Source organism: Pipistrellus kuhlii, unplaced genomic scaffold (assembly GCF_014108245.1).
Source record: "Pipistrellus kuhlii isolate mPipKuh1 unplaced genomic scaffold, mPipKuh1.p scaffold_m20_p_17, whole genome shotgun sequence".
Lineage (NCBI taxonomy): Eukaryota > Metazoa > Chordata > Mammalia > Chiroptera > Vespertilionidae > Pipistrellus > Pipistrellus kuhlii.
This window is the reverse complement of record NW_023425482.1, coordinates 22319991-22464169: the sequence shown is the minus strand read 5'-3', so window position 1 is coordinate 22464169 and position 144179 is coordinate 22319991.

Genomic DNA, 144179 nt, shown 5'->3' with positions numbered 1-144179 from the left:
CCAGAACCACGTTGCCCAGTACCCTCCGGTATTGACTGATACTCCCATCAGCAAAGCATGAGAGTGCTCATCTCATTCCACCCTGGTCACATGACATGAGTGGTAGTTAAGGTTCTGTCACTTTTCATGAAAAAGTCAAGATGTCATCCTCGAGTTCAAAGATGGAAAATCGCATTTTGGAATTTCTGTTCTGGCTTTCGATGCACTCTGACGGCCTTGGTCCTTTCCTTCTTAGTAAAGGTGGTGTCGGATTCCTATGGACCTCCCTGATAGAGCTCCTTGGTAATCGTTAAGGATGCAAGTGACACTTCAAGCCTTCCCTAAACCGAGAGAGAGATCTGGACTCCAAGTCCGTGTTCCCAGTCACAAGTTATATTACCCTAAGTAAGGATTTAACCTCTCCAGTCATCATTTTTCTCATCACTACAAAAAAAAAAAAAAAAAGTTGAAATAGAAGATGACCAGCCATAGCCGGTGTGGCTCAGTAGGTTAGGCATCATCCCTTGCACTGAAAGGTTGCAGGTTCTATTTTCGGTTGGGGCACATGCCCAGGTTTCAGGCTTAATCCCCAGTGGGGGGCATGGAAGAGGCAGCCGAACCATATTTTCACTCTTAGATTGATGTTTCTCTCTCACTCCCTCGCCCTTCCTGTCTCTCTAAACTCAATTTAAAAAATCTTAAAAAAAAAAAAAAAAGATGATCAAACAAAGGATAAAGAAATGTTATCAGACAACTAATACATCTCTTGGTCACTGAGACTGGAGGTTTCATTTTTAAGAAGGTATGTTACGTTTAATAATGGCCAACTAGAATCAAATTCTTTACACTCATAATTTGCTTTCAAAGAAGTACCTGTCTGGGCATACCACACAATTTAATAACACTTTGAATAATAATAATATATTTTTAAAAATCTCTAAATGCCCTTCTACCCTCTAGTTCTGAAAGCCCTTCTGAAATCTTTTTCTTAAATCAAACAAAGAATGATAAAATAATTATGCATAAGTTACTCTCATGACTTATTCCATTCTCCCGAGGCATGCTGTGATTTAAAAAAAAAAAATGATTTGTAACTGTTAGTTAGCAGCACTTCATGTAACTTTTGATTCAAGTAACAAATAGCATTTGGGCTTTATGTATTCATTATGCCACTAAATTGCGAAGGAAAGAAGCCAATTCTAATGAATTGTAACCATAGTTTCTTTTGCGTGTTACATATTAGAAGTGGATAGCACTTTAAATTATGGTACACAAAACAGCATATAATTAATTCAGAATCAAAGATAATGTATTCGTCCTAAACGCAAGTTATTTTAAACTCTCTTAATGAAGAACTGGGCATACGCCGCACGGCACTGTGAAAATGCTTAGCATATGCTGTGAGAGCCGGCGTTTTGCATTTATTAGTGTATTTACTTTCAATAATGATAATATCTCCTTTTAAACGAACACACACACACACACAAAAAAAAAAAACTTAATTACTAACATTCTGAATATGGAAAATCCATGAAAATTACAGGAAACTTTTTGGCCCCCCGTACGCTGTCACTAAATAACTTTTTGATGACATGGTGAGACTGCAATTTGCAGGAGAACGAGAAAAAAGGGGAAAGACTGTTACTTTGAAATCACAGAACATATGCACAATGAATTTTAAAATGGAGATATGGAAATAAGCGTTTCTGAGCTGAAACCCGACATGCTCTCCGTTTCTATGGAATAGCAAAGCGTCATGGCAGGCCTGAAGTCCCACCTGATGTGGCATGGGGTTTACAAATGCCTTTCTGACATGGTGCTTCTGCTTTTTAAAAGAACGTACCCTCGCCTGGCTGGCATGGCTCAGTGGTTGAGCGTCGAACCTATGAACTAGGAGGTCACAGTTCAATTCCTGGTCAGGGCACATGCCCGCATTGCAGGCTCAATCCCCAGTTGGGGGGCATGCAGGAGGCAGCTGATCAATGGTTCTCTCTCATCATTGATGTTTCTATCTCTCTCTCCCTCTCCTTCTTCTCTGAAATCAATAAAAATATTTTTTAAAAATAAAAATAAATAATAAATAAAATACTGTATCCTGAAGGTTCTACATTCTTACAATGGCAAGATCTAACTGCACATGAGCTCTATGCCTCATTCTGTCTCTAAACATTATGACTACCACTTAGAGGCCCGGTGCATGAAATTCGTGCATGGGTAGGGTATCTAGGCCTGGTTGGCAATCAGGGCCAATCTGTGGGGTGACCGGCGGGGTGATCGAGAGGCTGGTGGGGGTAGGGAGTAGGGCCCACTAGCACCCACCTTGGCTGGCCTGGGGCCTGCAGGCTGGGGGCAGCTCCTGCATTGAGCGTCTAGCCCCTGGTGGTCAGTGCGCATCATAGCAACTGGTCATTCCATCTGTCATTCTGCCATTTGGTCGATTTGCAAATTAGGCTTTTATTTTATAGGATTATCCCCAATACCACTATGACCACCATCAAACTAACAATGGCTCTTGGACCAAACACTTCTTAGCCTTATTCTTCCCATCTCCACCATAACGATGATGCCCACTGTCCCTTTAAACCAGCCACGTGATCAGGACAAACCATCCCTCGTCTTTGATCCTTAGAGCTCTCAGCTACAAAATGGCTATTTTTATTTCCAATAAATCTGCCATCCCCGTCCCCCACCCCCTCTAGCTCTTCCCAAGGGCCAACAGAAACACACAATAAAACCACGTTTTCTAAATTCACAGATGCTTTCTATTCTGGCTGTATTTGGATTTGGAGAGAGAAAAATGTGAACAGTAAAAAAAAAAAAAAAAAAAAAATTACAATTAGCAAAAGCTTCCAATTAAAAATAAAATGTAAAGTTTATTTTTAAATTCAAGGATTAGCTTGAGTTTCCCACGAATTATTCATCAGAAACAAACAGAACTAGAAGGAAGCATTATTCTCCAAATATCCAGGTTTGAACTTATTTTCCATGGGTTTCTTTCTCAGGGACTAATGCACAGTAATAAGTAATTGCAAATAAATAAATGGCAAAAGAAAGGAAAATAGTAAATCATACCACATCTTCATAAATGCCTCTGGTATTTGGGAATGATTCCTCTCCCCACCCTCCCACCCCCACCCCCAGTGTCTGTCTGTATTAAGCTGAAATAAGGCTGCATAGATAACTCAATGGCCTACTTTGTACCTCTTAACATTTCATTGTAAGCACAGGTCCGTGTTGCTACAGCTTCTTAGGTGATGCCTCCAGTGACAATTAGTCCATCACAAAAATAGGCCATTTTTTTATTTAACCAGCCTCTACCATTTGACATTTAAGTATTCTTTTTCTTGTTTTATTTCCTATGGTGGATATGTTGTGCATCTAATTTTTTTTAGCATTTCAAGTTATCTCTTTAACTTTATTCCAAACAATGTTTTGGAATTAAAATTGCAAAATTTCTTTTTTTAAAAAAAATATATCTTATTGATTTTTTTACAGAGAGAAAGGGAGAGGGATAAAGAGCTAGAAACATCAATGAGAGAGAAACATCGATCAGCTGCCTCCTGCACACCCCCTACTGGGGATGTGACCGCCACCAAGGTACATGACCGGAATCAAATTCTTTAGTCCGCAGGCTGATGCTCTATCCACTGAGCCAAACCGCTTTCAGCTAAAATTGCAAAATTCAATAGAAACAATAAGAAACAAAACATAGACAACAGCAAAATTAAGGAAAGTGGACATACACTGTGAGAGAAAAGGCAGAAATAAAATCCATAGTAATTAGCAATGGACTAGAAAGGCGGTCTTAAAGGTGGGGCGCCAGGGGTACGTTTGTTCATTTACCTCTGCTCAGGTAACCTAGTGGACAGCGCGGATACTTCTGAAATAAGGGGTACAGGAAAAGGGTCTCATTGAAAGTTTTGCTGAGTTAAGTTTGGGACAGAGCCTGAGATGCAGCCAGACTTAACTAAGAGGGCAGATGATGCTACGAAGTCTCTGAATCAGCCCAGGGAACACGTGCAAAAGGAGAAGAGATGATGCCTGGGAGGAAAGGCTAAGGAAGAAGGCACAAAGGATCCCCAATGTTTAAGAGAAAAAGCTGAGATGAATGGCCAATCATGGAAACTAAGAAAAGGCTTCTCTTTCCTGAGAAAGAAAAGTATCTAAAGAAAAACTAGGAGACTGGGACTTTAAGGAAGCTGGAATGAGAAGGCTGCCGCCCACCAGAATGGGGTTTATTGATGATGTGTGCAAGGTGGACAGACAATTGCTATGTTCAATGCCCTCTGAGGAAACCATTCCACATCCTTCCACTGATGGGAGCATTTCTTATCAAGGGGGAAGGTCCAGTTTTAACGGGAACTACTTTATCGAAACGAATGTCACCTGGTTCCTCTTTGGTTTTGTAATGGGACTGCTAGAACATGATACATTGCACATGTGGCTCACGTATGTGGCTCACGTGGCACAGCCATGGGAAGGCACTGGCTCGGGAGCTATTGTGCTGAAATTTCAATTAGAAGCACAGAAACGCTCACAAACAAAGGATTTGGTGGAGAAAATTGAGTTCTTAACATCCTCGGAGCTATGCAAATATAACTCATGCTGGGAGAGCGAGCATGCTTCCTGTCAAATTTTTTTTTTTTTTTTTTTTTTTTGAAGTACAGCAGGAAAGCCTCAGAAGCAAGGAAAAGCTATTCGCTGTGGAGTCCAGGTGAGGGTTTTGTGTGGGAGAAGGAAGCCGTAGGGGGAAGGGAAAGGAACACAGGGGTGTGGAGTCATTGAACTGGGATACAGACCCCACCTGGTCCCTGGGGAGCTGTATGGCCCAGAGGAGGATGTGGAAGCTCCCTGCACCCCCACTTCCTCTCGGCCTGGCTCCCAGGATGACAGCTAACCCTTACTCAGTACTCATTTGGATCTTTGCAGGTGCCGTCAGCATCCTATTGGAACAAATGAAACTAAAGCAGAAAGGGCCACACAGCTAAAAACTGGCACCAGTTGCTAGGGTCCCCAAGAGGCCAAACGTGGCAAAGAATTTAAATTTATTAGGTCACCTGGATACCAGATGAGCAGAGCCCCGAGATGGTGCCAGCAGCCAGGAATGGGGAGTTGGAGGTTTGAACGGATGCGAGGCAGGCTTTTTCCATGATGGGGAGACTCTCTGGGCAGGCCAGATCCTGGGAAAGTTCGGAGGGGAGAGAGAACAGTCCTAGCAAGTGGAATGTGGCCTAAGCGAAGGGATTGTCGGCCGTGACGTGGTCTGAAGGTCAGTTCCCAGGGGAAGGGGTGTCGATTGAATTCTCTGATCAGACCTCATAGCCGTGGAGGCCAAACCCATCTGGTCTGAACCCCGTTAGCACTCGAGCTTTCAATCTCTTCCATACCCAGGCCAACCATGTCCTGTTGTCAGGAGAACTGAAGGAGACAGGGAGCTCAGGGCACACACCAAGATCAGCAAGGAAGGGCGTGCAGTGTTAGAATTGTTGCTGCGAAGGCACACTAGGGTTTGTGGACCCAATTACACCCCCTGGGAGGACACAGGGTTTCAATCACTCCGTGCCCCAGAAGGTTAAAAAGCAGGCCCCAGAAGCCAAAACCAGTGTGGCTCAGTGGATAGAGCGTTGGCCTGTGGACTGAAGGGTCCCAGGTTCGATTCCGGTCAAGGGCATGCACCTGGTTGCGGGCACATCCCCAGGGAGGGGTGTGCAGGAGGCAGCTGATCGATGATTTTCTCTCATCGATGTTTCTAACTCTCTATCCCTCTCTCTTCCTCTCTGTAAAAAATCAATAAAATATATTAAGAAAAAAAAAAAAAAAAAAAAAAAAAAGCAGGCCTCAGAAGACGAGGAGAAACCCGAGATGACTTCGGGAACTCAGATGTTTGTGTAGTGCCCTGGATCCTAGCAGAACATACATTCAAAAGGCAACCTATGAAATACGAAGCCAGCAGGAATTCTGGCCTCACAGACAACCAATAGGCTTAAAATCATTGTCCTTGTGTTCCATATACTGAGTGACTCAAGTTTTCTCAGTTCTCCCCCAAACCACATTGGACTTCCAGGCCCACTTTTGTGAATCCAGCATCAAGACACAACATATCCTATCGACCCGCATCAATCAGGCTGGCAGGGGAGTGGTTAGGGGGTGATCAGGCTGGCAGGCAGAAGTGGTTAGGGGCAATCAGGAAGGCAGGCAGGCAAGCAGCTGGGAGCCAGCAGTCCTGGATTGTGAGAGGGATGTCCGACTGCCCATTTAGGCCCGATCCCACTGCAGGCAGTCATACATCCCTTGAGGGGTCCCAGACTGGAGAGGGAGCAGGCTGGGCTGAGGGACACACACACCCCTGCACAAATTTCATGCACTGGGTCTCTAATAAATATATAGTATCCTCCCCCAAGCATATGTTTTTATTGATTAGCACATGTGTCAAACACAAGGCCCGCGGGCCAAATCCGTCCCGCCAGGCCTTGCAATGTGGCCCGCACCGCGCTGTCATCACTGCACTCCGCTGCGTTTCCATCACAATGACAGTTTATGACTGTTCAGTAAACCATTCGGCCCGCGATTTAGGCTGGATTTTAGATTTTGGCCCCTTCTCTGATTGAGTTCGACACCCCTAGATTAGAGAGAGGTGGGGAGGGACAGACAGACAGAGAAACATCAATCTGTCACCTCCTGTAAGTGCCCAACTGAGGATCGAACCTGAAACCTAGGTATGTGCCCAGGCTGAGAATCCAACCCACAACGTTTTCGGTGTCTGTGATGATGCTCCAATCAACTAAGCCAACCAGTCAAGGCAAGACACGTTATTTTTTTCTTAAGGAAGAGCATACATTTCACAGAGAATGAACTCTGCAGAGAGATTTTCTTTTCCTTTCTAAAAATTGGCTTGGCTTCTGTAAGGGCCCAGCAGGCCACAGGGAGCGAGGCAGAGGCTGAGCCAGCGGTAGCAGGACACTGGGGAATACTCCCAGCAGGTGAGCTGCTGCCAGGAACGGTCCCCAAGAGTCCCCAGGAGGTGTAATGGGGTCCAGCATCCCGGGTGCCCTCCATCCACATGTCCCCACCCCAAAAGGTCACCTCACCATCACAGTCACATCTCAGTAACTCCCCAGCCCAGCACCTCTGGACTCCACATGATTATTTCCGACAAACTCATTTCTTGTTCAATCCGATATGAAAATTAAAGTAGTATTAGCACAATTCCTCACATTTGAGAGCACGTGAATGGCATCCACAGTGCTCTCCTCTCTGCACACCAGCTGAGCCTGGAAAGGAGGAACAGTGCAGGCAGAGGTACCTTTTCCCAAAGAGCTCTGCTCTGCCTCCCAACCAGCCCAGCCCTCTGGTCTGCCCATAAGGAGGGTCCCACAGGGCAGGCAACCGCAGGGGGCCAGGCAGACACAGTCCCCTTAACTTTCTCAGAAGAAAACCATCTTGCAGAAGAAAATGCTAATCAAACCGTTTCCCATGCAAATGTGAAAATGAGGTAACAATACTAGAGATAGCATCAATATTTTCGACTTTAAGCAAAGACCAGCAATCTCTAAGGGTAATGCTATTTCTATAAATGGAACCAATTCACATTCCTACCCACAAAGCTTTTCTTACTTGCTTTGTTTTGACAGCCCTTAATTTAAACAGGCCAGAAGACAGGGCAGGGATGCTCTTGACCAGAATGGAGAACATGGCTTTTGAGTTCTCAGGAGCCTCCCATCAATTTTGTTTTCAATCTGAACCCCAGGGAATGCGCTAAGAGGGGAATCACACGTGCATTCTCTGGGTCAAGCAGGGCGGTCAGAACTTCTTTCTGGACTTTTTAAACGGAGCTCAGCTGAATCCAGACAAGGACAACAAGTTCCCACTTGCCCCCCAGATGGTTGACAACAAAGGGGTGGGTAAAGAGACGGACCAGGAGGTCTACAGATGAAAATGAGAATATCAGAGCAGATAAAGAAATGCAAAGCACGGAGACCCTGTGGCCTTGATCTCTTTGAACAAGGCTTTGCCAAGCTGGTGTTTGCAACGACATATGTTTGGAAGTCCTTGCTTCAAGCCACACATTGGGAGTGTCTGCATGCTCCATTAAAACCCAGAGGAGAAGATCCTCGCATGTCTCGGAAGCCTGGGTCCTTGTTCACGTGCACGGGAGCAGCTGCAGACAGGCTGTCTTCCCCCACCTGTTCTATGCCCTGTCCAAGGTCACAGTGCTGCCCCAGGTGGAGAGAGCCCACTGATCGACAAAGACTGTGCCTGCGTGTCTTCTCTCAACACCCCCTGGAAATATACTGTAAACCCAGGGTGCGACATACATGTTCCAGCGTGACACTCTTGGTGACATCTTCGATTCATCTAAACCTGTGGTTGGCACACTGCGGCTCGAGAGCCACATGTGGCTCTTTGGCCCCTTGAGTGTGGCTCTTCCACAAAATACCAGGGCCTGGGTGAGTCTATTTTGAAGAAATGGCGTTAGAAGAAGTTTAAAAAATTTGGCTCTCAAAAGAAACTTCAATCGTTGTGCTGTTGCTGTTTGGTTCCGTTGACTAGTGAATTTGCTGACCATTGATCTAAACCAAGGCTGGACAGGGACCTTGTCAAGAAAGAACATGGGTTTTAGAAACACAGCTTCTCTTCTGCCTAACACGTCATGTAAAATATTCCCCAGTCGAATGTGCTCATTAGAGAAAACATACTACTGGATGTCAATCTGTCCATCATGTTAGGAGGGAAGAAAGCCAAAATCTTGAATGCATTAGGAGGATCACAGGAAAAGCTTTCTGGATCTTCCAGGTACTGAGCTAGAGTCCTTTGCCACTGTCTATCCATCTGACCTCGGGGCTCCTACTTGTGGGCAAGGAGATTATCCATGGGAAGCTGAGTCCCGGGCACTAAGCAACCACTTTTGGACATATCCACTCCCATTTCCTCTTCCACAGACAGGAGCACGTTTCATGGACCTACCCCTCGAAGCCTCATAGTTCTGTCTCCCCATCCACAGCCTGGAGCATAGGGAATGAATGAATCCCTTTGTTCACATCCCTGCTGGTCCCCTTATTAACTGCATAACTCCGGAGGGATGTTTACTACACTGAATCTTGGTTTCCACGTTTTATAAAGGGGGATAATTATACAGCTTCTTCCTCACAGAGACTATAGCTAGGATGAACAGATAATTTATGGAAAGTGCTGAGCTCCGTGTGTGCATATAGTAAATGCTCAGTATACAAAAGCTATTATAATAAGGACATTATCCTCATCCCCCGCTACCCCTACCCCAGTTTCCCTGTCTCAAGCCCTTTCTCTCAGTCTTTCTCCACGCTGATTCGGAAATCATTTAATGAAATATTGAACACACCACCCCCACTACCTAGACTCTGCAAAGGCTGCCTGGGACCTAGGGAATGACTTTCTTAGCTCTGGATTTCACACTCAGCAGACTCCATGGAGAGTCCCAACTCCTCACCTTGCAAGCTTACTTTGCCCACTATCACACGCGGGCATGTTCTGCGTGGGAAAACCAGACCTATGCATTCCTCATTCCTGTGCCAGTGATACTGTCTGCCCTCCTCTTTGCAATGCTGGGCCGCAACAGTCAGAGAGCCCTGAGCCAGGTGATTTGTGGGAGCAGCTTTGAGAGCCAGGCCATTTGAGAGCTGGAGAGGATCCAAGAGGCCACTTTTCAGATGAAGAAACTGAGGTTAATAGGTTTGACCGAGGCCACGTGGCTATTTATCAACAACGCCAGAGCCGTCCAGGCCTGTCTGCCCAGAGGGAGGGACCTGCAGAGCAGCCTGTTAAGGGAAATGTGTCAGCAGCTGGCCACAGACTTGCTGACAGGTGACCTTTCTCCAACCTTCCATCCGTGGGAAGCTCTGCGCCTACTGAAGGGCACACAGGGGCGTGCAATGCAGGGCACAGTGGGGATGGGGACGGAGAGGACTGAGGAGCTGACGGGATTCCCCAGGACCCATCCCTCGCTGCAAAGACAGGTCCTCTCAGGGTCCTCTCAGGTTGCATTAGCCTCCTAACTAACACTCCCACACGCACCGCCGAGATTTGCTGAGTTGAAGATTCTCTGCCATGTTTGCGGGAGGAAAGGTGATAAATAAAACACAAGAACCACCAATGCATTGCTTGGGAGGCGCGTGTGCCCAGCTCCCACTGCCAAATGACAATTCTTTACTCTAAGATCATAGTGCTAATAGCGACAGTTCATTTACACAGCACCTCTGAGGTTCCAAGAATAATAATAAAGACACCGGCGCCGTGAGGCAGCTCGGGAGTGAGCTCCCTGCCTAGTAAGAGATAGGAGGGCAAAGTGTCGTGAACTGGAATGGTGTGCATCCATGAACCCTGGTTTTTTTTCAATTTGGGTTTGGAATTTAAATACCGTTTTTGCTGCCACTGTTGACGGGATTGTTTATGAATCCTTTAAATATGCGGTTCCATATTTAAAGCCCTGGAATATGCATGCGTTAAGAAGCAGACAATGGGAAGCAGGAAACCACTGAGGTTACCTGCCCCACTAGCCAGCCCCACCTGTGTTTGGTTAGTTATTAGTCGTTCTTGGCTTGGGGTCTGGTCTTGTGTCCTCAGTGTCCCACCAGAGAGTATCCCTGTAGATGATCTCTGAATTATCTAAAAATGAAGACTCGTGGGTGCATGAGATCTGTGGATGATGACTGGGTCAGGTCTGGGCAAGAGGCTCCATCAGCCTCAAAATCAAAGCCACTCTATGATTCCACTATGCGACCTCAGAGACAGAAGTTCTGAAACCCTGAGCTCCACTGAAGGTTTCACTCACAGGCAGGGAGATGTTGATTCCTCCCCACGGTGGTCAGTAAAGCTGTCCTGGCAGGGAATGGGCCCACTGAAGAGGGAGCATTTGCCACCTGTCCTTGCTGCCCACCGTAAGCACCACCCAATTTCACCTGATCATCCCACCCTTGGGCCAACAGAGGCCACGCTGCCAGGGAATGGGAACTGTCTCCTCAGGAAGCTGGGATGTGACCGGGGACCATCTGCCCATTTTTAAAAATATATTTTTATTGATTTCAGAGAGGAAGGGATAGGGAGAGAGAGAGAAACATCAATGATGAGAGAGAATCATTCATCGGCTACCTCCTGCTTGCCCCCCACTACTGGGGACTGAGCCCACAACCTGGGCATATGCCCTTGACCGGGAATTGAACCATGACCTCTTAGTTCGTAGGTCAGTGCTCAACCATTGAGTCCCATTGGCCAGGCCATGTGCCCATTCTTATGGGGACATCTTTCCTCAGTGCCTGGAGAGCTCCTATGTAAGCCAGCCTGGCTTCCTGGAGATGTCTGGCTCAGATCCTTCTTTCTCTCTAGCTCCCCTCAGGTCAGAATCCAATTTGGACCCATGTCCCTGAGTCTGGCCTTCGCTTCCTCTGGGTAATACTCTTTGGAATTTTGCTTTGGCTGCAGAGCCAGGATCCATGGGCCCAGTTCCCTGCACAACCTGCCCTGCCCCTTCCAAGAAACCCTTTGCCCATCCCGCACGTAGCTGCTATGCCGTCTGCCACGGCTGCCCCGGGAAATCTCACCCCATCTACTGAGCCGCATCCCTAGGCTTTGCCTAAGTCCTACATCCTACCCAATTCTCGCTCAGCTCAAATCAGACTACTCAATGTCCCATAAAGGCAGCGATCTCCTGCTCCACCTCACACCCCAGCACCTAACGATCATGATTCTATTCAGCATAGGAAAGGGACTGGAAAGCTAGACACCCCTCAGTGCCGCGGTGGGTGCTGTTTCTCACAAGTCTTTCAAGGATTTAAGTCATGGGTTTCCTAGTTCAAAGCTACATGTCAGAGCCACCCTCTATGGCAGACCCCATGTTACAGGGAAATTGAGAAGAGCTGACATGGGCGACATGGCAGGGGAGTGGCAGGGCCAAGCCAGGGAGCAGGGCGGCCTGGCCAGAGAGCCTGTATGGACACCAGGGAAGGTGGCTCGTTGTGTCTTACCTGCCCAGGGACACAGAGACAAGGTGGGGAAAGGGAATGACTGGCAGCACAGAAGGAAAAACAACAACAACAAACTGTGATGCGAAAGTCCTTGGGTGAGGTGGAGTTAATGGGAGCTAAGGTAATGTAGCCTCAGGCTGCAACAGAGACCTGTGCAAAAGGGAGTGGACAAGCTACACTCTGACACCTCTGTCTTCAGTCCTCTGCGGAGGGCTGAAGCAGAACAGAAGGGGCGCTCATTCTGGACGTGTGAAAGCAGGGAGACGGCACCTGGAAGACAGCTTAACTTGTGGTAATGTGACTGAAGAATGACCTCTATTCTCTATGACACAGGAAGGCTTGTATCAAAGAATCTTGGGAAGATGGAGTTTGGCTCCATCTAAGAAAGTATTTCTAACAGTGGAAGTCCCCAAGGCCTGGATGGTTAGTGAGGCTCCAGCCATCAGCAGCCACAACTGGAGCACATGGTGGCAGAATGAATCGGTCCAGCTGGCCTGCAGGGTCCCTGCATACTATGCAAGAGTGCAAGTCTGTTATTCCTTCCCCAGAGCATCTTTGGTCATCCAACTGGATAGGCCATGTCCTTCCTGTGGCCCCTTTTGTTCACACCACCTTTGCCACACCTACTGTATGCAGGTTTGGGGATTATAGACAGAACTTCTATGTTCTCCTTCAGTTTTTATAGACAGACTACTATGTTCTCCTTGAGTTTTTATAGACAGACCTACTATGCTCTCCTTGAGTTTTTATAGACAGACATACTATGCTCTCCTTGAGTTTTTATAGACAGACCTGCTATGTTCTCCTTGAGTTTTTATAGACAGACCTACTATGCTCTCCTTGAGTTTTTATAGACAGACCTGCTATGTTCTCCTTGAGTTTTTATACACAGACTATGTTCTCCTTGAGTTTTTATAGACAGACCTACTATGCTCTCCTTGAGTTTTTATAGACAGACCTATTATGTTCTCCGTGGGTTTTCATAGACAAATCTACTTATGTCCTCCTTGAGGTTTTATAGCCAGACCTACTATGTTCTCCTTGAGTTTTAATAGACAGACTACTATGTTCTCCTTCAGTTTTTATAGACAGACTACTATGTTCTCCTTGAGTTTTTATAGACAGACCTACTATGCTCTCCTTGAGTTTTTATAGACAGACCTGCTATGTTCTCCTTGAGTTTTTATAGACAGACCTACTATGCTCTCCTTGAGTTTTTATAGACAGACCTGCTATGTTCTCGAGTTTTTATAGACAGACTACTATGTTCTCCTTGAGTTTTTATAGACAGACCTACTATGCTCTCCTTGAGTTTTTATAGACAGACCTATTATGTTCTCCGTGGGTTTTCATAGACAAATCTACTTATGTCCTCCTTGAGGTTTTATAGCCAGACCTACTATGTTCTCCTTGAGTTTTAATAGACAGACTTACTGTGTTCTGCACCATGGATATTGTCAGCCTTCTCAGATTTGACCATCTCCTGTGCTCAGCACAAGGCCTTTCATTAAAAGTAAGCAACAAAGAAATGAGCCTGAAACTGAGTTCAGCCCTAACCCTGCCAGCGGGCCCTGTGCGGGCCTGGGGGTGGCAAGGTGAGCACACAGTTCTCACACTGTTACCTAAGGACACTTGGAATGGGGACATCAACGGCAGGTGACTGTTAAGAAGGACAGAGCTGAAGACCTGGGTTAAGTGATACACTCTGCAAAATAACATCAAACAGCCATGATTTTCAAATGATAGAGATCCATGCAGAACCCCACATATCGGTCTCACAATGTAACTGCTCAATAACATACAGGATATAACTGTACACACACACACACACACACACACACACACACCTGTCTACTTGAAACACCTTTAGCTTGCATATAGTGGTAGAAGATGGAGTTAAGAGACTGCCCAGTTCTTTTTCTAGCTGCCCCTAAACTGCCATATGTTGGTAGGCAAGCCTAATTCCTCCTGTGGGGTCCCTCTGGGTCCCTCAGCTTCATCTCTAAATGAAGGAGGCCTGGAATAGCTAGTCATTCAGTTAACGACTTCAGACCTCAGAATCCTACTTGGCAAAGTGGGACGGCCAGGCCTCCTTGGAGGGAGTGGTGCATGTAGTGCCCTGCAGTGGTTACTGCCTGCCACGAGGAACCGATTTAAGGAGTCAGTAGTTCAAGGGGACAACTAAATGGAATGGAAGCAGGTGGGAGAGAGGCAGAAGGAGAGAGGTCTGGAAACCATATCTCATCAGATTCACCGAAGCAGTGAGTGGCAGGGCATCCCGACACGGTGGTGAAGTTTGGTGTCAGATCCCTGACTTTGAGTGAAGAGCTGATCCGAGCCTCAGGGATGATGGATATAGGTCTGGACCTGCGGGATTCGATCATGGGAATCATGTTCCCAGAGGCCCATAGTGGGGGTGTAGTGCAGTGATCCGATCGCATATGTCTAGGCCGCCTTCATCCACGCTCCATCTGATCAAGAGCAAGGGATGGATGCCCCTGCCGAAGGCAGGGATGCCCCTCCCAACTCCGCCTGCTCACTCTCACGGGTGGAGCCTGAGGAAGACTGAAGAGAGATCTCCATAGGCCTGGAGCTGAAATCAAGGAAGAGCTCCCTCCACTCCTATTGCTACCTTAGGTTAGGTCCATGGTCGGCAAATTGCGGCTTGCGAGCCACCTGCGGCTCTTGGGCCCCTTAAGTGTGGGTGGCTCTTCCACAAAAAACCACGGCCAGGGCGAGTCTATGTTGAAGAAGTCTATGGCATTAGAAGAAGTTGAAGTTTAAAAAATGTGGCTCTCCAAAGAAATTTCAGTCGTTGTACTGTTCCTATTTGGCTCTGTGGACTAATGAGTTTGCTGACCACTGGGTTAGGTGACCATCCTATGTGGGGGGAGAGAGTGGTAGTGGAGAAGCTGAGCCCCAAGCCGTGTATTCCAGGGAAGTGGAGATGTACCCTTAACTTGTGAGCGACTTCTGGCAGATAAGAGAGTTCATGGAGGAAGCGAATGAAGGTGCTGCTTGGCCTGACAGCACCAGGGAAGTTGGAGAAAGAGGCTGTGCGTATCCAGGCAGTAGAGTAAGTCCCTGGCCAGTGCGGACTGTGGCCACCAAAGCTGTTTATGCCAGCTTTCTGCGTTCAGCACCTCACATGGTCTAAACGGGGGTTATGAGGAGAAACAGACCGACAGACAGACATACCAGCATCTGAACTGCTATGGGAAAAAGCATCATTCATCTCTCTCTTTCCCCACCCCTTTTTCCTCCTTCACTCTCTTCCTCCCTCTTTTACTTCTGTCTCATTTAACCTCCCCATGGACCAGGTGCTGTCCCTGGGCAGACACCGGACCAGACAGAGGATGGGAGCACTGCTTTGTCTCAGTAAGAATTCTGACCTCTTCGACCGTTGGGGACTCATTAAGCCAAACAACAATGAAAAATTTTGAAGTTAACTAAACTGCCCAATGGTCAGGGAGCATCAGTTTACAAAACACTCCGTCTTACTGTCCGAGGAGGTACTGCATACTCCCGCCCTTAATCCATCTGCATTGATTCCTGCCGGCCTGAGCCTTCCAGCTCCCGCTCAGGGCTGCAGATTTCACTGCTGATTCATGGGGGAGGCCTCTGCACTCCGTTAAAAAAAGAAAAAATAGATACAAATAAGAATCCACTTACGGCAGTACTTCTTTTCTAAGTAGAGCTTTCTCCTTTGTTATAACATAGCGTGCTTTCTTTCCTGCTTTCTCTGAACTTTCCTAACGACGTGATCAAACTGTAACAAATATAAATGCGTGCAGCTTGAACTATGCAATTTAACCATCCGCAGTAATTTCCGTTATCACTTAGGCGGGGGTGGGCGGTGGGCGAGGGTAAGTCAAATGATGAAACTCCACTATGTGAGGACCAATCTTGAATGAATTTTTATTCTCTGCTCAAGTTTGGTGTTTGTACGCCAATGTCAAGAACGGGTTAAAGGGAATAGAAAAACATTTACCGTTATATGTAAAACCTCAACATGCGTACCAAAGATCAAACTCTTAATTTTTTTTTTTTTTTGCAAATCAGAAATGGCTTGCAGATGTCTTCAAAACTTCTTGAAGGCATAGGCTATGATATCACAATAATCTCACTAATATTTCTCTTCTCTATCCATCCCCTTCCCCTCAGAGTCTGAGATGATGCTCTAGGCAGGAAAAAAATAAAAATTAAAAAAAATAAAAAGAGCCAGAGCAAATCCTGCCTGGGTGAGAACTGACTTTGTTTATTACACCGCCCATCCCCCCACCCATCTTCTGGTCCATCTCCAAGGATAAGCTTTTACAACTGTCTGGTCAACTCCTGGGTAAGAGGAAGAGGCTGAAGGTAAGGAGATCCACCGGCTAGAAAGATGTAAATCCTGACAAACTGCTGGAGCAGTAGCCCGAACCACAGCAAGATTGAATTCAGTCTCTCCGGAGAGGCCCCCAGACAAGGCTGGCGGTAACAAAGCGGCTTTTCACCGGTGCCCTCCAAAGCAGATGGGCCCCATGCAGAAGGCTGGAGAAGGGCGCCATTGCCCCCTAGTGGCCACACGTGCAATCTTCCGAGGAGGAGCGCATTTCCAGAGAGGCACCAGGCTTTCCAAGTCAGGGTAAAATTACACCAAGAAAGATGTCTAATTATCTTCCCTCCTCGAGTGTTTTTCTTTCCTCCTTCCTGCCCATCGAGGAGGCTGTGCGTGGCTATCACGGGAATCCTGGCGGGAAGGCGGATTCTTTCTCCTACAGGGGGCACCAGAAGTTGCCCAACTTTTTTCTTTCTTTGGAAAGCAGACCTGTTGATGTGGTTCCTCCAGCGACATAAAACACACGTGGATAGAGACCAAAGATCTGTACGGATTTCAGAGGCAGTGCCTTCGCACTGGAAAGGTGGGCAACTCACAATCCTGGGCAAATCTAGAAAGAGGGTTCCTGACACATTAGGTAGCTACGGATGAAACAATAACCAATCTCATAACAAACGCATTTCAATCTCTTCGATCATTGGTTTGCACAGATTTTCTAGGAAAAAAACAACAACTGGGAATTCTGCCATTCTTCAAACTTGACAGTTAAAAAAAAAATTGCCACCTACTTTCTAACTCTATGAGCCACTGTTCTATCATTAAGATTTCATTATTAGGTATGCCTATATCAAAGTAAAAAATATCGATGTTGAAAGTAATCTTAAATGAAATGATTGGTTCTTCGACATCTGCCTCCATAGTTGAACTGAAAATGAAGGAACCCTAAAGCCAGGTCTACAGATCCGTTTCGATGGTCCTGAAAATAGACCTGAATATCACAGATTAAAGTTTACATGAACCATCCTAAGTCTCTGCCAGGCACTGGCAAGGTACAGACACACACTCTGCTCGAGGGATTGCAGCCCTGGCATTGTAAATCCAGCCTCCAGGTCAAAGTCACGGCGTTTCCCACACGAGGGTCCCCACACCAGAATCTTTTACAAAGCAGCCATGTAATCCCATTCAGAGTGGGAGAAAAACCATGCATGATGAAGACAAGTGCATGAAAGGAGCATGAAATCGATCTGTATCCCCCCCAGATCTCCAACCCCAGCCCTCCTCTCCCCCCCCCCCCCAATCAACAATTCAATGCCCACAGCCACCACCGCCCACTGCAAAGAGGAAAATCTGAGTTCTGGGTTATAAAAAAAAAGAGAGAGAGAGGCCATAACTTTTTAAAATAATTCTCGGATTAACACAAGATTGCATCTTAATTGAAAACAGAATTTAGGTTCCTCGTAATTTTACCGTCTGGTGTTCCGATAAGTACGCTGCACATAATGGAAGTTCTGAAGTGCTAGCAAGACGGCCCCGCTCCTTGAGTCAGAACTGTTTTTAAAAAGCCCATCTTTCTAGCAAGCACGAAGCCCCCGTTTGAGCAAATCTACGTGCCTGGGCCTCCATAGATTATTCTAGCTCGGTCTTTTCCATGCATCCTCTCCTTATTTCCCTTTCCCCAAGGGTGAAGTGGGGAGGGGGTAATTTTTTCCCCCTTTAAACAAGGTCCTAACACTGCCAGCTTATGCAGATTCTAAAGTAACAAGGCAAAGAAGGAGAGCAATAATTGCTATTAAGAAAGCAAGGCTGCCGCATGGCTGAAGCATGCATGTGCAATGTGTTTCCAAAGCAAGATGTCATGATACTTCTCACGCCAGCCAAGCGCCCCGGCTTCTCCTGTGCCTCTCCCTGGTCTAGACTGGAAAACTGCTCACATTCCTTTGTACTAGGCAGGATTTCAGAGGTCTGGATTCCAGGGCCCACCGGCCAGCAGGCCAACTCTGAAACTTTGCCTCTGGTTTTCACAGTAAATGCCCCTCAGGGGCCAGGAGGTTCAGGGTCCCTCTGGGACTGGCTACAACTCCCTCCTGTCCCTTTGTTTCCCAACTTTTAGCCCTTTGTTCTGCAGAAGGGTGATCAGTCTCCCTATAGCTGGGGCTGGGTAGGGACTAGGTCTGGTGTCCCTGTCTCCTTATTTGTAGGAAAAATTGACTCCAGGATTAATAAAATAAAGGCCAGCCCCTTCTCTTCTCCTCTCCCCACCGTGTGTTAGGCTCTGGCGCTCAAACCCCAGCCTGGCCTACAGGGCTGATGATGCTGGTGGGTCCCCGCTCCTAAGAAAACTTCTCCATCCCCTCCCCCGGCAAAACCATCCATGTCGGCTGCTAGCCTGAGCTATAAAGCAATTGATCCATCCTCTTGGATCAGATTAATTATCGTGGCTTCCCTGTGATTACACTGAAAACTTATCCCATGCCTCATTTGAAACCGATAGGAACGATCAGAAAAGGAAAACAAGAAAGGGGATTTTTTTAAGGGGGAATTGGGAGGGCAGACTTTCGGCAGATCTATGCCCTCCCGAAGCAGGCTTTTCGGAACTGGGAACTGTCCCCTCCAGCCCCATCACCCCATCCCACCCCTGAGGGACCTCCCATCCCCTAGCAGGGATGCGTTATTAAATAATTAAAAGATGCAATTTCTTAATAACGGTGGTGCGATGGCCCGTGAAATCCCTGCTGCATTATCAGCAAAAGCAACAGGGCTTTTGCTAGCATCTTAGCAAAACCTTTCTCCCTGGGAGGGGCGGGGAGCAGCACCCCGGACCCCCTCCCCCGCCCCCCCTCCACGCCCCAGCGAAAGCAGGGATAAGGAAGAGCTCCCCAGGGGCCTCGCTGACCCCACTTTCTCTGGGGTTCCTTTCCCCACAGCACTCGGCGGGCTCTCCCCCTGCTCCTCCGGGTGGCGGGGCATAACGGTGCTCTCCTCGCCTCCTGCCCCTTCCCTCCCCATCCAGCCGGCTTCCCACTCGCGTTCCGGGGCAAAGCTAAAGGAGGAGGCCGCGCTGGCCAGTGAGGCAGGGCGCGCTCCGGGGGGAGGAGGAGGAGGAGGAGGAGGAGGAGGAAGAGGAGGAGGAGGAGGAGGAGGAGGAGGAGGAGGCGGCGGCGGCGGCTGGGCTCGCAAAGTTAACACTGACCGTGGCGGCGGGGGTTCGCCCACTCCAAGGCTGAGCCCGGGTCCGAGCCTCTCTCGGATCTCCCCTCCCCGGGCCGGCGGGAGCGGATCCAGGGCCCCCCGTGCTCCCCAAGAGACTCCCGGCCGGAGGGCTGGGGCACGCGCCGCAGTCGGCGGCCCGGGAGCCGCAGTGAGCGGCCCCGAACCCAGCGATGAAAGTGCGGGGGGAATCCGCCTCCCGGGGCCTCCCGGCGGTCCGGCCCGGAGGAGCGCGAAGCCCCGGGCGGGGGTCCGGGCCGGGGAGGGGGCGGCTTTCCCCGGGGACCCGACCGGAGGCGGCGGGCACGTCCGGGCGCAGCTCTCTCTCTGCAGCCCCCCGGCCCGGCCCGGGCACCGGGCACCGACCCCACTCTCCCCGGGGCCTCGGCGCGGACCTCGGGGGAGGAGGCCGGAGCCGGGGAGGGGGGGGTGAAGCCGGAGAGAGGGGGAGGCTGGAGCGCACATCTGGCGCCCGTGCCCCCTGCGCCGCCCGCGCCCGCAGCTGGCTCCCTGCTCCCTCTTTTCTTATTTTTAAACAAACCCTCTCTGATCTCCGCGCTCTCCCTCCTTCCCTTTGCATCCGAGACACCTCCTCTGGCCAGCCCTCACCCCCTCCCGACCCCGATCCCCGAAATTCTCCTCCAGAAGCCCTGGCCGGCGGGAGGAGGCTCGGCGGCGGGCGCGCCTACCTGGGGCCCCGGAGGGCGGGCGCGGGCGGCGGCCGTCGGTCCCGGGCGCGGGGCGGCGGGCGCCGCGGGCGGAGTGGCCGGGGCCCAGGCCGGGTCCCATTCACAAGTCGCCGCCGGCGGCTGGAGCGGCCCGCGGCCCGGAGCGCCTCTGCCTCCGCTGCCCTCGCTGGCGGCGCCGCGCACTGAGCCGCCGAGCGCTGGTGGCAGGAATGAGGAGCCGCGGGGAGGGGGGATGGAGAGGAGGGGGGGGAGGAGGAGGAGGGAGGCCGCCGCTGGGAGGGGAGGGGAGGGGAGGGACGGGAAGGGCGGGGGGCGGAGAGGAGCGGAGGCCACGAGACGCGGCGCGCGGAGCCTCGCCGAGGCTGGGAAGCCGGCCCGTCCGTGCCCCCCTCCCCCGGCGGCGGCCCCCCCCCCCCCCCCTCCCCTCCCCCCGAGATGCCAACCCCCGACTCCGCGGCCCCCTCCCTCCCTCCCGCTCCGGCGCAGACTGAGTCCGGAGCGGCTGAAGTTGGGCTCCGGGGACGCCCCGCCGATGGGGAGGGAGGGCGGCAGGGGCAGGGGAGCCCCTTCTCCCGCTTCTTCCCCCAAATCCGCTCCAGCTGGCCGCGCTGGGCCCTCGCCCGGGAGAGGCCTGGAGGGCGGTTTGGGGGGGAGCCTTTGCCAAGTGGGTTGGGCGGGGGGAGGCCATGGGGAATCGTGCTTCCTCCCTCCGCCGCCCCACCTTCGGCAGCCCCTCCTCATCGGCGACTCCTGCCCCGCCTCGGTCCCCCCACTCTTACCCTCCTCCCCAAATCCCTGGCAATGGTGCTGGGGGCTCAGGCGGCGAAAACCTGGGCGGGAGGACTCCGGACCAGGGAGAGCCGCTCCCCGCTCGCCCCACACCTCCTCCGCCTCTGGGGGCCTCGCGAGCGCAGCGGGTGCTGGGGTGGCTTCCCCGGGGTCCGCTGGGAGCCCGCCCCCCTGCGCCCCCCACCCCGGACGTCACTTGTTGCCTCGTTCCCCACTCCCCCACCCCTGGCCGGGGCTGGAGAGCGTGGTTTTGCAGGAGAGAGGGCTTGGGGCGTCCTGCCCGGATCCCCCCTCTATCCCCCCCTCTTAGCCACACCAGCGGGACCCGCCAGAGGGCGGGAGCCCCGCCGCTTCCCGCCCCAGCGGGGTCGCCGCCGGGAGAACGGGCTGCGGCTGGGCCTGGGGACCCCCGCCGGGGACTTCGGGGGGCGCCTGCGGTTCGGGAGCGGAGTGGGGGCATCCCGCGGCCGCGAAGGGGCACCGCCGTGGCTTAGCGGGGACCCCCGGCTGGAACAAGTTTCCAGGTTGGGGGGGAGGGGGGGAAGGCTAGAAGCCAATGCACAGAAAAATGGAATTTGGCCCAAATTATTTGGGGGGTGCAGGGGCGGGGGTGGGGGGGGAAGGAACGGCAGGCCGGCGGGAGCTGTGGTGGGACTCGGAGGGATGGGCGGCAGGAGGGCCGGGAGTTAATGGAAAGCGGCCTGAGGACGCGGAGAGGCAGGGAGCGGGCCGGGCTGCCCGGGTGGGCAGCGCCTTGCGGGGCGGGGCGGGGCCATCCGGGTACCAGCCCGCCCCCCCCCCCCCCCCCCCCCTCCCGCGCGCCCACGCAGCGCCGCGACGTCGGGATCCCCGAGGCGCCGCGTGCGTCCTGCCTGCGCCCCGAGCCCCGCGCCTCCGGGGGCCGCCGCCTCCGCCCCGCGCGCTCCCCGGCCCGGAGGGGGCGCTGCGGTTCCGGCCACCCCGGGGGCTCGCTCCCGGGCCGCCCTCTCCTCCAGCCAGGCCGCTGCAGGGAAGGCCCAGGTACCTCGCACCCCGCACCCCGCAGCGCACACACGGGGCGGGATGGGGGACCCTCCTGTGCGCTCAGGCTGCGCGACCCCCGACCCCCAGGCCTGGACCCCGAGCCTTCTCCCTCCGCAGGTGGGTCCCTGACCTGGCCCCTCCCGCACTGCACCTGCCGCCTCTCCCCCTCTTTGGCCCCAGCTGTTCCTGGACCATGTCCTTCTAGAAGCTCTAAGTCCCCAAACTCCAGCTGTGCTAGGCCACCCCCCAAAGTCTCCACATTCACTCTGATGCGGCCCAGCGGTGGTGCCCAGAGTTAGGACCTCCATGTCCCCTTAGAATTAGCTTCCACCTGAGCGAGGGCCCGTTCAGAGACACTTGGATTTGGGCCCTTGTTTGGTTGGCTACCAGTTGTCTGAATTCTCTCATCCTGGCCAGGTGGGCAGCGCCGTCGTCAGTCTCATTACACATGCACAGAGGTGTCCAGGATCTGTGAAGGTTAGGGACATCTCTGAACCCATGGGAAAGTTTCATGGGTTCCACTCTGGAGGCCGGTCCAAGGGTGAGCCTAGTCCAATGTGTGATCTGACATTAGCTGCCTTTGGTCCTTTGCGTTTTGGCTGTCTTATCAGAATTCGTCGAATGACAGCAGTTGTATTTTGTTGGCTGGTTAGTGTGTGTTTTTATTGTTTTTTGACCACCCCTTTCATAAGTGAGAGTTTTGGTGGGTTTTTAAAAGTCAGTGAATAATTGCTTAGGTGATTTCCACTGACATGGCATAGCCAAATCAGATGGAACCCGGGGCCTTGCAGCAGTCAGTATTCCTTGCACAGCCCAGTGATTTCACCCAGAAAACGGAAAACGAGTATCCACACAAAGACATGAAGACGTGTTCTTGAACGTTCAGAGGATCATCCCATGTAATAAAGAGTAATATGCAAATTGACAACCACTCCATGGCACAAGGTGGCTGTCCCAATGTGATCAAAGATGGCCATCACAAGATGGATGGCAGCGGATGGCAGTTGTGGGCGATCAGGCCAGCAGGAAAGGGCAGTTGGGAGTGATTGGGCCAGCAGGGGAGCAGTTAGGTGTCAATCAGGCTGGCAGGGGAGTGGTTAGGGGGTGATCAGGCTGGCATGCAGAAGCAGTTAGGGGAGTCAGGTAGGCAAGCAGTTGTTAGCTAGCAGTCCTGGATTGTGAGAGGGATGTCCGACTGCCTGTTTAGGCCTTATCCCTGTGGGGTCCCAGATTGGAGAGGGTGCAGGCTATGCTGAGCTGAGCTTCCCCCCCCCCCCCCCGCCAGTGTATGAATTTTGTGCACAGGGCCTCTAGTTATTTATAATAGCCAAAATCTAGAAACAAGCTAGATGTCTACCCATTGGTTAATGGATAAACACAATGTGGCATGTCCATGTAGTGGAATAATATTCAGTATTAAAAAGAAAAGAAATAACGGATGCATGTTACATCACAAATGACCCTTAAAAGCAGATGCTAAAAGCCAGATGCAAAACCGCTTATTGTATGATTCCACTAATTTTCATTAACGCCCAGAAGAAGCAAGTTTATAAAGGCAGAAAGCGGGTCAGTGATTTGCCAACTAGGGATCTAAACAGGAATTGATAACACATGGGCATGAAAGAATTTGATTGGGTGATAAAAATGTTCTGAAATGGTGACAATTGTACAGATCTATACATGTACTAAAAAATTATCAGTAACAAAAAAAAGGCAAAAAGAATATCCTTTTATACCATTTTTCCCAGATTAACGGTAACCTGTAGCTGAGCCCCAGGGGGAAAACTTTTTGCAAGGCAGTTTTAGAAAGAGGAAAAATGTTAAAAAAAAAAAAAAAAAAAAAAAAAAAGCTAGTTCTTTTGGAAAGATAACCATACTTCTATTCAGCAAGTTCTATTTTGGCGACCGTTTCGGAGAGCCTTATAAGTGTTAGAGCAAGTTAATTCCCCCCTTTCACTCCTCTAAGTGATTAATTCCTGGGAGCCAGACTTAGGCATTCCAAGTTCGTGACATTTTCAAACACACCTACACATAGGCAGAGTACAAAGTGCACATGGCAGAGGGGATTTTTTTTTATGACTATGTTAGGATGTGTTTTAGCAATCCGTATCGAGCTCTTGGGTGGAGTACCATGTGATTCTAGGTTAGATTAAAAAAGGAAAAGGGGGAGAAAAGAGCCCGCTGACAGCTTCCATGAAAAAGATTCCGTTCATCCATCCAGACAGGCAAAAGTTTGGATGTTTCTCTCAACTTGTCTTACCTTCCCTTCACCTTGTTCTTTAAGGGAGGAAGGCAGGGTTCACGGTTAACTCTGGAGCCAGGATTAAACAGTCTTTAAACCGTCTCTTCTGCTTCCTGCCGGCAGCTTCCAATCCAGACGAAGATAAGGCCCAAAGGGGGCATGTTTCTGTTTTTGTCCTTGTCTGCACGAGGCTGATCATTTCCTGTTGGTTCCTTCATCAAAGGTACCAGGCTCTCGGCCCTTTGAAGTACCTGTCCTCAGACTCTGAAGAGAGCCAGACCCTGCTGAGTCAGTTTCTTGTTTCCCCTTAAAAGCTCCAGGCTTCCCTGGGCCCTCTCAGAGCATCCGCTCTGGAGGCATCCTTTGGTCCATGGTGTAAAAGGGAGGCTGGACCCAAGCAGGGAGGTGGTTTTATCACAGTGCAGAGAACATTGAGGATGATGGAATGGGGATGTCATTTTTGAGCTAGACATTTCAGATAGAGATGCCTGCTGCTGGGTCTGTAGGGAAAAGTGGGAAGACCGCAGGCCTTTGATCTGGGTCCCATTTCTGGTTCTGCCACATAGCAGGGGCATGACGTTGGGCAAAGACTTTATCTCCGGAGACTCAGTTTCCAGTTCTGTCAAAGGGGGCTTATTACCTGGACCTAGACCGTCACAAGGAATACATGTGCCCACATCCCGAAAGCAGTCAGCACTGTGCTTAGAGCGGAGGTCTGATGAGTGAAATGTATTAATTACTGTGATTAATTATGAGGTCTGGCTATTATCACACCTTAAATGATCTGAGCAAGAAAGGCGTTATGGTACAATTATGAATGACAGTCATGATGGAGATTAATCTTAAATGATGTTAGTGATAGGACTTTGGGTCAAGAATATTTTGGCAGTTCAAAATGTTCTAACACTGTAAGGCCTGTTTAGGGTCATAGAGAATTAGGTGTGCCAGTGTTGGGGGCAAAGGGCCTGGGTTTATGTCCTAGATCTGTCAGAAATTCATTGAATCGCCTTAGGCAAACTCACTCCCTTGCTCTGAGCCTCAGTTATGATAGTTGTGAGAGTTGACCTAAGGTCAGTTCTGGAGAGGATCCTTCCAGAGCTGAAATTTTAGAATTTTTAAGTCCTCTTTATTAAAATGAAAGCATCACATATATGCAATTCTCTTTTTTGCCACTAGGAGCAGACAGTCACTCATCTCAAGCCAAGCCCTGACTCTGGGCATCCCTGTCTCTGAAATACATTCTCTTCAACTCAATCTGTAGTGATCTGTGTCTTTCCTCTTCACCTTGATTATGAATTCCCCAAAGGCAACGATAATACCCTTCTGGTCATATCTGTATCCCCAGTACTTGCTATCTTAAAGACAGAAGTCCAATAAAAATGCTTGATTAATTGATGATGTTTAGTAATACATATTTTGATTAAGGCCAGTGTATCAGTCAGACATCACAATAATACTAAGGTATGAAGGATCCCAGCACTAAGTGTCTTAACGTGGCAATTATGTACTGCCATATATCTGTGGGTTGCCTGGTCTAGATGGGCCCGGGGCTGGGCCAACTCAGCTCCCCTTTCTGTGTTTTTTCATCCTCTTCTGGGGACTGGATTGGGCATCTTCTTGTGACACTGTTCACTGCACTTACATCAAGCAGAAGTAAGCACAGCCTCCTGAGGTGGAGGCTTAGGACTGGAAACCATGACTTTATTTTGTTGTCCAAAGCACACCAGTTGGGCAGATCAAAAGTTAAGGGTAGAGAATGATAATCTGCGTTTTCAGTGACAAATAAAGCAAAGCAACTTTAGAGCTGCATGTCAAAGAGAGTGAATACAGGGAGAGGTGAAGGATTGGGACCATTAATGCACTCCCCACAGGCAGAAAGGGTTTTCCATCATGGCTCCCTTCTGGGTCACATTGGGTTGTCAGATCCCATGGGTTGTATCCTGTAATCATGACTGCAATATTCTAGAACATTGGAGAAGACAGAGAATCAGAGGGGAATTCAGTGTCATACGAAATCGGTCTAACGGTGCCCTTCCTTTACTTTGAGATTCAAGTTGGAGAGGAAGAAAGCAAGGAGAAATAACAATGTTGATCACCAGCTTACCTGTAAAGCTACAGATCCTCAAGATGTCCCATCAAAGTGTGTATTGTTATTTCTGTTTTACAGAGGAGAGCATTGAGACAGCAAGGATTGCATGCACTGTACGATATAATACCACTGGTGAGTATCGGAGCTGGAAGTCTCAACCTCTTTCTCAAGTTGCCCCACTAGCCCACTTCTCAGTGCAGAGGCTCATGCAACAGAATCTAGTCTTGACTGAAGAGGGTTGGGTGGGAAAGGGAGAAGGGATTTTCTCTACACTCAAGGCAGGGGGCATCCATCAGATCTTCAGGCTCAGTGCCTGGAACACAGAAGATGAATGATAAACGTGCCCGGAAGAGTAGGAGATGAAAGGGCAAAAGGAAGGAAGGGAGAGAGGAAAGGACAGTCAACAGAAGCAGAAAAGGCAAGAGAGAGGAAGGACAATATAAGAGAAAAGATATGCCCTGGCTGGGTAGCTCAGTTGGTTAGAGCACCAACCCGATACACCATGGCTGTGGGTTTGATCCCTGGTCAAGACACATCCAAGAAGCAACTCTGAGTGCATAAAACGGGTGGAATGACAAATTAATGTTTCTCCTCTCCCTTCTCCTCTCTCCCTCTCTCCACCTTATTTTCTCTCTAAAAAAGCTACACTAATAAAAGAGAAATGTGCAAATTGACCATCCTATGCAGCACCAACAAGCCAATCAGGAGTGAGTATGCAAATTAACCCAAAAGGTGTTGGGTTAATTTGTATATGCAGACTCAGAGAGCACTGGGCAGGGTGGGATGCCTACTATGAGGAGGTGGGTGGGGGGTGGAGGGAGCTATGGAGTGGTGCTCTGTCCTTAGTGGAGAAGACGGAAGGCTCCAGCCAGAGCAAAGACAGAAGGTGGTGGCCAGAGCTAAGGCCTGGGTCCCGGGTGCCGGAGGAAAATTGGTGCTGGCTTCTAGGGGAAGGAAGGTCTATTGCATGAATTTTCCTGCAGTGGGGCCTCTGGTAAATAAATAAATAAAAATATTTTTTTTTAAAGAGAGAAAAGATATAAGCTTCTTGATCTATTTAGATAAGCCATCCCTTTCTGTGGTGAGCAGAAATCTCATGCATTCCCTGTCCCTTCTGGTGCTCAGACAGTGGCCTGGTGCAGACCTCCAGGCCATAGCCGTGAAGAGGCAACAAGCCAGGCCTGACGCTCTTGCTGATCTTCTCATCTCTCCCTTGGTCACTCAAGCCAATGTACCTTCTTGCTGTTGTTCCAACACAAGATTCAAAGCCTTTGCATTTGTTTGTCCATCTGCCTGAAGCATTAAGCTCTACTCTTTCTGAGGGCTTGTTCCCTCATTTTGCCCATTTAACCAGGACTTCCCTGGCTCTCCCATCATCTGAAGTACCCATTCAGTAACTCTAGCCCCTCTAGCCCATCTCTTTCTATCCCCTTAGACTTCTTAATTTGTGTTCATAGTACATACAGGAGTGGGCATGAATAGATTCAAAATTGTGAGTATGGGAAACACAAAGTTTGTTGTATTATTTTTCACTTACTATTGTATTACTGATTATTATTCTTAGCCAACTTTTGCCCACCCCCGTATAGCTGCTTGAAATTGCATGGCATATTTTTATTGCCCCGTTTTTATTGGTCATCTCGCCCCTAGGGTCCAGTTTCCGGAGAGCAAATTGCATCATCTCTCTTGTTCACTCCTGCATCTTGAGCATCTAACACAGAGCCAGGCATGTGGTGAGTACTCAGTAAATATTTGGACAGTGAATACATGAATAGTAAATGCACAAAAGATGCTAACGGAGTGAATGAATCCTAAAACCAAAGGCAGATGGGATACCCGCTGGAATCATCAATGTGGTACAAGGTCCCTTGTTTACAAAGGGAATTGAATGATGCCAGTTATTCACATTGCCAAGATGGTTCTTCACCTTCCAAAGGTTTCTTTTGAAAGCTGGTTAAAATGGGTACCTGTTATCATCCTTCTACAAATATAATCCTATTTACAAAATGGTGGTATACAGACACCTTTCTTAGAGCGTATGCATTTGTCTAACAATGAATTACAGGTATGACTACGGATTGTTCTGCGTCTGCTCTCTAATACCAGGTTTGTTTGTTGTATAGACTAAGAACTTGGTTTATTAAAACGCTTCACAGAAGGTGATTGCAGTGTTCGTTTGTGCATATATTTACATTCTTTTTAAACTTGTGAATAGACTCATTTAAATGTGTTTGCACTCCAGGGGAACCATTGGAAATGTTACTTAAGATCGGTACTGGCTTACTTTGAAAATAGTCTGCAATGTGAACAACAGGATTTTAAGAGAGCTCTGTGTTCCAGTTTTTTTGTGAACATTGAAATCTTGACTATGGGTGCTGAGCATGGGAAGGCAAAAGTCATCCTTACCCAATGGAGAAAACTTAAAAAAAAAAATCTTCCTTTGCTGCCCTCAGCTTAAGACAGATCGGGTTTCACACCATAGGTTGTGAGTAGTTCAGTGCTTTGTTTCTCTGTTCAGTTGCCTCTTTTGTTGGCTAAGAGCTAATAGAGGTGTTTCCATAGAGCACAGGCAGGTCAAAACGGAGTGCAGTATCATGCACAGGTGGCTCAAGAGCTTTGGCCTTGGAAAGAGTATTCCAGAAAAGCCTCTCTCTTCTGAATGACAGTCACCTTAGTCCTGGGTCTTAAGCCAAAATTGAGTCCCAATGGCACAGACTGGGTATGGACAGAACTGAAGAATAACACTTACAATAGCTGTTCATTGACTGCCTATTATAGGGGTGTCGAACTCAATCAGAGAAGGGGCCAAAATCTAAAATCCAGCCTAAATCGCGGGCCGAATGGTTTACTGAACAGTCATAAACTGTCATTGTGATGGAAACGCAGCGGAGTGCAGTGATGACAGCGTGGTGCGGGCCACATTGCAAGGCCTGGCGGGACGGATTTGGCCCGAGGGCCTTGTGTTTGACACATGTGGTAGCAAGTGCTTTGATTCCAGTCCTTATAACTATCCTACAAAGTAAGTATTATTTTGCCCATCGTATAGGTTGAGGATGAGAAAGCTCAGAGGACCCAATGGCTTACTCAAACAGTTTACTACTAAGTTAATTATTCAATGTGATTTAATTGCTCAGCATCTACAAGGGAATATAAATTAGGAGGTAATTTATAGGGGAGAGGTGGTGAAGAGAAGTCAGTAGACAAGATTCATTTTGGATGGTGGGCACACAGTGCAGTAGACAGATCTTGTATCATAGAAATCTCCACCCGAAACCTATATAATCCCATTAACCAATGTCACCCCAATGCATTTAATTTTTAAAAGAATATGACTGGGGAACTAATTTGTAAGGGAGAACTAGTAAAGAGAGTTAAGTGGAGAACTTCTTAAAGATATTCTTGTTAAGCTGAGAATTAAGATATGCAGCAGAACCTCAGCTGGTTTGGCTCAGTGGATAGAGCGTCGGCCTGCAGACTGAAAGGTCCCGGTTTCGATTCCGGTCAAGGATATGTACCTTGGTTGCGGACACATCCCCAGAGGGAGGTGTGCAGGAGGCAGCTGATGGATGTTTCTCTCTCATCAGTGTTTCTAAATTTCTATCCTCCCTTTCTCTCTGTAAAAAAAAAAAAAATCAATCAAATGTATTTAATTTTTTTTTTTTTAAATATGCAACAGAGTTAGTTAGGATAAGTGTAAGAGCATTCCATGGGAGGAAAAAAGTTTGGAAGGATTACATTTGTTGACAACGAGCATTAGGGCTGGGAGTGGATGAGGGCAGGATGGGTGTGTGGACTCTCAGTTTCCCAGGAGATGGGCTGCTGCCTTGGGCCGAGGCAGGGACCTCAAAGAGGGGTGCGTGCTCCCGGTGTGATTTGGACACGGACACAGGACTTGCTGTTGAATTGGTCCTGGCAGGTGAGAGAGAGGAAGATGTCAAGGTCATTCTCACGTGACTGACTTGAGCAATGAGGTAAACAGAGGCGCCTGTTATAAACTAGGACACGTCTCAGGAAAGGCTAGGTGTGGGAGGTAAGGTTCACCAACCTGCAGGGTTATGAAACCCCTGCGCGTGCTAGGATACTGTCCTTCCCTGTGCCCACAGACGTCCTCCTGGGTCCAGAAGGCCATGTTGTCTGATGCTTTTCATTAGTTAAAAGCAGAAACCACTCAACTCTGTGCGAGGGACCTGAGTTCTGGACTCTGACTTTGGACAGGTACTTGCCTCTCACTCTGAGCCACTTCTTCTTGTTCAACCATTGAGCCACACGGGCTGGGCTCAAACAAGCACTTGTAAATTGACAAAGAAATGTTTCTCAAAACTTACCATGAATTTGCAACCTGAAGTGGTCCCTTCCGGAAGCTTTGCTCACATCCACAGCAGGGGTGGGGGGAGGGGAAATGCTACCAGTCAGTCTCCTGTCTTCCAGTGAGATGAGTCACAGAACCAAACATTGGAAGATGTTCTACGAAATAACCCATCCTCTGATAAAACTGTTTTGGATGTGGCAGCTGTCTAAAATGCAGGAAGACTAATTTCTTTCCCCTCCAGCTGAAAGTTTGCCTGTGTACACAAGATCCTGGTGGAAGAAATAGAGATGGAAGCCAGACTATCCATGACAAGGAGGCGGGGTTTCCAAGCAGAAAGGCAGCTGGAAATAGCAGCCAGTCCTCCACCCCCCCTCCCCGCCCCCCAACTTTCCTCTAACCCCGTGCCTTACGCTCATGCCTAACAGCCAGTAATTGCTTTTCCATGATAAACATCTTTTACTCCCCTTTCGTTAACAATGTGGCCTCCAGAATACTGGCATGTTTTATCTTGCTCGTGTCTGTCTTAACTATCATGTCCTCTATGAAAATCGGCAGCAACAGGCGTGGCGGCAGCATCCTAACCAGATGCCAGCAGGGAGGGGCCTTCCCGTGTCATTGCTGTGTTATATGGACCCCTGTTCTGCTGGGGAGGAGACTCCGGGGCTAGGCAATGAACCGTATCACGTTCACCCAGCTCAGACATTGGAGAGCTTGGGTGTCTAGAGGTAACTTCCATTCCTGGCATGTCTCAGAGGGAAGCTGACAAGCATTCCGTCGGATGGGCTGATGACTTCCTGTAAACTGGACACTGAACATCTCATCATGCATTTACATCCAGTCGCCAAAAGCATAGAAGCCTCTCAAGCTCTCACACTTCCAAATGGCCTTCGAGTCTTCATCATCATCTTTGCAGGCGCTTTCTCCCGTGCTGAGAACAAGCATCCTCCTTCCCGCTCTGGTTCTTTCCAGTTTAGTCTTCCAAAATCCCGTGCTCAGATGTCCCACTCTCCGGAGATGTTTTCCCAATATATCTTGCCCTTCCGACTCCCCTGCCACCAGAGTGAACTTCACATCCTTCCTTTGTGATCTGTGCACCGCGCCGTGGGCCTGATTCTGACAGAGTACCTGACCTGTCATTTAAAAATTATTTTCTTCCAAGGCTCTTTGGCTTTAAGGGAAAGGACCACATTTTATTCATCATGTGTATCCCCAGAATTGACCACACAGCCCTTGGCAAATGGACTACACCCATGCGTGTGAGGATAAAATATTAACTAGCATCCGTTGGATGCTTCCATGGGTCACACACCATTCTAAGCACTTTATGCGTACCCTCATTTGATTCTCACGATATATATGTGAGATTGAAGCCTTTGGCAAGGATTTTTTTTTTTTTCTAGCCTGAAGGAGGGAGGAGAAAAAGAGAAGGAAAGAAGGAGAGCAGAAGGAAGGGAGGGAAGTGTGTACACAAATACATATGCAGCTTACCTATGCAAACACACGCACACACATCTTAGATCTGTATATTTTGCTTAATCATACACTTGAGAAGTTTCAACACAAAGAGACTGGCAACTTGAGTAGCTGCATTGACAAATACCCGGTGCAATCCCAGGTGGCTCTCTCTGGCCATACACTGTGCTAGGGTTTTCAGTCCTGGGTGTCACGTTGGCATTCGGGACATTGAAGGACTGGCAGTGCAAGCCACGTGGGGAAGTGATTTGAGGACGTATATTTTGAGAAGAGAATGCCCTGGGGGGTCATGATCACCTTGTTCAATATTTAAAGGGCCATCGTGAAGAAGAGTGATTGGATTCGTCTGGCTGGGCCCCAGTGTGCACAAGACAAGGACTAATGGACAGACACTTGCGGGAGGGAGAGAATGCGGTGAGGTCTGGAGGGTATCTGGCCAGAAAGGTGTCTGCCAGTCGACCATGCGCTCCTCGCAGTAAAGCTTTTGGGGTCGTTTCTGGTATGGAGATTCAGACTGTGTGTCCATCTGACAGGCGCTGTCCTGTTGCCCCGGGAGACTCCTGCCGTGGGTAAGGGGTCGTCTCACTGGACCGCCATGATCTCCTCTGAGAGTAAACTGGATTGGAAATGATAACAAGTCTAGTTGGAGTAGCACACGCCTTGGACACAAGTCTATTTCTGCTCATGTTGATGCTACTATGACTACTGCCACTACTGCTACCATCACTATCAATCTCTACTAATAAAAGGGTAATATGCTAAATTATAATAGACCAGGAGACCTTCTGGGCAAAGTCATAGTGGTGGGGTCGAGGCAGAGGCAGTTAGGGGTGATTAAACCAGGAGGGGAGGGCAGTTGGGGGCAATCAGGCCAGCAGGGGGGAGCAGTTGAGGGTGAGCAGACTGGCTGGGGTGGGGGGTGTGCAGTTGAGGATGAGCAGGCCGGCAGACAGAGTGGTTAGGGGCGATTAGGCAGGCAGGTGAGTGGTTAGGAGCCAATGGTCCCAGATTGGAGAGGATGCAGGCCAGGCTGAGGGACACCCCCCATCCCCCATACATGAATTTTGTGTACCAGGCTACCAGTAGTCATATAATAAGTGCTACTTGCATGGTAGCTGTATCTTAAAGGGCATATATTTCCTGGGCTAGACATTTTACATTCTGCATACATTATGTTAACTAACCTGCACTCAGTCCTGGATGGTTGATGCTATCCACCCTGTGTGTGTCACATCTTTAGGGAACGGAGACTCTAGGAGTAATCTGCTAATTGTTATCCAGACAGTAACACTCAAGCCCATGTGTGTCTGACCACAAACCGGTCATCTCTGTTTTGCAGAGTGGAGAGTGAATGAGAGGGGTGAGGCGGGGAGATAAGGAGAAGAGAGGACATCGAAAGAGAGATGTAACATAAACGAACCCTAGGTGTGAGCCTGGTTTATTTTGGGGAAAAGATGATACTCTGTTCTTGAAATGCTCTCATTTCTCATGCGCCTGGCTGTCCAAGGTGGTTGTATAGATGGCAATGACAGGTTCGTCTGTCTTAGGGGTATCGAACTCAATCAGAGAAGGGGCCAAAATCTAAAATCCAGCCTAAATCGCGGGCCAAATGGTTTACTGAACAGTCATAAACTGTCATTGTGATGGAAACGCAGCGGAGTGCAGTGATGACAGCGAGGTGCGGGCCACGTTGCAAGGCCTGGCGGGACGGATTTGGCCCGCGGGCCTTGTGTTTGACATATGTTACTCTGTCTGATTCTTCCTCTGATGAGTCCCCTTCATTCTGTGGCCACTGCCCCCTTCGTAGGAAGTGCTGCCTCCCAGCTGCCTGTGAACGGATCAGGTTATATGCACGGCTCACGTACTTCTTCTCCAAAAGAAAGCGAGGGCCTTAGGTATGCTACGTGGAATGGCTTGAATAGGAACTGGGAGACCCGGAGAGGTAGTGTGGGAGATCTGCGGATACCATCACCCCATCAAGCATAATCAAGGCAAACGTGTATCTGAGAGCAATTCTGACAGAGCCCGCCTCTGCCCCCAGGGTCACTAAAACACCCACGCTGAATGAGCTGCTCAGACAGACATGCCAGCTTCAGGGGCATAAACTCCTGGAAGGCACGTAAATAGCGCCCGTGCCTGGTTTTCCACTTACGACGTCCTACTGATGTGTCACGCCATCTCCATCCATCTTTCAGGACCCACTCCCCCTGTGAGGTCTTTTATTCACTTCTCTGATTCCTGGCTTCCCTCTTGAGCTCCTACGGAAGTTATCCTCTGCATCACAACATTAGATTCAGACTCACAGGCTGTCTCGTAGCAATATCTGTGTGTGTGTGTGTGTGTGTGTGTGTGTGTGTGTGTGCGTGCGCGCGCTCGCGCGCATGCATGTGCGCGAACGTGCATGTGCTTCCTCTCCTCATGCAAGTGGAAAGAAATGCCCATGGAGGTCCTTTACAGGGAATCTAATGTCCACGAATGCACCAAACCTTCGCCTTTGCAACTCCAAGAATTCAGTCTTATCTGAGTTCCATAGAAGCTCACAATCCCAGCTGCTTGTAAGGCAATGAAGGCAACATCATGCCCCAGCGTGCCTCTTTCAAGGAGCCCCGTATGTGCTTCGAAAGAATAAATAACACGTGGGATGGGTGGTGAGCAGCAAACAACACTCCGATCGCCTTGGCATGGGCACCAGAGCTGCGGGAGGCCTTGCTTTGCTGTGACTGAGCATCTTGGTTGGTTGGGGAATGAAACACTGGGCATCGGAATCAAGGCAGATTTTTTTCCTTCCCTTTGTACTTATTGAAGTCCAGTTGACATACACAAATTATATTCGTTTCTGATGTACAACATGCTGATTCTATGATTATATGTTTACAGTGTGACCGCCATGATAGGACTAGTAACCGTCACCATACAAAGTTATTATGATGTTATTGACCATATTCCCATGCTGTGTGTTACATTCCTGAGTTTTATTCTGCAGCTCTTAATTGCACAACCTCAGGTGGTACCACTGTCATCAAATCTAGGAGGTGATCCCTAACTGGTTGGCTCAGTGGACAGAGAATCGGCCTGCAGACTGTAGGGCTCCAGGTTCGATTCCAGTCAAGGGAACCTGCTGGGGTTGTGAGCTCAATCCCCAGTAGGGAGCAGCCAATTAATGATTCTCTCTCTCTCCTTGTTGCTGTTCCTAGCTCTCTTCCTTTCCCTTCCTCTCTGAAATCAATAAAAATATATATTTTTAAAAATGTTAATATAAGCAATTTTGCCTCAGCCAAATCTGTCTGTTGAACAGGAATTGTTTATCTCTTCGGGATGATCATATGTATCATATGTATCATATGTATCATTCATTTGATCAAATGTTTCATCTTAGAGCTTCTTGTTGTTTTTGTTCTGAGTTCTGGAGACAGGAGACTCGCAACCCCCAAACTTGTCCAAACCCCAACTCCTACTGGCAACATTCTCAGCATGAAGTGTACGTTTCTTAGGAAAGGAGTCTTGCTTTTCTCACTGTCTGCACCCCCAGAATTTCTAGCTCAGAAGAACAGCTCAATAAATATGTCCTAGGGTCCTCTCAATGGAAGTGTCGATACTACATTCCACCCATTTTTCCACTACAAAGATGTTGCCTTTATGAAGTCTGCTATTAACTACATCTTCCTGAGTTTCCAGTAAATTAAAGTTTTAGCAACTTAATCTGTCTTTCTGGAAACACATTTGTAATGCTTGGTATTCTTTATCCTGTTGTCCACCGCGTGTCCTGCATCCTTTTACGATGGCATATTTCTTCAAGAGAATGCCTATGGGAAGAACATTTTTAAAAGTCCTTATTAGTATGGCCTATCACAATTAAAGCTTGAAATTAGAATTGAGGATTGTGCATTTTGACGCAGGCGGTCATATATTAATAGATATATTCACATTGTGGCGAGGGTTTTCTTTGCAGGCACACAGTTGTCATTAGGAAATATAATACCTCCATTTTGCTTGATTAATTAGGACAAAAGGCATAACAAAATATATATATTATGCGTGGGAACATGCACCATTTGCAAAATTGTAAGTCATGGGTAAGCAGAGATCTTAATCCAGACATGCTGTGATAAACTTGCCGAGAAAGTATGAAATTTGCTTCCTGAAATATTTTTGGTCAAGGGGATGTATGCCCTTAAAACATGAAGGAATACATGCTGAGAACACAATCCACAGTTTAAAATAGTTCTCCTCTCAGCTTTCCCAACCTATCCTGGCTTTAGGTATGTTTAACTTTGGAAGATATTCTGATAATGATACAAAAGAAGTAACACACAATACAAACATAATAACAGCTACTGTTCTTAACTAGTATCCAGACGTCCCAAGGATGCCAGGCTCCGTGCTGAGTACCCTTCATAGTCATCTGGTTTTATACTCACAACACCTCTACCAAGTAGGTACTGTTGTTATTATTATTATTATTATTATTATTATTTCTAAAATATGTATATGCGGTGAGACACACATATCTTAGCTATGTAATTTTATACAGTTTAGCAAATGTATATATTTGTCCCGACACTCCAGTCAAGCAGGTAGCATTTTCTTCACCCCAGAAGTAGATGCTACTTTTAGCTCTGACTTCTGGATGAGTAAATGGTTCAGAAGAGTTAGTCTTCCCCGCGCCACACCAGGAGTAAAGAGCGGAGCCTGCAGTCCAACTACTATGCTGTGCCAGGACACCCACGGCTTGGCTTCAGCACTTGTGGATTTCCTTTAGTGTGTGTGTGTGTGTGTGTGTGTGTGTGTGTTGTTGTTGTTGTTGTTTTTATTTATTTATTTATTTATTTATTTATTTAACTAGAGGTCTGGTGCATGAAAATCCATGCACTGGAGGGGGGCGGTCCCTCAGTCTGGCCTTCCCCCATCACAGTCCGGGAGACCTCAGGGGCAAGAAGCCACCTGACAATCAGGGGAAGGTGACACCCCCATCACACCTATGCTGCTGCCACTGCCAGCAGCGCAAGCCTCAGCCAGCCCTGTTACCAGAGCCTCAGCCGGCCCTGGGCAGTTAGGCAGCCAACATCCAAGATTTGCCTGCACCTCGAGCTGGCCCTGGGAGGCTGGGGGCACTGAGGGCAGGTTCGGCCACACTGTGTGCCTGCCGCCCGCCTGCCTCCCCACCCCCTCAGGCTAGGCTGAAAGAACTGTGGGATTCTGATGGGGCTGAGGAGACTGGGCACCGCCATCTTGTGGCTATGGGTGCCACCATCTTTGTGATGATGTGATGGTCAATTTGCATATTCTTTATTAGCTAGGATGTCCATAATAGGTGGAGTTTGGAACAGAAACAGGTTGGAAGGCCCAATGGGATTAGCCTAAGTGTTTCTAACAGTGGCTTTCAAAACTGCTAATTTGGGGGGTATCTTAGCTTTGTAAGGACAGAGATTCCCGCTCCACCTTCTGAAGTCTGGCTCAGTAGCCTGGAGTGTGGGTGTAGATGCTGTAATTTTTGTAGGCTTCCTAGGTGATCCTGGTGTGGTGTATTTATCAAAATAGGCTGTGTAATGATGCAGTAGCAAGTTAACCATGAAATTCAAGAACTCATTGTGTTAATGTTTATTCTTTCAAATGCATGGCTTGGGTGACTCTATAAAGAAGATGTTCTCTTTTTATTTTATTTTTTCCTAGCTTTATGGAGATATAATTCATGTCTAACATTGTGTACGTTTAAGGAGTGCCACCTGTTGATATGAAACCTATAGAAGTACCACCGTAGGTTAGCTAGCCCCTTCATCCCTTCACTTTAATTATCATTTCCTTTTTCACGGTGAGAACATTTGAGGTCTCCTCCCTTGGCAGTGCTCAAGTAATATGGTGTTACAAACTGTAATCACCTGGGTGTACATTAGGTCCCTCGAACTTATTCATCTTATAACTGGAAGCTTGTATCCTTTGACCAAATTCCCCCTACTTTCCCCACTTGCAGCCTCTGGGAACCACCATTCTATTCTTTGATTCTCTGGGTTTGGCTTTTTTAGATCCCACCAGGATGTGCAATAAAGGGGACCCATATGCAGTGTTGGTGGAAATGTCAATTGGTGCAGCCATCTTGGGAAATGGCATGCAGGTTCCTTAAAAACTTAAAGACCAAGCTACCGTATGACCTAGGAATCCCATTGCTCAGCATCTATATAAAGGATACACAATCAGAACCTTAAAGATATATCTGCACTCCCACATTCATTGCAGCGTTATCCACAGTCGTCAAGATACAGAAACAGCCTAAGTGCCCATCCCTGGATGAATGGATAAAGAAGGTGATCGTATTCACAACACATCCTCTTGGCGGTAACTGTCCAGGATTCTCGGGCTTTGAATCCGCCATTGACCTGTTTATGTCCTTGCAGGAGAAAAACAAAAGAGCTGATGGGTTGTACAGCAGCTCTTAAACCTCTGCCTGACCGTTGGGATAGGACTTACCTCTGGGCCCTGCCTGGAAGGGAGCTGAGACACATGGGGAGGACGTAGGTTTGGGAAGCAGAGTGAGTGTCTTTGCCACAGTCAGGTCTTGAGCATCATTCATTCTCTAAGCTTCTGTCCTTGGAAGTGTGTGTCTGTGATGTGGTGCAGATAAGAGTTACTCTCCCGTTTTCCCAGGAAGCAGTATCTGTACTGTGATGGCACCTCTGCACCATGGAGTGCTTTTCCTTACTTCTCTTTGACCGTTAACGTGCATGGAGAGTGTGAGGCTATTATTTCATTGATGCGATGGTCCTACCAGCATCTCTGTGGGTTGTGCACTAATTCGTCCAAATGCACTATAAGGTGGTCTGAGCCTGGGCAGTTTGCAATCCCACCTGAACTTCCTTTTGTATGAATGCCCTCTTAACCCCTGCTGAGCCAAAGAAGGCAGCAGTTTGTAAGATCCTAGCCTCTAGTATTTATGGGGTCTGTGAGTTTCACAAGTGACTTATCTTCTCTGATCCTCCTTTCCTCTGGAGTGAAATGGGGGTGATTACAGTTTCTACCTCATGGTGCTGTCATATATATTAAAAATGATAATGCACATAAGTGCTCAGCCCTTATGGAGAGCTTGCTCTTTTACAACGATGTCTCTAAGACCGCCAATCTGCCAACGTCTAATATACAGAAACTCCCCTTCGTGGCCTGGCCCAGAGAAATGGATCTCATCATTAGCATGCTGAGAGAGAAGCCTTTTCCGTGCCTTCAGATTAATCAATTCCAATTCATTTCCCCGCCTTCTTAAAAAGCCAGTGTTGACCCTTCCTTTCAGCGTGAAATGAGGATGTTATGAACGTGAAAGTGAAATTAGCAAAATGATACTTCTCTGTCAATGCAAATCTACCCACTGAAAGTGGGTTGTGAATGATTGTGTACTTCTCCCCTGCCCTACCTGAAGCTCCCGTGTGATCTAACAACAGGAGCGTTAAATCATGCGGCGTGAACTCTTCCACCAGAGGGGCACATGAGCTGTTGGCAGGTCTCTGTTGTGACACTGTTTCTCAGGCTGTGCCAGCATGCCTGCCGGCCATTTACCTCTTCACAGTCTGTGCGTATCTTCTCCGAGAAAGTCTACTGAGGCATATTCTTTAAGATTCCCTAGGCTTGTCCCTGGAGGTCTGAGTTGGATTGGCCTTGGAAAAGGTGCTTTCTGGCTTACATTTAAAAACACTGCAGGCTCCACCTCCCTCGGAGATGTGTGACATCTATTGGCACATCTGCATATGTTAGCACATCCTCCTTGTGTTCCTAGACCTTTTTAAGGAATCTCTGTTTAGTTTTGGTCAAACCAATCACTTGCAAAACTCCTTTGGTCGTGGAAACGTTATTTTCTCTAAAAGGGATGTCTCAAAGCATGATCTGTTTGGCAGGATTATGGGCAGGGTGGGTGATCACTGAAGCTGTGGAACTTGGCCTGCTTCTCCGGTGTAGGAAGGTAATAATAAAGGAACCACTGCTAGGTCTGATCTGTAGTTTATCACCCAGAGATGGCAAGCTCATAGAAACAGGAAGTGGGCATGGGGACAGGGAAGTGGGAAGTTGTTATTTAATGGGCACAGAGTCTGTTTTGCATGGTGAAACATTTCTGGAGATCGGTTGCACAACCACATGAATGCACAGTCGTACTTAACACGGCTGGACTGTACTCTTAGAAATGGTTGTGATGGTACGTTTTAAAAATATATATATATATTACTGATTTCAGAGAAGGAAAGATAGATAGAAACATCTATGATGAGACAGAATCATCAATCGGCTGCCTCCTGCATTGAACTCCCACTGGGGTTCTAGCTCGAAACCATGTGGCCTGACTGAGAATCTAACCATGACCTCCTGGTTCCTAGGTTGATGCTCAACCACTGAGCCACACCAGCCAGACTAAGATGGTACATTTTATATTACATGTAGCTTGTCACAGTTAAAAATTTAAGCACAAGATAAAGAAATGGCAAAGACGAGGCACAGAAAAGCACACTGTCAACAGCAGAGGTGGAGGGTGGAGGTAAGGAAGGGAAGCGAGGAAACAGAGGGTGGTGAGTGGCGTGGGTAGGCACCAGGGCTTCTGTCTGTCACTGGAAGCAGGGCACATCAGACATGGGGCCGAACACCCTGATTCAACCCCAGGTGCCTTTTCTGGCTCTCCCTCTTTGGGGAGAAGGGCCTATATGTAGACAATATATTTTTATTAGGAATCCCATCAGTTAATGTACACCTTCGCAGCGCTGATGGACCGGCCCACATGTGCAGCATATTTGGGATGCTTTTATAGAAAAGCGAAGACTTATTTTTCTAATAACTCTGTCATCTGCAGCATCTAGTTTTTCCATTAGGACAACTAAAATAGCTCTTGGGACTGCTTTTCCAGTTCTGCTACAATATCAGGCACCGCAGTGAGCCAGTCACCATGGGATGTATGCAGAGTGTGATGTGGCTACAGTGAGAAAAAAAAAATATATCTCCTCCCGCCACATCCTTTTGGCAGAGGGACATTTTTTGACATCTCTTCCATGTTTCCAGGTCAGAGAATACCTTCCCGGGTGTGAAGGGAAAAGAGATCATTTATAACAACGTATGCTGAAATAATGGAGAGTGATCTCTTTGAGGGCAAATAGCATCTATAAATAATCTTAATAAGTCACCAAGAGCCGAAGTCATACTTCGGTTCTAATTAAGCATGGGCTTTTGTTTGTATGCTTTACTTTTTTTTTTTCCACCTAGACCCACACTAGATGCTTCTTTTTGGGCGTGGGATAGTCAAAGTAGGCTAAACTGTGATAATAAATGGCCCCCAATTCTAGTGACTCCAACGATGGGGGTTCATTGCTCTCTGCTATGCTGAATGTCCACTGAAGGTCAGCTGTGGCCCTGTCCTCTGTCTTCACTCTGGGGCCCAGGCTAATAGCACGATCTTCCTCCAGTTGTTCTGACAAGACGTTATTGGCCCAGTTTCTTCTGCTCAGAAGTGACTCATCCTTATGTCCACATTTTATTGGCAAAAGCAATTGGCATGGCCCTTAGCATTAACAGGGCAGGTTTAATCTTTTAGGGACAGCCCTTGCAACAACTGCAGCTACCTGGAATCATTGGCAAAGAACCATCATGAGCAAGTGGTTGGACAAAGGATAAGAGAGCAAATATCTTTATAGTTTTCCAAGAACCCTACATGCTATTCTTTTTTTATATATATAATATCTTTTATTGATTTTGTACAGAGAGGAAGGGAGAGAGAGAGAGAGTTAGAAACATCGATGAGAGAGAGTCATCGATCAGCCGCCTCTTGCACACCCCCTACTGGGGATATACCCGCAACCAAGGTACATGCCCTTGACAGGAATTGAACCCGGGACCCTTCAGTCCCCAAGCCGATGCTCTATCCATTGAGCCAAACAGGTTTCGGCTATTCTTTATCACACAGTCTTGACCCCCAACCCAATGAGACACATGCTATCCCCTCTTCTTTGCTAGTAGGTGAGGAAGCCAAGGGCAAGCTCCCTCAGTCACCTGCCTAAGGTCACAGTGTTGGTAGATGTAAGAGCTGGTGTTGGAATCAGTGCCCAACAAACTCAAAGTCCTTGCTCTTCCTAAGGCAACACGTGACTCCCACACTCAAGTGTGGGCAAAGGGAAGCCTCTAGCCCTGTTGGGAAAGCCATGGTTCAGTAAAGCAGCCCTTGCATGAATTGATGCCTGTAATGATGAATGATGGAAGGAAATGGTGAAGTTCTATCGATAGAAGCAGAAAGATACTGAAAATGGCAATGTTACTTCCCATAATGTATTGTCCATATGAAAAAAAAAAAAATGTGAACCGCACTGACCATCAAAATAAGGCAAGGGGAGGGGGGTGGTCCAACTCTTTCAAGGAAAATATTTTGTTTGTTTTTTTAAAAATCAACCCTTGAGAAGTGAACTGAGTTCACACATCATAACCAGAGCAAAGACACAGCCTTGTGGATGTAGATGCAGGGACTTTGCCGTATGTGTGATGGGAGCAGGTGTAATTTCTCTTCTGCTATAGCTTCTATTTTCTCAGCAAATCAAGAGAAAATGATGTTCTTTCCCCAAGTCACATAGCAATACATCACAGAGCCGCCTGGTTTCCAGATCCCAGACTGTGTTCTTTTCATGACACCGCAGTGGGAGCCCTAACCATCTTTGGGGTAAAAACAAACACTTGTCTACGTTTTAGACATCCTCTCTGAGTGGGAATATTCTGAAGGGAGGTCATCATTCAATTATCGAAGCTTGAATTGGAACCATTTTCCCTGGCTAGAGGCATCCGTTGAACTTTTCCACTCCTACAACAGTAATCTCTTCACTGATTTCCGAAGCACAAGATGAATAATAATAACCTCATCTCCATAAGCAAGATTAGAAGGCCAGTATTAGTGGTACCGCTTTGCAAATCCGTAATTGAAGGCTCACCAGGAATAGGAAGCTTTATCACCTTTGTACCCTGTGCTTCTCTCAGGGTTGAAAGCTTTCTCTAAGTAGTTGATCACTTTCCTTGTGAATTTTATCACTTAGTTGGCTTTCAGTCTCAACAAACAGAAAACCCATCTTAAAGGATACTACGGCCATTTCAAGCACAAGACAGTTTAATTCAGTGACTCAGCATCATCCCAAGGGACCAGGGTTCTGCCAGCTTCACGTTTTTACCAGTCTGAACTTGTAACTGTCCAAATAGGACAGCCTGGCACAGGCAGCTGGCAACCTTATCTAGAGGCTGGTCTTAGGGAACATTCCAAGCCTGGGCTTCTTTAGGATCAAGGAAAACTATCCCAAGAGCTTCCCAGACCCTGACTATAGATTCATTTATATGTGTCCCTCTACACACCTAAGCCATTCAATTGGCAAGAGGCATGAGACTACCATTATGTGATCACAAATGAAGATTTGGATCATGAAATTGAGGTGGGCTCAGTCTTTCTAGGGATGTGGCCATTGAGAGGCTAATGAAGATAAAAATCAAGATGAGCAATGAAGGGACCTGGGAACCTCTGCCAGTGAAGGCATCTCATGGAGGGGCTAGGACTTGAACCCACATATTTAACTTAGTTTTCCTCTTCCTCCTTTTTTCCCCCCGCCTTTACTTCCTTCTCTCCCTCCCTCCCTCTCTTCCTCCTTTCCTTCCTCCTTCCCTCTCGCCCTCCCTTTTCCTCTGCTCCCAACACACACTTTAGTTCTGAGCATTCTACCAGCAGATGCCAATTAATTAAGCATAATTTCCACATATAACATCTTAAATTATCCCATAAATCATAGTCCTGAGCATAGTATAAGTCCATCTAAGACTAGTCTAAGGTTACTTCCCTCTCAAGACTTTATTGATTTTGGATGAAAATCATTTTATCAAGTCACTAAAGGATAGATTTCTTATGAATCTACATAAGAAACTTAAAGTCAGATTTGCAGAAGTCAAGGAGCTCATTACCAGCCCTGTTGTTTATCGGATGATGACTCTGTATCAGTGAGACAGGAGTGACCAGTTTAAGGTCAATGTCAAATTTTCTGGTGTTTGTTTGTTTGTTTGTTTTAAACTAAAACCTATTGAATAGTTAATAAGCTGTATACGTAAACCAAAGGCTTTAATATAGGTCTCAGGCTCCATCTGATGGCCATCTCCCTCATCTTGCTCCTATGACCTTACCTGCTACTACCAGCTCTTGTCGGTTTCTCTGTGACTTAGTTCATGTGGTCATGCTTTCTGGCCTTTCCAATGACCGAACCTTTGGCTGAAATTATATCACCTTATTATGAAGCCTTCCTTGATTGCTGTTTAGGAAATAGTTCCTTTACTTTCCAACCCCTGACATTCTCTATTCTATTTTCTGTTGTTTTTTTGTTTGTTTGTTTGTTTGTTGTTTGTTTTTCTCCATAGCACTTTAAAGCACCAGGCACACTGTTTATAAAGTTGTATTTGTCTTTCTCCCCCAACCAGAAAGTAAGCTGAAATAGGTTGATTTTTTTTTCTATTTTATTTCTTGTTATTCCCTAATTACCCAGAACAATGCCTAGTATTTAGTAGACAATCTTTGTTTCCAGAATAAATGAATGAATTGTAATCTTGGCTTTCAAGAAGCTCCCATCTATTTAAAAAACGCATACAAACCACTCAACCAGTCAACTAACCAACCAACCAGCCAACTAATTGACTAACTGACCAACCCAACTGACCAACTGATTCCTTCATCATCTGAGTCCCACTACATTAACAGTGTGAGACTTAAAGACACGGGACAACCCTAGCCAGTTTGGCTCAGTGGATAAAGCGCCCACCTGTGGACTGAAAGGTCCCAGGTTCAATTCTGGTCAAGAGCACATGCCCAAGTTGCAGACTCCATCTACAGTGGGGAGGCAGCCAATCAATGATTCTCTCTCATCATTCTCTCTCTTCTCTCTCCCTCTTCCTTCCTCTCTGAAATTAATATATATATATATTAAAAGAACACGGCACAATTAAGCTGGCAGAGATCCATTTCCAGTTCTCCTAGTCCAGCCTGATGTGCTGGACTTAAACTCTCTAATACTCCATTCCTCCATCAGTGAATGGATTTCTTGGGTGTGGGGGAATTAGATAATCTCTGTAAAACACTGTGCACAGCACCAGGCATAGACTAAGTGTTCCATGCACCATACAATTTTATTACATATAAAAACAACTGGGTTCAATGAAGGGACAGATGACCTCTGCCTGGAGAGGTCAGAGAAACAAAGAAATGAGCCTAGAAAAGAGTGCTTTGTAGAAATGCATCCATCATTTTAAAAAGGGTAAAAGTATGTTAAGCTTTTAGTTCCTTAAAATGTTTTAGTATAAAGGTGCCATCTTTCCTCTTTATCTCTAATAATCAATCCGTGTTCAAATTGGAGTGACTGGTGTAGGAATGACATCACTTCCCAGATGCTAACACACTAGAAAGGGGTAATGGGGAATACCTAAAGAAGTATGTTTTGATATGTTTTCACTACAGTGTTCCTCTTGTTTCACATGCAAGTGGGCAAACACAGCGAGGCTGTAATTCAACTTAAGTATAATATTATGTAACCAAATATAACACATTTACCTGTGATGACATATTCGGGAGGTGATTTCTTCAATATCAGCATACATACCATTTTGGTGTTTTGTGTTTTTTTTTGCTTTCAAAGTAGAGAATGCAATGCTTTTCTCTTCCTTGTTGTATGTGCATAATATGTAGACTGTTAGACCGTGACTTGCACAGGGCAGGTGCACAAAGAACATTGGAGGTCAGAGCTGTGAGCTTCCATGGCCATTTGTTTCTGCAAACAATACTCAACTCATGTCAAAGGAAGGGAAGTACACACGTCATTTCACTTAGTAACAGTTATCTAGGAAATGTTGTATCATCATCATTTTGTATTAGTTCTACTTGTGTTCATGTTCAATGGATGAAAGCTAAATTAAAAGGGGACATTTGGTCTATTTCTTAAAAAATTGTGGTTTCTCAGTCTTTAAATACATTTCCTCGACTGGTGTTTTTATCTAGACAACCTTGCTACTTTAATGTTATTTAAAATTAAATTTGTTCTTTGCTTTGTTACAGTGCTTAGCAAGTTAATAAGTTTATAAATCATAATTAACTACTGCTCTCTGTTCTATTGCCCTTCCGAATTGCTTTCTTTTTGGCTCCCCCACCCCCTATGTAATTTGCCACATGCATACTTTATTTTAAAGTTCGGTACACTTCATTTTCAAAGTGTGGTATGTAGCCATGCCATGAGTGATACACAGGTGAGTGTGTGGATGTACATACTTACATGTGTGAACATACATGTGTTCATAAATGCGGAACTGTACAGGGAGCCTCATTTTTGTTTGTTTGTTGTTTTTGTTTTAAATATATTTTATTGATTTTTTACAGAGAGGAAGAGAGACGGATAGAGAGTTAGAAACATCAATGAGAGAGAATCAGCGATCAGCTGCCTCTTGCACACTCCCTACTGGGGATGTGCCCGCAACCAAGGTATATGCCCTTGACCAGAATCAAATCTGGGACCTTTCAGTCCTCAGGCTGACTCTCTATCCACTGAGCCAAACCAGTTTCGGCGGGAGCCTCATTTTTAAAAGATTCTCCTTCACTCTGTTAGGTGCAGTTCCTGAAACAGGTTGATTCTGGAACTCCATTAGGACTCCTTATTCTGTACAATGAGAGGAAGTCAAATAAAGTATAATGAATTATCAAACACTTCAGCATCGCTTTCACATGTTCAAAGAGAGAGTCAGAAGGCCTCCGTCATTAGGATTCTACTTAGGGAATGCTGGTGAGCTTCATTAGCGTGTGAAACCACGGGGGGGCAGAGAGGATTCCTGCAAATGCCCCTTTCTCCCTTTTATCACATCACACAGGTCCCCGCTCCTGGATTATCTAGCGGGAGCTGTGATTTTAGCAACAAGGGGTGCAGAGGCAAGTGGTTATAATTAGCCAGTCCTGGCATAGGCCTAATAGTACCAAATGAATTTACCCTCTGGCAAACCCTACCCTCATCTTCATTCTTGTTTAATGGCATCCCTCTCCCTCTCTCTCTCTCTCTCTCTCTCTCTCTCTCTCTCTCTCTCTCTCTCTCTCTCTCTCTCTCACACACACACACACACACACACACACACACACACACACACATGCTTGTCCCTGTTGTCCTTAAACCCAAAACACATTCCTGTTTCTTTTCTAAACCTCTTTTTCTCTCCTGGTTATTACAATTTTTTCTTTGTCTCCTTTCTTCTTGTTGAAATGCTTTTAAGTTTTATACTGATGCCCCCCCCCAAAAAAAAAAAATTAGCGGTGATTTATGTTGTGCAATGGATGCAGTTGCCCTCGGGCACTTTGCACGGTTCTCTCGCGTTTCTCACAAGTACTGTCTTTGCCTCGGTAAGGCACGAGGGCAGGTGGTCTTCATGTCCTCAGCCTTTTCTCCACTCTCAAGTTCATGGTGATGACAGCCACTCACTTTGCAGCTTCCTAGTGACGCAAGCCCATGGCACAAGACCTTCTTCTATGGCAGTGGTCGGCAAACTGCGGCTCGCGAGCCACATGCAGTTCACGAGCCACGGTTTGCTGCTCTGTTGACTAATGAGTTTGCCAGCCACTGTTCTATGGCAACCCCGTCATTGATGCCAGTAGACACCCTGTAGTTTTCTCACCTGTGAATGGGTCAGCACCTGGAACAGCCCTGTGGGTGCCACCTTCACAGATGAGGGCCTTTCAAAGATATGTGATCGCTCTCTTGACTCTCAAGGAGTGAATGCAGACAGATCGTGACCTTCCATGACTGGCTCTTGATCCCCTGTACTTGCTTTCTGTCTTAATAGTTCCATGCATAGATAGGCATCTTCATAGATATCTTTACGACTGATAATTCACATAAATATTGTCCCAAAGTGTATGCTCCACATTTGCGTTAAGATGCCAGGTCTCTTCTTGTCTGCATATCATAAAAGGGGTCTGTAAGGTAAGCCCTGATGATGCCAATCATGAGAATGGCTCAAAATGAATTTATTTTATTTTATTTTTATTTATTTTTTTATGCAACGTGGGAGCAATTCAACATTCTAGACCCATAAAAGCTCCAGGTGAATGCTGTTCCACATGACAGGAAATCACACAAACCTAACATGTCCCTCCACAATCCTTTCTCCTGAGGTGGTTGGTGATGCTGGCATTGAGATGGAGAGTGCGGGGTTCTAGTACTCCCTCTCCCACAATAGTTAAGTAAGAAATATTCAGTATGCCTCTGGCTTTCTTTGAGATTGAATGTTCACATTTTAAAAAGAAGGAAACATGTTTTAAAACACACACAGTCCTAGCCAGTTTCACTCAATGGATAGAGCATCAGCCTGTGGACTGAAGGGTCCTGGGTTTGACTCTGGTCAAGGGCACTTGCCCAGGTTGCAGGCTCAGTCCCCAGTAGGGTGCATGCAAGAGACAGCAAATCAATAATTCTCTCTCATCATTAATGTTTCTATTTCTCTCTCCCTCTCCCTTCCTCTCTGAAATCAATAACACACAGAAATACACACACACACACACACACACACACACACACACACACTCATACTTTCTAGCTCTTACATTACATGGAAGACCTGAGGTGTCCTATTGGGAAGTCATGGTGCAGGAGGGGAGAATTTGCTGACACTTATATAATCCACCCCACTATATCAGGGTTGGTGTGAGAGAAGAAATGAAATATAAAGTGCAAAGAGAACCCACTGTGCATACTCAATAAGTTAATAAGTTTTAGGTATTATCACACACAGATATCACACATAGTTATTTATCTATAATAATATAAGAAAGCACATGATAAAGGTCTGCAAATTACACTCAATATCTCTTCTTATTCTATTGATTTTTTAATAACACTAAAATCTTCTCTCTAGAGACAGGATAGAGAGGTAAACATCGGTGAACCCTGCATTTGTCAGGTAGTTTACATTATGCTGTGCTAAGGAAGTGCCCTCAAATCTCACTAGCTTACAATCAAGTATTATTTCTATACACAGTCTGTGACCTGCACCATGTCACCTGTATGTCAGAACTCAAGCTGAGAGAGAATTCCCTGTTAGGGATATGCCTGTCTTATGCCAGAGGGATCATATCAATCATGTTGGGATCACACAGTGACTGAAATAGAAACATATCATTTCCTCTCCCATTCCATTCGCTATGCTAATTACATATCCAAACCAGATGACAATGAGGCCAAAATAGTTACCCCTTGCTAAGGAAGACATAGGAGATATCTGAGAGTCCCCTGTCAAAGGAAGCATTAGCGGAGAGAATTAGAACAGGCAGACATCTACCAGACAAAAGCATTTGGTACCGAATACCAAATACCTCTCTAACTTAAGTGCAAAGAGGATTAAAGCCACCAAGGGGATCCAAAAACATGTGGCCTTCTGGCATAACAAGGCACAAGAGGCACTGTTCTCCCTCAGCAGCAGCCTCTGGCCTAGGGAGGGAGTCGTGAATGACCAGTTGAGAGAACCTCTCAGGGTCATGTGGGGGAATCTGTCTGCCCTGTCAAGGGGGGTCCTTGCCTTTGCATGAATACATCCAGTGGCAGGGAACTCATGACCTCCAAGGCTGTCTCCTTCATGTCAGGATACTGTGGATTGGTCAGTGGTCAGACATTCTCTGTATAGTTGGGCTAGTTCACGTTTAATCCTCTGAGACAAGTCGAGGTCATATCATCTACTTAGAGTGCGTGTCAGTCCCATTCCCTGCTGATGATCCTTACTCTTGACACCTTCAGGATAAATATTTGACGCTACAGCCTCCAGGGAGAGGAGACAGCTTGGATGCTCCTGGTTTTTTTATTCCTGAGTCTACATTCCAATTCTCCAGCTCTCAGTCTGAATCACACAAAGGCAAAAACAGTGACCCCAGCCTCTCCAGTATTTGGTCTGCTCATTGAACCAAGAGGAAAAGCAGATCGAGAATTAGAATATTCCATCAGCAGACACAAGCTGTGGCACGTCTACTATAGCGGTGGAAGTAGTTTAAAGAAAAAATATCTTTGCATTTTAAGAAAAAATACCTTTGCATTACATTTAGGAAGACAGATTAATTATGACATGCTTAGATACCATTAATATAGTATGTGTGGATGCATATTAAGTCATTATTCAATCCCAAGCATTCACAAGAAAAATTCCTGCTAGAAATTTACATATATAAATTTGAAAAGTTCATTTCTAAACTCTGCTGTGATTTATACACCCACATTTTGATCATTTGAATTATGCATTAAACACGTTCTTTAAAAATACTTGTCATTATAATACGCTTTACACAACAATGTATTATATTTCCTGCTGGGAATTCATTATTAATATATATTTATAGGACACATTGAAATGTATCAAAAAATGTAGATGCATGTATTGGTAACAAATGAAATTAATGAAGCATCTGTGAATGAGAGTTTAATTTACTGTTACCTGGAACTTAATAAAACCTTAAGCCTGAGTTATAAATTCATCAAGATACTAAAAAATGAGATTGTGTATGTGTGTTTTTAAGGATAGGAGAGAAGGAAGTTTAATGTGTTTCTGCTTTTCTGTTACTAAAGGCTTCAATAGGAGTGACATTGAAGTGACCTACAAAATGAAAGCAGTCAGAATCTAGCCTAGAAAACCTACCACAAAATCTCTCTCTCCCTCTCTCTCTCTCTCTCTCTCTCTCTCTCTCTCTCTCTCTCTCTCTCACACACACACACACACACACACACACACACACACACACATACACACGAAATGGGCTATGATAGCTTCAAGGCAGCACTCAGAAGTGAGACAGAAGAGAGATTACCAGAGAATAAAAACACAGAGCATAAAGAATGTTAATTGCAGTATTATTTTAAACACCATATTATAAAATCTCAATGAATCCTAATGAATCAGAGGATTTGTTTGAGCCTAACAATGGCTAATTACTTCTTAAAATGAAACCAAGGGAGATAAGACAAAAGGGGGAAAAATGGATGAAAGGGTCCATCTTGAGTTTAAAATTCAGGAAATAGAAAAGCATCGCGTGTGAGGTGAATGGAGAACTTGAAAACTGGTTCTTATTTCGCCAACTTGGTTAACTCTCTCCAAAGCAGGGTCTTTGCTTCAAAGTCAAGTCTTGAGACTCCACCCTGAGCCATATTTCATTGGCCCCCTTGCCCTGCATTCTTTTACTTATTTCTCTTTCTGCCACATAGAAATGGAGACTTAATAAAAGCATATTTTATTTTCAATCTGCTACTTCATGGTTCTTGCCCTGATAATCATGACTCCTCTTTATTGCAAAACAATTTTTTTTTTTAAAGGCATGCATCTTCAATGACCATATTTATGTGCTGGCTGTTCCCTAAATAATAGCACACTTCCCTTTAACTACTACAGCTCTTCTCTGTGGGCTGTGGACAAGGATGGATTGAGTGATTGATGGGCTTCATTGGTGAGCAAGGCTCCTGGCTTGACTCCCTCAGGCCAGAGCTGAGCAGCCTAAGCAAAGTGGAGGGTTGATAAATTACTCAAATATTTTTGCCCATGTTCCCCTAGAAGTCCCACAACCCTAAATAGATCTGAGAACAGAGGAAGAATGCTGATATGATTCCAGAGAACCCAAATCAAGTTGATAGTCCCATTCTTCTCAGAAGCAAAATAATGTCCTCCTGCATGGTCTTCTACAGGAAACACATGTGGTCATTGTCAGGAGATGGGATCCAGTCTAGGCTCAACTGCACACCACCCCTTTAACCTCTCTACATACCTTAGTTTCCTCACCTATAAAATGTGAATCCACTCTTTCATTTCATCTCTTCCCAATACCTGACAATGGAGTCTCCCTGCCTCCACCAATGAATGAGTGAATTAAGTGAATGAACACAAGAGAAAGTGAGCATTGGTCCTCAGGTCATGCAGCTAGCAAATGGCTGAGCCAGAGTCCTGCCCACTTTGGTGGGGTCCCAGGACATGAGGCTGGCTCTACAGGATTTGGTGTGACATTGAAAAGAAATGCACTCTGCTTGTCTGGGCATTATCTCCTTCTCTGAAAATGTGCTTCTTTCTAACTCCTGGAATGATCCCATCTTACACCATCTCTACACAGAGAAGTTAAACTTACTCTTGGTTGCTGGTCCTGGTGCAAAGCTAGCTGGCCATCCAGTGACATGTTGGTGATCACTGTTGCTTCCTGGAACCCTCTGGCCAAGGGATTAAATACAGATGGAACAAAAAAAGGGGCGGAGGGAACAGACCAAGGATTACCCAAGGGAAGAAGTTGAGAGTAACCTCAGGTCATCCTGGAATTTGATTTTATTCTCTTATAATTTATATTAGAGGTCTGGTACATAAAATTCGTGCACAGGGGCAAAGGAGGGGTGTGTCCCTCAGCTCAGCCTGCACCCTGTCCAATCTGGGACCCTTGAGGGATGTCCTACTGCCTTTTTGTGCCTAAACAGCAGTCGGACATCCCTCTCACAATCTAGGACTGCTGGCTCCCAACTGTTTGCCTGCCTGCCTTCCTGATTGCCCCTAACTGCTTCTGCCTGCCAATCTGATCATCCCCTAACCTAGGGGTGTCGAACTCAATCAGATAAGGGGCCAAAATCTAAAATCCAGCCTAAATCACGGGCCAAATGGTTTACTGAACAGTCATAAACTGTCATTGTGATGGAAACGCAGCGGAGTGCAGTAATAACAGTGTGGTGCGGGCCACATTGCAAGGCCTGGCGGGACGGATTTGGCCCGCGGGCCTTGTGTTTGACACATGTGCAACCACTCCCCTGCCAGCCTGATTGCCCCTAACTGCCCTCCACTGCAGGCTTGACTGCCCTCTCTTGTAGGCCTGGTCCCTCCCAACTTCCCTCCCCTGCTGGCCATCTTGTGGTGGCCATCTTGTATCCACATGGGGGCAGCCATTTTGTGTGTTGGAGTGATGGTCAATCTGCATATTACTTTTTTATTAGATAGGATTCCTCTGTCATTAAACACACAAACAGGAACTGTGGACCTAGCTGAAGAGAAGCCATAAGTTTCTATATTTTTCCTAAGCTCTAACCAAACTTTCTGATATCCTTATCCTGTAAATCCCATAGGAGACTCTGTCCCTTTTTACAGCATGCAATGAATCCCAAAGCAAGAGCAATCACCACAAAAATGACCGGGAATCGATTTCCCCGTGTCCTCCCTGGGAGAGGCAGAAGTGGAAAGGAAGAGGGTTGAAGGAGTCTGCATCCCTGCTTTGCAAACCAAGTGCTATCTCTGTCAAATGCTTTATTATTTCTAGTTAGGACTGTATCTGTAATGAACAGACATTGACTGGTTTAGATCTCTGTGACTGGTTTTTGTTTGTTTCCTTGAAATCCATCCAGGCCATCATCAAACTTACACCTTCTCTGAGTTCCATGCCTGCATCCATGACCTCACTCCTCACCCCAGGAGCAGTGCCCTTAGTCAGAAACCTGAGGGTCAGCTTACCTTTACTGCATCCCACTGCCATGGTGGACCCCAGCACTGGCCTTTTCCCCTTATCCATGTTTTCTCCCAGAGCCTCAGGGAGTCCTTTTAGCCCTCTTCAGGCCTCTGTGTTGACACCAGAACGGTCTCTTTAAAATGTGACTGGGATCTCTCCCCTTGCTTGTTGGCAAACCTCGAGTGGACAGTTCACCTCCCTATTCTCAACCTTGTCATTCACCATTGGTCCCTTCCACCCCACAACCAAGTCCCTGGAATGGATCTCTCATTTGGCCTTTGCTCATGTTATCTCAGCCATCTGGCATGTCTGCCCCACCCCTTTGCCTAGGAGTCCCCTCCTTATCTGTCTTTCATGTCAGCTCCTGTCATCTGTCCTGGAAGGCAGTGTTTGTTTGCTTTAGCACATCAGATAAAATTGCACATTTGAGACCCGTCTCTGAACTCAATCATGACACCCCCATCACCACATGGCATTTGTCTGTGTAAGATTCCATCTCCTCCATTGCCCAGTGATTTTTTGGGGACAAGAATCATGCCTCATCTAACGCCACATCTCTGATGTCTTAACCCAGGACTTGGTATTTAGAAAGCAAAAAATAAATATTTGTGCGGTAGATAAACAGAAGCGCAATTTATTTTCCCAATTTCCTGTCATCTACCTTGAAAACCCTCTCAGATACTCTCAAAAAGTATTTTCATTGTCTCAGATTTTGCACTAACTCAGACATCCTGTCTATAACGCTTATTAATCATAATAACTTTGAAATAATTCCTCTGTGCAAAATATTCAGGGTCTCATCCATAACTAAGTAAAATACAGTCTAACATGATCAATCATTATTTTCTAAACCAAAGACCCTATAATTAAGGAGTCGATCAATGTGCCAACAACTTATGTGCCTAGAAATTAATTTTTTGTTTGTTAAAGGGCCCTTAAAGATAATGGAATATGGGCCTATTGTGAACTGGATTAATAAATTGCTTGTCTTGTTTCACTTGTTCTTTTCTATTTAAATTCTGTGGAAACTCAAAAAGTCGTGCCGTTTTATGCCTTTCAAAAAATCTGATAATCAGTAGCGCATCTGGGCTGTTGTATTTATTTTTATTTTTTAGATGGAGCAATTATCATTCTGGCTATCATTCTATTTACTTGTATTTAATTACAACATGCGTGGAAGAAGAAATGCATTGCTGAACACTATGTCTGGCAATGTATTAATAGATTGGTTATTTCATTCAGTTTTCTGTTGAGTTCCTTCCTTCAACACGTACAGATGAAGTGCCTTCTGTCTGTCATGTGCATGTGGCCTGTTTTTCTTTTGGAAATGATAAAAGCACAGGCCTTGAGAATGGGTCTGAATTGCCCCACCAGGACCAGGCTCCAGGGCCTGCGCTCACTCTGTCACCCCGTCCATCCGTATACATTTGATTGGAAGGCCCTTGGCTTATTGTTTGATGGGTTCTCCTTAAAGCAAGGTAAAGGAAAGCTCAGAGGGTCCACCATCCTCCTGAGAAGATCCATCAGACACATATTATAACTAGAGCATTTCTGAGCTGCATCGGGACTTGGTAACTATGTCATCCAGCCCTCTCCCTTGAAAATCAATGACTATCTCCTGCAGTCCATTCATTAATGTATCCATTCAAATGGCATTGGTGGAGAAGCAGTGTTAAAACATTACACCAGTCCTAACCAGTTGGCTCAGTGGATAGAGCGTCGGATGAAGGGTCCCAGGTTCGATTTCAGTCAAGGGCATGTACCTTGGTTGCAGGCACATCCCCAGTAGAAGGTGTGCAGGAGGCAACTGATTGAAGTTTCTTTCTCATCGATGCTTCTAACTCTCTATCCCTCTCCCTTCCTCTCTGTAAAAAATTAATAAAATATATTTTTAAAAATTACACGAGACAGATTACAGGTTATGTCAAGTGAACATCAATGAGGATATTGGCCAAAGGCAGGGGTTTGATTGGTGCACAGGTTGACAGCGTCTCTGATGCAAGAATGGTCAGTGTGAAACATGAAAATGCAGATTCCTGCAAAGAGGAACCCGAGGAGTAAATGGGAGCACATCAGCAGAACTCAGGTGGCACAAGGAAAGATAACCAGAAGGAACTATAAAGCAGGCATCCTTGCCCCTGCTAGTGGTGTAAACGGGGCTGCAGAGTTCATGAACAGGGAACTGAAAGTTTTTTTTATCGGGAATATGGTCAGTAGCTCATGAGGGCTGTTTTACACTTGCAGTAATGATCCAGTAAATTGCATGTAGATCTTATCCCACTTTATTTATCAGTTCAGTCAACACTTTTAAATTGTTTACTACCCAGCAAACACTGGTATTTAGCAGCAGTGCTTATGACTAGTGGTTAAGTCACTTTTGGCTAAACAATTTCTCATTGGCGGATGTGCATCTGAATAGGGGGATTCCTTCCGATGCTGGTGGAGATGGGGGTATGTGAGCCTGGACCCCAGGTCACAGTTCAGTCACCTTGCCTATGGAACACCCCCTTTGGACAAAACCAATATCTTGTTGGGATGTGCCAGGTGTTACCTTTTCTCATTTAATCTTCCTACCATTTTTTCCCTATGACAGCCAGATTTATCTCCCAAAGCTTGTTTGCATTTTTAAATCATGGTCTTATTGCTGATTTTAAAAGTGAGATAGGTTCACTATCGAAACATTTGAAGTATAAAAAAACTTCACAACTAAGAGAAAAACAGTCACTCTTTTGTGTTGCTGCAGTTCCAGGATCTTAGTATCCCCTTATTCTTTACTATGTATGCTGACCTCTACATGTCATTCATAAATGACTCTGTCATAGTGATGGTACTCATTGAGCACTTCCTGCTTGTTGGAAACTATCCAAATCCTCTGAATTTTACTAATTTTTTAATGCCCACAATAAAACTATGGAATAAGTCCTTTGTTTTAATATGAAATTGTCTTCATTTTACAGACGGAGGGGTTGAGGAATGAGTGTGAATAAGTTGCCTCAGGCCTCACAGTTTGTAAGAGATTGAGCCAGACTAAGAATCCAGACAGACCAGCTCAGAGTTCACATTTTAACACGGGACTCACTGCCTCCCTATACAGTAGCCTGTGTTATTGATAAGCCATAATACATGTGTACATAGTTTTTTTGTGTGGTTTTTTTTTTACCACATAACTCTAACATAGGTTAAAAAAAATGTCAACAGTTCCAAGCACCCTCCTGTTTCTAACAACTGCTGTCAAATCCCTTGGCTGTTTTCACCAGGTATTTACCTTCATATTTCTAAATAATATGCTCATGCTCATATTGTACTTTTTCATTTTTAGTTGCTCTCTATTGACTTCCTGGCATGAAGATGAGATTCAGTGCTTTTATAGCCACTTCCCCTTGTCAAACATTTCATCTCTTTATCCCACTCTCCACATTCCTAGAAAGCTTTATGTAAACTCTCTCTCTCTCTCTCTCTCTCTCTCTCTCTCTCTCTCTCTCTCTCTCTCTCTTCCTCTCTCTCCTCCCTCCCTCCCCTTTGTAACTCTCTCTGTGTCTCTGGCCTTCCATTCAACTATTAATCTAGTATTTCTCCTTTCTGTTGAGCTGGTCAGTTTCCTCAGCAAAGAACCCTCACATTCATTCCCTGTCATTCTAAGACGTCTCCCCAAAATCACAGGGCCAAACAAGAAAAGGGGATTTGAGGTGGACACTCGCCTTTCAGTGTGGAGGTTCACTCAATCTCTTTCTTTTTAATATGTTGACACATTTAAACCCTCATCCGTTCCATTCTAGCCTCAAGGCTGGAGTTTCTGGTTCACTTCCTCTAAGTATTAAATCTACAGCCGCCTGCAGTTGGGAGATGGTGGGTCACCTGGTCCCACCGCGTGGAAGCCGTGACAGGAGGACCTGAGTGACCTCATAAAGGCCCAAAAGAAACCCTCCTGAGTTCGGTCTTGCAACCAACTCATTCTGCCTCCTGAGAGGGTGGGAGTGTCCGACTTCAGAGCCCTTCTCCAGTTCTCAGACACAGCGTGGCCTGTTCTGGTTGGTCCCCCAGTTACTTCCACACCACTAAGTCCATTTTTACTCTCCCATCTGCTTTCTATCGGCCAAACCTATGTCCCCAACTCTTTTCTTCTTTATTTCCTCCTTTGTTCTCTTGCTGTCATTGTAATAAACTATTGGGAGGGGTCAGAGGCACACCTGTGTATTCTGTCTGCCACGTTCATGGTCATCAAGAAGTCCATAACAGTAATCCCAGGTAAAGACTATTGCTCTTTATCTTAAACATTAATCATTGAAGAAACCCATTTTACAGATGAGGCAGTTCACTTATGGAGAATTTATAGTCTACTTAGGTCATAAAGAGCTTGAGTTAGCTTGTGAATTAGGTGTTTTTCCCAAGGGACGAGCTGATGCTGGCCATAAACCTGGGTCCTTTTTACCACGTACTCTCCTTCCCTTAAATCTAATCAGCCCAGCCTTTTATTTATTAGTCTGCTCTGAACTGGAAAGTCTGAAGGAGGATATATGTGGTTTCCAAAGCCTCGCTCTCACCCCTCCAATGTGTCCTTAATTTATTTCCTTGAAATCCAAATAAATAAAATATTCTATTTGAATGATGCAATGGTCCCAGGCCAGAGCTCCCTGTGATCCTGCTACAAATCTGAAGTTGGTTGTTTCCATAAAACGTCCCTGTCCATACCTCAAAACCACACATAAACCAACACTAATCTCTCCGTTTATGGCTTGTGGTATCATCTGGGATGGGTGCATAAATATTCGGATAAGTGTACACAAAGAGAGGGACCACCTGGGTGACCTTTGCTGGGTTCTTTCTCCCAGGGAAATATTTTACAAAGCTATTTTTTTTTCTATCTGTCTTGTGGCAAAACATTGTATGTGAATCATAGTGGCTACTTAAACAAGTTAATGGGAATAATTGCATTAATGCCGGTTATCAGGTTTAGGAGAAACAATACTGATTACTTTTGTTTGCATTTATACATTCTTTGGTGAATCTTTTCTTTCCACCTAGTTGTGTCTCCTCAACATTAATTTTCCCAAAAAAATGTACAGCAAAGTTGAAAGACTTTTATAGTCAGCACCCACATATCTACCACCTAGCTCCTACCAGGGACATTTTTCTTATTTTGTACATCACAAGTCTATCCACTTATGCATCCCTCTACTGGTTACCAATCCATCTGTTTTTTAAATACATTTTCAAGTAAATGGTAGATACCTGTGCAATTCCCCTATTTTGTTATGAACTAACCATTTAATATTTATTTATAGTACTTATTTTTCATGTAAAATTTTATATACAATGAAATGCAAAAAAAATCTTAAGTGCACATTCATCATGATTTTACATAGACATTTCTTGCCTGGTCTTTGATTTTCTCTAGTGGCCTGTGTATACTTAAACACAACCTTTGTGCCAATCGTTAATAATAACAAATGTTAGTATGATGTATGCTAGCCCTCTTAATACTAAGAGGTCGCTGGTTTGATTCCCAGTCAGGGCATATGCTGGGTTGGAGGCTTGATCCCTAGTAGGGCATGAGCAAGAGGCAACTGATTAATGATTCTCTCGCATCATTGATGTTTCTGTCTCTCCCCCTCTCCCTAAAATAAAATAAATCTTTAAAAATAAAAAATAAAATTCAATGACAAGATACAGATTTTTTGTATGCTAGACCGAGAAGACAGTGGCTAATTCTCACAGTGGGAATCTGGGAGTTAAGTAACAGGGAAAGAAGTGTTATAGAAAACATTTATCACTGAAGAAACCCACGAACAAAAGCACAAAGAATGAAAAAACACAGTGTTTAGGGGACAGCATGAGTTGCCTTTTACAGCTTGAGCCTGGTGAGAGTGCGCATGTGTGGCTGGGGGATGGGTAAGAGACATAATTTTTCTAAATCCTAAGTTCAAACTACAATCAGTAATAAATGAGATGCTTAATGCTATACCACTGAGCTTAACAGAAAGCCTTTTCACTTCCTCAGCTGGCCATTCCTGAGCCAACAATGAGAAGTTGACAACTCACATTTTATTCTCTTTCATTTCATTGGTAAACTGCTGAAATTAGGCTTTAATATATGTGGATATCTGGCAGACTACAAGTTTGCTCCCCAACTGTCTTAATATAAAATACAGTGCAGGGAGCCAACTGAATTCTAAATGTAAAAATACCACTATCCACTATGCAAAATGCTTTGTTACTTAAATAGAACTATAAATGCATTTGCCACACATGTGGGGGCAAAGGAGAAATGTGAAAATTCCAGAGGAAGGCTTCAAATAGTAAGAAAAAGAAAATAAACTCTCATGTAATTTGTGGATTTATTACTTTGGATGTGACAGGGTGCAGACCTGCCATCATTCATTCGTTGACCCAACATGTGGTGATGACGGATCCCTGAGAGGAGCTGTGTGTGTCCCTAAGTAGGGCACTACTTTCTTGACTATCCAGGTAACTCTACGACTTGTCTGCCCCTACCTATAGGTTTAGGATCTCATTGCAGGCCACAGCCTCTACTTGGTCTTCCAGCATCATAACTTGATCCGTCCATCCTGAATGCTTTGCTAAAATACAAACTTGCCCTGGCTGATGTGGCGTGGCTCTGTTGGTTGGGTGTTGTCCTGTCTATCAGGAGGTTGCTAGTTCAATTCCCAGTCAGGGCACATGCCCTGGTTGCAGGCTTCATCCCCAGTTGGAGTATGCAGGGTGTGGTTGATCAATGTTAGGCTTTCACTTCTCTCTCTCTCTCTCTCATTCTCTCTCTCTCTCTCCTTTTCTCTCTCTCTTTCTAAATCAATAAGATTTTCCTTTCTCTTTTTTTGTTAATCCTCACCTACAGGATATTATTCCATTGATTTCCAGAGAGAGTAGAAGGGAGAGGTAGAGGCAGAGATAGAGAAACATCACTGTTTGTAGATGAGACACACTGATTAATATGCTATTCTTTTAAAAAAGTAAAAATAAAATGCAAACCTGTTTACTCATTTAGTTTAAAAATGTCCTAAGCATTCCTATACATCCTCTGTTCTCAACACATCTTGTATCTTCTGGGTAATGACTACCATGTTGCACTGCTGTGAAATATCTTAAAAAGGAAAACAAACTTCCTGAGAGAAGAACCGAGTTTGGGCCATTATTTTTTTTAATCTTGAAGTCGTCTGACACACTCCCCACACAGAATATGTTATCAATGAATTTTTCTTACCTTGAGTTCTGTTATTCAGGCAGCGAGCATTAAATTGGTTTAGAACAACATAGATTGTTGAGGATAGAGTAATCTAGAGGAATTCCTTTGGATCAGGAGGGGTAAGTGGAATTTGGAGGAAAGCAGAGGGGGGTAAGAAATCACAAATGGTGAGAGTTGCATATGCAAAGACACAGATGGGACCTGAGCAGGGGGCATTTGAGTTCAGCAAGATTGAGCCCCCTTACCACTGGTGTGCTTTCAATTATTTTCTTTCTTTCGGGCCAGCATCACTGCTTTAACCTCACTATTTCTCCATGAAACTGCAACAGAAGGAGCAGAGGGAAGAATTCAAGATAACCAGAGAGGGGGCTCTGTTTTCCATCAAATATGCCCATCCACTCATTCATAAATTAAGCCCTTTCCCTCATTCATCCCATCAGATTGCTTTTCCATCAAGTCAACCTTGTATGTCTCAACCTGTTTCAAGAAATCCATCCAAAAGAACAATGGCTGCCTAATTTAGAAGGAAGTGAAATGGCCGTGTTTGGCCAGAAGGTGAATTGAAAACTGGAGGATAAAATTAACCAGGCAGTAAAAGATTGAGAGAAGGAGGTTACAGGTCAGCCAGCAAATGGCTCTACAAATGTCAATGCCAATTAGCATGCTGAGGGATTTGTAAGTAGCCATAACTAGTGCCAGGCTATTGTCCACATGGTGAGAAAGACAGGAGCATTCCAACCACGCTCTAAGACACCTCTGTCACACAAAGCTTTCCTACTTCTTTGCTAGGCACGACTGATTCCCAGGCCCAGTGCTTTACCTGGGAACAGAATCCATTAATAGGGTGGACCACCCTTCCTCCTTTTGGGGACAAATAGCTAATTGTCCAGCTACTGAAAGTGTCGCTGCCAGTTAGCCCTCAGCAGTCTATCCTTTGGAGAAGTGTATCGACTGAAGGGAACTGCTTTTCTCAATGGGGGTAGCCTTATCTGATGCCTGGTCAACAAAGGTCCATCTCTTTGCTACAAGGCCATCCAAGTTTCCCAGCGCTCAGGAAGTCATTTGAATCCCTTGTGGAGACTACATTGCACTTGACTTCTCCACCCATCCACTTCCGCTTCCTTCCCTATCCTCCCACAGGCTCTGACCCCAAGAGTACCCTTAGTAAAGTTCCTGCAGCATTCATCTCCTTCTTTGGGAACTAGACCTGCAGTAGAAATGAAGACAGATAGGTAGGTTCTCCAAGGGAAGCCTATGCAGATGCAGGTAATCTACTGAGGCCCCATGGTTCTACTCTGCTCATGCTGAATTCGATTCATGGTTCTCTGAGGCCAAGTTGGTGAAAGCCACCCTTGCAAAAGCTTTAATCACAGCTGATCCACAAGCAGAAAGCCCAGAGAACACTAAAGTGGGGGTGATCCTACCATATTACTTTATTTATTTATTTATTTTTAAATATATTTTATTGATTTTTTACAGAGAGGATAGAGAGCTAGATACGTCGATGAGAGAGAAACATCAGCCAGCTGCCTCCTGCACGCCCCCTACTGGAGATGTGCCCGCAACCAATGTACATGCCCTTGACTGGAATTGAACCTGGGACCTTTCAGTCCACAGACTGACACTCTGTCCACTGAGCCAAACCAGTTTCGGTGCTACCACATTACTTGATCCAGTGCCCTCAATTTACTGCTGAGGAAACTAAAGTTTGTAGGAGATCCACTGATGAGGCAGGACAGTATATCCAGCCATTGGTTTTATGGTTTTTCCATGGACCTTTTGTTTCATGTGGAGTAGCAGGAGATAGTCACTCCTCACTTTAGGGCTTGGGTAACACTAGGGTCTTCGTGCCTTCATCTTTGAGCATGTTGATTTGGAATTGCTTCTACAACACCCAATGGAAAGACCCAGTGGTTGCTTGGCTACATGCCAATTATAGAAGCAACATCCGACCGAGGCAGATTTAGAAAATGCCACACACAGATGGATGAAACCATGAAAACTGACATCAAGAGAGGACAAACAGAACAAAAAGATGTGCATCCTGAGTACTGGATCTCACAAAACAATAGTAGTATACTTTTGGAAGCAAGATGGCAGGTTGCAAGGAAGAAATATAATGAGCCTTTAGAAAGACATTCATAGAGCAAATGACAGGAATCATGAAAAAAACAAACACACACACACACACACACAAACTGAGAGGTCAGAGGGAGAATCTATAAAAAGAATGATGTGTGTGTGGGGGGTGTACAGGGAGTGGGGACTACATACTGCATAGCAAAATTTCCAAAAGTGCCCTCACGTGGAACACCAGCCCATGCATTAGCTCCCTCAGAGAAGGCTGAGGTGCAAAGATACTTAAAGGATTTCTTCAGGTTCTGACAGATTCTTACAGACTTGGAGTCAATCACCTTATTTACAGCTCTCAGAAAGGTAACAGCAAAGTAAGTTGTTCTGCTCAACATTTCAGAAATGTATTTGAACAAGAGCCTCGGCTATACATTCCCCTACTCAGATACCTTTAATTAGTGTTCTTCAGGACAGAATGTGGTGAGTATTCACCACATGATCAATTCCCTCGAGAAGAGTGAGAGACCAAACCGTTGCCAGAAAAATAATTAGAAGGACTTGGTAGGAGGGAAAGGAGGTTGTAATTGATGGAATTTATGAGAGGCAGATGCTTGGGAGGCAAATCCATGCTCTTTTTTATGGGAGAAAAGAAATGGGGATCATTTGTAGAGATACTGTGCTCAAGGGAATTTTTATTTTGAAATAATTATGGACTCACAGGAACTCATAAAATAATACATGGGAAGGTTTCATATACCCTTTGCTCACTTTCCCCCAATGGTAATCTCTTGTATAACTATGTACAAAGAGCATGTCAAACTCAAAGGCTAACACAGGCCAGATAAAGGAGGCATGTTTGACATGCTTTATGTATAATAACAGTATCAGGTAATTGCCCTTGGTACATTTCACAGGGCTTATTCAGGTTTCACCAGTTATATATGTGCGCTCATCTCTGTGTGTATAGTTTTATGCAATTTTGTCATATATGTAGATTTGTGTAACCACCACTGTAATTAAATCAGTGTAGAGACTTGTTGTTATCAGAAGGGTCTTCACATTATCCCTCTATAGCAACACCCACCAATCCCATCACCCCGGAACTAAGACCTGGCAACTCTAATCTCTTCTCCATCTCTATAATTTTTTGATTGCAGTAAAGTTATGTTTATTTCTTTAGGATAAATTGGATTGTACAGTATTTAATGTTTTGAGATTGGCTTTTTTCATTCAATATATAATTCCCCTTCGTCCACTCAACTTTTTATATTTATCAATAGTGCATTCTTTTCTAAAAAAAATTACTACATAGTATTTAATGGTATAGATCAGCGATTTTTAACCTTTTTCATCTCATGCACACATAAACTAATTACTAAAATTTTGTGGCACACCAAAAATATATATTTTTGCTGATCTGACAAAAATATAGGTATAATTTTGATTGACTTATCCCCTCCTTCCCAAATAATAGTAATTACCTACCCTTTTTGCTCCAAAGTGATTTTTAAAAAATCAGGTATCTATACTTGTATATAAAGATTTCTGGTACCAAGAATTAACAAATCAGATGCAACCTAATTATGTGATATGACCAATAAGATGCAATTCTATTATATGAACTAGATAATTATGGTTCAAGACAGGGCATTCACAATGGATGGCTATTGTTATGTTGACTGTTGTCATAGTTTTTATTTGACATTCTAAGGGAAAAGAGGTCAGTGCCCCTGACTAAATAGTCAGCTATTTCATATTTAAAAAATTCTTGAGCCCTGGCTGGGTAGCTTAGTTGATTAGAGCATCATCCTGATACACCAAGGTTGTGTGTTCGATCCCTGGTCAGGGCACATATAGGAATCAACTAATGAATGCATAAATAAGTGGAACAACAATTCAATCTCTCTCTCTCTCTCTCTCTCTCTCTCTCTCTCTCTCTCTCTCTCTCTCTCTCTTCCCTTTTCTCTCTTAAAAATATAAAAGTTCTTTCAGTACTCCAGTGTGCCATTGCACACTGGTTGAAAACCACTGGTGTGGATGTATTAGAGTTTACTTAACCATTCATTTGTTAAAGAACATTTGGGTTGTTTTTAAGTTTTGCCTATTGTGGATAAAAGCTTCTGTGGACATCCAAGTACAGGTGTCTAGGATAAAAGCCAAACCATGATTGCTGAGTTATATAATAGTTGCATATTTAGTTTTATAGGAAACTGCCGGACTGTTTTTTCAGAGTGGTGGTACTGTTTTACATTCCCACCAGCACTATGTGAGTGATTCAGTTCTCTTTATTGTTGCCAAAATTTGGTGTTTTGTTTTTCCTCCTATTTTTTATTTTAATCATTTTGATAGGTTGTAATGATATCTCATTGTGGTTTTAATTTGCATTTTCCTAATAGCTAATGACATGGAGCATCTTTTGTGTACTTATTTGGCACCAATATATTCTGTTTGGTGAAATAGCTCTTCATGTTTTTGCGTGTGCATTTTCCAATTGAATTGTTTTGTTAGTGTGTGTTTTTTCTCTCTTGAGTCTCAAGAGTTCTCCTTATATTATAGAGATTAATCCTTTGCCAGATATGTGGTTTGCAAATATTTTCTCCCAGCCTACAGCTTGTCTTTTTATTCTCTTATCTTGGTCTTTCACAGAGCACATTTTAAAATCCAATTTTATGAGGTCCAATTTAATGTGTTTTCCTTTTAAGGCCCATGCTTTCAGTGTCAAGTCTAAACATTTTTTGTAGCCCTAGATCCTGATGATTTTATTCTCTTTTTGTAAACATTTTGTAGTTTTTTCATTTAAGTCTGTGATATTTTCAATTCACTTTTCTTTTTACAAGTTGTGAGTTTTAAGTCAAGGTGGGTGTTTTCCTTGTGCTTGTTTTGCCTATGGATGTCCAGTGGCTCCAGTACTGTTCTTTGAAAAGGCTATCTTTTTGTGCTTCTGTCAAAAAATCAGTTGAATATGTTTATATGAGTCTCTACCTGGGGTTTTTGTTCTGTTCCATTGCTCTGTATCTTTCCTTCTCTGCTGATACACAACACACTGTCTCAATTCCTATGGCGACACTCTAACCCTTAAAATCAAATAGAGTGACTCCTTTATTCTTTTTCAAAACTGCTTTACCTGTACTAACTCCCTTGTCTTTCCATGTAAATTTTAGAATGTTTGTCTATGTCTGCAACAAAAAACCTTGTTGGGATTTTGAGAGGAATTCATGAAACCTACAGATCCATATGGGGAGAATTGACATTTTTGCTATGTTGATTCTTCAAGGTAGTGCTTTTAAATATTTTCTTTTGAATGGGAACGTTTCAGTAGAACAAGAGATTAAAAAGGGGTATAGTAATTGAAGCAAGGTCATTGAGGATGAGGACTCATGTGAAAGGGCTCAAACTTGAGGGGATCCCCTCCCCTTTTTTCCTCTGTAAAGTGTATTATTGATGGCATTCACTGAGATAATGTGATGGAAATGTTCTGAAATTAGATAGTGGCGATGGTCACACACCATTCTGAGAGCTCTGAATATGAAACCACTGCATTGTAAGCTTTAAAATGGCAAATTTCATATTACGTGAATTTTAGCTAAAAATCTTTTTTTTTTTAAGTATATAAGGCAACACCACACATTTGGGATGTATCCAGTAGGTCTCATGACCTGTCCATCAGGTTAAAGTTGCAGCTCCCGCTAGAAAGCTTTAGAAGAAATGAAAATCCCTTGAAAGCAAGTCCTAACAATCCACAAAGAGGACCAGCAAGGGATAAACAGGAGCAGAGAGCTACAAGACCTTGTAAGCTGACCATCCTTCCGCCACTGAGGGTCCAGAGACGCCTTGGCTTGGATTGTCCCTGCCCTCTGCTCCCTCCCAGCCTGGCCTCTGATTCTAGGTTCTTCCCCCAGAGAGCGCCTCCAACCGTGCAGGGGAGACTTCGGCCTTCAGACCTCCATCTCCAAAGAACTCCAGAAGCAGCTGGGAGATTTCATGTGGATGGTGACTGTTCACACTTAAGCCCATATAAAATAATAATGATAAAACCGAAGCGTGGGAGAGGCAGGGTCAGGGGAAATAAACGTCTTCTCTGGAAGACGTCCCGCGGCTGTGCGCTGAGGCAGCACAGAGCTGAGATTTGGGAGCCGCCAGAATGCATGGCTGTCATTGGGAAGGACAAGAGTGAACTCCTACCCAAGCTTTTGTATATCACACTTATCACGCACCAACTGTGAGCAGCTGCCCCTGGTGCAGAGGACCTGGGGAGGGGACCCGGGGGCTCCCAACACAGCCCAGGAAATGGCTGTTTCAGAGACACCCCCCCTCCTTGCCACCTAGAAAAATTCACCCACCCTGTTTCCATCACAAGCGACCCCTCTGGCTGACCCGACTCCTCGGCAGCAGACCCAGCCAGCGGTCCCTCCCCCGTAGGTTGCCTTACCCCTTCAGGGTGGCCACAACCTAGCAATTAGACAGGGTTTTTCTTAGTATTTCAGATCTGTTCAAGGAACTTCTTTCAAAGATGGGAGGTTACCGAACAACTCTGTGGTTTGGCCTTGGAAGCTAGAATTAGACCATATGTCGGGGTTTTAGGTCAGGAAGGCCATACATCTGAGTCATGGTTCCATTGTTGACTGATGGCCTTGGTCCAATCAGATGGCACCTCGATATCTCACTCTTTGGAACGGGGACTGCTCATCTTGGTGTTTTCTCGGGAAAAGGGGGGATTCTGAACAGGAAGCAGAGAACAGTGTCTGCCCCATGTCATCAGACCTGGCAGGAAGGCTGATCTTGTTTGCCCCAGTTCAAATCCCCACGGTGCAGTCAATCCTCTTTGCCTCTTTGAGTTATGGAAGTGTTCACAGAAGGGCAGACTTATTGCCAATGGATGTTTAGCAAGCAAGACAGAGAGAGGGACACCTAGCATCTACATAAAAATACTTGCCATTGAAAGTTTGCAAATAAACCTCTGAGGAATAACAACAACTATAATAGTAAGTATGTGGTTGTCAGCGGGGAGGTGGTACTTCACAATATTTGCCATACCACCCAAGGCTTACATTTTCAAAGCAAGATTATCAGAGAGATCTGCCAGTCGTGATTATAATGCACTTCAAAAATAAGCCAGCCCCTGCCTCAGTGATTTCATCAACAGCTCCCTAGAATAGATATCTGTGCTTCACCTTGAAAAGACAGATGGAACCCAAGGATGAACACGGTAGACTGTGATTGCCTTCAGTCCCACCCATGCTCATTCAGGGCTGTAGTGTTACTCTGGAAATAAGAATACTCCCACCACAAAAAGGAGGTATGAGTGGAGCTCTGATATTCAGGAAACCTTACAAAGAACCCACAATTTGAGAAGAGGTACAAATGAAAGAGAGCTAGGTGAGCTAGATGCAAGAACTGCAGATTGAGAAGGTCAAGGAGATGGGAATAGTTGAGAGTCATGACTGGAAGCTAATGAGCCCCACTGAGACCATAAGGCCATGGCTGTGAGACCCAGTCCTGCAGGTGAGTCCCTTCAGGTCTTTCCCCGGGACATTGGGGCTCACTGGGTAATATTGTGGGACTAGTACTGGTCCCAGAGCATAACTAGAAGTGTCCCCTCTAATGTCTGTTCCCTCAAAATAAGGCTTGATGGCATCAGCCAAATAGGCAATGGGAACAAACACATGTTCTCTGTTGGGGATGCAAAGATAACCTTTGTGAATCTGCTACTTCCTTCCCAGGAAAACCAAGTTAACAATTTGAGGTAGATTCTTCAAGACTTACAATGCAATCTAAAATTTAAAAGAACTAAGTCATTTAAAACTCTTAGGCTTAAACTCCCAGAAATGGAATTGCTGGGTCGTAAGACAGTTCCATGTTTAATTTTTTGAGGAAACTCCACACCGCTTTCCACAGTGGCTGCATTAATCTGCATTTCCACCAGCAGTGCATGAGGGTTCCCTTTCCTCCACATTCTCGCCAACACTTTGTTGATTTATTGATGATAGCCATTCTGACAGATATGAGATGATATTTCATAGTGGTTGTAATGTCCAACTCTGGTGATTAGTGGCTTTGAGTATCTCTTCACTTGCTGTTGGCCATCATTATGTCCTCTTTAGAGAAGTGTCTACTCAGATCCTTTGCCCATTTTGTAATTGGATTGTTTGTGGGGCTTTTTGTATTAAGTTTTTTAAGTTCTTTATGGATTTTAGATATTAGCCCCTTTTCATATAAATGATTGGCAAATATGTTCTCTCATTCAGTGCATTTCCCACTTCTGGGAATATAGTAAAAGAAACCTCAAATACTAATTTGACAGAATACACACACCCCTATGTTCATTGCAGCCTTGTTTACCATAGCCAAGATTTGGAAGCAGCCTAAGTGCCAATCAGTAGATGAGTGGATTAAAAAATATATATGCAGTACATTTAATTACACAGTGGAATAGTACTTGACCATAAAAAAGAAGGAAATCTTATCTTTTGTTACAGCAGGGATGGACCTAGAGAATATTATGCTAAGTGTAATAAGCCAGTTAGAGAAAGACAAGTTACCATATGATTTCACTTATATGTGGAATCTAATGAATAAAATAAAGTAGTAGACAAAAGAGAAACAGACTCATAGATACAGAGGACAGACTGACAGATGTTAGAGGGGAGAGGGGGTTGATGGGCTGGGTGCAAAAGGTAAAGGGATTAAGCAAAGGAAAAAATAAACTCATGGACACAGGCAACAGTATGGTGATTACCAGAGGGAAGGGGGTAGAGATTGTGGGTATTAGAAGCAGGGATGGGTAAATGGTGATGGAAGGAGACTTGACTTGGGATGGTGAACACATTACACAATATACAGATGATGTATTGTAGAATTGCACACCTGAAACCTATATAATTTTATTAACCAAAGTCTCACCAATAAATTCAGAAAATATATAAAATGTATTAAAAAAAAAAAAAAGAAAAAGAAAAAAAATTATAGGGTTAAATTTTGGCTTTACACTAACAGGGTGACTTTGGGCAATAACCTCACCTTCCTGGGTCCTAGGTTATATATATATATATATATATATATATATATATATATATATATATATATATACACCAAACGACTGGAACGACCAATTGCTATGATGAGCACTGCTGCTGGCCAGCTGGAGAGGCGGGGCCAGCAGGCCAACCTCCTGTGGCTCCTCCACCTGGCCAGCCTGGACCCAGGCCTGATGATCTGCCCTGATTGGGGCAGGCCAGCAGGACCCCACCTGTGCACGAACTGCTACTCCTCAGTGATTTTGTGAAGAGCCAATGAATGAATTAATCCAGGTAAATAGCAAGGAGGCACTCAGTAAATTATATAGATAAAGTGGCCATCTTTCCTTGTAAGTTTATAGATGACTTCATTATTTTTCACTACTTCAAAATATTATATTTTATGGATGGATCTCATCTCGGTTGTTTAGTTATTATCATATGTATTGGATATTGTCATAACTTCCATTTTTGTGTTATTTCAAATTGCTAAAATAATCACTCTCCTACTCATAGTTTTATACCTTTACAAAAGTATTTCTGATTAATATATTCTTTAATGTGTAGCGCATTTAATATCTGTGACCAACTTTGAGACTTAGTGGGTGAGTGGACATTGTCCAACTGTACAGTGGCATGCTTGTGGGAGTAAGAACTTTCTTGAGGTTGAGAAATTTCTAGTTTGTAGAAGCAATGTAGGTAACAGGGTGGAGATATACTCCCAGGTGCTAATGACTGATAAACTCTGAAAAAGTCATGCCTTACGAGGCGATAAGTGTTCTCTATAGTAGTAGCAGCTGGCTGGTAGAGGATTTCCTGAAGCCTAGAGTACAAACCACTGAGGATAGTAAGGATGACTGTTCATGGTAGTATGACACATGACAATCAATATTACAAGGGGTAAAAGTATAACTTGTTCAGTAATCAACCAATCCATTCAATGACTTTCTTGGTAATTTGTCTTTAATCTCTATCAAACCTGTCCACCCCACTTTACCCAAATAACAACCACAAAGCAGTAGGCATCAGATTGAGAGTTTTCAGGAAGCAATAATATCTGGCAATGTTTTGTTTTTTTTGTTTTTATTATATTTATTTTATTTTTTAAGATTTTTTAAATTGATTTTTAGAGAAGAAGAGAGAGAAATGCCAATGTGCAAGGAATAACATCTAACTATGACTGCTTCCTGCATGCCCCCTACCAAGAATCAAACCTACAGCCTTTGGGTGCTTGTGATGATGCCCAACCAACTCTGCCACACAGTCCAGGTTATTTATTGTATTTATTTTTATATAACCTTTTACTAGTGCCAGCTAATGCTGGGTTTCCGCTTTTTAGAGACACATACATTCCCTTTCAAAGAAATTAAAACATGCATGTCATTTTTAAATAATGGAATGATGAGAAATGCCCAGCTACACCCGGGGAAATGTGGGAAATGGACTTGGCAATCATTAATTAATTTCTCATGCATCTGCCAACCCTAATGATTGCAACATTGGCTTTACTGTTAAAATCACTGAGGATAGCCAGTTCTATGCCGTGGTCTAATCCAGGTGGTTCTAAAAATTAAGTCAGCTTCACACACATGTGACCTCTGAGTTTGGGCCCGGAGCTCCTCACATAAAAGTGATTGTCCTCCAACTCTATCCTCCAACCCTGGCCACCATGTTCCCATGTCTCAGAGGAAGCCAGCCTGGGGTCACACCATGTATTTTAAAATCCATTCCTGGACTAAGAAAATAATAACCAGGGATGGTTGACCATCGGTGTCCTACATCCAGTCTGGAGATTGGTTTACCAGACTCCAAAAGGGTTTCGCCCCACCTCAGGGAAAAGGCTGGAAAAACTCATGTTTGCCGGTGCCCTTAGGAAAACAAACCCAAGAATAGTTTCATTGCAACGACAGCATATTCCCAGCATAAACATGTGGCAGATGCCTGAAATGTGGGGATCAAATCCAACATTTCAGAAGCACATCTTCTTTGTATTCCGAGGGGGAGAAAGTGAGCCCAGAATTGGCCTAATTTGACTGGTTTTGTGTGTGTGTGTTAGTGTGTGTTTGTGTGTGTGTGTGTGTGTGTGTGTGTGTGTGTGTTTTTCAGGATGCCATAAATGGAACTGCATATTTAGGAATTTTATGTTCACATAGTATTTATAGGTTATCTATAATTCCTTAAGATTTTTAAGAGTTATAGTTCTGTAAGTAGGCCTTCCAAGATTATTTTCTCTTTCTTTTAAATGCCAAGTAGGCTGAAATCTATCCTGGGAAACTGGTGGGGTTTAAGATATTTTTTTTTTAGGTCAGAAGTTAAAAGAGCCCTCATACTCACAGACATTTTATGTCTAGGAATGTTTGTTAATCTGAGCCCCCCACCACCCCACCCCCACCATGTGTATCTTTAATCTCCTAACCAGCTGTCTCCCATAAAAAGATATTTCTGTTTTTAGTTACAAATCTGTTTAGAGATAAAACTCACTCATAAATACACAACCACATGCAAAGATTTTTTTCTGCTGACAGTATAGAAATGGCTCCAGATGAAAAATATATTAAAGTTTGTGTAGAACTGGAAAAATGCATTTTTGCTGCCCTCGACGGAGGCCTGCGGTTTAAAGATGTTCAAGGTCTTTTTTTTTTTTTTTTTTTTTTTTTGCGTCTGTGTGGATCTCTCTTGAAGAGCACACTGTGATTTGGTTCTCCTTTTAAAAAAGTCAAAATTGTGGGTTTATTCCTAAATGAGGAATTCCCTCCTTGCAAGGGCAAGTATTGGCCACGTAAGGAAAAGAAAGAAAACGAAGAGATAGGTTCTGAGCATTGCCACACACGTGCTTTGCATCGATTGGAACACTGATTCAGCTCTCTGCTTGTACTCGCTTGTAGGTTCCTTTTCTTGGAAAGCAGCTGAGAGCTTGTACTTTCTTCTTTCTTCTTCTGTTTCTATCTAAACCCAGTACTGTGTCGGTCACATAGTATTTGATCAATGCTGCAATACATTGTTTTCTGCTAATTAAATTGTTACGGTCTTGTTATTAATATAAGAAAAATAGTTTGATAGCAGTTCTTTCCCAATGATTCAGAGCTTAGGCCTCCATTTCGCCTATATATTCATCACACATTCTCCCCCCCCACACACACACATTCATCACACACACACACACACACACACACACACACTCATAACCTTTGACCAAGCTAAAAAGAGAATGTTCCCATTTTTTCCCCTCCTGGATTGGCTATTACCACGCGCTTGCTTCCTGTTGAAGCCCATTTGGTAAAAGCTGATACGGTTTATTGGGACCACATGCTGGACAAGAGTAAGTGAAACCAGATTGCCGCCTGCACGTAAAGTAGTTTATCTCCATTTAATAGATAAGAAAAGTGAGGCCCAGGGAACTTATTACTCAAGTTTATAAGATAGGCTCCAGGCCGATGGGACTCCAATTCATCATAGATTCCATGACATGAGGCTGCCTCCTCTAAACAAGAGAACGGAAGGGGTAACTTCAATCGAGCTTCCCTCTCTTTTACACAGGATGCTGGTCATTGGTATCACTTTCTTTCTGCCCTCAGTGCAGTCTGATGAGACAGGTATTAATAACCCCATTTACAGTTAAGGGAAAGGAAGGCTGAGACAACTTACATAAATTACCTAAGGACATAGCCCCAGCTCATGGCTTCATGCTGAAGAGAACTCAGCATTTCGGGGAAATAGTGTCTTTGGGTGAGTTTTTATGTCTAAAGCCTAGGCACTCTGAGAAGCCAGATTCCCGATTCCAGGTTATAGAATTATCACATGGTCTCATCCTAGAATTCAAAGATGCAACAAACCCCGGAGCATTAGCCCTGGTTTTTAAATATTTGCATGGAGAGCTTCGTGCTGAAAATTCAAATCACCAACTTCCTCCCCATGTGCAGCTGCTGCCTGCCGGCCAGAAGGGCACCTTGGGCATCTGGTTGCAACAGAGCTGACACGTTCTCTCTCTGCCCCAGCGAAGCCCTGCCTTCCAATCTGCTAATCTTACAAATGGGAGAACCGAGATGCCGGAGGGAAGGGCATTTGTGTAAAGCCTCTCTCATGATAATTTCCCTGTTCGCTCAGACATGCCAAGCCAGGAAACAGAAATCCTGCTCCTTTTTCCATTCCTTCCCACATGCAATTGATTTTTTCCTTAGACTCCCTCCCTCAACTTCAGTAACTGTTCTCCGTCCTCACGGAGATCTCTCTGTTTAATCCATGTGCATGCACACACATGTGTGCATTAGGCAGTGGTGAAGATGTCACCTAAGGAAAAAAAATGAATATGTTTTATTCAAATAATATATATATTTCAGTTTTATACATGTGATTTTGTATATTATATTTATATTGTGTTTATATATGATTACTGATAATTATATATTCTACTCACATGTTATGTGTAAGCATGTTACACTTGTTATACAGTATATCTATATTATTTTTTATGTATAATTACATCCTATAAAATAAAAGGCTAGATGCAAATTTTCCCCTTGATCAGCAGTTCAACCTGGAGTTCAACCAATAGGCAGGTCAGTCCGCCAACTGTCTGCAGCCCCTTCCCATATCCGGCCCCACCTTTGTTCACCCCTCCCCCCCATCTGGACATGCCAGCTGGACCCCACCCATGCATGAATTCATGCACCAGGCCTCTAGTATTATATATATATAAATTTCAAATCTTCAAAAAGTACTTCACAACATCCTAGCTGGTGCTTTGTTTACTTGCGTCTATATCATCTTCTCTCCATCCTTCCCAATGCCAGCCAGAGTGAGAGTGGCATTTCATAAACATAATCTGCTTGTGCCATCACTTCTGTGTCTGTCCTCTGTGCCCATTGACACGATGGGCCCTTTAATGTCTATTTCCAACCTCTGCCTGACCTTCTTCTCTATAGCCACCCCTTGAACCGCAGGCTCCAGCTACATTGAGTTTCCAGATGCTCTCTGCAGTTCTGGTCCTTCACTGGACGCTGCAGCTGTGCACCCGTCATTCCCTCTCCTCAGCAGCAGGTCCAAATTATGTCTTGTCTCCCGATGCTCAGTGAGCACTGTGGACTATGGCGCTCCAAGCAATATTCCAAACGGGAGGGTCTGTTAAAAACTGCTCTTTGTTGGGGGCAGCCAAAGACTATTTGCCATTTCCAGAGTTCCAGGCTGCAGGTGAAAAATGAGCTGACAAACTTAAAACTTTTCTGCAAGAACCACTGGGAGAGGATCTGGCAGCAGGGCCAGCCAGGTGAATACCTGAATTGCAAGGTGTTCACGATCACCCTTGGTTTCAGGACTCAGCTGTGAACAAAGGCCTCAGAGGTGAGACCAGGGGCCGGCCCCACATCACCTGACTGGGAGCAGGGGGCAACCTGCTTCTTTTAGGCCCTGTCATCTGTTAGGCCCTGGGGAATCGCCTTATTCTATTTTAGTGTTTAAAAAAGCATCCATTGGGTTTTTCTCCCAGCATTAGAGGGAGCGAGAACAAAAGCGGGTAGCCAGGGTTGGCCTGATTTCAAATCTGCTTTGCTTCACAGATGAAAATTCCTGGGACATTACTTTGTGGTGGTGGTATGTCAGGCTTTGGGTTTCTTAAAACTATAGCTGATTAAAATCATGAAGACAACAAAAATAGCATGCGTTGTACTTTATATACATTTATTTATCCCTAATGAAAAGAAAAGACACATTTAACATTTCCAGTTGGGGAACCTGGTGGTTAGAAAGGGTTTAACAGTATTTGCTCAAGGAAATGCCAATGGCGATCAGCACAGGCAGGGTCTGAACCCTGGTCACTATGATCCATGCCCACCCCTGCTCCCCACTGCATGAATCCTTGGGCCTCCATCATCATTTCTTATAGCAAATCCGGAGCCTGAGAGCTTCAGGCTTGCAGATCAGCGAGGTCAGAATGTGAGAATTAAAACGATCATAGATGTAACCGTGGTTATCCCAGGAGGCCCTGGGCAGCTTACCCACGGGTCAGGTTTCTCATTGAGGCTGGCTTGTAAAGCATACAGTTGGATTCTTTTTTTATATATATAAATATATTTTATTGATGTTTTTTACAGAGAGGAAGGGAGAGGGATGAAGAGTTAGAAACATCGATAAGAGAGAAACATCGATCAGCTGCCTTCTGCACACTTCTTACTGGGGATGTGCCTGCAACCAAGGTACATGCCCTTGACCAGAATTGAACCTGGGACCTTTTAGTCTGCAGGCCGATGCTCTCTCTATCCACTGAGCCAAACTGGACAGGGCTGGTTGCATACTTTAATGGAACCCACCTGGACTACCCTCCAGTGACTTGCCAAGGAATAAAATTTTAAAAACACTGGCGATGGTCAATATTTTTCAAAGTTTTGGCTGAGAGAAATAACGTTCTTGAATTTATGGCCTGGAGTATACAGAGCCCATCTATTCCTCAGGGAGCTATCAGTGGTCTCTGGATTAAGCCAGACCATCAGCTAGCAGCAATGTACCTGCTGAGTGTCACAGTCTGTCTTCCTGTCACCACCATGGCATGCCCTTGAAGTCCCTCCCCCCTGGTCCAATCTAGGGATGGAGTGAGGGACAGGAGCCAAGACCCTGGTGACTGGGTTTGCAGTGGGGAGGACATCAATGCCTGTTTTGCTCATTTTGGCAGACCAGGATTTGGGGTCATTCTCAACTTCCACCCCAGCTTAAGGATCAGAGATGGTTGTAATAATTCTGAACAGCTGATTTCCTTGCACGTGCATGCAATCATATTCCATTAAAAGTGAATGGCGTTTCTCTGTCCTGAGTAATGTGCTAGGATTAAGGATAAATCAATGCAAAATACACACACACACACACATACACACACAAACCCACAAGTATCATGGTTCCCACTCGAGGTTTGGAGTCTAGAAGAAGAGAAAGACATTAATCCACATATCACACTCATGAATGTTTACATACCAATGGAGATAAGTGTTGCAGAGGAAAACAACAGGGTTGGTGGGAGTATAAAACAAGAAAACCTGATTTAAACTAAGGGCTTCTCTGTGAAATGCCAACATGAGTTTAGTGAACAGGACAAGCAGGGTGTTAGAGATGGTGGCGTGGCAGGGCTCATGTGACGGGGTTAATGGTGGCACGTGCTTGTAACGGAAGAAGCATGGCTTAGGGAGAAGCGAGGTGAAGGCCCCATTGTAGTAGGAGCTTAGAGGCTAAGGAGAGAATGCTGTTACACCTAAAGAAAGCAAAAGGAGCCAACATTGCAAGGCCTTATAAGTCGGGGGGAATATTCCGTCTTGCTCCTGGGAGCTCACATTACCACAGGAAACTGTGAGCCGTGGGTGTCAGGTGTGGTCCAATGACAGCAGCATTGCCTGGAAACCGATGGGGAAAACATACTCTCAGGCCCCACCCCAGATCTGCTGAATGGAACTCTTAGGTGGGGGAGCCCGCCCAGCAATCTGGTGCGAACCACCCTCTAGGAGATTCTGGTGAGATGCTGGAGGAACCCTGCAGGAGTGTGGTCAGCAAGATGGAATTGGGAGAAGACCATGGGGGCTGAGAGCTCTGGGCAGCCTTGCGAGGCCTGGGAAGAGTAGATGGTGACATGGGCTCATATATCTCTTTACTTTATGGGATTGCCCTGGGCTTAGTTTCCTTGTTCAGCTCCTTCCCACGTATCTTTTCCTTATGCTGTATATCGTATTGCATTGAAACATTTCTCAGATCTGTTGTGGAACAAGACAGGACACACATAAAATGCATCCATTGTTTTAATCAATGAAGAGAGGTTATGAATTTGTGAATGGTCCTCTCCCACCTGAGGACCCTGCCTGAGGTCATTTCAAGGGCAGGCTGGTAAGACTGAAGTGACTGACTGCAATTGCAAAACATCTCTCCCCTCCGGAATCCAAGCCGCATGGCCATGGTATATTAAATGGCCTTGCCAGGCTACATTATTAAATAAAAGCAAATGAGATGAAACTTTATTTTAAAAAATGGGTTCTTTTCCCAGTTTATTTCTGCTCCGGTTCATTTTTATGTAGTGGGCTTTTCTCTCGTTACTCATCAGAATTTAGGGCATAAAATGTGTGGAACCCAGCAGATTTTAGAAAATAAAACAATCGATGGTGGGGAAGGAGATAAAAGGGGCTGTGTGAGGTTCAGTGCAAGTGGTGTCCATGTGGAAGCAGGACCTGCAGGCGGGCGGTCTTGAGGACCCCTGTCCTCTATCCGGACACCTGAGCCCTAGCTCCAGGTCTGTGGTTTTGCTAGCTTATGGGATACCTCAGGCACTGCTCTTCTTAACACCTCCTCGAGCAGCTGGTTCTAATGTTGACCCAAGGTTAAGAACAACTGCACTAACTCATTTCTTGGAAAAAGGCGGGACACCAAAATCTTTGAACATACAGTATATTTGGGAATGTAACTTGTACTTTACAGAATTATCTGCTCAATTTAGTGTTCTGGATGTGAAGTCTTGATATCAATGAGTGGTTTCTTATTGAGCTATTAAACTGTCCACATCAGAATGTCACATGGCATGTCTAGTGCCTCTGTGGGGCCACCCAGAAAAAAAACACTGATAGAAAATGAACCCGGCCTGTGTGGTTCAGTGGTTGAGTGTTGACCTATGAGCCAAGAAGTCATGGTTCAGTTCCCTGTCAGGGAACATTCCTAGGATTGTGGGTTTGGTCTTCGGGGGGTGTGTGTGTGTGTGTGTGTGTGTGTGTGTGTGTGTGGTGGTGGTGGTGTAGGAGACAGGTGATCAATGATTCTCATCATTGATGTTTTTATCTCTAATATCCTCTCCCTTCTTATCTGAAATCAATAAAAATATTAAAAAAAAAAAAAAGAACTGGGATTTCTCAGTGATGCTCACCTGTTTCTGCATCATGGAGGGACTGTTATTGAAAATGTAAATCTCTTGGACTTACCCTGGACCTACAGAATCAAACTATTTGGAAATTGAGCCTTTGCATATACTCCACAAATAAGACTCCTACACTTGAAAGTCTTAGCACACTCGCCACAATCACTCATTCATTCAGCAATATTTATTTAGCACTTACTGAGCTTGGTGCTGGATATATACTTGTGGATCCATAGTTTGGGTTCCTGCCCTCACAGATTTTTTGAACGTAGTCCTTTGTAATTTTCCTCTCTTCTTTCTCCACTTCACAATTTGCATGCACTGGTAGGTGCACTTGATTTTCCTACTTTCCAATAGCATTAGTATTATTCTTCACCTGCAAGTTAGAACCTTAGCTTAACAGAGTTTCTGCCGTGTTAATAATGCAACCACATCATTCACCAAATCCCAAGGGATTGTGTCGGTCAGACCCTTACTCTCTCCTTTGCTTATTCATTCACTTATTTTTGCCACTTATTTTATTAACTCGTTTACCCATCCATCCTTCCATCTATCTGTCAGTGCCAGCAAGGCCTTCCTAATAAGATGCAATCACACTTTACTTGATTAATTTCCCGTCAATGAGATAAATGAAATAAAGTGGGTTTTCCTTATTGCGAGGCTGCGATGGATTTGTCTGCATAAAAATCTATGTCTCTTGGATCTCATTACTTGACAACCTGATGATCACATCCCAGGGACAGAGATGCAAACCACAACATGCCTGTTTATTCTGTTGAGTGTGTTATCCTGGGCCCCTGGTGGGAACTCACGGCTGGGAGTATCCGTTTCTGGGGAAACACCCGGCTCGCCTGCCGTCTTCCCTGTGATTGACTTGCTCTTGCTTAGTGATGACTCCGCCATTCCTAACGGCCCGCACCCTGCCTGGCTTCGCTAAGAACGTCAATTTTCTTGAAAACAAGGCTCAGGTTTTATTGCCACTTATGTCTCCTAACTCCTTCCCGTTGATGATCTCGGTCCTAATGAGGATTAAACGGTCTGACTCCTGGCAATGAGGACTGTGAGAAGCTTAATGGTGCTGCCGCTATTCCATGCATGTCTTCATTGCTAATGTTGCCATTTTTTTGATGGAGACACTTTTGCAAAAGGTAGGATGGGGGGGGGGGACTTTCCTGCCGTGAGCTTTCCAGTGAGAGCAAGAGAGAAAGAGCTGGCTCAAACGTACTTATACCCGGCATTTCAAAGTTCACAGAGAACTTTCACATTCACCATCCAATTCCCAATGCCACTCGGGGGAGGTGGGACAAAGAAGGAAGGAAGGACAAGACCTTTTTTGCAGATTGGCTCCATGTTGGGCATTTCTCCAGGGATTGGACAGCCTGTTTACAGCTCTGTCTGTACCCTCTGCTTGTGTGAAGGCCAAAGGTTAAAGGTTAAGGCTTTCTTGGGGGATTTTTCTGAATATGTGGCCAGCCCGGACCTTCTCGATTGATTATCTGGTATATGAGGTAATTTTTAACAGCCTTCCTTCTCCCATGTACCTCCTTTCTCAGCCTCATTCTTTCCAGGAATTTTGGTTCCTGCTATCCTGTCATCACACATCTTGCATCCTCACTTTGTCCGGTTCATTCTCCAGGGCACTGCCTCTTGTCTAGGGCCACAATGCCTTCAGTGCCCAGTGATTCACCATGCCTTTCCCTCCCCCATTGTCTAGTCCAAGTAGGAGTTGGCAGGCGCCACATTATTACAACACAGATCTCAGATCTTCTCATGCATCCCTTTTAATGCCACATGAGTTGGAGTAAAAAAATAAATCCTGAGCAGAGTACGGAGCAAGTATTTCTTTTAACAGATAAGTGCCAACCTCATTTAGACTTTGCCAACTTGGTACTAGAAGGATGCATCTTGTACAAACGTGTGGTATTTTACCTGCTTGTGGAGAGGGGCTTGAGGCACTCAAGTTTGTACCGTGGACCTATGGCAGTCTACATATCTTGGTCCCATTAATCCTTTGAAATTATTTCCAACTATTCTTCCTTACGTCTACCTCACTCCATGTTGTCCATTGGCATGTTAAGTGAGTTCTTACATTGGTATTTCCTTTTTCCTGGAGCACTCTGCTCCCATATATCCACTTAGCTTATGTTTTTACTTCCTTCAGGACTTGGCTCAAATGTCTCCTTAATCTGGAAGCATCCCATAACCTCTCTGTGTAAAATGGTGACCACCACAAATCTACTACATATGGTCACAGTAGATTATGTCCTATAAAGGGATAAGGCGAAAAATCAACAGGCAGCCTGGCACTGTCTTTCCAACATTCCCTGGTTTAACATCTTCCACATTTCTTTGATCAGACACACTTTCTTTTTGGAACGGTGAGGTCAAGGAGCTTGTCTGTTTTAATAACTGCTGTATCCTCAGAACCTAGCATATAGTAGTCACTCAATGTGTGTATAGTTTTAATGACTATATGAATGAATGGATGGATGAAATAGTAAGTGAATTAATGTATGAATGCATGAATGGATTCTTCCACCTGGTTTACTACTTGATGGGCCGTGCTTTTGTCTTACTCATTTCTGTACCATATTGAATGCTGTTAGCTGAATATTATAAGGCAAGAGTGACTCAAACATGGTAAAAAAGAAAAAAAGCTACACCTATTGTTTTCCAGCCTAAGGTCTAGGGAATAACTTTCTATATATGTATTTTTTTTAAATAGATATTTTCATGTGCTGAAATAGAGTATTAATACTGGAAGTGTTGTCCAAGTGTTCAGACGAGATGTCTCTAGGTTGTAGGCCTGATACAATCTTCATGACTCAGGGTCTTCACTCAGCATGATGGGTTCAGAAACAAGGTCAGAGAGCTCAAACGGAAGTGGCCACTTGGGACTGACCCAGTGACACAAATCACCAGATACCAGGGTAGAACTCAGAGGCCATTGTGTCAATTTACAATTATATATTTGTATGTTACATCTTGCAAGTGATCATAATATATACATGTGTAAATCTAAGTAGTCATCATCAGACTCTTTAATTGTTTCATTGTGAATAGCAATTAGAGCAAAAATCAGTAGTTATAATGAGAGATATATTGTATATATTCTCTTGTAGTGGAGATACCTCTTGAACTCTCCTAGTATCCAGAGCATGTGTACGTGCTATACTTAATATCCCTTTTGCTGAGGAGTTCTGAATCAAAACTGTCAAAATATTGTTCTACCATTATTCTCATTAGATACAGAAATCCCCTCTTTTAAAAAAAAATACACTCTTTCATCAGATTTAATAGTACCATTGACCAGGCTCCAGGACATTTTTTTACATCCTGCCAAGCCTTAACTGAATTTCTAAGCACATCAATTCTCTCCTTTGAACTGGAATATATCTGGTCCATAAAGAAACTGTTTCAGATGACTAATCTCATGAATTTTGTAAGTTGACCTCTCAAAGGACAACTCAGCCTCCTATTTTAGGACCCTGATCCTTGACCACACATTGCTTAGTTACTGTGAGTCTTTCCCGGAATCCATATTTCCTTATAATGTCTATCAACTGACCCAATTATATTGCAGTTCATGGATAGTTCTAGACAATATGACCATTTTAATGTGCTCATTAACCACCATAATGATTTCAAGATCACATTCTGGGTCCCTACTCAATGTCAAGGTATATACTCATGCCCTTTAGAAATCTACTACATATGGTCACAGTAGATTATGTCCTATAAAGGGATAAGGCAAAAAATCAACAGGCAGAAATTACTTAAATGCTAGGCCTGAAACAGACCTCACTTTCTTTGGTAAATTGCTTTGCCTGTATAAATCCAGCATTTCTTTTGGACCTTTGACAATAATAGTGCATTGCACTTTGATGACACTTGGAATCAATTTATCGAACTGTTTCTGCCTTCCTTACCTTACTATTTGCCCTGGAGAAAAACTGTGATCTATATAGGACTAGTGAAAAGCAACCTGGTATAGGAGGAAACAGAACATTTGGAGTCAATAAGACCTAGGGGTACACATATCGTATTGTCTTTTACTGATTGTATGATTTCACTTAAGGAAATGAGGCCTTCTAAATCTTCGTTTTCTCACTTTTGGAATGGAACACAAAAGCATCTCCTTCACAGATTTGTTGAAAGGTCGAGGGGGATAACGCTTAATGTACCTGGCCCCATACCTGGTAACCTAGTGCATTTCCTAGATGCTATTTTTCTCTTCTCACCCCCACCCCCACCCCTTGCTTAGTGTGGGACTCCTATGTAGCAATTGTATCTCCCCGGGTAGTCATCTATGATTGCAGAATGACAAAGCATTAAGTTTACAATGTACCCAGGGCTTCAGAGTTCTGGTATTTACCAAGACAGACAGCCTTCCTAGGAATCAGTTCTGAAGGCATTCCCACACCCCCACACACACAATTCTTCACTTGTATCTGGCACTCACTGCATTCTCCCACCCTTATAATTATCTTTTCACTTCTCCATCTTTCTCATGAGACAGTGAACCCGTAGATTAGGAAACTTTGCTTTTCACTCTGCCTTCTCCCCAGCCCACAGGGTGATGCCTGAAATATTGCAGGTGTTAATAAGGGGTAATCAAATGGGACCGGGGCCAGAATTGGCCAGCTGTTTTCTGCGTATTTGCAGACTCTCAGTTTTCCAGTCCTTTCTGGCCATTATCAATTAGTCAGTATCTCTGTATGATGCATTTCTGATTCACAAAGTGCCCCTGAATCCAGGAATTGTGGAGTCATCTCATTTCATCTTTACTCTAACCCTGGGAGGGAGGTGTTACTACTGTTCCTGATTTACAGATGAGGAAACAAACTCCAAGATGTTTAAAATGCCTGACCTCTGATTTAAGTCATTCATTTATGAACAACTGGGAGCAAGCCTAGCCAACCTAACCCATGTAGGGGAGGAAAAATAATCACCCATCCACCTTCTAGGTTCTTGCCTGGGATCCTGTAATAAAAAGACAGATTAACAGGAAGAAAATAAACAAGTTTAAAAACTTGTGTTCCTCCTGCATACATGGGAGATAAATGGGGAAACGGAGCAACTCTCTTGAGATGGATCAAGTGAACACCTTCAATACCTTCTTCAGATAAAGACAAGAGGAAAATGTTGGGGAGAAGAGAAAGGCCAGTAAGGGTAGGTGACCAGGAAAAGCATGGTGAACCCAGGTAGGGGTGGTATGCAGATCTAAGTTCTTGCCTTCTCCATTGATAAGAGTTTTAGAGATTTCGTTATCTCCCTCTTCCTGGTGTGGGAATATTCTGCAAATGGAGATTTCCCTTATACATGTAAGTGTCCCTTACAAAAGGGCAACTTGTACTCCATTTTCAGAGTTTCTCCTGTGTCTGCTGTTTCTTAGAAACAATCAGCTCAATATAATCATTATGCCAAAGAGTCATATTTAGGGTTGGCAAATCTGGCTCCCCTTCACCTCCACATCCAGTGGTCCTTACAGTGAGATGTTACCATCGAAGAAAGGTAAACATTTATTAAGTGCCTACATTTTTTTAATCCTCACCCGAGTATATGATTTGAGTGAGAGTGGAAGGGAGGGAGAGAGAGCGAAACATTGATGTGAGAGAGAAACATCCATTGGCTGCCTCCTGTACACACCTTGGAACCACAACCTTTTTTTAGTGTAGGAGACAACACTCCAACCAGCTGAGCCACCCAGCCAGAGCAAGTGCCTACATTTTGCCCCACACTGTACCCGGTTACACATGTGCCTTATCTTACCTGATTCACCAGATTTAAGGTTCTAACAGAGCAGGGATCTGGTGCCTGCCTTGTTTTCTGTTGTGTCCCCACCACCTAACATATTGTCAGATGCACAGTGGCTGTCAGTAGATATGTGCAGAATGAGTAAAACATTATTCACCGTCTCTCTGACACAGATGCTGTTTTTATCTCCACTTTACAGCTACGGGATAAATAACTGGAAACTGAAAGAGGTTAGTAACGTATTCATAGACACAGAGTTAAGTAGCAGACGTCGTCTTTTAAATGAAGTCTGTTTGACCAAGTACTTAACCTCCGTTATCCTGCCTAAAGAAACACAGGTCAATAACTATGAGAGAAAAAAATTAAAATTTTAAAAAAAGGTGGCATTATCATTCTCCATCCTCTCTGAATACGGTTACAAATTCTTCTGCGGGCAGAAGAAAGCATAGGTCATAGAACACTCCAACCCTGGCCCTTTACCTTTCTTTGTGTGTATATTGCTGCTCTCAGAATCATTAAGCCCGTGACTGTGCATGGGGTAATTCTGAGCATCTGACAATTGCCTCCGAGTCAAAAGCTGTATCCCAACAGTTTAAATATAACAATGGTAGGTTCTATTCAAAGGGTGCATTTTCCCTCACAGTTGCCAGCGCTGCTTTCTATACAAACCTAAAAATAATGATCTTCCCATTATGGGAGCACTAGTATTGTTGCTTTCCCTCTTAGCTTACATTAGTGCTTCAATAATACACCGGAGTCTCCAGGGGTTTAAGCTTGGCGGGGAGACTTTTCCTGAGGCCAAATAGTGGCTTTCCGCTCTGAAGCATGAGGCTTCTACTGCAGCCTCCTACGGAGCTGGACCGAATGGCAATCCCCAAATGGGCTCCAGCATCATTGTTTGTGGGCCACAAGGTCACGGAGAAAGTCTTTGTAGACAACCCCAACACACTTTGAGATGGCAGCCACCCTTCCTTCTCTGTCCGTTCTACTCATTAAAAAAGCAAGGCCACCGAGGAAATGTGTACTCAAATGCTTGAATGCAGGGTGTATCTTGAAAGGTAAGGGGTTCACTGGTGCTTTTTTCAAAAGCATGAGAGCAACCCTGCTGTTCTAGTGCAGGCTGATGCTGGAGGGGGTTATGGGACATGGTGAGCAGGTGAGCACTCCAAGCTATAAGGCAGTGGGTCATGGAGTGGCTGGAAGGTGAAGAAGTGGAAAGGAGTGTAGGGTAATGGAGCATTGGTGAGGCGAGGGAGGAGCCATAGTGTGAGGGTAGGAAATATGTGTGTTTTTAAATCTGTTTTTTTTGTTGTGTGTTTTTTAAAAATATATTTTAATATTTTATTGATTTTTTTATAGAGAAGAAGGGAGAGGGATAGAGAGTTAGAAACGTCAATGAGAGAGAAATATTGGTCAGCTGCCTCCTGCACGCCCCCTCCCTACTGGGGATGTATCTGCAATCAAGGTACATGCCCTTGACCAGAATCGAACCTGGGGCCTTTCAGTCCACAGACTGATGCTCTATCCACTGAGCCAAACCAGTCAGTGAAAGTATTACATATCATTTATCACTCTGGTGGACTATTATTTTTTTATTTTACATAGGTCCCCTGCCCTCCTCCCCCCCCCCCCATTAGCTCTCCTCCTCGAAAAAGATATTTTGATAATCTAGAAAGTTGTCTCCAAGTGATCTTGTCACATAACATTCAGGTCCTGGGATCTGAGAGTACATATAGAGTCATGGTGATTTTTTCTTGCACAAATTATAGGGGAAAATAGTGACTCCCCCCCACCCCCCAAACATTTACATGTGCTGTTGAATATCTACTGGCAAGTTCTGGGTTATTGTGTTATTGAACACTTAGGAAGGAACTGCCGAAGATGACATCACTGCACGTGAATCTGGACTTTGATGGTGGGTTGAAGTTCGCTTAGCCTCGCTCCCTGTCTGTGATAATCTCTGCAGGAATTCTTTAATTGACGACTTCACAGAGATGTCAGGATTAGCTGAAGATGGTCGAACCACACTGTGGAATGAGAACCAGACACTATGTAATGCACTGTTAACGGAAGCGTGGTTACATGCAACATATGCTGCAGATGGTACCCGAGGTTTCTAGTGCATGTCTCTAATCCCTCTTTATCACGAGGTTGCTTAACACAGAAGTCTGAAGATGGATGTGTGTTTCCTGAGGACTCCCTCCCCTATGTTCCAGGTGGGGATTGGCCCATGTTCGCTGGCATGCAGGGGTTGACTTCTTCCATTACACTTTATTTGGAAGCCCTGTTTCAGAGCTCTTTGAAAAGCCCTCTCTGTCCACTGCATTGTGAAAGGGATTTAGCTTCCCTCCACCATGCTCTGCAGGTGAGATTGCCACCATCCAGCCATCTTGGGAAATGTCTGTGTCTTAAGGATTTCTTTCTCACTTTGGAGAACTCTGGATTCTCTGGTCTCGGGGTTCTTCTTCCAGCAACGGCGCCAAAACTTGAGCGTAGGAAGTAATTCTAAAATTGGATCCAAGCTGAAATATATCTCCTGTTGGACAGTATTTCCTGTCGGACACATATATGGATACATGAACTTTCTTGGACACATAAAAAAAAAAAAAACTGCCACCTCTCATGATATTATTGGTTTGATATCCCACAACCCATTGTCTGAGGAGGTCCTAAAAATACCCAAAGAAATGTAAAGATTCAGAGACTGTTAATTAGGCTTATTTTAGAATCCTTTTCCCCCCTTTAATGAATGCATTGTAGGCAAAGACCACAATTGTGAGTTGATATTTTTGCGTGTGTGTGTGTGTGTGTGTGTGTGTGTGTGTGTGTGTGTGTTTTGCTGGGAATATTCTTGGTGTATGGGAGGACATAGCTATGGTAATATGTTTTGATGTTCTACAAAGACTGCCAAGAGTTCCAAATTTCCCACCTCTGAACAGCTTGGGGAATTGTGGATTTATAGATTCGTGTTCCATTTTGTTTGAATTTTCTTCCTGGGTGTCCTGTGTACTTGCTTTAAGGCCTTAAGTAAACCCTTTGTTCTCTCGTAACTTTAGCTTTGGATCTATACAATGGGAAGGGGAAGCTGAAAGGTACCCACCCAGTCTTCTCCTAGCATTTCTATAGTGTAAGCTGCTCTTTGTATTGTTACCATCGCTCCTATTATTACTATGGCTAATAATGCCTATCACTGTTACCATTATTGCTTTTACTACGGTACCACTGATGCTGCTGCTGCTATTTCGACTACTACAAACCCCACTGTGGCCACCTCATATTTGCAGAAAGTCCTCATCTACAAAGAGTTTTCCTACATATTTTCTGGTTTAAAATTGCAAATCTGATGAGTCCTAGGGGAGGAGCCACGCTGTTTCATAAGTAAAAGACCAAATATGTCTTCTTATGAGCACCATTTTTATTCCTCAGTCAGCCACCACCTCAAAATGCTACCCTTTAACCGAGTCACCCCTGCATTGCTGCAGCTTTATTCATCTAGATTAAAATGTTAATTTGATTCTGTTGGATTTCTGCGTAACGAGCAGTGAGAGAATTGACGCAGAATTCTTGACAATTGCCACTCCAGCAAAGTATTATGTTACTTAAAAATTTTAGGGATTTTCCAAATTCAAATATTTCTACCTTAGAAATTGTTCTATTTGTATATTTCCTCTGGGGGACAGATATGATTGATGCCATTTGCCCTCTTGAGTATTAATGGAAATTTTCCCATAAGCCCCCCATTCATCAGAGGGAAATGACAGGCTGAGCCGCCGGATTTCTGTGTTGCTGCGTTTCCCACAGTCGCCTGCGCTCCCATTAAAAAGTATGTTGCAATTCAGAGTTATCATAAGCCTCGCGTATATTAGGTGTGTTGTTTAGGATTATGGAATCATTTATCACTCTGGTAGATTTATTATTTTTTATTTCACCCCCTCGTACTTCTGAAATCATTAAATAAGCATCGGTAAGAATAATAAACACGTTTTTGCTTCTGAAATAGGGGATCCTTTTCTCATAAAGTTGCAGGCATATTTCTTAGCCTTATAGATGCCCACTGATGACAGGGACGCAGGCCATATTGGCAGCCGGAGGAGTGCACTTTCCAAATTCCAAAATCCTTTCTCCCCTCCCCCCCATGAAAGATTTGCATTACATTTCTCTGACTGTGGCTCTCTTCCAACACATACCAATCCCAGTTTTGTGCCAAGGAGTTGGACCATTCCTGAGACAAGTAGGAGCGGTACAATGCAGCCTTCATTTAGAATCTGGAAATCAGAGTCCTTGGCGATCTTATCTTCTTATTGGGGCATGATTAATTCATGAGTCCTGTGCCATCCACTACACCTGCCTGTAAGCACTGAGGTACTTCCAGATGCAGCTGGCTTACCTGGTACCCGGACCCCAACAGCAGGGATGCTTGGATCCCTATTGTTTTATGGGATTCCAGCGAGCCAGCATCCATCGATCAGACACATTTTCTAGTTGGATAATTTCTACTTATCGAACAGGAAAGGGAAAGCCAAACTGTTCTAAGACAAAAGAGAATGGCGGCACGTGGTGGTTCCTTCACCAATTAGGAAGTGGAAGAAAGGAATCCATTCTCAGGTCCTGACCTGAAAGTCAGTGGGACAGAGAAATGCTATTCTGGGCAACTTGCCCTGTGACCTGGCCTCACGGAAGAGCCTGGTGATGTTTGTACCAATTTCACAAAACATCTCCTATACGCCACCATGAAAATCACGCATCACTGAATCATTGTGAGACATGAGAACATGAGAACTGCCCACTGTAGTGGGTGTCACACTGAAAATGGCAGAGAAGTGGCCGCTTCCCTGGACAATTCTCATGAACACAGACAACAGAGTGGTGAAAGCCTGTGGCTGAGGGAGGCGGATGTGGACTGAAAGGGGTCAATCGGGTAAAAAAAGGGGGGGGGGGGCATGTGTAATATTTTCAACAGTAAAGATTAAAAAAACAAAAAACAAAAAAAAAAAACGCACATATTCAGTCCTGGCCAGCATGGCTCAGTGGTTGACCACCAACTATGAACCAGAAGGCCATGGTTTGATTCCCTGTCAGGGCATAAGCCCAGGTTGCAGGCTCGATCACTAGCATGGGGTACGCAAGAGGCAGCCGATCAATGATTGATGTTTCTATCTATCTCTCCCTCTCCCTTCCTCTCTAAAATCAATAAGTCAGTCAGTCAATCATATCCGTAACATACTAATACTCATGTTTGGCTGGAAATTGTTATCCTACAGGTGAAAGCAGCACTTCTTTCTCTTTCTTGAGGAAGGCTGCATGGGGCTGAGCGGCATCTGAAATGTATGTACAAGGGAAGTGATGGCCAACAACTTGCCTTGATGGCCCACAGAGGGGAGGAAAGCGTGGGGGGACAGTACGTGAAGCCGTCCTGCCTCTGTGAGCCAGCCTCGACTGCTGGCAGGCTGTGGAGAGCTTGACAGCTTTCCAGAAATGGAACATCTGAACTTTATGTGAACACCTGGAGTTGTCTGTGTCACAAGGAGAAACTGCAGGCACACTGCTTCCTCACCCGCCAGAGAACACTTTCATCTCACGTGGTGGACACAGCTCAATGTTCCTCTCTAGAACCCCACCTGCGCAGACAGGGGTGAGGAAGACGTGGACAGGATTACAGATAGATGTCCCCAAGACCAGACAGTGTGTTCAGAGTGGACACTGAGACTCCAGAGTTAGTGCCCTTGATCCAGGGCTCATCTGCTCAGTTTCCAAGACAGAGTTGGACTTTTTCTAATAAGCTCTGTCTAATAATCCTCTCTCTGCCCAGTGAGACTGCATTCCTGTCCCCAACAATGATCTCATTTAATGATCACAAGGATCAGCCTCTCTCTCACTTCTCTGTCTTTTTTTAATTCTTACCCAACGACATGCTTGTCTTTTTTCTTCTTCTTCTTCTTTTAGAGAGAGAGAGAGAGGGAAAGAAACATCAACGTGAGAGAGAAACACCAATCAGCTGCCTTCCTGCACACCCTAGCTGGGGATGGAACCCACAAACTAGGTATGTGCCCTGACCAGGATTTGAACCTGCAAACTTTTGGTGTATAGGATGACACTCTAACCAACTGAGTCACACCAGCCAGAGCTCTCTCTTTTTTAAAATGTCAGGCAAGAATATTGAGATTCTAATCACATTTTAAAATTAAGTTAAAATTAATATACCATAAAATTCATCCTATAAAAGTAAATGACTAAGCGGAATCTAACCAGTGTTTGAATCAATATGGACTATAAGTCTACAATATAAATATACTATAATGTACTTATATGAACCTTATTATTATCATCATCAATTTATACCTTTTATTTAATGTCTGCTCTTTGCTAAATATTACTGACTACCTTTAACACCCCTATGAATAGATCTCATGAATTCATTTTTTACAAATAAAAGTGATTTAAAGGTTATAAAGGTGATTTAAAGAAGAATGTTGATATCTGGAGCAACTCAGAGATCAAGCTTATTGACTTAGTCCAGTGGTTGGCAAACTCGTTACTCAACAGAGCCAAATAGCAATAGTACAACAATTGAAATTTCTTTTGAGAGCCAAATTTTTTAAACTTGAACTTTTTCTAATGCCCCTTCTTCAAAATAAACTCACACAGGCTGAGATATTTTGTGGAAGAGCCACACTCAAGGGGCCAAAGAGCCACATGTGGCTCATGAGCCGCAGTTTGCCAACCACGGGCTTAGGCTGACTGTCGTCACCCAGTGCCCTCCGCCAGCTGGATGGGCATGCATGACAGCAAAAGTGAGCAGAGCAGCAAGGCCCATGACGAATCTTGAAAGCAGCATTGATACTGTTGGAATGAACGAGGCGGCACATGGGAGTGAAGAGGGGAAGCGCAGGCCTGCCCAATGCCATCCATCTAAAGCACATGTGTCAAACACAAGGCCCGCGGGCCAAAATCTAAAATCCAGCCTAAATCGCGGGCCGAATGGTTTACTGAACAGTCATAAACTGTCATTGTGATGGAAACGCAGCGGAGTGCAGTGATGACAGCGCGGTGCGGGCCACATTGCAAGGCCTGGCGGGACGGATTTGGCCCGCGGGCCTTGTGTTTGACACATGTGATCTAAAGGATGATGGAACGAGGGGCACGAGAAAGACGAGTTTACAATGGGGCTAGTTCTGGAGCTGGAAGGAAAAGACCTAATAAAATAGATATTTCCTCTCTGGCCTCTACAGCACTGTAGCAGCTCTTCAGTTTGCTTTACCTGTTCTGAGCTATGTCCTCCGGGGTACTCCCTTATTTTTTCCTCAGTCCTTTCCCTAGCCTTGGCACGCACTGACAACAAATAGGACAACCCACTTATGTATGCCCCAGCCTTGTTGTCCCTTGGCAAACACTGCTTATGATTCCTAGCACTCTGCAGAATCCCAAAGCCGTCGCATGCCCTTGTAACCGTTTCTCACATGAAATACACCCTCTAAGTTGGTGTTCCTTCATGTGTAATCTGCAGCTCACCTGGGAGGACTCCCCTGGGATACTTGTTACAGTGCAGGTTTCTGGGCCACATCTCTGCCTAATAAGCTGGAAATTCTTGGACCAGGTCCTTCCCTATTTAGGAAGTTCCCAGGTAGTTTCTGTGCCTCTTCTTTATTCCTCCTTCATAAACCATGGGCCTTGGTGGAGAATTAAGAGAGAAAAAGCATTTATCTGTGTGGCATGAGGATCACCGGTGATAGAATTAAACCAGGAATCAATACACGAGAGGCCTTAGATTCAGGACATTCATTGGAAGCTAATAATCAGCACCTGCTTGTGAGCTTCTAAGTCTGGGTCTTAGGTACCCCTTCCTTGGATTCCCCGCCCCATGTGACAGAGCGCCTGTTTCAGCAGGCAGCCAACCAGGCTGTGCCCAGTCAAAACTGAACCCAACTGGGCTTCCTCATCTCTTGCACACGTGACCTTGGGATGCTGTCAATAGTAGAAAAGTAAGTCAGTAAGGCAATTCTTGATAACTATAAAAAGCACCAAATTACATGGAATTTAATGATGATATTGATATCAATGACATTAGTTTAACATTCATTGAACACTAATAGCCTATTTAAAATTCACTATTTATTCAGCAGCTGTGCATTGAGTGCCTACTATTTGCCAGGAAGCATTTTAGGCATTTGGAATAATCATTGGGCCAAGCAGAGAGCCTTGTTTTGAAGGATTTCATATGCTTTGCGAGATGGAGAAATAAATAAGCATTAAAAATAACGAAGAAGCCCTAGCTGATTTGGCTCAGTGGATAGAGTGCCAGCCAGCCGACTGAAGGGTCCTGGGTTCAAACCTGGTCAAGGGAACGTATTTTGGTTGCAGGCTAGATCCCTGGCCCTGGTCAGGGCATGTGTGGGAGGCAATCAATCAATGTGTCTCTCTCACATCGATGCTTCTCTCTGTGTGTCTCTCCCCCTCCTTTCCACTCTCTCTAAAAAATCAATGAAAAAATATCCTCGGGTATTTATATAATAACCAAACTAACACACACAAACAAATAGGTGCAGTCTATAGTGATGAGTATCATAGGAAAAAGAAAAAGTTGAGCGGAATGAAGCATTAAACTGCAGAAGGGGACAGTATCAAATAGGGTGGTAAGTACTTTATTTTCTATAGACCAAATGATATAAGCATCATACTGATATATTCCTGTTTTTGAGAGTAGTGGATTACATTTTACACAGGTCTGTGAGTTTTCTTACAATCAGACTCTTAGTAAGAGATGGATCTGGACTCAGACCCAGGTAGCCTAGACTTCTGAGATTTACAATTTATATATTCTTTCTCATTGGCAAATGATGTCCTTACCATTTGCATAGTCAGCTGCACTGGTTTTCCAGGAGCTCCAGGGCAGGAATAAGCAATTCCAACTTTCATAATCCCAAGCTTAATTACCCAGTGGGCACCAGGAGCCCTCAGTCACCCGCAGAGTCTTCTGTTCAAATAAGACGCATGATTCTAATAAAGAATCAATAATATAAGGGCCGTTGAATATTTTCTTACTCGCCGAAATGGAAAGGGGCTCCCCAGGGATGGCACAGTAGGGTGCAGGAGGAGGGGAACATGACGAGGGTTACATGCTTATTTTTAGTTTCAATTAATACATTTTGCTGAGCTATCCAGTTTAGGGGAACTTTTTAAAAACTTTCAGTATAATTAGTTTCTAATTGCTGGAAATGAGTAGACATCAGAGTGCAATATTCCTGTAATTTTTTTAATTGTGAAATTATTGGACATTGTTTTACACACTCTGACACTTTTGTTATTACCTGAGAGAAGGAAAACGATCTTGGGGCCAGGGATGGCTTGTGTGGAAGGAGACCTCAGAGATTGCCTTGCCTAGATCTCTCCTTTCTGAGAGGATGACATTTAGAGAAGAAAAGCACTATGCCTGAGATTGTCTTAAAAAAAAAAAAAAAACACCACATATCTATTTATTTATTTTATTATTTGTTTATTTTATTGATTATTTATTTTGCATTGTAATATAGTATTTTTATTGATTTCAGAGAAGAAGGGAGAGGGAGAGAGAGATAGAAACATCAGTGATGAGAGAGAATCATTGATCATTTGCCTCCTGCATGCCCTCCACTGGGCTTTAAGCCCATAACCCAGTCATGTGCCCTTGACCAGAATCGAACCAGGCACCCTTCAGTCTACAAGCCAACAGTCTATCCACTGAGCCAAACCAGATAGGGCAGGATTTTTTTTATTTTTTTTTTATTTTTTTTTTTACTGTTTTTAAAAAATAAATAAAGAATTCAGGATACAATATACCCAATTTTGGGGAATCGTCTATTGTTATCCTCTCCTTCTCCAGATAAAATTAATCTCAGTGCAAGCTCCTTGACTTTCTCATTGGAATCTCACTCTCTCCAAAAACACTCTTCATGGAACACACTGATTTTCTTTCATGCAAATATAAACATGTCACTCACTTAAAACACTTCAATGATTTTCTGTCTTCAGCATCAAGTTGAATTGTGTTGCTATGCACAACAGGTTCTCCATTCTTTGTCCTTTACGTCCTTATGCAGATGCACCTCTCAACACTCTCCTATTACACTTGTTCTATGCTCTGCTCTCCTGTGGGCTCACCCCCAGTTGACCTTGGTCTTCTCTTTCCCGGGTTTTATTTTAGGTTAGAGAGCCATCCAGGATGCTTTTTTTTTTTTTTTTTTTTTTTTGTTTTTTTGTTTTTTTTTGCTGTGAAGGTGCCTCTTTTTGGTGCATTCCTCTTTCTTTCTGTTGTCATGTATCACTAATGTTTTGTTTACGTCAGACTTTGTCATCACAAGAAGCCCAGTTAGGGCAGAGATTGTGACTCTGTCATTCTTTGTATCACCATCTTTTGGTAGCACCATGCCTTGCCTGTGGATAGCCTCCAGTGAATACTTGAGAGAATGAAAGAATGAATGAATAACAGAATGACTTGTGGGTTAATAATGGTTATGGATAAGTGTGTTGTTGTTATTTTCAAAAAGGAAATCAAACGAAAAGTAAAAATAGTATGTTGGCCTCTTATTGAAAAGCCTCAAGTAAAATATAACCTTGTAAAATTTCATGATATAGATATGGAATGCTGGTTGATAAAAAGCACCTTGCAAAGACACTTTGGTGCCATTATCTCTCAGTTTCTGTAAATCTTGCTTCATTGGTTCCCCACAGTTCCATATTGTTGGGACCATCTTTATCAAAATTGTGTATATTGTATTCTGAATTCTTCATTCATTTCTTTAAGACAGTAATTGGACTTATACTAAATTTGGTGACATTCTCCAGGGAGGGATGAACACATGAGTAAAGTTAAGGGAGCTCATGTTCTAGGGAGAGAGATAAGCACACAGAATTGGTTGATATACAAACATACATAGTTAATAGCCAAATGGATATGCAGAGGACCAGGGGAGGTCAGAAAAGGTAAAAGGTCATTTCTGTTTGGGGACTCTGGGAAGATTTTTATGAAAAGGAACCATTAGAGTGGGACCTTGCAGAGGAGTGACAGGAAAGGATTTCATAGATTGTGTTTACATAAGTATAAATTCCTGAGTTCCTCTACTTGGAGCTAGTCTCATTCATTTTATGGAAATGTTTGGGCTTGATGATCTCAGGAGTAATAATGGTACCTATTATTAAACCTGAACTGTTAGTCTCCCAGCAGATTATTTTAGAATCGAGGAGGTCACTAGGTGTTAGCTAGTTAAGTCTGCTCTGGATGGTAAGACCCAAAAGGTAATTAGCATTAATAAGCACATTAAATGTATAATAGACTCTTTAGTCATTCAATAAATACTTACTAAGGGCCTACTGTGGGGCAGAGTTACACTAGTTGCTGAATTAAAAGTGATGAAAATTCATAACTTCTGTTCTTAAGAGTTTAAAATCAAGTGAGGGGTCAGTTGTGGAAACAAACAATGATAAGGTTTATTTTTCTATAAGTATTAATGACTGTGAGTGTCATAGGAGGTCCCCAGAGTAGGAGTTAGCTGAACTGATTCTTGAGAGATAAGTAGATGTTTGTCAGGTATTCTGGAGCAGAAATAGACAGTGTGTATCAATAGGCACAGAAACAGGAAGGACAGGAAGAATACTGTGTGCCCTTAGATGGAATATTTTTTCAAATCTTAAAATGCAAATGACCTCTTTTCTTTGTTTATTGGTAATAGCACTTTTTATTTTCTTTTTAGTGGTTTAGTGTTCATAATAGTTATTTTTTATCTTATAAAAGAATTTTTATGTCCTTCCCCTTGCCTTTGTGCTATTGTTGTCATACATTTTACTTATATATATTTCTAGACCAAATAATGATTTTAAAATTGTTGTTTTTAAAGAGGTTTTTAGAAATAGGAAAGTTATCTTTTATATAGATCAACCAAGCCACCAATTTCAGGGGCTCTTTCATTTCTTTGTGTACATTTCCATTTCCATCTGGTATCTTGTGTTTGAAGGAATTTCTTTAACATTTCACATAATGCAGATCTATTGTAATACATTATTTCAGACTAGAGGCCCTGTGCATCAATTCATGCACCAGTGGGGTCCCTTGGCCTGGCCTATGAGATTGGGAGGAAAATGGCTTTCCAACATCCCCCGAGGGTCCCGGATTATGAGAGGGCACAGGACAGGTTGAGGGATGCAGGAGGGCTTCAGGTTGTGTCCAGCCCATCTCACTCAGTCTCAATTGACTAGACCCCAGCAGCAAGGTTACCTACTGATTGGAGCAACAGCACCCTGATGGTCAGTGCATGTCATAGCAAGCAGTTGAGCAACCTTAGCATTCATTACTATATTACACTTTGGTTGAGTGGCTGACTGGTTGACTGGACATTTAGCATATTAGGTTTTTACTATAGAGGATTTTGTCTATCTAAAAAAGGCTACCTTATGCCTTTATTTTTGAAAGATTTATTCACTGGGTATAGCATTTTTGGTTGACATCCACTTCCCCTTAGCAAATAATTTAACAAGGTTGAGCCCTGTTTTCTAGATTGCACTGTTTATAACATCACTCTTATTTTTGTTTTTCTCAACGATGCCCTTATTTCCTCTCAGGATGCTTTACATTTTTTTTTTTTTTATCTTTAAGCAATTTAATTATGATGTGCCTTGGAAAAAATTAGCAATTATTTCCTTAAATATAACCTTCCTTCCTCTCCAGGGACTCCAATTGCATGTGTGTTATATCACTTAAAGTTTTCCTATAGCTCTGTTGTTGCTGTGTTGTGTCAGTTTTGTTTTGATTTGTTTGTTTTCTCTTTTACCATTTAATTTTGGATAGTAGCTGTTTTTATGTGCTCAAATTCATTAATCTCTTATTCAGTGTCTAACCTACTGTTAATGTCATTCAGTGTATCTTTAACCACAATTACTAAAAATATTTGGATCAATTTGGATCTTTTTATATTTTCCACATCTTTCCTTAACATATTCATACTCTCCTCTACCTTCTTGGACATATGAAATCCATTTACTGTACCTGTTTTAATTACCTAATCTGTTACTTCTGCTATCTGTGTAATCCCTAGTTCTGTTTTTTATTAATTGATTTTGCCCTTTATTATGCATATTCGTTTGCTTCTTTCCATGCCTAGTACTTTATTGGTGATACTGTGAATTTTACCTTTATAGGTGCTGGATATTTTTGCATTCCTTTAAATATTGATAGATTTGAGCTTTGTTCTGGGGTACAGATAATATACTTGAAAAACAGTTTTATATTTTCAAGGTTTGCTTCCCAGCTTTGCTCAGTAGGTTCAGTGCAGTGTTAAGACTATAGGGCTAATTTTACCTCCCTGTTGAAGCAATACCTTTTCTCTACCTGATGGATGGCACATATATTCTCACGTTTTTATTTATTTATTTATTTATTTATTTATTCCTTTTTCTTTCTCCCTCCCGCCCGCCCTCTGGCTAGGGGAAGCACAAACTATTTCTGGTCCTGTATGAACTCCAGGGGTTATTCCAACTGTCCTTTTTAGGTGTTTTTCCCCCAGTCTCTGGCAGTTTTCTTACATGCAAGAATGCCGATCAGTGCTCAGATGGAGACTTTAGGAGAACCCTCTGCACCTCTCCAGGGTTCTTTTGTGCAGCTTTCTCCTCTCTACATTCATCCCCTCTCTTGTGCCCTTGAGTGCTACCCTGCAAGTCCTAGCTGTCTTGGCTTCCCCAAACTCTTGGTTCCATCCCCTCCACTCAGAGAGGCCAAGCCTCTGTTTCACCCTCTCCCACCCCTCACTGTGGCCTGGAAACCCTACAGTAATTGTGTCAAACTTGCGGGTAGCACCTTTGACATGTTTGCAAAGGCAGTAAACTCTAGACAATTGTATGGCTCACCTCATTTGTTTTGGAAATAGCCAAGATGAAATGCTGTGTGTATATAAATCTAGACAATGACGGTATTCATAGAGTTGAGTGGACAAATATAAGAGATTTTTGGATCTCAAAATGACCATCAATGTTATTATCCATGTGTTTGAGTGGCAGGTAGTAGTTGGCATGGAGAAATCTTTTTAAGAAATCATTTAGGTGTAATACTTCAATGAACTGATAGATGTGGTGCCAGAGGGCTAAGAGAAGAGGGACCACAGGATAGGGAACAAATATTGTGGAGAATATGATTAATTCAGTTTGGGGCTTATTGAGTTGAAGAGCCTGTAGAAAACTTTAGTGTGGAATATTTATTGGACACTTATGTAGAGAGTGATAGGCATTGATTATATGTAAAGTTTCAGAACTATTAGAATTAAAAGTGGTAGGTAAGCTCTGGCATGTTGGGTTCAGTGGATAGAGCATCAGCCTGCAGACTGAAAGGTCGCAGGTTTGATTCTGGTCAAGGTCATGTACCTTGACTGCAGGTACACCCCCAGTAGGAGGAGTGCAGGAGGCAGCTGATTGATGTTTCTTTCCCATCAATGTTTCTAACTCTCTATCCCTCTCCCTTTCTCTCTGTAAAAAAAAAATAAAAAAAATCAATAAAATACATATAAAAATAAAAAATAAAGTGGTAGGTAAGACCATACACTACATAACACCCTCTCCCTGAAGTTTCCATGAATTATTTTACTACTCCTTCTTGGTCATATGCACTATTACCTATCTACCCATAGCCATTTCTTCATTTCCATTCTTCCTGATTGGCAGAACCTCACCTTTTTTTAGAGTTAATTATTGAAGACACATGCTCAGAGAGACAGAAAACAACTCTAGACCAAGGTATAGATCCTGTTTAGAGATCTCTGTCAGCAATGGGCTTAGACAGAAGAGAGAAGGGATCAGACCAAGCCAGGGTCAAATCCCAGCTCTCACACTTAGAAGTTGTGTGGCATTTGGTCAGGTTACTTAAATGGATTAAGCACCAGGCAATTGACTCATATAATGGGGCAATAATGATATTATAACTAATGAATTTACTCAAAACACTTACTCAGTTTCACACACACTGCTAGATGCTAAAGAGAGAGTGGCAAAGGAGACCCAGTCCTTGCCATCAATGAATCTATCATCTCTCAGTGAGCACAATATAAAAAGTAATAATAACAGAGTAGGGTAGATAGATAAATAAATAAATAATACATAAATAAATAAAAAATAAGTTGAGCTACTGTTTGATATTAGAATGTATGCCTATTCCAAAGATTTAAAGAGCAAACCAAATAACATATGGACCTCTCCAAAATGCACTGGCTCTCACAATGTAGTTACTCAATAAATAACCAAAACACTGCATGGAGAGACAGTAAATTGTTGAAAGCATCACTGTTAAAGGAAAGGGCATTAATAAAAGTCCGTATATTTATGGGGTATGTGAAAGAGATGGTAATCAAGAAATTTGATTGGCTATCCATTAAGAAACAATTTAGCTGATTTGTCAATAGAGCTTGGAATTTGATCACGAAAACCTTTCAGTGAAAAAATAAGGAGCTCCTTAGCATAAAGACATTTTGTACACCCCCCATCTATATTACACACACACACACACACACACACACACACACACATACATATAAAACTTTTGCCACTTTCCCTTAGCTTGATGACTTTTACAAAGTACCTTTGATCAATTTCTAACTAGAAGTGTCATCGGTGAATAATGCCATGAGAGTCATATCCTGCACAAGTACATCCGGAGCAAAGATAAAGTGTTGACAGGATGATTGAGTTCAGCTTGCAAAATTGATTATTTTACTTCCCCACTCTCTAGCCTTTAATTGAAATGGATAGATTTGACGGAGCACCCTTGGCCTTGGCCATGGTGTCTAGCAGAGCCTGAAAACTAACACCCTGACTTCTGAGGGCACTGAGCCAAGGGTTCCCATAGGTCAATTCTCCCTCCTCATTCCATCCCCTCAGCACGGATGGGATGAATGGGAAATGGGCCAGGTCGCCACTCTGACGCCTTCCACCCTCAGTTCAGGGAAACAGAGCTTATGTTACCCCAACAGCAGGGCATGAAATTAGATTTCACTGCACATGGTATCTTTAGTTAGTGCACACTAAATGGTCAGCTACCCATCTAAATCACCCCCCACACACACACCCGGGGTGGAGAAACATATCCTTCCTGAAAAAAGAAGACTCTGGAAATTGCTTCTCCAAGATAATTAACTGGTTCTTCTCTGGCTAAATTGGAAACAGTGGGCAAGTGATCCTCACCTCAAAGTCTGGTGCCACATTCTCCACAATGAGAATCTTTTAAAACGCCAGGATGCAGAATGGCCCAGGCATCTGTGGGGTATTGACTGAAGATGGGGAGGCTAAGAAGGCCATCGCTTTTGTTTTAAGATAGGGGGCATCCCAGAGAAACAAAGAGCTAATTGGACAGCTTCCACATGCTTCAAAAACCAACTTCATGACCTGCTGTGGAGACATTAACACAGCGAACCTTTCCCAGGGGTGTTGTTGGTGCACTTTCATAGCAGTGTCAACATGGCTTGGCCTGGTTTTGAAATAAGCCTAAGTTACTGGCAGGATTAGCCCATTTGCCACACTTATCTAGCAGAAAAGGGAACTGCATTCCTGTCTTTACTGAAATCTTACTAGAATTTTACAGAGGAAAAATCTGACTTAGAAGAAAAACATGTGTATGGGTGCACACATATGCATGATTACATTCTGAGGCTCTATCCATCATTGGGTATAGACTGTATTCTTAGTTTAGCATCATTGGGGGGGGAAAACAACAACAACAAAAAAACAAACAAAAAAAAACACGACAAATCAAGGGTGGGAACGGATTGATTAGAATTGACTGCTCCTACTCCCTCTTTAGTTGTTCTGTTTTCTGTTCTTAGACGGTCCTCAAGTCTATTAGTAAATGAATGCAACCAGTTGCCTTCATCAACACCCTAAGTCCATTATTTTCTTTTCCTTGCAGTGATGTCAAGATCTTCATCCCTCCTGATGACTTTGTCTGATGGTTGCTTTTTCCCTGTGTTTTGGTGGAGAAAGAGTAATTTCTGGTTTAGTCTCTCTTGAAATTTCTCCCTCCAACAATTTAAAGAAAACTCTCTTCCGCAACATCACAATAGTAGACATGGTGGTGGAGACACTGTCCTCTTGCTCTTAGGACATAGTTCTTTCACTATGACTGGGAAGAAACATGCACTAGCCCATATGTTTTCATCTAAAATGTTAACATTCCCGTGGGAGCGAAATTATATTTTCTAAAGTACTATGTGCAAAATTTTACATTAATTTTATTTATAGTGGTAAAAAACACACACATGGGGATATGGGTGCAACATGCATTTCCAATGTAGTAGCATGGTGAGTAAATTACAAGGCACTTAGTAGGTGGAATATTATGTAGCAATTAAAATGATGTGTATGAAGACTTTATGTTGATGTGGGGAAATGTTTGTGATCTAAAACTAAGATACATCCTAGGCGGAACTGCATTTTATCAACACACAAAACACAGAGCACACTTACCTGCCTGTCTGCATGAACAAAAACCTAAAAAGAGATCACATAGAAGTTAACTCTTCACCAAAAGTTTAATAGTGGTTATTTCTAAGCTGAGAAGTGGAGTACTGTTTATTCATGCATTTTAATATTTTTAGATGGTTATTCATGGAATTTTGAAATGAAAGAAAACCAGAGCCAAAGAAACTTGCCTGAAGAAAAGTATTACTAGGTGGTCCCTTAGTCATCAAATCCACTGACCTTTCTTTCTAAATCTCAGGTGTTCATTATTGTTGCCCCAGCACCCACTGAGAAAGAATCCAGGTTTCCTAGAGGGAGAAATGACTTGCTAGAGTAAAGCAGTGACTTCGTAATGAGGTCAGTTCTGGACTTTACCCACAGACACTGACAGCCGCTGTGAATAGTTTGGGTTCTTCTGCTTCTGCCATTCAAACAGCTCTTTTATGTTTTGTAACCTATGGCTCAACAGCAATTGTAAATATGTGCTTTCCTCTCCAGGAGAGACTTTTATGGGAAGCATTAAGAACCCTACTGGTATAACTTACTTCATGACATTTTCCAAAGTCACCAGGACTATGACATGACATTTTACAGGGTTGTGATTTTGCAAACATCTTTATAAAACATCATGAAAGTTTCCCATTAAACTAGACTAATTTGACCTGGACAACTGGTGGTTTGTAAGACTTCTTCTCACATTAAAACTCAGTGCTCCAACTTCTGATTCATTCATTTTTTATTTTCTATTTTTTTTTACATATCTTTTGCTGAATCATGAGTCCCCTCTGCTTTAGAAGTTAACTCTTTTCAATTTCTCATTTTATTGGAGGAACGGCACTTACTTATACCAAGATATGCTTTTGGTAGAAGAAATAAATAATGGGAATGAAACTGTGTAAGTCCAAAAAAAAATCCTTTAAAATTTTGCTCAAACTTGATTTATTAATAATAAGATTGTATGAACTACAGATGGAGCATTGGTTAAATCATTTAAGTTTATAGCTCGTTGTTTATCTAAGTGTGCACTGTCAGTAATAGATATTGTACAAACAAAAGCATGTGGCTAACTGCACTGGGGAACAATAGGATTAAGTGAAACTATATATATTTATTTACTATAGTTTTTCTCATAATTCTTATCATTAAAAAAAAAAAAAGCATGCACACAACAACAGTTGGTCTTCCAGGGGAGGTCTATTGGACAGTGGTACCCCAGTTGATGTTGTCATCCCTATAAGTTTTGTCTTCTTATTCCTTCTGAAAGCCAGCTCTGTATTCTAATCCACAGGAGTGAACACATGACTAAACCTGTCTCATCACATAGTTCATGAACTTTCTTTAATAGCATTTAGTCCAAGGGGTGGACATATGAGCCAGGCTAGCCAATCAGAGCCTTCCCTGGGATTCTGTAGAAATGACAACAGAAAGAAATGTTCCCTTCTGTTTATTCCCTCCTTCCTAGCCACTTTCCTTGCTATATTTTTCTTCATAGCATTAACCATCATCTAGCATATTATGCATTTTCTTGTTTTATTTATTATCTGTGTCCCTTTAGAAACATATAAGCTCTATGAGGACAGGGATTTATTATATTCTCTTCATTGGTCTATTCAAAGTGTGATATACGGTAGATGCTCCATACTTGTTAAATCTTGACCAGATCAAGAGATGTAGACGAGATGGTGTTTCTCAAATTTATTTCAAAATAGATTTATCCATAAAGCATTGGAAAAATTAGTTCTCTGTGGAACGTACTTTGTGACACATTGTGTTCAGAGGGTCCTAATAAAGTATCATTTTTGACATGGGCATTGTTTTAAAATGAGACAACTGAGATGGGGAGAGGTTAAGTAAATGACCCAAAAGCCCGTGCCATTCTATGCATTTGAGCTCTCAGCTCTTTCATATCCAATAGGAGTAAATGCCCACTACTGCATGCCAGGCACACTGATGGGGTCTGCCTCCTCTGGCACATTTTCTCTCCAGGGCATCCACATGATCAGAGAGGTTGGAATGGAATTCCTCTTTTGTCCACAGAGCTGAGGTTGTGACTTCTCCAAGGCTATATGCCCCAGTAGCAGTGAGGCTGTTCCCCACTTTGCAGTGGTTCCTCTTCGCCATTTGAAAGGCCCCAATTTCTGCAAAAAGCATAAAGAATCTATACCTAATAAAGCAAAACGTAGCCTGAAACTCTGTATAGAGCAGGTGTTACATGTAGTACATCCAGCATCCATTCAGCTAATATTTGCGTGTCTACCATATGCTAGGTCCTGTGCTAGGCAGAAGAAATACAAAACAGAAATCACGTCAGCTGTGTGAAGTTTAAACTCTATCAGGAGAAGCCCAAGAACAATTAAATATACAGGTTTTGATGGTTGGAATGCATGCTATAAAAAGAAAAACAATAGGAGATTGCTACTAATAAGAAACAGAAATTTATTTATTTTTAAAATATATTTTTACTTATTTCAGAAAGGAAGGGAGATGGAGAGATAGAAACATTAATGAAGAGAGAGAGAGTCATTGATTGGCTGCCTCCTGCATGCCCCACACTGGGAATTAAGCCCACAACTCAGGCATGTACCCTGATCAGTAATTGAACCATGACCTCCTGGTTCACAGGTCAATGCTCAACCACTGAGGCACATGGGCCAGGCAAGAAGCTGAATTTAGATGGCCTCTCTGAGAAGTCTACTGCTCTGCTCCTAAAAAATTGGTAGATACTGGATGTCATGTGCTAAAAAAGAGGAAGAGAGACTCCCTCCATGCTAACCAATCATTTGGCCTTGTAAAAAACCATCACTGCAGTTGATTCTAGAGTTGAATTATTTCCTTTTTTTTTTTCATTGAATAACTTAGCAGCATCAATGAGACCACCCAAAGGACCTGGCTTTACCACCAAACAGATTTGATGCTGAACTGGACCTCAGATGAGATGGAAAGTGCTGTCTTGGAGGCAGATGCCAAGTGCTTATGCATGTAATCACACTGTTCTTCATTATCCATTATTTATCAGCCTGGGGAGATTGCAGGAGAGAGAGTGAGACCCCTTAGCTTAATGTGAGGTCTTTATCTTTTGGCTCTTTAAGCTCCAACATGCCAAGAAGAGAGAGCTGTTGCATTGTTGCCAGTGAGCATACAGATCCCTGGCCAGCCAGTTTTCAGCCTCAGATGCCCAACCTTAGAAATGAAGGCACCTGAAAACTCAGTCAAGGTCTTAGGGGGATAGTGTTGGCAGGCAATTTAATTAACAGCCCATGGGGAAGGGCTAAGAGGTGGGGTTTAGGACAAACATTCCCCCCCCCCCCCTGAACTGTTTTAGTTCTTTTTCCATAAAATGGTAGTTCTCAATCTTAGCAATAAATCAGTGTCACTTGGAGTTAAACAAAAATGCTGATGTCGGAGTCCCACCCCTAGAGAGTGATTTATGTGATCTGGTGACAGGGTTGAGAGTGGGGATTTGCCAGCGCTTCTTCCCAGATGACTCTAATGTGCTATGAGGGCTGAGAACTCCTCTGTAGAGGTAGGTGTCCTTGTGATGAACAACTTAGGTGTGGGTCAAAGGTCAGATCTTTTAGGACTGTGTCACTCCAGTCTTGCCAGCAGCCTTCACAAAGGATTAGTCAGTCAATGGGCAAGTCTTACTCTGGTCTCATGCTGCCCTTTTGACCATTTTAAGCAAAATGGTCCATGTACCTACATTTGAATTCAGAAAAAGGTAGATTTTTAAGGTCGTTTACTTCGTAGGTAGATTTTTCTCTCACTTCTACTCTAAGGAGGCAGGATGGCTAAATCAGTATGGGGAGGAGGTTCGGTAGCTACTACATGTCTAGCCTGGAGCTCTGCAGGAGGAGGCAGGAGCTGGGAGGCGTGAGAAGGACAGAAGGATGAGTGTGAAAAGGTTAGAAATCTCCAGTGCACAGGATCACAGAACATTCCACAGAACTTTACTATGTGCCTCATAAATTTGATGTTGGAAAATAAATGCATTTCCATACAAAATAAATGCATTTTCCTGCTAAAATATCTCATCATAAGCCCTCCTGTCTACTAAGTGGAGCTTCTCTTCAGCAGGATGAAACCACTGATGCCATTCCAACACAAAGCAAAGACCCTCAGCTTTGCGTGTGATCTCCCACAGGTGTTTGCGTGAGTGCATGCCTCCTGTCAGGCTCCCAGAAAGTGGAGAATGGAGGATAGACTTGTGGCTACATTCAGAGACCACAGGGGAGCTAGGCCCCCAGGAAGAGAGAAGGGAGCCCACAGACATTAATCACCTAGAATGGGCCAGGCACTTTGCTGGAAGATAGGTATCACCATACTCATTTCATGGGTCAGGAAATCGGGGCTTTGAGAGGTCAAGCTCTTAGCTCTCAGTCCCAGAGCAGCGAATGGAGCTGGGATTCAAAGGGAGTCCTCCATCTCTCTGTGCTGTTTCCCCTCCACCCCTGTGGGAACGTCTGAATTTAGACTTCCATCAGTGAGAGAGACTGCTTCTGGGCCCCAAAGGAAGCCGCTCTCATCGAGTCTTCCAGATTCCCCCATCCATCTCCCAGAACGATAGGCTGGGCTAATAGGTCCAATTAGGAAGCACCTCTGGCTTCGACCCAAATGCATTAGAGGGTGTTGATGAAGAGAGGAGCTCTGGCTTCAGATTGCCTGGGATTTATTACTGCTCCATCCCTCACCAGTGATGCTACCTCGGGCAACGCACTGAGCCCTCTGAGCCTCAGTTTCCATCATCTGCAAAGTAGGGACGAGGATAGCGCTTATTGTGTAATGTTTTGGGGGAGATTGAAAGAGATAATCATGTTGGACCCTTAGCACAGCACATGGGGAAGTGCCCAATAACAAAGACCATTATTCCAATGCCCAGCCTCCACGGCCTGAGCTGCCAGCTTGCCTACCACTGGCAGGCCAAGAAGCACATCCCTGGCCATCCCCTGCCTCCCCCTGGATTCTAGGACCCAGCAAGCAGCTCAGCCTGAGTATCCATTGTTATTTTAGCACCTGCCTCCCTTCTGGGTATTGATCCCATCTCCCTGCACCCCCAGCCTCCATTCATACCGAGGGAACCCAATTTCTTATTTCAGAGCAAGAGCGAAGAAAACTGAGTCCTCCTCTTAGAAGAATGGCTGAGAAGCCCTCAATTTTATACTGTGTTAATCAGGCCTGAAAGAAGTGACAGAAAGCCAATAGCCAGGCTGGGAAATCTGCGAGAAAAATGTCCCGGGAAGGCTCATTGGTTTCTTGTGCATAAGCAAGTTGCTATGAGAGCTGCTGCTCTGAGCCAGGCCTTGCCAGAGCTCGGTGGATGGAGACAGGGGTCCCCACCATCTCTGCCTTTTTGATGAAGAGGAAAACTGGCTTATAGTCTTGGGGAGTCTGGTGCCTAGGCCTCATGCCCTGGAATGGCTTCCCTGGAGCCCACACTTACACACATTCACAGAGCCTGGGTCCTACATGCATCTCGGCATCCCTGTACTTCCCCCAACACCGTGGTGGTCAACTTCTAATTAAGATGCCGAAAGACCAAGTCAAGTTCGAAAACATCTACTCTTTCAATGATGGGTTCTGTGTAACAGCGATGTCAGACTGGCCTACTCCTTCCACGTGTAAAAGCACATCCCTGGTTATTATCCCATCAGTGGAAACAGCAGTGCTGAGAGGGAGGTGTCTTTCCTGGAATAATTGTCACCCAGGTGTTTCTATTCGATTGGGTTTCTAACGTAGGAATAACAGTCCCGGTTTCACAGGACAGCTCCGAGGATTGAATGGCGAATGTTCTAATATGTAGTAACTATTCAGTGATGTGTCGGTGGAATCTGAACCCAGGGAAACCAGCCTTTATTGCAGTCTCACATTTTGGTAGTGCAAAAACAGACTTGATTCTGGGTCTTCCAAGCTCTGCTTATCTTAGAGATGGAAAGACCTGCTGGGATTTTTCAGCTCATTTGTCTGTTTCTAGCATCTGTAGAGTCATTGGAGCTGACCTCAGTGTTAGTCTAGCATGTATCAATAGACACATATTCTGGGGAAGGCCTGTGACTACTGGAGACAGGTCTGCAAGGGGCTCTGCCCCCCAGCAGTGCCTGTCCTGAGGGGAGGCAGACCTAAGACCGAGTGACCCGTGCTGAGGTCTGCAAAAGTGGCTGCAGAAGCAGAGAGAGTCAGAGCCCTTCCCAGGAGCGATGTCTTATGGAGATCAGAGTTCATTCCTAAAGCATTTCAGAATGGAGACCATGCTCTGGAGCCATGTTTGATTCCAACCACTGCCACTTAGTAACCCTGGGGACTTGGCCAACTCACTTGGCCTGTCTGAATATCAGTTTCCTCACCTATAAAATGGGTTTTTTCACTTTCTTGCAGGACTTGGGGGAGGACTAATGGAGATACAGTATTCACAGGGTGGCTAGCACACCAAGAACATGGGAGAATTGCCAGCTATGTTTTAATGTTAATGCATATTGATGTCTCCAGATAAAAGGCACTTTTGGGGGAGATATTAAATGTGTTATCAGTGGGGCTCTTTAAGCAGATACTAGAGTTAAGTCATAGAGAAGATTCTTAATCTTATTTCCCAGATTATTTCAGACCCTATATCTCCATACAATCTGCAAGTCAGTGGCTTTTACCTGTGAAGAGGAAATTCTAGACCCAGACTCCTGGAGGGGATAGTTCTCAGGGAGGTGAGCAAAGCATGGTGAGATTAGTAGAGGAGAGAGAGAGAGAGAGAGAGAGAGAGAGAGAGAGAGAGAACACTGAACTCTGTGGAGCAGGGCTGAGGATCAAGAAGCTTATGACTCGTCATAACCCTGAGAGAAATATCACACATTAATGTGACTGTTCCTTGCCTGGACAGTATTGCTCAGTGATTGAGTTTTGACCCGTGAACCAGGAGGTCATGGTTTGATTCCCAGGTAAGGGCACATACCTGGGTTGCAGGCTTGATCCCCAGTAGCAGGTGTTCAGGAGGTGGCCAATCAGTGATCTCTCTCATCATTGATCTCTCTCTCTCTCTCTCTCTCTCTCTCTCTCTCTCTCTCTCTCCCCTCCTCCCTCCCTCCCTTCCCCTCTCTCTCTGAAATCAATAAAACTTACCTTTTAAAAAAGAAAGCGAGAGAATGTTCCTTAGGCTCACAAGTATGGATTGGAAAACATCATATAGAATCAGTAGTTTGAATAAACCTTTAAGAAAATAGAGGAGTTGACAGACAAAACGGGAGACTAGTTAGGATATTGCAAAATCCAGAGATGATAGTAGTCTAGAGTGGCAGTGGAAATGTTTTTTAAACAGGAATGGATTATTGTTGAGATAAAAAAAAAAAAAAGATTCATTAGAACGTTCATAGTCTAATAGCAATAGCCTAGACAGCTCAGTCTAATAGAGATAGAAATAGTGTAACAGATAATAAATAATGACAGCCTCTCTCCGTATCTAGACTCCACCTGGGCTTGGGTCCCCATTTCTGTTTTTTATTAGCTATGTAGCCTTGGGTGAGTCATTGCACCTCCTTAGACCTCAGATTTCTTATTGCTAAAACGGGATTAACAGTAATACACTTATTAAGAGTGCTGTTGGGAGCCTGAGGAATCCCCACCAGCAAATTATCTAACACAGTAAACATCAACATTTATAATTCTAATTATACCTAATACACCTAGTATATTTTACCTAACATATCTAATAGAAGTATCTCAAATAGGCTATTATTAGATAGAATGCATCAGAAATGCAGTAGTTGTTTTTATTTCTAACGAAATTTGAACCAAGTGAGGCTTGGGTATTTTCCTTCATTAACCAGGCAGCACACCTAATTGGAGACTCTCAGGCCCAGTAATCAAAGCAGAAAGGCAGGGGGAGTCCCTGAAGGGACCCAGACAAGAGGATCAAGACCCATCCGATGTCAAAGAGAATCGAGTTAAGATCTGGAGGAAAGAGGCAGGGCATTTGGTGTGGAGCCAAAATTGCGGAAATCAAATAAGCACAATGCTCTTCACCATGGAAGCCAGAGGAATCTTCTCTCATAGCTTCTGGGGCCACATCATGGGGGAGCAGAGGTCCCCTGCCCCCTGGCCGCAGTGCCTGGCACAGCAAGGGCACCTCGGCCTCAGGAGATGCTCTCGGCAATCTCAGGGAGTGCAGGGCTCCTAGGAGCACTGTCTGGAGGGGAGCCCTGAGCATCTGTGGAGCCAGAGGGTCTCACCACCCCTCAGGCTCCAGGGCTGCATGCTTCCCTGGCTCTGCTCAGACTCCATGCAGACAAACACCAGCCCTCTTTGCTCACTTTTCTTTACGATTCAAAGAAACATCTGCCCTTTTCAAGGGATTGTAAATACAGTCTAACTTAACCTTCCTGATTTAGACAGAAAAAAAAAAAATATTTCCCCAACGCTTCCATTTGCAAAGCCTCTGGCATCTACAGCATCTTATTGGTTCCTTGGACCCTGGGTGGCAGGTAGTATCAAGAAGGTCAGGAGGGCTGGCTGGCGTGGCTTAGTGATTGAGTGTCCACCTATGAACCAGGAGGTCACAGTTCGATTCCCAGTCAGCTCATGCCCGAGTTAGAGGCTCGATCCATGGTGAGGGGCATTCAGGAGGCAACTGATCAATGATTCTTCATTGATGCTTCTATCTCTCTCTCTCTCTTTCTCTCCCTTCCTCTCTGAAATCAATACAAATATATATTAAAAAAGAATAAGGTGAGGAGGAAGCTTGCTTGCTACTGATATAACCCCATTCCAGGGCCACCTCTTTGCAGGCATGTGTGCTCAGGTGAATTCACTCCTCCCCTCGCCTCAGTTTCCCTGCTACCACCCTGGGCACTAGGCATGTAATGGAGAATGAAACAGACATGCTTTCTTCCCCCGTGAAGCTTACAGCCTCATGAGGACCAGTGAACCATAAATAAGTGGACAAATGTGTACATATGTGATCCTGAAATGTCCATGGACTAACATGAAAATAAGTAGATGGCTATGATGGAGTATGAAAGAGGGAGGATCTATTCTGTGGAGTCTCCAGCATGGGAGGCGATATTAATACCGAGACTTGGGGAAGGAAATAGCCCCACAGAGAAGGTGTTGGATGATCCTGGCTGGTTGGCAGGCCTGGGGATACGGTGGCCCCCATGGAATGAATATCTGACAGTCCCAGGCACCCCTCCTGACAGGTCAGAGCTGTTCAATACTAGTACAGAGGGGATTGAACTTTAACTGATAGGCTGAGAGTTTGCATCCATAGAGAAATGGTCCAGGCGTGATAGCCCATAAACAGGGGAGAGCTTGGCTCCAATCCAGTTCTTCCAAAGCTAAACCTGCCCACTTGCCACCAGAGCCAGCTGCCAGGGAAAATGTCACACGGGTGGACAGAGGCAGAGACACAGAGCAGGGGGTGGGAGGACTGGAGCCCACCCCCATGCTTTTCTCACTGTGGTTCCCCCAGGGAGCAGCCAGCCCACAGGCAGCTTATCTTCTTGGGCCAGGCACCACCCACTCACCCACCCCCTTTTCAAAATAAAGGCTCCTTTTCACTTCTGCTCTTTAACTCTCTCCACCTAAATTCCATTTGCCTTAACTAAGTCCAGCGCCGGAAGGCTTCTGTACCGGGTGTGGTTTGGGGTCTAGCAGTATCATGAGTCAGAGGAGAGTCCCCACTGAGGCCTTGGAGGAGTACCCCTGGGGCGCTGGGCCTGGGGATTTTGGGAACCTGGTGGGAAAGGAGCAGCTACATTACAGATGTCTGGGTACTGAGCTCCATGCCGACTCAACCAGAAAGAAGCTGCTGGAGTGAAATAGTGTCTGTGACAAAGTCACCATAAACCAAACAATACCCACTGGGCTGTGGGCGTCACTGAGTCCCTTTAAATTTACAACCTGCTCCCCGTGGAGAGGTCCCTGATGTCAGGAAGGGAGCATGAGTGAGTGTGAGTGTGTGTGTGTGTGTGTGTGTGTGTGTGTGTGTGTGTCTGAGAAGGGAGAGAAAATGAAATGTGGCATAACCATGAGAAATGGGGGGGGTTCAGGAGAAGATACGAAGAATATAAAGAGAGAGGGGGTATGAGAGAGAGACTGGAAAAGAAAAACAAATCTGAAACAGAAACAGAAAGAGCTAGGTAGAGAGGGCGAGGAAGACACACACAGAGATGCAGACAGAGGGAGAGAGCAAGAGAGAGGAGGAAGAATCTACACAAAGTACAGTTAAAGGAAAAGAGAGAGAGATGAGGCAGAGAGAAAATTCCCAGAGGAAAAACAAGACGGAGGCAGAGAAAGAATGGGGGGAAAACAGAGGAAATGAACAGAAAGACTGACAACAGCCCAGAGAGGTGGGAGACAGAGTCAGAAACAGAAAGTTACAGTCTGAATACAGACACGGAGTCAGACACCAAGAGCTTGGGATGGAAGAAAGAGGCACCAGAGGCCAGACAGAGAGAGGAGGGAGGAGTGGACAACACAGAGAGAGATGCAGACAGGTCAGAGACAAGGAGGAAGAGGCAGAGGCGGGAGAGAGGTACATACCAGAGAGACACACACACACGGTGACCCCACATCACCCATCACCCCGCAGTAGCTGGGGACCCAATGGTGATAGCAGGGCCTGGGGGAGGGCAGCCCCCAAGACCCCAGTGGGTTCTAGCTTTGGCTCCAGCTACCAATGCCCCAGCTGCCACAGGATTCATTAGATTAAAAAAAAGAAATCTCCAACTCATAAATGGTATCTGCTAAAAGGGCCTCCTTTACTTTCTTGGAAATGAAAGTGGGAGTCACTTAATATCGCTTTTCCGAGAAGCAGGTATATGTGTCAGAAAATGGCCCTTTCCAGCCTCTAAAAGACAACCCTGCCCATGCCCCACCTCCGGGAGTGCTTTTTATTACGCCCCGCTCCTCTCTGAGCGGACGTGCTCAGAATGTCTGCAGCACTCCTGTTCCCATTAGGTTTTTGGATAACACTTACCACAAGGGAAATACAATTTCTTGCTCTGTGAATTGTTTATGTCCTCATCAAAACGTCTCTTCAGCGACACCCTGGGAGATGATGTTTAAAACAGTTCCCCAGTGGGCAGACTTTTAAAAATCCGCTGTCCATAGAGTGGGCAAATGGCACCAATTCCAGAGGGTTGAGCATGTTAAGCTTTGTTTAATAATTACAGTAACGCTAGGGAAGGTATGGGTGTTCCCGCTTCACAGCTAAGGAGACGGAGGTTAAAAGGTGAAATAAGTAGCTTCAGGCTAATAACGGCATCTCTAAGGTATGCAGTACAGCATATGTAGCTCACATGTGATCAGTTCACATGCATTTTGGTAACAGTCCTCCATGCGAGCTCTGGTGCCTTAGAGAATTAGGTACGTTTCCCACGACCAACAGGCAGTTAAGAGGCCCATCCAGAACTCAAAACACGTGTATCAAATTCCAAAGCCTGTGATCGTAACCGCAAAGGTGGCCTTCTCTCCTTGCTCTCACCAGAAACCCCAGCATCTCACAGGTAGTGAGCCCAAGGAAGGCAAGGGCCGCAATTCAGCCACTAGTATGGTCCCCTGCCCCCGCCAAAATAGGTAAGTTCCATGAGAGCAAGGTCCTGTGTCCCCAGTGCCGGTATCAGTGCATGGCATTTTGTAGAGGATTGATAAGTAAGTGTTGCATCCAGCCAGTGTGGCTCAGTGGTTCCATATCAAATATGAACCATGAGGTCACAGTTGGATTCCCAGTCAGGTCGCTGCCTCCATCTATAGGGTGGAGAGTGCAGCAGACAGCTAGTCAATGATTCTCTCTCCTCACTAATGTTTCTATCTCCCTCTCCTTCTCCCTTCCTCTTTGAAATCAATAAGAATATATTTTAAATGAATGGATGAATGAATGAATGAATCAGCAAATTGGCGCTGAAAGAATGAATCTGAGAACCCCGCACCTGTAGTGAATGGCACAGGGTCGAGTCTCCTTGCCTGTTAGCCCTCCATCCTTCAACGGAATCGCTCTGCCTTGAGGCGCAGGGGTCCACCAGGTGCTGACTTCCGCCGCAATATTTTTACTGCTCAAGAAAAATGAAGAATTTCCCTGTGCAGCACATTTGCCCTAAAGATGCAAATCCCGTCTTTGGCCTACAGATGCCAATCACGTGCCTCTTTGGAACAGTGGCCCACACTGCGGCCTCTTAGGAAAACCCTCCCTTGAGAAATTCTTGACTTGAAAAAATGGTTCCGCGCTTCCCCATCCATTCCTTCTGCCTGCTCAGAGTTCAGCATCATTTTTAAGTTTCAGATCGATGACAGGGCTTTGATTCATGGTCACCTCTAGGCAAAGGAGGCAGGGAGACAGTGGCTGCTTTTATTAGAAGGTCGCTCTGATCAAGCCCAATTTACGCCTTGACCTTGTTCGCAACAGTGAATTTAATGTAATTATATTGAGGCTTTTGCAGATTGGTACCTGAGGACTTTATGGTAAAATTTTCTTCTTGTTCCCCGGTCTGTGTGGCTCAGTGGTTGAGTGTTGACCCATGAACCAAGAAGTCACTGGTTGATTCCCGGTCAGGGAATATGCCTGGGTTGCCTATCAATAACGTTTCTCTCTCATTGATGTTTCTATCTCTCTATCCCTATCCTTTCCTCTCTCTCCATATCTCTTCCTCTCTCTCTCTAAAAATCAAAAACATATTTAAAAAATAATTTCTTTGTGTTAAACAAGAACATTGAGCCTACAGGCTCCAGAAACAAAGAGAATGTGATGAAGTGAACTCCTTGGGCCATGGTGTTTTCTCCCCAGTCTCTCATTCTAAGAGCTATTTCTACCTGATCTGGATGCCAGATTCTCTTTGTTCTCTATTTATAATAAAAACAGAAGTTCAGTTAGGGATAGAATTATTGATTAATATTTCCACAAAACGATGGTTCTTGGATGCGTGCCTTTCTAGCTAAGAGGTCTCCACAGACATGCTGCTATTGCTTTTTCCTCCAGCTGTTTAGCCACGTTGGTTAATGACAAACCAGCCAACCAGCAACTTGGGAGTTGTCCTTGACTCCTCTCTCTTACACGTCACCCAGTGAGCAATGCCATGAGTCTTCCCCTTTCCATCTAAGTCTCCTTAGACACCATCCCTTTCTCTCATTTCCCACCACCTTGGCTTTATCATGTCTCTCAGGGAAAATTGGCCTCATCTAACTGATCACCAATACTTAGACTCTGCCATCCCAGGTCTATGCAGAAGAGGGTAAGTCTAGTAACAAAGGCTGTAGGCATCCCAATAATAATCACTCATTGTCATTGACTATGTGGCAGGGTCTTTACTTAGTGCACTGCAGGAGTTACTTTATTTAATAACAACAAAACGGTGAGGAAGGGGCTTTCATTATCTCTATTTTACACATAAGAGAACTAAGCCTTGCAGAAGTTGCCTAACAGCAACGAGTTGGTATTTGGTAGCAGCAAAATTCAACCTGGTGGGTATCCAATGCTCTTGATGACTCACCTAGCCCTTGAGTTAAATCAGCATGCTGTGGAAGCCCAGCTCAAACATACACTGATCCGCCCAGCCAGTGTTGCTCAATGGTTGAGCATCATCCCATGAACCAAAAGGTCGTGGGTTTGATTCCCAGTCAAGGGCACAGAGCTGGGTTGTGGGCTTCATCACCAGTAGGGAACGTGGAGGAGGCAGCTGATCAATGATGTTTTTGTCTTCTTCCTTCCTCTCTCTCTAAAATCAATATAAACATATTTTTAAAAATATACTGACCCTTCGACCAATGTAAGCAATTTCAGTCTCTGGGCCTCTGTTTTCTCATTTGTAAGATAGGCATACTCATATTATTTGCTAGGATTGAATTAGTAATGGCCCAAAAACCTATAGCACCAGGTCATGGCTAACCAAAAGAAAAGAAAAGAATTGGAAATACGTTATCTCTAAAAGGAAGAGTCTACTTCAGCTTATCGGGTAGTGAAAAGATCATTTCTGGACTATATGTATGTACCACATAACCTGGCATTGTCATAGACATGCAGAAAGGTGCTGGGGTGAAGGCTGTATTCATCAAAGGAAATTTGGATTCAAAACCACATTTCTTGACTCTGCTCTTCCCCCCACAAAATATGGCCTTTCCACCCGAGAAAGAAAAATCACCACCAAAAGCAACCTATGCAGTCTCTCTCTCTCTCTCTCTTTCTCTCTCATCCTTCTACTCATCCCATTTATCCTAATGCCTCTGCTCAGGTTTTCCTGCCCACCGCCTTCGATGCAAAGCAACCAGCCCTCTTTGTTCTAACACCGCATCGAGATGTCGGGGTTTCTCATGGGCAATTTGAAGGTGGCAAATGATGATGGAATGTTCAATCACACGCAGACCTGCCCTCCTGGAGAGAAACACACTACACAGGGCTTAACTGTTTGCCTGCTGGTGCTCGCTGGGGAAGCATTGCTAGTTCAAGTTCAGAACAGGTAACAGAAGGCACACTGCAGACTAAGGTTTCCCGCTGCCTCGGGGAGCGGTGCTATCAGTTTACCTTTTGATGGGCTGTTGGGTGCATCAATTAGCAGGGTCACCATAAACCCCTTCAACCCACAGCAATCAGCCAGCTGTTAGTAGTGGAAACAAAGGTGAGCACCATACGGGCTCCTGGCCCACCTGGACTAGCTCCAGCTGTCCCTTCAGGGAACTGCCAATGAGCATTGTGGGGGAAAGGGGAGGGAGAGTCAGCAATGCACCCTGTTGCCTCGCAGAAATTCTGGCAAGGGAGTATGATTGCTACCACCCTGAATGCCACCAGCAGCCAGGAGGTCCGGACCTCTTCATTCTGGCCTTCCTGGCCTGGCATCTGTTCCCCCAAATCTCCCATCTGTTCACTTGTGAGACGCTCAAGCTGTTATTCATCCCCAAAGGATAGCACTCAGTGGTCCCCTTGACGCTGAGCAGACCATGTTAGCAAAGACTCTGTGTGCATTCACTCACTTGTAGCGCATTCACTTGTCCATTAAGTCATTTATTGACCGTGAGTTTGTTGTTCTGGTGGTGAAAAGTGTCTGAAGCTAACCATAGTCCTAGTTAAGCAGAAAAGTATAGACAAAGAACCTGGAAGACTGGTCAACCTTGAAGCTCTGAAAGGTCAGAGCCAACCACTCCCTATCTAATTGAGACAATGATAGCTGAAGCAACTTCCCTACTAGACAATCATGTAAATCTTTACTGATAAGATAGTCTGCTTGTTACTGGAATTGCTACACCTAAGGGCTATGGGTGTATCCCAAACCTAAACAAAAAGGATGGCAAGGTCCGAGCAAAGCAGACTCCTCTCTTGGGCTTCTGCCTGACCCCCAATTCCCAAATTTATATTCTTTTGTCTAGTCTCTTTCATTTGTGTGCAGCCTCCTCCAGAACCCGAACCCTGAACCTGAACCCTGAGCCACGCAGGTTGTGGGGGAGGGAGTGTCCACGCAGGTTGTGGACACTCACAGGGAAGAACCTCTCATTAGAGCTTTAGCTTGAAGACCACCTGTAACAGTCAGACAATAACCAAAAGGCCAGGTCAGTTGATAGAGGCAGCCCCTTCCCAAAGAGATTGGTGAACCCAAGGAAAATGGGCAACCGGGACCCCAATATACCATGAGCACTGTTGTTGGTGTTGGCGATGCAATGATGCTGGTCTGTGAACAATGATTGGACAAGAGAAGGAAGACACACGATTTTTTAATTTTATTAGAGAGAGAGAGAGAGAGAGAGAGAGAGAGAGAGAGAGAGAGAGAGAGGCGGAAACATCAATGAGAGAAACATAGATAAGCTGCTCCTGCTCACTCCCTACTGGGAATTGAGCCTGCAACCTGACCAGAAATGGAACTGGTGACATTCATTGACTCATCCAACATCATTAATGCAGCCCCCACAATTCCTGAGGCTCCCTCTGGGAAAGTTTCTCCCTTAGCCCCCAGGAGCCCCTCTGTGTGGCTCAGCAAACTGAGCGAACCCAGCTGGATGGCTCTGCTCTCAGCCGGGGGTGAGGAGCCCTGGTGAGGAATGCTGCATAAATCTCAACCTCATGACCCGGGAGCCTTCCTCCAGAGCCATAACTCCACATCCATCAGGCCGAGGCCTGGGAGTGTTATTAGAGAAAGCACTGGGGATAATTCCTTCCAGGAAAGGGCTCTTTGCTCTGTGATTCATTAAGGCTCCCCCTCTCCAAGCGGCCAGAGGTGCCAGCAGCTCATTTTCACAGCAGTGCGAGAACATTTCTTTGTCCTCCGACAATAGGGGTTCCAGTGAAGACTTTTGATTTCCCTTCTCCCCTTGAAGATGAGGGCTCCAAAGCTGAATTCTCATTAAATATTTATCACCTTCTCCCCATGGCTCTCTCAGTGTGTTAGACCCCAACAAACCTCCTTAATCACAGGGCAATCAGATCCTTAAGAGCTGGCAGAGCTGGCCGAGAAGGAGGGGAGAAGGGTGTTACAAAGCGAGTCCCCAAGAGATGGACCACCGGAGCCAATTTGATTAAGCATGCTAGAATTTATTACAGATTCGAATCTGGACTCAAACCATGGCTGACGCAGCAGCCGGTAAACACCCAGGTAAGAGCCCGGATGGAGGGGCAGTCCCTCCAGAGCGCTCACACAAAAACACAGACAAACACACACCTACCGCGGCCAGTCAGGCTCTTCGGAATGGGGGTCCCTCATGGTCCTGGCTGGGGATTCCAGTCATGATCCCCAAGGACCACCAGGGAGCCGAGTCCGATGCAATAAACAAAAGAGCCATCTCCATGCTAGCATGGGCTATCCCACTCACGCCGGCAGCATGGCGGAAGAGAGCGAATATCGCCCAGTCCAGGAGTTTTATTCAGGTAGGTGATGTCACTGCCTCGGCTAACCCTGATTGGCCCCTCAGGACTAAATTCTAAAGACTGGGGACGGCCTGCAGGGTTGGTTCCCAGTCACATCTGCTTGACATTGGATGTGGCCCTATCTTGCCCATAATACAAAAGCAGAACTAAAGGTTATCTACAGTTTCTACCCCTGAAGCTACTGAGTCAGTGGGAGTCAATCTCCTGTAACTACCCTATTGTCAAACAGCAGTTTTTACCCAAGTATGAGTGCTACCATATTTCATTCCCCACTGGTTTTTATGTACATGAGTCAAATCATTGACTCATCCTACTTCCTTGCTTTCCAGTCCCCTAGCACATTTAGCCTTACTTAGCCCCAGACTTTCTCACTGGTTAGCAAAAAATGTTTTTACAGTTACCAAGACCCCTAGTAACACAGTTCCCATCAGTACTGTCCTCACTGAAGTCCAGTTCCCCTCCTGCAGGCATCAAGTCTCCTGGCCTGTGTGGAGCCCAGGCTAGGGATCTCACGGTGAGGCTGCTGGTTGCCAGGATCCAGGCCATTTTCTGTGCAGGAGCTGGGAGTGGTGTAGCCAGGTCTGGGTGCCGTCTACTTCAACAGCCGTGGGCGTGCTCAGGATAACAGTGTAGCATCCCTTTCAGGTTGGGGTGAGTCCTTGGACAGTGAGCTTCTTTACCCACACAGAGTCTCCGGGCTGGAAGGGGTGTACAGGGTCCACGGGGGGCACTGGCAGTGCATCTGGAACAAGCTTATGCATGGCTTCTGGGTAAATTGCAGAGCCTGTAAGGACTTGAGCAAGGGAATGGTTATGAATTCTAGCTTTCAGTTTCTCCCTGACCCCAGGAAGGATGGAGGGAGCTCTACCATACATGATCTCAAAAAGAGGGGGGGAACCTCTCCCGTTAGAGGGTACACCTGGCCCATAAGAGGGTGAAGGGCAGGGGGTTGGTCCAATTTTCACCGGTTTTCAGGACAAATTTAGAGTTCCACTCATGCCTGTCCTAAGGCTTGAGCTATACTTTGAGATACCTTGCTACAAAGACTGTGCTCTCATCTGATAATGCTCTCCTAGGGAATTTCTTTGGGGCCCAAATTCCCAGGGGGTCCCTCTATTCTTCCTTAGCATTTACTTGTACACAGACAGTACTTCTAGTGACTATGCTTTTACTTTACTTAAGCTTCGTAGTATCTGCCTCACAGAAGTTCAGGAGTCTTGATGATGCCTAAGTGGGTAACCTGGCTTGACTGGGCAACTAACATTCGACTTAGAGCCTCTGGGGCCAACAGTCTGTCATCTGGTAGGGTCCACCAACCATCTGGTCCTTTGATGACCTGCTTCTGTTCAGCCAATTCCTCCTCTTCTTTGGTGTAGAGGTTGGGATCCGGCAGGGTTACTAAGACTTGTAAAGGCCCCACTGGTTTTTGGGCATCTTCCTTGCAGTTTGGTCTGTGGCTCTATTTTCTCTGGCTTCAATTGTCTCCCCTTTCTGATGTCCTTTGCAGTGCACTATTGCAACTGCTTCTGGGAGTCAGATGGCCTCAAATAAGGCTAAAATCTGGCTGGAGTTGGTAACCCTCTTTCCCAGTGAATGGCACAGTGTCCGCATCAAAGGGCCTCAATTAGGGCCAAAGGTTTACTGATGTTCCTCTGTTCAGGAACTGTGCCCAAATGGTATGGTCCAGGGTGACTACTGCTGTTCCTGTATATCAGATCCCATCCTGAACATAACTGCTCCCATCAGTGTACAGTACCTCATCTGGTGATGACGGCAGGACTTCTGTCAGTACTGCGTCTGTTACCTGTATGCAGTCATGAATGGGTTCCTCTGGATCATCTGGAAGCAGGCTGGCAGGGTTGATGGCCAGTGTCTTATGGAACCGGATGCAGGTCTGGTCCAGGAGAAGAGCTTGGCACTGGGTGATTCTGGTGTTTGACATCCATCTCTCTGGAGCACCCGAAGGGGGGTCTCAGCGGCATGGGGTGTTGTCAGGGCTAGCTCCTGGCCCAGAGTCTGCTTTCACCAGCAATGCTGTGGTGGCCACTGCCCAGAGGCACACTGGCCACTCTGCTGCCACAGGGTCCAGTCTCTTAGACAGATAGGCCACAGGTCTCTTCCAGGGACCTAGAGTCTGAGTGAGAACCCCTTGGCAATGCCTCTTACCTCACTCACGTAAAGGTGGAAGGGCTTCGTGACATCTGGCGAGGCTAGGGCAGGTGCTGAGACGAGAGCCTTCTTTAGCTCCTCAAAGGCCTGTTGTTCTACTTCAGTCCAGTTCAGCGGCTGCGTTCCTCCAGTACGTGTTCCTTCTTAGGTCTACAGTCCTTCTTGATGTCCAAGGAAAACAGTCAGTTTGTCTGGTGGCTCCCTGGACTGATATCTTCCTAGAGGTCCCATCGGCTCTGTTAAGACTGAATAAACTGCCCAGTGCTCACCAGGAAATTAATAGCTTTGCCTCTCACTTGTAAGGTTACCCTTGGGGGCTTAATTGAAAGGAGCCCTGGTCCTGTCAGTCTTCTTCCTCGAGGTTAAAAACCCTTGGGGTCTAAGTCTCCCTTTCTTTCAGACCTTCTCTGTCTCTTCTGGCCTCACCTTCTGTCTCTCTCCCTATCTAATCTCTGTCCTATCCTGTCTCTTGCCCATATATCTCTCCCTCCCTTTTCTCACATACATACTTATACTTACACATTCATATCACTTTCTCTTTGTTTCTGCTTCTGTCTAAATCCTTCCCTCTCGGACTCCCAGAGTCTCTTTCTTAAGTCTCTGTTTCGTTCTTTCCCTCTCTCCCAGTTTCTCCTTCTCATCACATACATAACTTTCATAAAAACTTCCACTATTTTACATTAGCTTTTAAACCTTCTTTTTATGTCCTTCAAAAATCTATAACCATACCTCAAATCTTCTATTATTTTAGAATATTTAGAAAAGGCAGAGGTAAGAGAGAGCAGGTCTAGCACTCTGTTCCCAGTAGCCGCTTGAATTTTAAACTGCCACATTCTTCCTACAGATAAAGATCTCAGATTCTGATAAGCCTGGAATGGGGAACGGGAGAATTTCTAACTGTGCCTTTAAGTCCCCTAATAGAACCGGTGAAAAGTGTCCAAGCAGTCAAGGGGGGGTTAAACCATGTTTTCACATTGTTTTAACACAATTCTAAATAAATTATAAACCTTTGTGATGAAGTCTACTTAAATCTATAAAGTAGATACACATGACTGAAACCAAAAATGATTCCCAAAGTTTAAACAAAATACAAGATGCAGGTACAAGCCCAAATTCAAGCTTACAATGCAATTAGAAATGATAACTATGGCATATGAGAAAAGCAAAACAAAACAAATTAATATGGCTATCACTTTTTCTACATTAAGAGAAAAATATATGACTTGGCTTACTTCTTCACAAGAGGCACACTATAAATTCCCAACAAATTTACTTAGGTCTGTATGAAACAATCTGGATAGGGCTCAAGCATCATATAGATTCCTCATCTGATAAATGAAAATAAATCAATCCTTGAAATCTTTGATCATTACTGCTTATTCTTAACACATGTAATACAGTTTAGCCTGCCATTTAGTTACTGCAATTAACTTTTTTTTTAAATTCAATTTATACTTAAGTAGCTATGACTCTGCTTAGCTGATATCAATCACAAAAACTAAACATTGTAAGCAAGGCCATGGAACCACCTGCCACTCCCTGCAGATCATAGTTTCTGCCTCATGGTGGGGAATTTTAAAAGCTGCTTACAATGACTTGGGAAACCAGTTTTAATTTATCTGCTGCCTCCAGCTACTCAAACAACTCTTGGAGGTGAATGGAGGCAGGGAGCAAGCGGGTCCCAGGTGGCGAAGGCGGTGCTGCCACCAGGGCGTTTTCATCAGACTGTCCCTCGCTTGCCTCTTGCTAGCAAAGGTGCAATGGGGGAACCGGTGACCCCTCCACTGCAATCACACTCCCTGAACTTTCTGACAAACTCTTACTGATTTTAAAATTATAACTTGAGTTGACACACACACAAGGACCAAATGGCCCACAAAATATTTTCCTTTTCCTTTAAAGATTTTACAATGTACTGTAATCATTAATTACATTAAACTTAAATGACTAATTGAAACAAACAGTTCTGAGACCGTTCCTCCAGCACTGATGAAGACTGGTGGAGGCAGGTGTCTGAAATAAGATTCATTTAGTTTCTGAGCTCGCTGGGCAGACTTGGCGACTTTGCCAGTTCAAGCTTCTTTCTTGTAAATAGTTAACTTTAGAATTTGGTCTCTGCTTTTAATTTTTTGTACCATAATTGTTACAATTTTATACCTTCAAATCAATTAACATATTGTTAGGTGGGCTGATACCCCTCTGACAGAAAACAAAGCACCCCTGGGAAAAAGGAATCCCAGTGGCCACTCGGGGCGGTTTGCTAGCCATCAGAGCACTCAGCTTTAAACAAATTAAAGGTTTCTTTCTTTCTCTCTGCTCGCCTGTGGCCGGGCGATTAAGACGGACCTGGGAGGTCTCTTTCCCAATTTTCCTTTGTCAGGGAGACAACCACACTCCTTCAGCCATTTGGGGTTATCAAAAATAACATCAATCCAGATATCAATGTATGGAATTTGGTCCGGATGCCCAGGGCTCCTATAGACTATCCGCCGGACTCCTGTGCAGGGCCCCATGTCTAGGGTCCCTGTTGAAGGCCGATCAACCCCAAATGTCGGCCACTCCAATTCACAGTCTCCGGAGAGTGAAGGCATCTACCGAAACACCATAGCCTTCACCTCGTTTTTAAGTCCGGAAAATTTTTAACCATGCATTCAGGAGGACTTAGGTGACTCTCCTTTGAGTTTCCTTGTCCCATTTTTCTTTCTTCCCAATTTATAAACAGTTAAGCAACAAATAATTCCAAAACAAATCCAAAAGAGAAAAAAAAGGAAACACTTTTACCAATTCCCACACACTCAATTGCGGCCGCACTCTCTCAACACTCACAACACTCATTCAGACCAGAACAACACTCACTCAGACCAGAACCAGGGAGTCTCCACATTCCAAAACCAGGCAGAACCAGGGAGTCTCCAGACTCCAAAACCAGGCCTCGGTGGTCGTCACCACCTCGGTTGCGAACCGGGAGTTTAGCGGCGTCCCGCCTCCCGAGTTCACGATAACAGGGTACGTACCAAACCAGGACAAGAAGCTTCAAGAAACTTAAAAGAGAAACCAGGCCTGACTTACCGGCGCCGAGCAGGCAGATCCGGGCATGGTCCGATGTTCCAGAGGACGTGAAATTTCTTAAATTTCTTAGAGGGGCTTACTGAGAAGCCCCCCCTGGTGGGATCTCGCTGGGGCCTTCAAATGTTACAAAGCGAGTCCCCAAGAGATGGACCACCGGAGCCAATTTGATTAAGCATGCTAGAATTTATTACAGATTCGAATCTGGACTCAAACCATGGCTGACGCAGCAGCCGGTAAACACCCAGGTAAGAGCCCGGATGGAGGGGCAGTCCCTCCAGAGCGCTCACACAAAAACACAGACAAACACACACCTACCGCGGCCAGTCAGGCTCTTCGGAATGGGGGTCCCTCATGGTCCTGGCTGGGGATTCCAGTCATGATCCCCAAGGACCACCAGGGAGCCGAGTCCGATGCAATAAACAAAAGAGCCATCTCCATGCTAGCATGGGCTATCCCACTCACGCCGGCAGCATGGCGGAAGAGAGCGAATATCGCCCAGTCCAGGAGTTTTATTCAGGTAGGTGATGTCACTGCCTCGGCTAACCCTGATTGGCCCCTCAGGACTAAATTCTAAAGACTGGGGACGGCCTGCAGGGTTGGTTCCCAGTCACATCTGCTTGACATTGGATGTGGCCCTATCTTGCCCATAATACAAAAGCAGAACTAAAGGTTATCTACAGTTTCTACCCCTGAAGCTACTGAGTCAGTGGGAGTCAATCTCCTGTAACTACCCTATTGTCAAACAGCAGTTTTTACCCAAGTATGAGTGCTACCATATTTCAAAGGGCAGAAGGCAGAGAGGCTTCCTCTAAAATGGGAGAGAATCATATTTTGGCCATGTGGCCATGAATGTGGCCTGGAATGGAGCAGATGGGGGATTTTGGAAAACAGAGCACAAACCCACCCTCCAACAGCCACAGCTCACCAGCACAGCCTCGGTCTGTCCTCTGTAATTGTTTCCTTCCAGCCAACTGCACACTTTGTTGTCTGGTTCTGCTTGATCACATCTCCTGTAAGGTGATCCAGGTTTTAGTTCTCGACTGTCCCAACAATCCTACCAGCATCTGTTCATCTCATGTGCTGGGAACTCAGTGACCCATCCACACCTGCTCTACTGCAACTACATCACCCGCCCACAGGATTGCTCTCTCCTGGCCCAGAATAAGTATGCCCCTGCCCAGGCAGTGTTGCTCAGTTGTTGAGTGTCAACCCATGAACTAGGAGGTCACGGTTCATTTTCTGGTCAGGGCACATGCCTGGGCTGTGAGCTCCATCCCCAGTAGGGGACCTACAGGAGGCAGCCAATCGATGTTTCTCTCTCATCATTGATGTTTCTATCTGTCTCTGCCTCTTCCTTTTACTCTGAAATCAATAAAAATAGAAAATAAAAATAATAAGTATGCCCTCTCACTCTACCTGGGACACCCTACCTCTGGACCTTTGAGATCTACACTTTAGTTTTAGCTCCTTTGACTGTGAGGATCTGTGTGAAAGCTGGTTCTTTGACCTGTTCCATTCCAGCTTCCCAGTCAAACCTAAAATCTGATCCCTTCTATCTCCCAGAATTACAAGAGAAAGGATTCCTCTGTCAGTACAAGCCTCTGAATTTAATGGCTTTGTCGGAACAGAGGAAATGAACCCCATCGTTGGGGTGTGGGTGAAGGCTAATTTTTACTGGAGGGGCTGGAGGCCTTATCCCCCAGGTGGAGGGGCCAGTGATTAACCTCGGAAGCCCATCTTCCTTGATGGAGACCTTCACCCCCTCTTCCTTTCCTCAGCTGAAATCCGGTCCTGGTCTCCAGAGCCTCATGCCGAATTTGAGTCCGCAGAAGTGAACTGCTCTCTCCTGTTGCTGATTCCTATGCCCTGAACCAATCAGGACACTTTTTTCGCAGCTGCTCTGGAGTTAGATGGAAGAACCTTGTTGTGTTTTAGTTTCAAGTGGTAGAGGTAAATGGTCTTTCTAGCTCTCAAAATCAATTGTTTTTGAGCCCCACAAATGCCTAGCAAGGATCTGCATTGTCTGTGGAAACATGGACACCAGAAAGGCTATGACTCTTACTCACTGAAGCAGCCTGTCAGGCCAGGCCTGGAAACGGGCTCAAGGCCTCTGCAGGCCACAGCAAGGCCTTGAAACATGAGTCTGTTTTCTGGTTTCCACGTCTCGTCTTTTGGTCTCTTCTCAACACTTTTGGAACGAGTGTCTAGAAGAAGCTGTTTGAAATTGTGAAAGCCTTCTTCCTGGCCCCTGCTCTGGCTGATGGGGATGGAGGGGCTCAGAGGACTGAAGGGGCTTACACAACCACTTAGTGATTGTCCTGGAACTCAGGACTCTAGACCCCAGGTGTCTTAGGAAAGGGCACCAGTAGGCAAAGCAACTTTCATGTTAAATAAGTAACTTTTGCATGTCAAATGATCACCTGCTGCTTCCCTCATTCTGTGCGTGCGTGCGTGCGTGCGTGTGTGTGTGTGTGTGTGTGTGTGGTGATGGTGGTTGTTGTTGTTGTTGAACCATTCTCCACCATAACAAGGCAAATGAAGGAAGCATGGAGACAAATAGGGACATGCCACTAATATTTGCAATTCTGAAATTGAAGGCAGCAGCAAGAGAGAACGGTGAAGTTTATACAGGGACCGCAGCAGAGGGTATCCCCAAAGGGCCTCTTTATTGTGAGCAGCACAGGCTGCGAGGCCCTCCTCTACTCCGGCCTGATGAATCACAACAGACTCGTTGTTAGGCTGGCAAAAATCTGCCCCAAAGGGTTGGATAATGAGAATCTTAGTGGGCGGCTGCGGCTGTCCTATTTCACAGGATGCTCACAGAGGCTTAGGAATAAAGGATGGAACAATGGTTATCATCTTTAATGGCTAATCTTATTTCAAAGAATCGGAATAAGAGGTGATAATACTCAGAAACCCATAACCCAAGAGACTGTGACAGTAAGCTGTGTAACTTATCTTCAGAAACTAACGGGGGGATTCTCTCTCTGCCAAATTAACGAAGGAGGTGGTAAGACGTAGTAGCCAGCTCCCTGAGAAGACTGTTAGTCAAAACAAAACAAAACAAAAACAAAAACAAAAACACCAGAATCAACACTGGGTCTACCACCAGCTCAGTGTGTGCTCTTGAGAAACTCACTTTCTTATTTTGGAGCCTCTGAGTAATGAGGAGGCTTTATTGAATAGTTTTCTCTCAGCCTGTCCAACTCTAAAAGTGTATTCGTTCATGAGAATGCAGACTGAACTCCTGTTTGTAAGGGCAGTCAGCTTCTCTGTCCTTGGAAAAAGTCGTGAGTTGTGTAACGAGTGACGTTTTCCAGATTACACTGAAAACTAAAGTTCCCACAGTCAGCACTAAGTCATGGCACCAGGAACCGAAAAGCCCCTGAGACCAGAATCATGTGCCGGAAGCTGTTCCAGAAAGTCCCCATGGACGGTGTTCTCAAGACAAACCTGGGGCTCCCGAGGGACTGCCTGAGTTTGTAAACGAGCCAACTGCCTCAAAATGCCTGGCTCTTGCCAAAGACACGAGGGAACTATTGGGTTTCCCTTTGAAAATCGTTCTCTAGCTCCAGACGAGCCCATAAAGATAGACGCTCTGAATGGGGTTCTGAGCAGTTGACAGGATTTTTCATTGTTTTTAAAGAAAACTTGGTGATTATAAAAAAGGAGACAAAAATTTCAAAAGGATGTGTTTCCAATAATGGTCATTGTTTAGTACATTTTTCTGAATGCACAGCCTTCAATAGTGATCACTCTGCATTGCAGATCACACGGAAATCATTGGGAAATGCCTCCTGTACAAGGCTTGTTTTATTGCACGCCACTGAATTGTGCTGTGAAGACATTGTGTCTTCATCAACATGGATGCAAGGCCGTCCACCAGCAAAAAGATTACAACTCACTGAAGGTTCTGTTCATGATTAGAGTGTTTTTGCAATAAAGTATTTTCTAATGAAGGTACATAAATTGTTTTGTTTTTTTTTTCTTAGAACTACTTTTTTTTTTTTTTAATACTCACCTGAGGATATTTTTTTTATATTGATTTTTAGAGAGAGTGGAAGGGAGGGGGAGAGACAAGGAGAAAGAGAAACATTGATGTAAGAGAGATACATCAATTGGTTTCTTCCCTCACATGGATCGAGCCTGCAACCAGGTACCTGCCCCTTAACGGGAATTGAACTTGAAACCTGTCAGTCCTTGGGCCGAGCCTCTAACCACTGAGAAAATTCAGCCAGGTTAAACCTACTTTTATTGCCCAATGCATACTACAGTGTACTATAAACATAATCTTTATATGCACTGGGAATCCAAAAAATTTGTGTGACTCATTGCAATATTCTCTTTATTGTGGTGGTATGGAATTGAACCCACAAATATCTCTGAGGTATTCTTGTAATTGATCTTCTTTTAAAATGAAAGGGTAGTAAACAGGCATTTAATAAGAGCATTATATTGCAAAGAAGGAGACTCCATATCCTGGTTCTCTCTCTAGGTTGATTTTGGCCAAGCCAATGGCCCTCTCTTGACTTTTATATCACCAGATGTAAAATAAGGAAATTGAAATTCCATGTGTCTTACTTTTATTTCTTCATTTATCTTCTATTAGTTAGGGCTCTTTTGATGGTGCCTTGGGACAGGACCCAACCCACTAAGGAAAACATAAAATCCTTGGCTCAATGAACTGAAGGGCTGAAGGATAGATTTACATTTAGGCATGGCTGGTCCAAGGGACAATATCATCAGAGCCCAGAATCTCCCACCCATCTGTAAGCCCTTTTTTAAGGTGTGTAGGTTTCTGTGCTAAATGCTATAGTAAGGTCAGATGAGCAAGAGAAGTTTAAAGCTCTCATCCAGGAAAAAATGGTTCTTTTCTCAGCAAATATTCAAATCAAGCACTTGGTGCCTGAATCTCCTTGTCCTGAATCGGGTCCCTGATCAGTCTGATCCAGTCACGGGCTCCTTCAGTAGGAGAGGTCAAACCCATTTCAATTAAGGAGCTGAGCATGGGGAATAGCTCTTTCCTGAAGAAAGTTATGAGTACTCTTTTACTAGAAAAATGTTGACTCATAGGCAGCCAAAGCAACAATGTTTTATCCACTGATATTCCTAAGAATCTGATGATACGGAGCATTTTCCTAGGACATAAGCCTATATAACAAACACAAAACCAAAACAACAAAGGTTCCATAAGAAATTGAAGGAGTCAAAGACTCCAAGAAACTTGTCCTCAGATTGCCCTTACTTTATAAAATAGCTCTTTTAGGAATCATTCTAAAGTGGTGCTGACTTTGATGAGAACTCACCTGGCTGGAAAATGAAAATGCTGCTGCTTGGTTAGGGATGATGAGACAAGTGAGCAGCCCTCATACAATCCCCTGTGACTGTGGCACCCTCCAGTCCAGATTTTCAAAGGTTCTATAGGCACTTCCCTACATTCTGGCAGATGTAGAAAGAGCTACAGTCTTTTTGGAAGGCAGATTTGCCCTATATATTAGGAGCAAAACTACCAATGCCTTTTGGCCCTGAAATTCCACTTCTGGGAATCTAGCTCAAGGAACTCACTAGAAATACAAAAACAGCTTGATGCACAAATACATTAATTGTCTCATTTGTATAACAAAAATGAACATGTGAATCCTTCTCAATGGCCAGTGATTAGGTGTCTGGTGCAGCACACATTTGCTGAGCCAACATGCAATTACTAAACAAGCACACTGTTTAAAGAGTTTAACACAAAGATAGCACAGGAAATAATATTCCACTGTTGAAAGATAAAATGGAGATATGAAGTTAAATAAACCATAAATGTAATATTGTATGTATACAATATTGTTCCATATAGCGATCTGTAAAGTTCTCCTATATAATAAAAGTGTAATATGCAAATCAACTGAACACCTGATTTGTGTGTGTATATGTGTGTGTGTGTGTGTGTGTGTGTGTGTGTGTCCCATGGTGATTCATTTTTATGTGTCAAGTGGTGAGGCCATGGCTCTCAAATATTTGGTCAATACCAGTTTTGAAATTACTCTGAAGGGACTTTTTAGGTGAGATAAACATTTAAAAATCAGGAGACCTTTGAGTAAAGCCAATTGCCCTCCATTGTGTGGATAGGCTTCACCCAATCAGTTGAAAGCTTTAAGAGAAAAGACTGGAGTTCTCTGAGAGAGAGAGAGTTCTGTCTCCAGACTACCTTTAAACTCGTCAGTTCTTCTCTGGGCTCCCAGCTTGCCAAGACTGCCTTACAGTTTTTGGACTTGCCAGCCCCACATTCTCTGGAGCCAATAAGTCTCTTTTTCTCCTACATCCTATTGGTGCTGTTCTTCTGGAGAACCCTGACTAATACACACTCATATTCCAGGAAGAGGTTTTTCCATTTTAGTTAGTCCTGACCTCTCCAACTAGCTCAAATCTCTGTTAAAGTACTTTTACCTCCTAGACGTATCAGTACCACAGAGATTTATATGACTGTTGAAAAATGCCTGCCTCCTCCATTAGAAGATGTTTTTGGCTTACTATAGTAGATGCTCATTAAATATTTACCCTATGAATGAATGAATCCTGAATGAGTTGTGATGTATGTCTTGGGGAAATGAGCTCTGAAGAACAATGGTATATTCGACCCCTTTTATTTTATGGACTAGAGGCCCAGTGCACAAATTCGTGGACGGGTGGGGTCCCTTGGCCTAGCTGGCTATCAGGGTCAATTGGGGCCATCTTTCCCTGTCCTGATGGGGGCTGGCTGGCCAGGAAGGGACTGCAGGAAGGCTCCAAGTCATGTCTGGCTTCTTGCCCAGTCCTGATCAGCCAGACCCCAGCAGCAAGTTAACCTACCGGTCAGAGCACCTCCCCCTGGTGGTCAGTGCACATCATAGTGGCCCGTTGAACAGTCAACCAAATGGTCAACCAAAGAGTCAACTGAATGGTCAAACACTTAGCATATTACACTTTAATTATATAGGAGGGGGAAACAGGTAAATACACTCAAGTGTGTGCTGAGATCGTACCAGTGGTTTTGCAATTATATCCAATTACTGCGTTATGTTATGAATTATTTTTAAAAAAACACAGTGTCTCAGATAATCATCAATCCTAACTGCTAAGCAATATGAAAAATAAAATTATCCAGACTCATCCAGAACCACTGTATTATCTCCATTCTCTGTTCCAGTGTTTTGGGGTTTTGTTTGTTTGTTTGTTTGTTTGTTAGTTTTAAGTGTGGTCTACAAAGAAAAAGAAAAAAGAAGGTTGATTAGTAATTTTTTTTTTCTAAAACTAAATCCTTGGAATACATGTGAGCTTGAAAATCTATGTGGTTGTTCTTTTGCTTATTTTTGAAAAATGAATGCAGAAATCTATGGCCCATTTACCCATGACATATACTCATACAGTCAGACAGGCATTAAAGCAAATAATTACAGAATACCTACTATGTGACAGGCACTTTACCAGGTACCAGTGGCAAAGGACAGAAATGAATTACGCAGTTACTGCCTTTAGGTTGCTTATAATCCCTTGAAAGGGGTAATATGTGTCCAAGACAAAATAGAGGAGCACATTTCAATTAGGATTCCAAGTTGAGTAGAGAAGAGGGAATTCACTTCCTGCCGGATGATTTCGAAAGGCATGAAGCAAGAGGAGGTTGTGGAATGAGGTTTTGAAGGGTGAGTAGGGTTTTGAAATGCAGGATGAGAGAGTTATTTAATGTCAAAACACTGAAAAAACACAAAAGCATGGGGGGGGGGGAAATAGACAAAACACATACACACTCAACAACACTAAATTTGATCAGGTTTTGGCCTAGGTATGAATCCTTCCCTTTATTTACTCATTCATTTATCCATTCATGTATCTATTCATTCATTCAACAGATTATCTATTGAGTGCCCCGTTTGTGCTAGTCACTGAATTAGGTCCAGATTCAGATACAGAAATCACAATGTTTATGGTGCCTGCTCGTGGAAGGCTCCAGTCTAGCGGGCAAGATGGAATTCATTCAATATTTTACTTCTTGGTTGTACAATTACAGGCTGTGAAGTAAGGGAACAGGCCCTTTGAGGACAGATGACAAAAGAACTCGACTTGGTGGCCTTTATCGGGGAAGAGCCTCTGAGATGAGAGCTAGCAGGGCAAGGAGTTAATTAAATGGGGGAAGGGTGGGTAGAAATGGGAAATGATGATTCAAGCAGAAGGAAAGGGATTTTTAAAGGCTCCGTGGAAAGAGCTGGTACAGCTATTACCTACCTCACTTACCTTAAAGATATTTTTTTTACCTGTCTGTGGATTTAGTGCTGCGAAAACTGGGTGCACCCTCCCCCCCTCCCCACACACACACATAGCTCTAGGTTTCCCAACTGGCTGCAGATTGCAATCACAATAAGAGGTGTATGTGTGTGTACCTTTTAAAGGTAACAACTGGGACTCCTCTTTCAATGATTCTGATTTAATTGGTCTGAAGTATGGCCTGGGCACTGGCTCCCCCAGGGCCTCCACTGCTAGGTGTTCAGTTCATCCAATTCTTTTTTTTTTTTAATATATATATATATATTTATTGATTTTACACAGAGAAGAATTGAGAGGGGTAGAGAGTTAGAAACGTCGATGAGAGAGATACACCAACCAGCTGCCTCTTGCACACCCCCCACTGGGGATGTGCCCGCAACCAAGGTACGTGCCCTTGACCGGAATCAAACCCGGGACCTTTCAGTCCGAAGGCAGATGCTCTATCCTTTGAGTCAAACCGGTTTCGGCCAGTTCACCCAATTCTTGAACAGTGTAGCTACTCAGGATTAGGGGGAGCTCTAGGAAATGTAGAGGCTGCCAACAAATCAGTCTTGTTAAAACTCACAGGTTGGATCCTGTTCTGTGCTCCTTGACTCTGTGCTGATAATCACGGGGACTGGTTATCATTCTAAACTCAAATCTCTAGAAGTTGGCCAGCAACAAATAAGCCATCGTGATAGGTCACCTCTCTGATCGCCCTAGGAAGTGAGTCACTTCCTTTGATGTTTCCCACAGTGCTTTGGGCTATCTATCTTGGCATTTCTGCCTTTTCTTTGTTTTCTCTCTCTCTCTCTCTCTCTCTCTCTCTCTCTCTCTCTCTCTCTCTCTCTCTCTCTCTCTCTCAACTGTTGGCCCTTTAATACAATAATTAGAACCCTTCTTAGTCTCCCTCATACTTCTTTCTAGAGCTCAGCTCCAATTTCTGCACTTAGCTGATGCTCAATAACTATGGGAAAGGCAGTGATTTTGTGAAAATCTGGGAATTGCTGTTTTTCAACACTTCAAGTACACATTCAAAACAAACCATGGTAGAGGGGTAGGCACAGAGTAAGACAAAGGCAGACCTGCATCTGTAGTCTGATTCTATCACTTACTAGCTGGGGACTTACTACTTACCTGCTTGGAACCTCAGTCTTCTCATCTGTCAAATGGGGATAATCAAACTTTACTTTAGGAGAAATTGGGGGATTTAAAAAGGCAAACTATGTAAAATACGCTACATAAGCCTGGCAATTTAGTAGGTTCTTAAAGAATGGGCAAGAAAAACTGATACTAAAAATAGACAGCCATTACTAAATTCAGGAGGTGTCACACTGATTTAAGTTGTGAGTCCCCCAAACTCTAGCCAGAATCTTCCTCCAGGAAAACACTTAGACTCTCCAGCTCCGCATCCAGTGACCCTCTTCATACACTCTGTACTTATTTTTATTCATCTGCCTCCCCTCCTCCCTGACAGTAAACCCTGCGACACAGAGACCTTGTCTGCCTGATTTCTCACTAGACCCCAGTTCCAACACAGGGCCTGGCCCATCATCAATGCTCAGTGATGTACTTGCTTCACCTGTAACATGGTGGCCAAAGCATCTCCCTGGTTGATGGTGAAGGGCCAGGCCTGACGCTCACTTGGAAGTCTCCCACCCCTGAGATGGATGGTCATTGGAATGTCATCTGACCTTCCCAAACCCCAGAGTTGAGTTGGATCATCTCTGCGGACCCTTCTCCTAGATTGTGAGTCATGCTGATTCAAGAACTCTTCTTGCTACGCCTAATATCATGGGGCAGGCCCATACAAGAGATGGATAAGATGAATTATTTTGGCTTCACTTACTAGGCCAGGGTTTCTTTTATGAACATCCGTTTATTTGTGTATATATTTGTGTACTCATTCATGCAATATTATTTGAAAATCTGCAATGTCATGTTTACTTCACTACATCTTATAAATACAATGAGGAATTTGGCAGAGTCTCCGCTCTCTGCCAGGACAGTCTCCAGAAACAAGAACCCACAATTTTAATATAATATGGGGAGTTTCTGATATAGATATTCGCAGGGTATAATGACTTCCTGAGAGAGAGACACACACTAAATCATTCTCATCTAGATGAATAGAGTGTTATGGATTTTGGAATATGGAGGACTTCTTAGATAAGGTGTTATTTTGAATCAATCTTGGAGAATGAAGAGACATTCTCAAATTAAAATATAAGAACAAGGAGGAAAAGGAAAACGACAGAAGGAAGCATATCTCATAGCACACAGCTGAGAAATAGCACAGAGCCTTCTGACACCTGCAAATACACTTCTCTGTGGCTGCCAAATACAACGAAGGTGTAGTAGGAGCAAGAGCTACAGTGAGAGTTAGTCAGGGGCCAAAGCTAGCTTTGTAATGACCAGGCTCAGGAGCCCTTTGTAAAGGGAAGCACAGTTTACACCCTGGGATCAGTGTTCCAACACACACACACACACACACACACACACACCCGTGCGGGTTCCAGGGCTGGTTCTGCTCAGTGTCCACAATCTGATTTGGGTGTAGCCTTCTTTATAACACATTTTCCCAGCTCCTTATCACAGCTTCTGCTCTTGTTATGGCAACGGCTGTGAATGTCTCCAGTGGGATGGTTCAGGCCCAGAGATTAGTTATCTCTGCTCCCTGGCCCAGTGTTGTTTCTGTTGGCTAGAGAGTTCTGGAATCCCAGGGAGAAAAGGATGGGAATGCTACTGGGTGTCAGCTGACCTTCTTCTTCCCTCACTAAGACTTCATGAACAAACACTAGGCAGCATTAAGCTGAGGTGAAGACTTGCGCTTGATTCCTCATGTTCCTGGATGTCCCGGCCAAATCACTAGGCAGTCCATCAGAGCAGACCAGACAGTCACGAGGGATAACACCCAACTCCGAGCTGTGAGAGTCAGACAGATCTGGGTTCATATCTTGCCCCTGCCACTTCCTGATTGTGTGTCTTTACAAAGTAATTAATTTCTTTAGTCTTTAATTTCCTCATTTGTAAAATGAGGACCATGACATCTAACTACAGAACTTACTTTACAGATTCAAGAGGGCAAACATTTAAAGCACCTTGAGAGCTGTCTGGCACATGGCAAACAATCAACACTGTTAGTCATCATCTTCACCACCATCATGACCATCATCATCTAAAATAGCACATATTAGATCACGTTGATATGACACAAGTCTGACAGACACAAGCATTAAATTTCAGCTTTGCCCAGGGGTCCTAGGCTGCAAGAGTGCGCAGGCTGGGGTGAGGGACACCCCTACTCCAGTGCATGAATGTCATGCACTGTGCCTCTAGTATGATAGAATTAACAGTGTTTAAGGAACTGTGTCTGGCCTTGTGATAGGAAAGAGAGCTAATTACACCTAGAGAAGTAATTCATTAATGACAAGCAAGTTAACAGGATACCCGTATGTATTGTAATTGTGATCACAATTTATTTGTCTTAACTGTGGAACCTTCTTTATACATTGCCAAGACACACCTATCTGCTGTTTCAGGCATGTGTGAAGCCAGTCTGAACTTCAGCAAGTAGTTTAGTGGGGCGATTTTGAGACCTGTTTCTCCTAAACCAGAGGTTGGCAAACCGCAGCTCGCGAGCCACATACGGCTTTTTGGCCTCTTTAGTGTGGTTCTTTCACTGGGCCTGGGCGAGTCTATTTTGAAGAAGTGGCATTAGAAGAAGTTTAATTTAAAAAAAAAAATGGCTCTGAAAAGAAATTTCAGTTGTTGTACTGTTGGTATTTGGCTCTGTTGAATAATGAGTTTGCCCATCACTGTCCTAGGTAGGCCCTTAAGAGAGGTGGGTGAAATAACTCTCCACCCCATTGGAGTTTGGGTCTCAGCTGATAGAGTAAGGAGGGTCCTCCAGGTATGTTTCACTTCCATGAAAGAGAACCTCCACATGACTTTATTTACCTTCTCTCTTCTCCTCTTGGTGAAGAGCACATTCTATCTGTTGCAGGATATGGGAGTTTTGTACATTCCCTGCAACAAGGAATAAACCAGATCAAGGTTTTCTGCCCTTTCTTATTGGGAGTGATTGAGTTAGACATGTGCTTCTGGTGCTGAATCGCCCTGTAGCTTGCATTAACGTTTTAGATATGCCAACCTGCATTCTCAGACCCACCCGGGTCATCTTGATAAACTCATTCCTTCCTGCATTCCCTTCGCCTCCCATTTTCTGACTGTTCCTTGGGTTGGGCATGTTTAGACATGCATGATATCATTTACTTGAGGGTTTTATCAGGGTAGCTGCCAAAGAGAGGGCAGGAACTGAATGGTTACATCAGTATTCATTCTAGTCCCCCTCTCCCTATTGACCTCATCTACCGTGTAGACGTTTCCCAGCCTCCGACGAAGCTAGTGTCCTGGCCAATGACTTATAAATGGAAATCCTTCAGCATTCTTCCTTCCTCTTCCCTGAACTCTGTGGCTTAGTATGGTACCACACACATTAAAAAAAAAAAAAAAAATCAACCCCACGTTGTGACATGGAGAGTTTCATGCTTATTCCTCCTAACTTTGGGATCCTCCTATAAATGAGCTTCTTAAAGATCTGAGCTTCTGTCTTAACACTTGTCATCCGTGGGGCCTGAGCCTACTTTCTGAGAAAGTAGCTTGGCAAGTATTTCTCTTGCTTGATTATTGATGGAAGAGACAGATGTGCAAAATCACAGATCAGGAAATGTGTTGGCTTGCCCAGGTTGGCCAAAGCAAGTTGAAAGAACTCATTAACCTAATTCCAACAAGAATAGGTATACCAAAAAGGAGAACACCTTTTAATCCTAAAGGCATGTAACTTTTAAGGTAGCTTAAAAGGGCAGAGTGGATTAGACAGTAGTCTTCGGAGTTAGATCATTTTAAGATCAAATCTTTGTTCCAGCACTTCTTAACCTTATTACTCTGGGCTGGTTACCTAACCTCTCTCAAACTCAGTTTCCTCATATGTTAAATGGGAATCATAGAAGAATCTAATTTGCAAGGTTGAAAGGGACTCAATAAAACAATACATGTAAAGCACTTGATAAATGAGATAACAATTCTCAATTGCGATAGGATTAATCTAGAGTCCCAGTATCCTGATAAAAGAAACCAAAAATGTGATGTTCCCAACTCTCAAAAAGCCAGAGGTGTCCGCAAGACACTCCCCCAGGATCCTTCTTTAGGAAGATGTGTCACAGTAAGAACGCAGGTTTTAGAGACAGAAAGATCAGGGTTTGAATATCTCATCCTGGCTCTGTGGACTTGGGTATGTCAGCTCCCTTTCCTGTGACTTTATTTGGGAAATGTGTGTGTAGTTACAGCTGCTTCCAAGATAGCTTATTGCCCATAGAATTCGATTCTAGTGATTTGGGTTTGTTTGTTTTTTTGTGTGTGACTTCTTCCTTCTCCCTTCTCCCTTCTCCCTTCTCCCTTCTCCCTTCTCCCTTCTCCCTTCTCCCTTCTCCCTTCTCCCTTCTCCCTCCTTCTTCTTTTTCCTTCTTCCTTCTTCTTTCTTCTTCTCCTTCTCCTCCTCTTTTTTGCAACACCCATGCCCAGTGTGGCTTCCAACAGCATCCAAGTTAATGGAAAGGGAGATATCTCGCCCCAGCTTTCTGCCTTCACAGCCACAAACTCCTGGGTGGATCCTGGCTCAGTCTGGGTGGAAAGAGGTGTGTCTGAGTCCTGGTTTCTGTTCCATTTTCTGCTGGAGAAAAATCAGCTCTTATTTTTGGAATTCTTGGGCAAGTGTAGAGAAAGCTCAGAGGGTGGGGGAAAACCCAAGCTTGCTTAACCACTGGTTCCTGAGGCAGTGCATCCAAACATTCCTTTTTCAGTACCAGTGTTTCTCTCAACTCTCCACCGCATGCCTGTGTTGTTTTCTTCTGCCTCTAGTTCATCCTGAGGTCTTCTTTCTTCACGACAATATAGCAAGTGACTTAATTTATTTGCCTATCATAAATGTCCCCCAGAGATTAGAACCTAAAAGCTTACATGTTACAGATGAGGCAGCTCCGTGATGGAGGCCAGGCTTGTCTTAAAACTCACAGTTCATCGAAGAGGGAGGTCTTGATTTCTGGGGGTCCTTCCAATGTCCCCCATGCTTAGGGGAAGAGGTGTCTGCTCTGGATTTCATTATTACAAAGAACTACCTGTGGGTTTGAGACTGGGGCACAATTGGGATTGCAGCCTTGGCCGATTTAAGTTCTTTGCCCATTGTCAACATCTGGGCATTCTTGAGAGCTGGAGTAAGACTCAGTAAGAACATGTGGTTCATATGCCTACATGTCCAGTGGAGGAGCCCATAAAGGTTTTTTTTTTGTTGTTGTTGTTTTTAATTAATTTTTTACAGAGAGGAAGAGAGAGGGATAGAGAGTTAGAAACATGAATGAGAGAGAATCATTGATCAGCTACCTCTTGCACCCCTCCACCCCACTGGGGATGTGCCCGCAACCAGGGTACATGCCCTGACCAAAGTCGAACCTGGGACCTTTCAGTCCGCAGACCGATGCTCTATCCACTGAGCCAAACTGGTTTCAGCATGAAAGGTTTTAATGGGTTTGATAAGCTAACCGATTATTCTTGCTGTCGTGGAAAATGCGTTAGAACAGACAAGGAGAGAATGCGTGAAGAGAGACACTGCAGTGACCCAGGTAGGAGATGATGCTATGGACACAGGCACTCACCCTGGGCCTGGAGGGCAGTTAAGAGGCCTGGATTCGAATAGCAGAGAAGGATGGTGTGGGCTAATCCCCCTGTACTTTCCACAGACTCCCTTTTGTGCCCTGAATTATAATCTTGGCATGATCTTTTATCTTCCTTCCAATGCACCCCAATGCCCATCTATTCCACAGCTAAGCACATCCGTTCTACTTCCACAAAGTTAATAAGTTCTGACTGTGTATCTGTTGTGTCAGTCACTGTGTGACAAGATGAGGTTAAATAAATAAAATTTCATGGTGGATTAGATTTGAAGGATGAGGTTTGGTTAAAAAAAAAAAGATTATTTGGATTTTGACTTATATCACAGGATATTTGGAAGAGAGAACATTGGATAAGAAAACCAGGTCTGGTGAATGGACCTTGAGTTTGTTTTTAGTCATGTTTAGGTGATCAAGGGGAGACTTCAAGTGAGCATTTATAGGGTCTGATTAGAACCAGGTACTCTCGGCATGACCTTGACTAGACTGCTGGTCATGTTTCTGTAACTCATTTTCTCCATCTGTAAAAGAGGTATATTAATCATCCCTCTGAAGACTGACATTGGACTTCAATGATGTCTCTATAAGAGCCCTTAGTATAGTCACGAGAATCCTGAAAGTGTTTTGTAATTGGGAGCTACTGCATTTGTCTGCCAAGTTTAGTTTCTTCTGAGGCCTCTCTCTTTGTCTCTTTGGCTTGAAGAATGTTGCCTTCTCCTTGTGTCTTCAGATGGTCTTTTTTCTATGCTCAGGCCTCTGGAATCCCTTTAATATGTGTGTGTGTGTGTGTGTGTGTGTGTGTGTGCGCGTGTGTGTGTGTATGTGTGTTTTGATTTCAGAGAGGAAGGGCGAGGGAGAGAGAGATAGTAACATCAATAATGAGAGAGAATCATTAGTCGGCTGCCTCCTGCACACCCCCAACTGAGAACTGAGCCCTGAAACCCCAGCATGTCCCCTGACCAGGAATTAAACCATGACTTCCTGGTTCATAGGTCAACACTCACCCACTGAGTGCACCAGCCAGGCTGGAATCCCTTTTTGTGTCCAAATTCCCTCTTCTTACAAGGACATCAATCAGAGTGGATTAGGATCCAACCAGAGGGAATCTTTAACTTAATCATCTATTTTAACTGTCTTACCTCCAAATATAGTCACATCCAGAGATACTGGGGGGTAAGACTTACCATATGAAGTTTGAATGGCCTCAGATCAGCCCACAATAGCCATTGTTTCATTATTTCACATTTTACTAAGTCACAGAAATAAGAATCTGTGCTCATTCTCATCTGTCTCCTGAACCTTGAATCACACCAAAAAATCTGTGCTTCTCTAACTTGAGAACTTTGTGAAACACAACACCACATGATCAAGGTGATGTGGCATTGAAGTCAGACTCGGAAGGAATTCCCAGTGAGAAAGTCACCCACCTGCTATGAGTCATCTCTCCATGCATGTCTCCCTTTTTCGCATCAAGCAATAAAACTAAATGATTTTGTCATCAGTATTACTTGCTATGCCCACCATCTATTCTCATCTTCTGGTAACTGAGACCTTTTTTTCCCCATTTGGAACATTATTCTCCCTTAGTTTTTGTCTAGTGATTTTTCTGGTGGTGATATCACTGCAGGATCCAGGAATAGAGATGTGATCCGGGCATGGCCTAACATGAGAACATCTAGCTGGATTCAATATTTTACTCAGAGTTTCTCCACATAACTCAAAACTTGGCGGAAACAATTATATGAGTGGCTACATCGGGCTCTCTCTGACACTCTATGAAAACCCTTGATTTCCCGGGCATGCAAATAAATAAATCCTCTTTTTATTTGAAAATACTTTGAGTTGCATGGCAGTCCCCTGCAGTAGAAAGATACCTGACCATAGAAATTGGTCTGTAATCTAAATTCGTTCGACCCCAAAGGCTTGACATTTTTCATGTAAATTCTAGGCGAAGAATGATTGCTTCTGCCTCAGGACAGGGCTTATTTTAGTTTAGTTGCTCCATAGACAAACCATGATGTGAATATCTGGTTACAGTCCAAGCTGGACATGTGTTTATCTTCTCTAAAAGCTCGCTGTCCTGATGCCTGAAAACTTTCCCCCATGATTTTGTCCAGTTTTAGAGCTGTTTATACTGGAAAGGCGAGCCCAGTATCTATTACATTGTCATGGGCTGTGTCCATGAAAAAAAAGAATGACTATCAGAGTTTAGCCAATTTTTCTGAAATGCCATCTGTGAAAATTATAGTGAATATTGTGCCTATTGTCCAGGAGAGGTTGAAAAAAAGGACTTTGAGCTTGCACCTTTACATGGTGGAAGTCCACAGAATGTAAATATGTTGTTATAGGTATGTAAGACGTTTCTGGTTATGCCACAGAGTAACCCTGTGATCTCAGGCACATGACTTCACTCACCTAAATTTCAGCTGCAGGTGGGTATTGTGGGAGGTATTCCAATACTGATGCTGACACTGTACTACTATTCACTCTAATACTAATTTTAATTCGAATGCTAATAGTAACACTAGACATGTTCATTTCCTGAATGCTTACAGTCATCTGGGCACATGCTTAACTTCACATAAATGATCTCTCTTAATTTTCATAAAAATCCTGTATGGAATTATCCTTCCTCTTTTATAAGTGGGAGAACGAAAGACAGGTTTGCCTTGGGAGCAAACAGTTTATAGCTGAAGGAGCTGATAGTTGAATGCAGATCTGTCAGATTACAAAGCCCATGCTCTGTGTTTCTGTGCACTTTTCTTCTACGATTGTTACATGGATTCACGGGGATCACTTAGACCAGTGGTTGGCAAACTCATTAGTCAACAGAGCCAAATATCAACAGTACAACGATTGAAATTTCTTTTGAGAGCCAAATGTTTTAAACTTAAACTTCTTCTAAGGCCACTTCTTCAAAATAGACTCGCCCAGGCCAGGGTATTTTGTGGAAGAGCCACACTCAAGGGGCCAAAGAGCCGAAGTTTGCCGACCACGGACTTAGACCATAAGAACAATATGCCCTCCCTGGTGTGAACACATTCTCTTTCTGTTAACCCCTCTCTTCCCAGCTTCACAGGGTTCGGTAAAAGAGACCCACAAACATAAATTGTGCACATTGCTCTGGCTGATGAATTAAAACTTCAAATGATGGCTTTGGGCCCATTATTACTTTCTCTAATAATGTCTAATTTATACATTTCTCACAGGTCCTTCAGGTTAATTTACCAGGGGGAAAGAGTGAATAAAACCTATTAGTCTTTTTTTCCCCCTGCCTCGGAAATGATAGACTTGGATGTTCTATGAGCAACATTAATAATACATTTATCATTTCGAGCCCTTAACCTCTTAAGTTCTTCAAACAGAATTAAAAGAATCCTGAACTACTAAATAATTGCATTATGTGGCCGAGTGGAGAGAGGGAACACCTCTGAAATGACACTGGACTGTTTATTTCCCTGCTCACAGCCTCGCCACTCAGAATGGGTGGGCGCTGTCACTGCACTTTTCTTCCTGAACTTCCCCCCAATTGGGCATGGATGCTTCTTTCTTTAGCCACCTCTACCCCCCAAGCAGAGGCCCGCCGGACAAATGAAGTGCAGACATGGTCATTTGCATAGTCTCTCTTTGTAAACACATTATTCTGTGTGTGTTTTTAATATGTTTTTATTGATTTTTTAGAGATCGAGGAAGGGAGAGGCATCCCCAGCAGATCCTCTACTGGGGATTGAGCCCACAACCCGGGCATGTGTCCTGACCCAGAATCAAACCGGGAACCTCTTGGTTCATGGGTTAGTGCTCAACCACTGAGTAACACAGGCTAGGCATTACTCTGGTTTTTGTTTTGTTTTGTTTTCATCTTCTGTGGTAGTGTTTGGGGGCGTGAGGACATATTGATTTGTGTCAACATATATGATTTTATCAATGACTTCATGGGCCAGTCTTGGCTGGCTTTGTTCCAGGGACCAAGGACCTTGAGGTCCTCCTGTCCCATCCACATTTGAGACCTGTGCAGATGAAGGCTGAGAAGATCCTATGAGATTGGTAGCTGCCTTCAGAGTCTTCTATGATTCTAAGGTTGCCATGTTTCACTTCCTTAGAAAATAGTGTTTTCATTTTCACAATTGGCACATGTTTATGGATTACATTAATTGTATGTTCTCATTATAGTACATAAAGAAAATGTAGAGCCTAGCCAGCACTCCTCAGTGGTTGAATGTCGACCTATGAACGAGGAGGTCATGGTTTGATTCCTGGTAAGGGCACATGCCCAGGTTGCAGGCTCAATCCCAGGTAGGAGGCATGCAGGAGGCAGCCCATTGATGATTCTCTCTCATTATTGGTATTTCTATCTCTCTCCCTCTCTGAAAGCAAAAATACATATATATTAAAACAAATGCAGGAAAAAATTTTTATAAAGGAGTGAAAGGAAAATAAAACACATAAAGAGAGGGGAGTAGAGGGGGAGAAAGGAAGAAAGAGAGAAGGAGTGGGAGAGAGAGAGTGCAGAGCTGCCCATAGTCTCAGCTTCTAAACCAAACCACATTATTATTTTCAGGATAAATTAGCGCTGCATGATCCGTGCTAAGTGAGACCACTTCCATTAGAAACCCAAGAGCTATGATTGCAGGTGATTGGAGAGCATTTTCATTGGCTGCCCTGTTTGGATTGCTCTTCTGTCTTAATCATAAAAGATCTGACCATCGAGTGGTGAAATTCTACTCCCGATAGGAGCCCAGCGCCTCTCACATCGGCATATCTCGCGAAGCGAATTAGCCATCTAATAGCTAACACGATGACATGAAGAGAAGTCAAATGTACCACTGATTTCCCAGGAGGCTGCAGAGTAGATCAAGTAACACTGCAATAAAATTGCCCAACTAGCAAATGGTTCTCATCAGAATATTTTTTTCTCCCCTCTAAATAAATGGCCAGGCCAGTTCAAGAAGCCCAGGGTCTGTGGAAAGCACTGCTTAGTGTGGTCTCACAAAATGCTCGTTACCATTCTCTATGCTTCTCTGGAATACGAGACCGGTCGTTTGAAGCCTAAAAAACTGGCCTGACTTGGAGAATTCTCCCTAATCTGTCTCTGGCCCTATCCCTTTGAGGAAGACAGAAATAACCATGATAACACTGGCTCCTAGCTTCCTGCAAACTT